The sequence below is a fragment of the Blennius ocellaris genome, assembly GCF_963422515.1.
Source record: "Blennius ocellaris genome assembly, chromosome: 8".
Lineage (NCBI taxonomy): Eukaryota > Metazoa > Chordata > Actinopteri > Blenniiformes > Blenniidae > Blennius > Blennius ocellaris.
In genome coordinates, this window is record NC_137657.1 from 15,426,409 (window position 1) to 15,570,587 (window position 144,179).

Consider the following 144,179-nt stretch of genomic DNA (forward strand, 5'->3'; position numbering starts at 1 on the left):
TGCTCATAGTCCTGTTGGAGTTTAATTTAACCACACCAGAATAAGCTTGCAGACATACTGAGATCTCCTCCACTTGTTTATATGCTGACATTCACATTTCTACAAATGGACTATACTAACACAAGCTACTACAGTTTACTTGGACCAAACCTGACACACGTGAACACTCTTCTATGCCTGTGACAGACACACATTTTTACAAAATGATTTCTGAATTACATTAAATCCATCTAGATGCAGGCCTTCACACAGGTATACTTAATCTTCTCTGGATCAGCCTCCAAACAAATTGTTGCTTTGTCATTATCTTTTTTTTTTAACCAAGAGATCAATACAAACTCTTTCGTAGTTTAAAAAGTTGACTGGTTTGTCTGTTGATGAAACAATCATCTTTTCGTTAAACAAAGCCAAAGTTTTCCCCTTCCCAAAAAGTGAATATATAATAAATAAATAAAAGACTTCAAAAAGACACTTCATTTATAAGCACATTATACTTAGAGATGAGTTCCCATTGACCATTGTTGCGGGAGATGTTCGATCTTCAGCATTATGTTCAGTCTGGTGGCAGAGTTCTTTATGCCTCTTGTGAGAAGAGAAGGAAAAATCAATGGTGAAAATGTTTCACAATGGTTCATTTGTAAGGCTCAATCGAAGTAGCAGCAATTTTTTTTTTCTCAAATAATTATGAACAATCCAACTGCTTGGATTGCACATCTTCTCCAGCCAATCACACATATATAAGCAAGTAGTGAAAGGCATTGTGAAAATTGATTGTCCTTTCTCCTCTCTCACAATCTTCAAAAAAGAAAGAAAGAAAGAAAGGAAAAAAAAAACAAAAGTGTTGATCAATCCAGTCACATAAGTACACCTCTTGTCAATGTCTGCAGCTTTACAATGGGGACTTGATGTTTCTGAAGCCATTAGTTATGACCAACTTGCCAGACGAGGCATTGATCGCTGGCCGGTGGTGAATGCAACAGCAATCATTCCACACAGAAAAACTCGAGCTGACTGCGCTGTCATCTGTGGATGTGTGACCTGCTTAAAAAGTGTCGACTCAAACGGAGCTTTAATTTACTCTGTGTGGAGAGCAGAGTTATTGTCAACAGTGGTTAGTATTACAGACCGCACTGTTCCTCAGCATCATTTTTACATTTGTTTATTCAGGCCACAGTGTGGACTAACATGGCCACATCATCACAAGAAAACTTCATATGGTCTATCTATCTATCCATCTATCTATCTGCCTTGAAAGTAATTGGCATGATAGTTTGAGGTTGACTTTAAAATTTTGGACCATCTTAATAACATTATTATGCATTACCACCCTATTTTGATTTAAACACAAAATGTTTCCCCCCCCCAGCCAGATTCCTATTTCTTTCCAGTATTAATTGTGTAAAGTTGTGGAGTCATACCTGTTCATATTTTTTTTTCTGACTTCCCCTGAATATGAACAATTGTGAAAGCAACTTATGAGAAAGAATTTCAAAGCATGGAGTATTACTAATGCATTAGTTTCAAAAGTGTGTGGCATACCTCCCGTGGGGGCGCCAGAGAGCTTCAAGGGAGGCACCACACAAGAGGTAGCAGACAACTCCGGGGGTCAGGGGGGGATACCTTTTCACTGCATGATTTCTTGTATTTAAATGGTTGAAAAAGATCATAATCAAAAGGAGCATGAGAGCACATTTAATGACATTTTTTAAAAACACACACTTTTAGATGTCAATTATTCTAGGTGTGATGAGACAAACCATATAATAGAATAAGCTTTACTGCAAAATTCTAAGTGTAACATTGCAACAGTTGCAAGATATATAAAAACTTGATAAAAAGCATAACACATGATGTGAAAAATTAAGTTTCTTTTGTTACTTATGAACCCCTACAGTCATTAAAGTTATCTCTGTTAATCTTGTGAAAAATAGAAGTCTAGAACTACAAACTGCTACTTTGCATGAGGCAAAATGTGCTGAAGAGAGTTGGGGAACTCTCTGAGAATAGTCCACACTTTGAAAACCCCTGCATCTCAATATATTTATCTCATATTTGTGACATGAAAAAATAAAATGCGATGTTGCACTTTGTTTTTGTCTTTAATGGTTTGAATTGTAATTTAAATCCACAGGATATTAGAAGTTTCAAAGATGATACATTTCTCGTTTGAATGTGATACCAAAGTGCAAAATTCTTACAACTTCTTTACATAAAATCTGTTTAAAAAAAAAAAAACATGTTACTTGTGAAGGAAACGTGGTTGTAGAGCACTGCACTGCTTTTCCCCTTAAAAAAAACAAAAAAACATTCTGGCTTCACACACTTTGCACGAACACTGCCAAAGTGCAATTATTTTATTTCTGAAACATATAGCATATGGTTCTCCTGCAAATGACACAAGACTGATGCCTGCAAAACAATTTAATGCCAGCTGCTATAAGAAATAGAAACAGCTCAAATCCACTTGGTTTCAGCGACTAGTTAAAAATGTAGGAAAATGACTGAGACGCTTCATTTTATGTTCCACAGTCTCTCTGTCACAGTGGGGATTCTCTCCTGCTCCAGAGGCTGACTCCCTCCAGTTATCAGCCCAGGTGATTGAGAGCACAGACCGCCATCTCTCTATAGAGGGCACCCACAGACCCAGAATGTCTTGTTTGCTAGAGCTGTGTACATTTTGTATTTGAAAGAGCAGCAAGTCAATGAATCTCGATAATGCCAGAGCCGGGCCACATAACTCACGTTGATAGTCCTTACATTGTGCCAAGAGGCGATAAATCTGCTCCGGGAGACATGAATATGCAGTGGCAGTCAGTCTGGCTTGTTCTTGCTTGCATGCCCCCTGATGCACAGTTTATTCCTCTCCCCCATTCCAAACAGAAAAATAAAACCAATGAGCCGCGGCACTATCTCATCAACAGCATTGTATTAAGAGCAAAAAAAAATGTAGCAGTGCATTTTTGAAAATATGCTTTAATAACAGCAAATCATCAATGTAAAAATAAAAGTTATGTTGATATTAGAGTTCTGATACATCACATATATTATTATTTTTTTCATAATGTTAAATATGGATGCATATTTCCATAGGAATAACATGTATCTCAATCGAGCCACCAACCATTTCACCCATATGTATATAAATTACATTAAAATATGTTTAAATCATTTGTATATTTAAAAACAAAAAAGATTAATTAGAAGGGAAATGTTAAAAAAAAAAGTTTGATATTCAATCCTAAAGGCAGCAGCTTTCATCTTCCAAACTAGATTTCAAGATTCTGGGGTGGTTGAACTTTGTTACAGGCAAAATGTATAATGCATTCAGTAAAAGTAAATCCCACACATCCAACCCAGTCCACCGCAGTGGTGAGACAGGCATGAGCAACCTGCTCTCTGAGTGATTGCGTGTGGAACCTGCAGCTTGCATTTGATGGCTCTTTGGGAGGAATGAAAAATGGACAGACAGATAAACACATAAGCAGTTACTGGGGATTAATGTACTCATTGGCACAGTCAGAATGTCTCAAATAACAGTGATGTGAAGTCTGCTTTGTCAATGGACCAACCCTCAGCTGACACTTATTCCCCTCGTGCAAATAATCTATCCGATTCATGATTACTGCAGGCAGTATGTGTGTGTGTGTGTGTGTGTGTGTGTGTGTGTGTGTGTGTGTGTGTGTGTGTGTGTGTGTGTGTGTGTGTGTGTGTGTGTGTGTGTGTGCGGGGGGGGATCGTTGTTGCTTGGGGTAAAGTAATATGTTGCAATTTCCATGTCAGTGCCAGGGAGGGTAAAAAAAACAAAACAAAAAGAAATAGCGGGAAAACACCACCGACCACACAATGGAACAAATCCTACCTCTCCCTGTGAAAATGTGAGTAAATAAACAGAAGTTGGCGATAATATTCTGAAAAGTAGAGAACCAGGTAGTTAGTGGAGTCCCTCTCACCTCCATACAACCCTTCTTGGACAGACAGCAGTTGACAACTATGCGTAACGACGCGTGCCTCTCGTGGCACCGTGGAAGGAGGGTCGTCAGACGCACGCAGACGCGCGGGTTTCTGCACTACATTCGCCTCCAGCTCGAGCTGGGGGATTGCAAGACGAAGTACGCGGTGTAGCAGAGATCCTTTTCCGCAGATTTCCACCCTCATCCCAATGAGCAGCCTCACGCGAGGGACCGTGCGCAACTGGAGAGGAGCGTCGCGGAAGCGGGTTTCCTTCACTGCGCTCTGACCTGTCATCATCATGACCGGGCTGAACGACGGGAGTGATTAAACTGCTGCAAACATTCTTTCCTCCACCTCTAAAGTCTATTGAAATTCCCACACTCGCACCCGCAGCCTTATTTCAATCGGCATTTGTCTTCTTCTCTTTTTCTTTTTTCTTTTTTGGAGGAGGACAGGATCGTTTCAGGCACCCCAGAAGTTCCGCAGGCGCAGTTCCCCTTTTCCACAGCGGCGCAGGAGTCCGGCTCGGCTGTTGCCGTGGTACTTTGCCAGTAGAAAGATAGCATCGTCGGTAGGAGGGGATACAGAGACTCCTGCAGGCTACTTGTAGCAGCCTGCGATCGCAGGTGTTTGGCTGATTCGCCTGTGAGGGACTGGAGGCTTCATCCTTGATCGAGTCACCCTCCGACTTGTGAGAAAGAGAGGAGAAAAAAAAGAAAGAAAGAAAGAAAGAAAAAAAAGAAGAAGAGAGAAAGCCTGGGAGAATGTTGCACCAAGTACAATGAGCGCAGGTTTGTCGCAGACACTAAAAACCATTAATGCTCCGTCGAATTCAGTTTTGATGAGCAAATCGGACTTGGAATTTTAAAAAGTGGATCCCGCGACTTTACAACCATGAGAAATACTTGGCAGCCTCCCCGGAGTGCGTTTTGGGAATACTGGACATCGCTGATTGCATGTCTCTTTTGGATTCACTACTCTAACGGGATGCCTCACGTTATTCGAATAGGTAAGTTGTCCAATTTTACATCAACACACACTCACACACGCACACACCAAAAACAGGTTTGTGTTGTAACCTTGAAAGTTGCGCCCTTATTCAGTCTTCAGCCGTGCGTACGCGGTTAGTTTTAGTAGTAAATGAGCAGTCCCTTTCGTTTACCGCTCACCTTCCTGGGCTCGCTGTGATTTTTCCATTTCAGCTTTTACTTAAACCAGGGGAAGCAACAGGAGACTATTAATGCACACGATTTCGCCCCTATAAAAATTGAAGATGCCTTCCCCACTCAGAGAGCGTGCAATATAATAGCACGGGTTGGTGTGACCTCCATGCTCTCTGTTTTTTTCTGTTCCACTTTCTCCAGCCAGCATGTTGAGTCACCAGCTAAATTCAGGCTCTTTGCCATGCCTTCTAGAAATAAGTTTTAAGGACAGTCTGGTAAATTAAAGACGAGTTCGGAATTAAGTAAACTTCTTTTGAAGCAGAAAGTTATCACCATTGCAAATCCATTTTAAAGCGCTGTGATAGCTTATTATAAAGACAAGACACAAAAAGCAACCAAATTGTTAAAAGTTGCCTCGTGCAGATAAATAATGTTCTTTTTTATTTTATTTTTTTTTTACATGTAGTTTCCTGTAAGCAAGAGATGCAACATATTTAAGCTGTCTTTGTCTGTTTCTTATCACTCACCGAGGAACAATGAGATTTGTCATTCTGAGGCTGGCGACGCGCTGAAACATTTCACGCGGCCAAGGGACAGAAACAGAATGAAGATCAATACGTTTTTTGTCACCAGGCAAATCGTTTTTGACATTTGGCAGAGTGCCATGCAGGACAATTACTCAAAATGGCATTGGCCCACATTAACATGCCACTACAACAGGCGGAGTGCAGGCTGGGGGAGTGAGAGCATATTAATGGCGTGGGGGGGGATTTTTGTCTTCCAGGTGTGAAAGCATGAGAAAAATATCCAAATAATATAGTTAATATATTCTAAGTTGGTAAATATCCTTTTTGAAAAAGGTATTCTGTTTATTTGACAAATCTGCACATAGCCAACATCTCAATCAGATCCTTTATTCACAATTTTTCGTATGAGTGTGATCATTTATAACTAAATACTTTTAAATGCAACCTATTTTTTTCCTCACAATAATTTCCATTATAGCTACATTTATTTGGACAATAACCTTGAGTGAATGCTGCTGACCTTCTGCATAATCTCTCGACTCTTTTCATGTTGTAAACATTGAATGAAACATGCTTAATATATTAAGCATCATATGCAGCCAGTGAGAAAAGCTCTGCATGTACCTGTGATTGGCTTTTGCACTCTGAAGAGCCATGACTTCTGACATAGCTGTATATGGACTTTGGCAACATCTCAGAGGTTGCATAAATCCTAAAGCTCTCCTCAGACTGATCTGAACTGAAATGGTTTGGTCAAAGGGCCATTCTCCCCCTTATTATTCGCGTGTGTGCGTGTGCGCATGTGTGTGGTTTCAGAGGCAGCAGCTCAAATGAAGACCTGAAATAGATTTGACAGGCTTTGTTTTTAAAAATGTCAAAGTGCTGAGACAAATTTACCCTGAAATGTGCTACAGTCGCACTATTGCTTTTTATAGAATCTATCACTGCTTGTGGTGCAGGAGCAGTTTGTTTTGTGTGTGTACGTGTGTGTTCCTGTGATTGTATTTTGACAAGCTGAGAAGAGCCACACGTAAGAGACGGTTGCTGAATTCTCCTCAATGCCCCAAGGGAAAAAAACAAAACATTTATAAGGCATATGTCTTCATGGGATCGTTTCAAAGTAAGCCTTTGTGAAAATGGATGTGTGTGTGTATTTATTTGTGTGAACCTTTAGAAAAAAAAAACGTGTGAAAATAATACAAATATGTTGTGGAAATTAGCAGTGACATGTTTAAACGCGACCTGAGTTGATGCGCATTCAGTGTGCTACAGATTGTAATTTCACTGTAATATTCAGATAGAAAAACACAAAGGACACTCACAGTCTTCTGATTCATTAGGGATGAGCAGCTTTGAGAATGGGTGTGTAGTGGGCCATTTTCTCCTCTTTCCCAATTTCTTACTTACTATCAACGCTTGTGAGAGCGCTCTGTGTCACAGCCACGCCGTAAAAATCAACAGAGGGCTCTCTTATAGTCAGTGCACGGTGGCTAATGTCGCTCCTCAGGACTGGTTACCAACACAAGTGAACCAGTGAAATTGGTGAAGGTGGGCCGTGGTATTTTAATGCGGTGCACTCTGTCTGTGCTGTGGTTAGGTGGCTTGCAGTTCTCCAAGTACACCATCTGGGTAATGGTGGGCATCCAAGGTAGAGTTGTTGCCATTGATTTTAGTGCTTTTACAGTGCATTTCTCTAAGTTGAGGCCAGATGGTCGCTCTGTCTCATTCAGCAGCTTCTATTTGTTGGAGGGGATAAAAGACTACTCTGCCTGTATTTGTCCTCTTACATGCTGTGTTTCTTTTTAGTCTCAATCCTCCCGCCTTTCAAAATCCTTTTTTACCCTCCTCGTACTGACATGTTTTGCAACCTCTCATCTCATCGAGGAACCATCTCAGTCGATAATGCAATGTTTTTATTGAAAAATAAAGCGCTCAAGGATGTGGATGTCATATCTCTCTCTCTCTCTCTCTCTCTCTCTCTCTCTCTCTCTCTCTCTCTCTCTCTCTCTTTCTCTCTCTCACTCTCTCTCTAAAGATAGCATGTGTGTGAAGATAATTTGTATTTTTGCCAACATGGAAAACATACACAGATTAGAATAGTACACTGATGATGTTATTGAATGTGATAGTTATTTGTCTCAAATTATTCTGCAAGCGGTATACTCGCTTTAATGTATTACTGCCGTACATACATACATACATCTTCTAGACAGAGGTTGCATAATTCAGAAATTTATCAGGATTAAAAACAAATTCATAAAATAATCATGTAATAAAATCAAAGCATGACAGATTATTAAATGTTGTCTTTTTCTTCTTTAGATTGATGAAACTAATCTATCATTTGTGTTCTTTTTTTCTCTCCCCGTCGCTCACTGAGGTTATTCACTGGCTGACAGGGATTTATTGAATAATCAATTACTTTATCTACCTAATACTTAAAGCACTTAATCAGTGCCAGTTAATCAATCCCCCTTGCGATTTCATGTTGATTTCATTTCCTCAGCTCTGCGCTCTTCACAACACCTGGTCACATGCATTTTTCATTTAGCTTCCCTAAAATGCTCTGGGCAGCTGAGTCTCCAGATTTAATTATTGTCTGTGAAGCAGACCCAATGTTTAAAATGTGAGCTGACAAATGTGCAGCACTTGAAGCCGCATGCGGTGTGACCGCTCTGAAGCTTCTGCTGCGATAAACCAAGCTCTTGGTCGCCACTGTTTTGGTTGAGGTGTCCAAACAGGGAAACACTTCAATGGCTTGTCGTTATCCCCGCACAGGCAACAGAGAGAGACTGAGAAGTTTCCATGTGATTAACTCTTCTGGCAAGCTATGGAGAGTGCACTCCTCACTCGCATGCTCCCTGAGATCCTCCATGTTAGTGGGGGGGGGGGGGGGGGGGGGGGGGGGTTGTACAAATGCCTCATCCGAAATGACTCAGACATATTTCAAGAGACTGAAAAAAAAAAAAAAGCTGTTATGGTATTTTGCAATTCTGCTTTTAACAAAGTCAAATCCAAAGGGGTGCTTATACTGAGAATTGCCCAAAGGAGGATATGATGGCTGGGTGGGAAGAGTGGTAAGAAGAGGAGGATGTGAAGGGAAAAAAAAATCTTGTGATGAAAAAGAACAATGAGAAGATGTTGCATCAAAAGTTGTATCAAATTAAGATGGCCATCAGTTGCTGAGTAGAAATGAATATTTCATTTTCATCTAAATTTAATCTCTCCCTAGACAGAGGGAGAGGAAGCAGGGAGAAGCCTGCTGGCGGTGGCTTGGGGCCGGGAGTTGCTGTGGTGAATATGAACAAAGGCTGGTAGAGGTCACAGAAGAATTGAATACACAGAGAAGCTTCTTTGATGTGTAATTCCATTATCTGTTGGTGAAAGCAGAGATTGAAATGGGAGGAATACAACTGTTGTTTTACCTGTGCTAACATACTCCTCTTCATCCGCTTGTATAAACATGGGCCGATAAATTAACTGCACAAGGAGAAGCAGAGGCCTCTTTTCTGCAACCCTGGCATCTCCAATAACACACACACACACACACACACACACACACACACACACACACACACACACACACACACACACACACACACACACACACACACACACACACACACACACACACACACACACACACACACACACACACACACACACACACAATATAAACTGGTACTCCATCCGAAACATTTTCTAAAACATATGTCTGGTCTCAGTGGGCCTCTTGTACACAATCCAATTCCATTCTCTTTGTCAGCACACTCGTGGCTCATCATTAGCTTCAATCTTGCTGATGAGAAACGGCAGATGTTCGTTTGGTTGAGCGGAAGACCCGTCTCTGAATGCGCCGCCTCTTCTACTCGCCTGTGATCCTGTTTTTTGACGCATTCTAAAAGAACATTTTCACTTCCATAAACAAATATCAGCTCCAGGCGTACCGTAATATGTCTCCTCCAAAGAGTTGGGGCCACGTTTTAAAGTCACATCAGTAAAGACAGTCAACATTTACTGAACCAAATGTGTGTCCAAGTACGAGTGTAGTGAGAGAAAAATGTCGACGCTCAAGAGAAAGTGCGGTAAACACATTACATGCTCAGAGTGTGTCTGATCACTACCATTAACAGGACTGAAGTGCGTCGAGCAAGTGCAGGTACTTAGCTCTATGTTCAGTCACACATAGTAATGATCATCCAATAATCCGAGCCACTAGGGGCTAATAGAGCGGATCTACCAACCAGTAAGATAATCCTGTGACACAGCAGGGCCCTATCTCGGCCCGGTTAGCTTAGCCTAGCCGCTGCTCACACACCAGATGGTGTTTTCATATCGCACTACAACGTGGTTGCCCGGCAGTGAAAGGTCTGCTGCAAGCATATGCCTCTGCCTATTGAACTAAATAAGGAGGCAAGTTCCCTCCTGGAAGTAAATGCAACCTTGTTTTCTTTCAGAAACTGTTATATGGATTTGAGGAGTTATTTAGCACATCCACAAAATTTCATATTTTCAATCATCTTTATCTTGCATCTCACTACACTACAACGATTTGGGCTTTTTGTTTTATGTGCTTGGCTTTTCGCCATCATTACCATTGAAACACATTTTCTGTGTCAAGATATAATAAATGATACATTAAGTTCTCAAGTATACAGTAGTTTTGATCGAATATCTGTTTCATGCAGTCACCCGGATATTGCCACTTACCACTTGTTCATTTTGCGAGTACACAATAATGCTCACTGTATGAGGCTTCAGAGGTATACATCATGGAGCTCAGTTTTACTGGCACTTTTAAGAAAGTCATACATATTCCAAAAAAATATTAAAATGATTTCAGAATGATCAGAAAACTACAAAATTTGAATTAAAATGATACAAAATGTGAAATTTATATTTAATGTTGTCTCATTATGAGCTTACGTCTGCGTCATGCCCTTAATACATGCTGTGTGAAAAAATAAACAAAGGTTAAAGTACCTGTTAGGCTGCTTTATGTGTTTGAGCTATAAAAAAAAAGGTGAAGAAATCACACAATTTAACACAATAAAATAAAAATTTAGAACCACTGTTCTCGATGAATGAATACATGTATGACTGACCTCATAACTGCCTGAACATCAAGTAAATTCTCTACACCAGAAGAAGTCACCAGAAAAAATTAAGAAAGAAAGACTAAGACGAAAATAAGAAGAAACACACATAAATAATAGTTTTCAACGTGTGGGTTGCCCACCACTGGGGGTGCCAGAAAGCTAGGGGGGTACTTTTTCCTGACATGTTTACTCTTACATTTATTTGGAAAAGAAATTGTTTTAAAAAGAAGCAAGTGGAGGGTAAAAAGATAGACTGTATAAAATAAGGTTAAGGGACGCTTACAACTCGCACAGTTAAAATAGCTACAGACTTTAGACAAAGACGAATTAGAAATTTAAAACATGTACAAAACATCCAGCTGGCACATAAAAAAGTTTATATGCAATAGTTGTTAATCTTGATCTCTTTTATGGGACTAAACATTAGGAATAATGAAACATTTCTACTTGGCATGACAAAGCATGGGCGTTGGAGCAAGGATGGGTGGGGTTGGGGTGGTGGTGGTGGATTTCAAACTGTGAAAAGGTACTTTTCCTTCCACCTTTTGAAAACCCTATACCAAATAGGTGCATGCACTCAATAAATTAATAACATATTATAAGAACGCAGGAAAGGAACAGTGGAAGTGCATCAATCAGATTGCTGTTTTTCAGAGAGGAGCTCTTCAGTTTGAGGCCATAGTAGCTAAAGGTCATCTCTTATAAATGCATTCGTATTGGAAATCAAAACTCAAATTTAATTTCTTATCTGAATGATACAAGGTCCTGGTTCCAAATCTGACTGAATTAAACTACTGAAATGTGTGTGTGTGTGTGAGTGTGTGTTTTCTTCTGAAAATGTGGATGAAACAAGCCTTTAAACAATTTTCACTTAAGAAGAAGACGTCCATCAGAAACACCAACCTGATTGATTTGGTGCACATTTGGCCCCCTTCCCCCTCCGTTCCCGGCTGCTGCAGGGAACGGATGTCATTATGCCAGGGCGTGTGCTTTTAGGATTTGACAGTGTTTTGAAATTCATGGCATGTCAATGTTGGCTATTTCCCTGTGAATGTTTCTGTACCAAGGCAATGAATCAAATTTCATGCTCTAGCCATTTGTCTTTATTATGCGCCCTTGTCCTTTCCATTTGACTCTCCCATCTCAGCCCTCCTCGGGGCTCCGCTGGAAAAGTCAAATAACATCAAAACAGCTTGAGAAAAAAAGCTTGATCATGGAGCATTTTGTTTCAGGGTCATGCCAGCAATATAACATAGTTAATTAGAACAATCTTGTTAGAGGTAATTTGGCGATTATTTTTTACATTTCAGCATCGGAAGCAATTTGTCTTCACTTCTCCAGGCAGACTATTTACATTCACAAAGAGCGTCCACTATAGGTGCATGAAATGCTGCAGCAAAAGAGACAGAAAAAAAACAGGGTGGCTCCATAGACCAAAGCTGGGGGACTCTTATTTAGCTGGTTAATTAGCTTGAACCTTTTGATCCCAATTTTAAAACTTGCATGTTGCAATATTGGCTCCTTTTGTGTTTTGCCCCAAGCCAGATAAAACTCAGCTTTATTCCTGTGCCTTTCAAACGCCATGGCATTCACCAGAGCAGTATTAGCTTCGCCTTCCTGCCCCTGTGAAAGCGTCACTCTTATCTGTTCCCAGACGTTCTGTGTAAACTTGGTCACCTCTGACACCTCACTTACATACAGTTACGTGCATGCATTGGAATAACAAGACCTTTTCTTCTGGCTGCTTTAAAGCAATCAGACTCTGACAGCGGAGGTATCAGCCGCAGTGCACAGGTTTAAATCCTATTTAACTTGGGCTAAGGACAATGAATGGAGGGTGACACTGTTTCATTCTGCCCTTTTAATCAAGCTCTCATTGTTATAGGTGCACCGCAAATGTCAGGTCTTGGTTGTGTGATTCCCTCAAATTGCCGTTCCATGACTTTAGGGAGATGTGTGTGTGTGTATGTGTGCGAGAGAGAGGGAGAAAGAGAGAGAGAGAGTTTAGGAGAGGGAGGGTGTGGGAGAAAGAAAGGAAGTTAGAGTGTGTGCATGACAAGGGGATGTATAAGGGGAGCTGGCATAGAATCCCTGGAGCGTAGGGGTAGAGCAGGAGTTACTAATCAACTGTGAGAGAGCCGGCGAGAGAAGACTCGCCCTCTATTTTCCCCCCTGAGAGAAAGAGAAGGAATAGATAAGACAAACCTCTTCAGGGCAAAAACACTACAAATGAATGGCTATCACCCAAAATATTGGGGGGGGGGGGGATTGGGGGAGGCAGACATTCTTTCCTCCAAATTCTGGATCACAGCTGCCTCCCCCACCCTCCTTTTTTTCCTCGCAATAACAAATGCAAGGACTACCGCAGCAAGTGCATAAGACTCGGGGTTTACCTCCACGGACCCAGCGCTCATCCCCCCCACTGATGGATAGCCGGGAGGTTGGAAGGCAGTGTCAATTTAGTTAACACAGCCAATACCCAGAAGATTCCACTCAGCACTCGCAGTGTGCGCAGGCGAGACAAGCCGGGATGCTCTGTCCTCCGTCTCGCCCGGTGTTTTACTGGCTGCCGATCTACTGTCCAGGTCGCCCCCAGAGAGCAGTGTGGTTAACCACAAAATGTTCCCCTGTGACTCATCGGACGACAGCTTGTCTGCATGTGACCACTTCAGATATATGGAACGAGGCAGAGATGATCATTGACAGGGGAAGGGAAGAGGAGGACAGACTGTGGGCGGTGTGAGGCTGGCAGTACATTTTAGTAAAGCCATTAGTGACGCTTGTATGAATTAGGGCATTTAATGTAAAGCCAGAAAATGTGGTCGCTGAATGTCCAGCGGGCTTCTTTTCTTTTACCCTTTCAGATAAGGTTGGAGAAGTACAGATGGCTGTCATAGTAACCACTTAGTTGGCGATCTGGATTGATTAGTAGAGATTATAGCTTGTGATTAAGCAGCAGGGTTTTTTTTTTTTTGTTGTTCAAATCAATTTTCTATCACAGAGAGTTAATGAAGAATTAAGCTTCTGATTGTTCCTAAATCATGTTTTCCAATCTCCAGTGCTTCTGTTTCGATCCTCAATAATTTTTTTCCTCCTTTCCCTTCATGCTCGGTTTTGAGCGTTGTAGTTATATTTCACTTTTATTCACGGCATTTGATGTCAGTTATAATTCCTTTATATTGGTTTAAAAGAAAACACATTTTGTATGTTTTTTGGATGCATAATCGAAACTCCAACTGTAAATTTGGTTTATTCTGCTTTGTTTGTTGCATCCACAAAACATCACATTTTAGAAACATTTATAAAGTGCAGCTGCTGCTGTTTTCCATATTCACCAGAAAAAAAAGTATGCCTTAATATCCCCCGTTTTTACACCCTTAACCTCTGAGTTATGTTTTTACTTTTCTTGAAAAATAAAAGGGAATGAATGCAGAGAAAGCTGGTTAATTTCTGATTTAAACCAACCAAACAGGGAGCGATGCTCCTAATTGCTTTTCACCAAGACTGCACATAATACTATGAAATTTTCCTGCGCCAATATAATCTGCAATCAGCAAGTATTATCTGGTTTGATGAAAAGGATCAATTGAAGTAATGCTGCAGTAATCGTATGCAAATTTAATGAGGCATCTGCAGTGTATTAGGCTGATTATTTCCATTGCCAAAGCAAACAATGCATGTCCTTGTAACTTGCCATTTAGTCAGAGTTGCAATAAAAAAAACACATTAATATTAGATATCATAGATTTGTTTAAAAGACATTCAGGGTTCATTTTTACAGAGTTTGACATTTAACATCTGTATGAATAAACTGCAGAAATTCAGAGGCTGAGACATTTAGTCAATTATAAATTAAGTAAATGCTGTGACTTTTGTCCCCAAGTGGACATTACAGTTAAATATACAACAGATCTTTGTGACTGGAAAAAGGAGAAATACATTTGATCTTGTTGCTTTAATCACATATCTGACTCCCAAATCCACTAAGAAAATTTAGAGGGGAATGCTTTTGAGAAATGTCAGGTCTTAACATGGTCTGGAAGGCCGAGTAGACATTTCACAAACTAAAAAATAGTGCCACCACAATGGTACTGTTTTTGTTTTCAAACCTCAAATCAGTTCACCACCACAAGTAGTTGTTCACTCTTTATTTTGTTGAACGTCATGAAGAAGTTGCATACCATTTCAGTTTTTTTTTTTTACACAGAATTATTATTACTGAGAGAAATTCAGGACTATCTGAGCTCTGACCACATTAAAAATAAGTGGCATTTTGCTGTCATCACAGAATTATTGCTCAGTTAATGTCCTGCTCAGCCTCTTTGTGCACTGTTCACATATGGATCGCCTGTCTGCCAGAGCAGTAATTACTTTAAATGTGGTTAGGAACATTTCTTCACTGTAGAGAATGCAGTCTGCAATTCAGTGTAAAGAAAAGAGCCCTCTCTTAATAGGAGAAGTTAAAACAGGAATTATTCACAGTTACTAAAAAAGTCAGAGGATATTTCAGACAATTTAACATTTTTTTTGTTCACAAGTGTTTATTCATACACTTTACTTTTCATTCTAATATTAAATTGGCAGTTTTTTTTAATACATCCAGAGCTAAAACACATGATTGAACTTTGTCATTTCAGAGGTCGAGAGAATTCACTTGCAACAATAATTTAGTTTTGTATTGTTTTCTTAATCGTCTTTTCAAGTCCCATACATTCAAAAGTCTCACACTCTCATTTGTGAAGATTTATAGGCTGAATTAATAATTAATTCATAATTTGTGGACTTTTAATTAATGGCTTTGCATAAACTTGAACTTTAGATAATAGTTATTAACTATTTCCCTTTTCTTCTGACATTTTATTGTATAGATGTTACTTCAGCTGTACTGTAATCAGTTGTGTCGACAATCATTACGTTTTAAAGGGTCCCTGAAATAATTCTATTAAAATACACCAGTATTTAGCATTATTTTTTCCCCTTTCGAATGATATATGACACACCAATGACAATCACACCACTATCTTGCTCTTGAGCGCCGAACGTCTAAAAATGCCTTTAAATCTCCCGCCCTGTGAATCTGACCTAGTTTTCCCAACTTGCCGTAGTTTTGCGCTGTGACGTATGAGGAGTTATTTACTTCCGCCCACAACAGCTGATCGTAGTGTCTTGTTTACATGTGCTCTGCATTATCGCGTTATTTAGCAGTTTTTTAGAGTCATGCCTAAGCGTTGTGTTGCGGCTGGGTGTTTCCAAATGCCCAGTCCGTCTGTAAGTGTCCATAAATTCCCAAAAGATGAAACTTTGAGGAGATTATGGACAAAACAAGTGCAGCGCACTCGCTCCAACTGGACACCAACAGAGGCCTCCTATCTCTGCAGTCAACATTTCACGGATGACTGTTACGAAACAGCACCCGCAATCCGAGAGTCACTTGGTTTTGATGTGAAGAGGAAACGTATCCTGAAACCTGGTTCTGTCCCCACCATTTTTAAACGGCTTTTTAACGGATTTTTAAACCCAACCTTCAGTAAGTCTTTTTAAAACCTGCTAAAACTTAAGACAAATAGACCAATAAACTTTGCAAAACACCCACTCTGACACAAGGGTAAATACCCGGTCACACACAATATGTGCACACGGGTAAATACCCGGTCACGCACAATATGTGCACACGGGTAAATACCCGGTCACGCACAATATGTGCACACGGGTAAATACCCGGTCACACACAATATGTACTCACGGCTCAAACATGTATGGTTGAACGCCTTGATTTTCTTCTAATTCTTCCTCCGATGATTCCTCTCCTTCATCTTCGTCCAAAACCAACGATACGTCACTTAAATCTTCGCTAACATCGCTCCTAGGTGCTTCTGTATCGCCAAACCCCTCCATTCTTCAATCAGCTGATGTTGTTTTGGCTGGGACATATAACCCCTCGTACGTCATATCCGGTCTAGCTCAGGCGGCTCACATTTATGGCCCGCAAATATACCGTCGTCTGCTGCATCATGTAAAGTCAATTAAAAGGGTCGGAATTCGGACTTTTATCTGGGAATGTTATATACCTTTCGAAAGCATATTTATTCTTCTTTCTAAAGATGAAATCTGAAAAACATTTCAGTTACCCTTTAATCAAGTGTGTACTGTGTGCAAGTTAAGAAAATCTCCAGGCATTGAATAAACTAGATACAACATATAGAATCTCCTCCTGATGCACTTCTTTAACATTTTCCATTGTCAGATGTGGCTTTTGGCCATAGTGTGTTAGAAAATCAACGGTTTAACAAAAAAGAAGCTAAAATAGTTTTCACGCTTGAGGTGTCTTTAAAACATTATGCAGGTTCTGTGACCTGGATTTCCAGTTTGTTCTAATCCAGGCCAAACAAAAAACGATCATCGACCTCACACAATCTGCCTTCACACTGGAGGACAGTACGAGACGACAGCACACGCCTGCTTTTCTGAGTGGAGCCTATTAGTGAGCTGAGCGTCTTCAGCCACTGCCAAATTTAAAACACAGACCAGGAGGGGATATTACCTCCAATTACTTGCTGTGGCACATTAGAGAATTGTGAGAACGATCCAACTACAGGGCTGTCAGACATTTTTCCATGTATTAATTCATTTTTGTTTTACATTATATTATTCATCGTGATTGAAAGGGAGCACTGTCTCCTTCCCCTTTCCTTGTCTCCCTCTTGTATTCCCCATCTTCCTGTCTTTATGAAAAAGAATAACTATTGAAGCCATGTCCTTTTAAGCGGGCGAAAGAGAATCTTTTGTTTTGGTCCCATTCATTACTCTCACTTTTTTTCTCACCAGAGAGAAAATGTGACCCCCGCTAACATATGCTCATTGTGTTAATCCCTCGCCGGGATAAAATGAGAGCCGCCTTCGCTCACCTTCTTGACCCACGCACCTTCTGTCTGCTCAACACACTATATTACAAGACTTGCATTTCAATTTGCGAGTTCAATCACAGACAGCTCACGAGCTGCCGGTTTTGGAGGCAACTGGACCTCGCTTCAATCTGTTCTCCTCCTGTCTCTGATTCATTTATGATTATTTAAACATATTAAATGGCTTGAACAAAACGCTCCCAGAACCAAAAGTTTCTACCTTTCCTTCTTCTCTTTCCTCTCTTTTTTCTCCAACACTTCATTTGATTGCAGCCCCCAGCCACCTTTGCCTCCTCCCAGCGCTTCCCTGGTCATCTGTGCACCTTGATTTGAGAGTTGGAGGTTGGGGGTGGGAATAACAGCACATGGAAATGGGCTGGTGATTGCCTTCTTTTCCACGCAGCGATGGAGGGCTTGAGTGATCGTGCCCCTCAGGCCCCTCCTCGGTGGTTGATTAGCTGTGGAACCCTGGAGCTCTGGAGTGACACGCTGGCTCATCAGACCCTGCTCAGCCTGTCAGGGACCCCCTTGATTGCACGGTGCTTCATAATTGTTCCCCCATTCTGCTTTAGTGTCCGGTGTGCTGCTGCTGCCGTCTCCTCTTCATGTCAGTAAAAGTACCGCAGTATGCTTGACTTTTCCCATTGCCTTTTTGAATGTACACACTTGAAAGGTTTCTGCGTCAAGCAGCTGTGTTATATATTTAAGGAAAAAAAATCTCATCCATCCAGAGAAAGATTCAAGTTAGTCACAGATGACAACATGGCAATGCTCTCTGAGACATTCAATGCATGGAATTTATAGTAGAGCTATAGTAGAGCTGAAATATGTCATCTCTCTGAGGTGTGATTCCTCCTAATGAGATGAAAATGAAAAGGTCCTTGATACATGCCAGTAATAATGTATATTGAAATGTATGGAAGCAAGGCTGAACTGAATTAACAAAAAACTGAAGCAGAATTTATGCCAAGAAGCGCTTCTTCTTGGTTCAATTCTCTGTTTGCCAACACTGGCAGCCGTGAATTGTTCCAGTGTAATATCTTTTTTAGTAAGGCAATTGGAAAAGAATTGCCATTGTGGCATTTATAATCACATGATTGAAAGTTAAAGCAGTCAGAACAGAGAACTTGGAAGTCTTTGACCCAGGTTATTGATTCATGGGCCTTATGTGGCTGAACTGCCCGAGAGGTGGAACTCATCAAATCATGGACCGTATTAATTATTTTTATGTTCTGGCATTCGCCTCAGGTGACACTTGAATTTCTTAAAGTTGAGACTTATGGCCATGCCACAGTGATCGAGCTGTAATTTTCTGGCCGGCATTAGATTGACTGGAGTCTTTGGAGCTTGCACTGGACAGCTAAACTCAAACCTAAAGTACAGTATGTGCAACAGAACCAAGAACTGAAAGGAAGTTGGTTATCTGGAATTTTGGGGCCGTCATAGTGAACTAATTTATTAAAAACAAAACAAAAAATATGAAAAACACTTAATTTAAATCAGAAAATTAAAGAACTGTGGGCATCATTTTATCCTAAAAAGATTGAAACGATTTTAGAGCAATATAAGGGCCTGAGGAGAGGAGGCTTCTCTTCATGTTAGATGTGTGGCTGAAGAACCAGTTGTCTGAGTGTTGAAGCAGAAATAGTATGTTGCTGGGGTGGTGAGGATCCTTTATAATCCTACAAGCTCTGGTTCTGCAGAGTGGTGAGTTTGATCCAATGGTACGCTTCACTCAGCTGAGCAAACCACTCTCTCTCTGCTATGCTAGGCAAAGTACTTTCCATAACACTCAGTGGCACCTCCTCTTATTCTGCTTGCTTCAGCACCAAAGTAGATCTTCAGGACCACTGTGTCACACAGTTTTTACCTTTTTGATTGTGTGGAAAACAAGGTTGATGTTGGATGTGCTCATCTTACTTCTCTGCCTCACCGAACTGGAATTGTTAGTGATCCTTCTGCCAATCACAGTTGTGTCAACGTGACAATGGGTCTGTACCGGAACACACTTATGCTACCTTAACCTTTTTATTCAGACCCTGTCATTGCATGATTTCCCATATGTATTTGTCATAACCATAATTTTGAGACCATTTATAATATCTAGAAATGACAGAAAACAATACAACATAGCAATCAGTGCCTTATGATTGTGCAATCACAGACAAGATATGCCAGTGTGTCACAACATGTGCTTCTCAATATCATCAAAAACAGTCATTGTTTGACAAATTATTAGATTAGATATTTAAGTTGAAAGGGCAGAAGCACTTTGTGCACATCTTTCGACAGTCATGCAGTCAAAAAATCGGAATAAATCAAGGCACCATTGTCATAACAAGGATAAAGGCATTTGGCAGTGTCAATGACGACCCAGACCATCTAAAACACTCCATTATGAAGCTCATAATCTAACCATACTGCCAGGATGATGACGATGGATATTGCAGAGTTATTGGGATGTTTTTAAGGACTTCCAGTTCAAAACATTGAACATTTTTATGTTTCTTGGTTCAGCATAAAAACAAAAAAAACATTTTTGCATTATTCACATGCAACACTGGGTTTTCTGCTGTCAGGCCCGTCGTTTTCGCCACTGGTGTCAGGCCCAGCAGGACTGCACTGTCCACTAATCTGTGGGGCCTTTCCACTCACGAGATAGCTGTGATGACCTCCAGTCACTCCACACAACAGCTGCTTTTCACTCAACCACGGCACACAAAATGACACATTTCCTTGGCCACTAGAAGCTACTGCCTGTGTACGAGACAAAAAGCAACGCCTATGCAGCAAGACGTAAAATGTAAAAGACAACTTCCATGTTTTGTAGAATAACTCAGTGTGTGCAATTGCATTTAAGTGCATGTCAGATTCCATCGTATTTTCTACCAAAGAAGTGGTGACTGTGGCCACAGGCTTATTTGTGTCCAGAATTTTTACTCACCAAAAAGGTTTTTACTGATGTGAAGCTGATATGAAGTCACTCACTTGTATTTGCTGGTGTGTTTTTTCCTCATTCCTCTTTCCATCAAATTGAAAGTATAAACATGGTCGTTTTCACGCTCTTCTGGCTTTCTGTAATCTTCTATCGACTTTGACACATTTGCTTTATTCACCTATTACAATCTCAGTGATTTTTACCTGCTGCGCATTTTCTTGACGGTGAGTATATTACATGACTTTTCCTTGGCGTTGCTCTGATAGAAATTATAGTGTCACAGCTCTTGAATGAAAAAGGACTCAGTGTCAGCCTTGTACAGCATGACAGACTTTACAGTGCTGGATGAGTCTTGTATTGAAAAGTAAATCCACCTTCACATTCAGCACCAGCATTTACATAAGAAGCACAGGGCTGTAGCAGGCAAGTGCCTCGTCGTTACGTTACGCATTTGTTCAGTCAAAAAATGAGCCAAGGTGTTTGCACTGAAGGCCTCTGAGAAAATATCACGCTTTGTCGAGGGTCCCTGAAGACTAATGCAACCAGGGTGAAAATGACTTGTTAGTTTATATCATCTCTCTCTGTTTGTAGTGTGCCACTGGAAGATAATAAAGGTCCACACATATTGGTTCAATGTGTGTGCTAATAAATTGTGAAAGTATCAGAGTCTGCATTTGGGAGGTCAAGGCTGATAGTTTTGATCTTTTGATAATAAAAAATGGTTACTACACTCCTCTATACATAAATTATGCTTTACCACACCACAATGTGTATTATATGATGTACTGTTCAACCGATAATGTAATATGGTTTTTAAAATATAGTGTACTTTGGTGTGCATCTCTCAGCATGCAGTGTCTATTGCATACACTAAAGTGTAAGAGCGCATGCTCAGGCTGTGGCTCCATTCATTCAGATTATATGAAGCTCAGAGCTGATTGGCTGACACTGATTGAGGGACTGCTTCACAGAACTTTTGCAGCAAAAGCTAAACAAACAGTTAAGAATCAAAATGAATTTGGTCTTTACGAGTATGAGTTTGAAACTCTTACTTTAGCGGAGAAACTGCAGGTAACTAGTGGTAAACTGAGTGATGTGGTGACCAACAGTTTCTAAAAATCTCATAAAACTTGCAGGTTCACCGGTGGTCGAGCGGTTGAGCTTCCGTCTTGGAAACATGGCCTGGTTGGATTCTTATCATTGACTTTTTTTTTTTATAAAACAGAATGATTTTTTTCCTGATCAGCTATCTCCAAGGCTCAACATTTTTAAGGCATCAGCACCCATATGATTGTTATAATGTTGTGGCTAAAAAGGTGTGCACCCACTTTCCTTTGGAAATCAGTTGTGTCACTAGACCTGAAATAAAGTCTTGCCCCACCAAGTATTTACATCGAGAAACTGAGAATCACTCACACGGTGTGAAGTTTGGATCACTTGGAGACACACCTGGTTCTAGGACAGAAAAGTTGAGAGGTGGAAAAACAGTTTGCAGCCACAGATTAATCTCAGCCTCTGCTCCCTCTATTTGAACAGTCTGTTAAATTGAAGGTAAACTTTAACGTGAAGTCCTTAACACTGTGATAGGTTCACTAAGGGAAGAGAAGAAATTTTGTTAGTATTTTATCAGTTACAAGGCCAAAAGAAACCCTCACCTCGCCTTATCGCTTCAACCACAGTCAGTGCTGGTTATCAACCAGTAAATCAGCTTGAAATGAGTTTGGACATTTTGCCTTAAACTTTCTGGTTCTTGTCAACAGTTCAGTCTGAAATAGTTTCAAGCCAACTTCCAATTGATGCTTAGGAAATATTGTGAGAGAAGAAAAGTGAATATAATGAGTGAGCTATTATGTTTGTATCAGCTTTTGATATGTCAAATCTCAAGTCTATCACTTATGTTTAGGGCAAATATTTGAATTAATCAAAGTGCACTATTTTTAGAAATGTTTGCACATTCACACCAGATTAGGAACTAAAAACTAGATGAAAATAAATATATCTAAAATGGTACTTTTCCAACACATTTTAAGAACAGCGTTTTAATTAGATTGTGAAATAGGATGATCCTTGTTTTGTTTTTTTCATTTTCTCAGTTTGGCCTTAATGTGCATTTATACTATGATGTTATTGCGCTTTTGAATCTTTGAGTTGCAAAGTTAAGTGATGTGATGGGAAGTTTTATAGTAACAGCAGTTAACAGTGGCATTGTAAAAAGAAAAAGAAATCTGGTTGAATAAACATTGCTCTATTTATGCTTAATAGATCATAGCATATTTGATGGACAACCTATGGAAAGGTGTACAAATTTAAATTGGAAGTTTTCCCAATAGTCTTTTGTGATCCCTGACAGAAGTTGCACTAATCAAAGCTGATTAAATATTACCCCAAAAAATATTTAATATGTTTGTCAACGCGACAGATTTGATCACAGGAGCGCACACATAATTTAGTCATTCAACACATAATACTAAAGATGTCAAGTCAAAATAAGAAAAGACATTTGGCAAATGTAATAATGCTATGAAGACAAAAATATACTCACATTTCATGTTATATAAAGATACATGTTTCAGTTATCATTTAGAACATGATAAAATGAATGGCATCTCGTCAAACATGACAGTTGACAAGAAAGTCTACAGCCCCCTGCAACTACTCTGTTATTTGAGGAAGTTTCCTTCAGAACAAGGAGTACCAGCCCCACAAAGTCAGGGGTGCTTTAATGATACAGCTGAGTGGTGTCATTTTTGGCAAAAAATAAAAGTTAAAGAGAACTTATGTGTTACAGCCATTTCTTTACTCTTTCGATATCAAAGCAACTCTATTAAAAAAAAAAAAAAGAAGTATTTGTCTCTGTATAATCTCAGTGACAAAGACGACAAATACTTTAAACCATTAACAGCAAATTTATCATTGATGCAGACTAAATTTGAATAAATTGATGCGAATGAAGTTGTTGAGCCCTGAGGTGCTTCTCTTGGTGTCATGGAGGAAGTTTTATGCTTACTGAAAAGCTGCTGTGAGCCCCTGTTATATGCATCCTAATAAATGAGCTCACAGCAGGGGCTGCAGCTTATACCAGTCCCCCAGTGTAGATGTATTTAATATGTACTGAAAACAGTAGGTGACTAAGGCTACAAGAAGCTGTGACAGGAGGTATTGTTTTTACATTAGCATACACAATGACTGCGTCAGACCTCGTTACGGGTCTGTGCAGATCACATGCAAAAAGGCTGCATCCTCACAAAATCCCATTGGTGATAGTTAGCAGGGATTTAATTGAAAACCATAAAATATACTGTGATATATTTGAAATGGTCTGCTAAATATTCTGCTTTTTTGCTTATAAGCACAGTTCTATGTTAATCTTCAATGCAACTCTGGAATAATAAAGGGTAAGTAGAAAAGGAAAGTAATACGAAACATTGTATGGTTTGCTTTTTGACTAGTTTCCCACATCATAATTCATATCCACGATCCGACTATGATCACTGAATGTTTATAGCATGCTGCGTTAACTAAACACAAAGTATTTTCAATTATGGTCAGAAAACTAGTTGATCTTTGTCCACACACTGGCGGATTATGATGAAACATGTCTTCTGGGTCCACCCTCAATATGTTCTGTCTCTCTGCACAGAATAATATGTAATATCTCACAAAGCTTCATACCTTCCTGGTAATATCTCACTGCTGGAGACAGCTACATTCACCCCAGTTCAAAGTACAGCATGTCATTTTGTTGACAAGCTGTAGCTTGGTGCCGGTGAGCATGCCTGGCAAGACATATAATTCTGTATCCTCTCTCAGAAAAGTCTGTATCTTGACAGAGAGTCTGTCAGCACTGTGTGTTCAGATCACTTAACTGGAGCATCGAGATGTGGCCAGAAACACTGGGGTCAAATAGTGATGGATCTGGTGCACCAACGATGCTTATGTTCTTAAAAAAGAAAATAGAAAAATGAGTGAGGCGCTGAATAACACATTGCCTTGGCATTTCTCTGAAACATGTTAAACATTAACATAACATGACAATTGTACTACTATTGCTTGTTTTAAATTCATTGTTTGAATGCATTTAAATTACTGTTAATAGATAAAGTAATGCTCTGCTGGTCAAGAATGAAAGATCTCCTTAACTTTGAATGATAAATTTTTTATTTTTCTTTTACAAACTAATGAAGGCAAAATCATGACAATATCTGAATGTACAATGCAATACAAAATTGAGGTAAAGGGGGTAGAACTGATCAGGATCAGTAGTGTATGACAACCATTAAATCCAACCTGTCTGTACGTTACGATTTCTGATTTCTGCATTTCATTTGAAAATGTATTTGAAAATATGTAAAATAATGACACATCATAACTGATCAAACCAGTGCATATGAGACTTTGTTTAATATTGTGATGGGTATTTTTTATGATTATAAGAGCCATACAAATTTCATACTCACTACCAGAATGCCAAAATAGGACAGATCACCTGTAGTAGGGGGATATATAGGAGGTATGGATTTTGAAATGTATGCATATTTTAATAAAATATGCAATTTAATGCTTTAATTACATAATATGCCTTATTCAAATGTGGCAAAACTCATATTTTTACATCAATCGCCTATGAAATCAATTATATCTGTCAGTCTGGCCACAAGAACAGCAGATTCATACATTCAACCTCAAATTTGGAAACATTTTTGACTATATGGATTTCCTACAAAAACCAGTGTGAATGACAATGTCTCCTTTTTTTTCTATATACTGTAAATGCATTGCATCCTAACAAGTAACTCCTCATATTAAAAGGCAGTTGTAATAATCCAGATAGACCAAATAGAAACAGAAGACCCAAGTCCTTTCGAGAGACATTTTCTGTGTTCATTTATGGCAAATATAACACTTAATCTCTAATTTGAAGACACACAAAACAGTTTAAGTCTTAATTTATTTCAGGTCATAAAAACAACAAATTGGACCAAATAGAATAACATTTTACAAGGAATCATTTCTGCTGCATTCAGTCTGTGCCGCTCTTATCGGGATAATGTGTGATTTAGGGACAATTTTACAATACTTAGACTGGGACACAAGGGAAGATGCAAAAAAAAAAAAAGCTTGTCAATATTCTTCAGTAACACCTTCAGTGGAAGCCCTATTAAGTACGGATTGATTTTTCCAAAGGTCTTTATGAACAATTACTACCATTATTGTTGGGGTTTTTGTAATCATTATACAATCTAAACTGAAAACATGCCTTTAGTTGCCATGCTCATGGGCAAAGGATAAAACCAGGCTGACCTCCTGGTTGCAAACCCACTTGTCTGACCTCCTCTGCAGGCACTGGACTGCATGAGTGTTCAACAGCAAGCACTGCCTCATAGTCATGATGTGCAATATGACCTCGGCCTCTTCGATGCAAAAGATCAATGCTGATGCGCGCATAGTATCACCCTTCCACATGTTTCACCCAGCACATTTTAATTTCATAAGTTCTCTCGAGTAACACAAAATATGGGAATCAATAGGATGCGCTTTTGGCATTGTGATAAACTCCTCCAGAGACTTGGGATAGTGCACGGTGAACAACTGTGTGCACGCTTCAGGTCAGGAAAATATGGGAGCCATTTGTTTTTCACACCGAGCTTGCTCTAGGAGCAGCAAGTCAGCACTGTTGCTACTGGTTATTAACTTGTTGTGATCCAACATCTTTTTAAAGCCGATTTCTACTTTCCACCCCTTGTAACCTTGTTCTGGTTCAGATAATTCTGAATATTTTGCCACTCTGCTCATATCCATCTGCTCACACACAATCCTGTTTATTACCAATTAAATGTCTGCCATAGTTATGTCAGTATATCCCCAAATGTAATCAGGGTAAAGTTTGTTCCAAACTGCTTCCCCTTCTGCTTTTTCCTTAATTAACAAACGCGCTTGTATTACAATCCCTCTCATATCACCTCATGGTTGTCATGCTCCCTGACAGGGTTTAATTGAAAAAGGATGCCTGCAAAATTCTCACCACGTTCATGATCTGCACTGATCATTGAGTATGTTGACGTAAAGTGAAATTTGTCCAAAATAACAATAACGTGCTTTACACACTGTGACACCATGACCACTACCCATCCTTTCCTTCGCTCCATTCGTTCTCCTCTCTCTCTCTCCCTCTCAGATAAGATATGTGTTTTCCGGGTTATATTCCATCACATCAGGCTACGATGAATACGAGACAAGCCGTCCATTATAAGATCTTGATGGGTGTGAAGGCAAATATCACAGCTCCATTTAATGCCATAACCACATGCACTCTGTCACACACAAGCACACCTCAATGCTGCCGGGCCTAGCCTCTTTCATAATTTTCTTGTCAAGCACAGCAGACAGCGTAATGTGTTGGGGGTACGCTCAGAGTAAGCACTGGACAGATTTGAGATGTGTCACCCTAATGGAGTAATTACCCGGCAGTGAGGGGATGGCATGGGGCTGCTTACCAACACTCTGTTTAAACAGAATCAAAATAAATCTTCAGATAAGGTATTACATTTTAATTGCTCGCATCTTCTGGCAGCTCGGTTGGTCCTTTTTTTTTTTTACTTCAAAGCAAGATTCCCACTCCGTACACACAGTTAAATAATGCATTAATTGTTGGTGAAATAATATTTGACCACATCTGCTGACCCACCAGAGATTAAAATTAAATTGATACATCTATATTCATTATTATTGCATTTGGCCAAACATAATGTTATTTTTTTTGGGGTGTGATTTACTAAATGACCTGTTAGGCTTGTCAAAACAATGAAAAGAAGTGATCACACATAATTTTAACCACATATGATAGTTTTTCAGTCATATTTATCTATTTATTGCAAGTGTGGATGAGCTCATCTCTACTTTCCCCATTGTTTCATTTAATTAACTTTCTTACGATAGTAAACATGACCTTTGTTTTAAGAGAAATTAATGTAACACTTAAGTTTTTTCTTTTTCAGTCTTGATTCCTAATTTCATTGCAACTTCATGTCTTAAATTATTGGAGTGAGTTCACACTAAACACACTATAATAACAATACTATCATTCTGTAAGATATCTTGAGCCACGGAGCAATTAATATCCAGGATTGCTTAATAACTATATCAATTAGTTTTGTTTACCTTTTTTGTATTAATATTATATACTGCGTGGACTTGGAGATATTGAGATTGGACAAGAGGAACTTTTTGGTTTGGTCATTTAATCCGATGACTTCTAATTGCACCACTTCTGCTGGACTATATTCATCCCATGGTGGCATTGATTTACTTAACCTCTGTACAAATTAAAGATGTTTCACCAGGAGGAAACATCAATTCATTGCATTTAAAAATCCAACTCAACAAGGAACTCTCAATAAAATACAGGGTATATATAACAATAATAATAATAATAATAATAATAATAGTACTACTACTAATAACAATAACAATGATAATAATAATAACAATAATAATGATCATAATAAACATACTTGAACAAAACTAAGAATAAGAAGACAAAAAATTCAAATAATCAACCAAATTCTTGTGTAACCAGAAAAAAAAGCAGGTGCCCTATGAACATTTTAGATTATGTAATATTATAGCTATTACTACTACTACTACTAGTACTACTACTACTACTAATGATAATAATGGTGTGGTAGTTGTTAGCTGTGTCTGAAAGTGTCGGTGTTGGTGTGTTTTACATCAGCTCGCAACTGTCCAATCTGTTATCTCTCATGGGATGTTCAGTGCAGACCATTTTATCATATTTATCTTTATTACATTTCTGTCATACTAACTCATAAAATATCTCTTTTGAAACAAATATTGATGACATAAACTATGATGTATGTTGTGGAAATTCTGAAGTGACACAATAAACCTGTTTCAGAGACACATTACTTTCCTGATTTTCTGCCAGGGTTGGGATTTTTGGCTAACTTAAAATCAATCATTATGACGAGAAATGCCAGACATGACGGGATATTATCCAAGCTGAAAATGCTGGAGTAAATAGCCACATGGAAGATTTCTATCCTACTTTTTTATTGTGATGCAGGGACTCGCCCTCTGGTGTTCACAGTTTGTGGCAGATGCTGTCCCCCCAAAAAGGGAATTATTAGATTTAATAGTATGTAAGAGAGAGAAAAGCAATGAATAAATAAGAGGTTATACAGTGGTGCAATTCAAATCAGCCTTGGATTCAATTTGTCGATGGAATGGTAATAGGAAGGCCAGAGAGAAGAGGCAGAAAATGGTATGTGATTTCCTCCACTCGCTTGCATCACCCCATGCTAATTTGTGTTTCATGCTCTGCAGATGCAAGCATGAAATGCAAACCTTGGCAGAGAATTCAAATTTTTTTTTCAAAGTTTTGTTTTTATGGGTTTATTTATTTATTTTTTCATTTATTTGGTTACTTTGAAAGCAATAACCTCAAACAGTGTTTTTGGTAATAACTGCGTGAGGTGAGCAGCTGTTTGGCAGTTTTTCATGGAAAAAAAAAAAAAGACTCAGTCTGAGTGGAGGCTCACGTTTGGTGTTCATGTACTCTGTGTCGTCTTGTGGCTCCCTTCAAAGACCACGAAAAAAGTGTGTGAATAAGAAAGGCACAGTGTAAATGGCCCTCCTAATGACTCTCAGCAGGACTACTCCTTGTATCTTTTATGAGCAAGGAAGAAAGGCGCGCATCATTATACAGTGCCCATCTGAAATCCACCAGCAGCATGATGCTCAACAAAAAGAATCCCCTCCTGGCAAATCGGGCGTAATGGGACACATTAGCGTGTCGTTAGCCTTTTAGCATGCCTGGAGGTCAGACACGAGCTGCCAAATTCCTGCTGCTGTATGAAAAGGACGAGCTGGCTCTACATGTCTGTTCTTTCATTTGTGAAAAGGAGCTAAAACAGTACAGCAGATTTTAAATATATCCTCAGGATTTCGTATGGATGGCTTTAAAGAAAAGACAATTGCGCAATCCGCTGATAAAACACTGATATTCATAGAGGGTCCTCGGTTTAAGATTTCATGTGGTAGCAGCAGCTTAGCTCTAATAGCAAATGTATCGCTTAATCTCTTACTTAAAAGACACACAACGTGAGTTTGACGCATTTGGCAATATGTTCAGGCTATAAAAACAAATTAGTGCAAAAGAATGTGTGGATTTATTTTAAGCTACGTCCATTCTGGGTCGCTCTGATGGAAATATACCACAGATGTGCTCCGCTTAAAATGCCACCAGTTTAGAGAGGGCATAATGTGAGTCTGTATGACACAAGTGGCTGTTGAAACAATCAGAGCAAATCAGTCATATTGGTAGCTGCTAATTAAGAGTTCAGTTGCATTTTATATTTAGCCTCTTCATGGGGTTTTAGAATACATTGTTAATAATAGCAATACAGGAGCACGAGCAATTTATTCAGCAGCTTGAAGGGCTCGTGTAAGTGATGTTGATACACAGAAATGGATGGGAAGACTGGGGGAAGTCACAGAAAAAAAGTCGCTACCAAATGTCACCTGTTAAACGTTTGACAGCAGTGTTTTGATGGAAATGAAATCGAAAATAGCGTCAAATTTGACTCACCTTCAACGTCACAGTGAATGTACGCTGCATTATGGGGAAACTTAATCTTGAATAGTATAACAAATGACCTGCCGGTTCCTGCAAGTGCAGAGTAGGAGATGCTTTGATTTCCAAGAAATGATAGGTGGCATTTGAATGCATCACAGTGCAATCGAGTCAGGGGTGAAAGGTGGAGGAGCGGGGAATTGTAAGGCTAACAAGTGCAGGGGCTAGTCAGCAAATAATGGGAAAGTCATTCGTGAGAGATGACTATCAATTAAAGGCACTTAAGGTGCTAATGATCAGCAAAAGGGTTCCTAATGAGGATATGTGAAGGTGGGATCACATGTCTGGAAGTCAAGTGCAGTGTTAAGATTCCAGTGGTCTGCTAAAAGCCATGAAAGCACACAGGCCCTCTCATCACACTATGAAGGTCATTAGATGCTTTAATCAACTTAGCCGGCATTGTTTCGGGAAGAAACAAAGTTGCTTCGTTTTTAAAACAGCGATGGGAAACCATGTGCTGTGCAACAGCCGGTGATTACACTAATTAGTTCCTTCTGTCAGCTCGAAGGTATGCTAATCAGAGAAATCGCCCAGTGCAGTGTTCGGCTGGAATAAAAACCTGCACACTCTCGGCTATTCCCTGTCACATGGTTGCTTATCCTTGCGTTATAATGGAGGATTGGAGACAGGGTGCAGAGCCAGATCTCTTCGGTCTGCTTAGATACCTTAAAATAATTAAGAGAGCTTTACAGAGCGATTGTTACTTTACAGACTGAAGAAAAAGGAGAAGGAAATAAAATACTTACTTAAAGTATTTGTGTATTGTGTGTGCGTTTCCTGTATGTATTTGTGTGGAGTATCATTTCTTCTTATTGGTGATGGACTGATAATTTGTCCAGGTTGTAACCTGTCCGCAACCTAAAACCCAGTGTTGTGGGGGCTCACACACACACACACACACACACACACACACACACACACACACACACACACACACACACACACACACACACACACACACGGAGAAACAGCTCAACATCTCATAATGTAGATTTTATGCTGAGCTCTTGTGGCTGCATTTATTATGAGCGGTGTAATATATGCTTCTCAATATTAAGTGTGTTTGGATTCTTTTGGAATGCATTTAATTGGGAATGCATTTAATTAACTTGCCCGTTAAAAAATCAAAGCTTTGAACTAAAATCACATTTATGACAGTTAAGCTTGGTATAAGTTCTACAAATCTTTTTAGATTTGATCTATTTGGTTGTCACAAAAGGTTAAAGATGACATAAACAGTCTGTGTTGTCACCAAGATTCGGAGCCGAACGCTAAAAACAACATTACAAAGCTTTGGTAATGCTGGTACACTCAGTCTTCAACATATACAAGTGTAATTGATAATACAGCAAAGACATACACATGGGGATGATAACTGACAGTCCTCCCTGAATGAGGCTGATAAGATTAGCACAGTGGCCTGATGGGTTTTATTATTATTTTTTTTTAATGTCCAAGAATATTTATATGAAAAGTCATCAATGCAGAAACTACTGAAAAATTAATATGTCTGCCTCAAATAAGTGGAATATGAGAGATAAAGTGTTATTTCAGTGGAAGTCCATAATGATTTACAAGGATGAGTTTGTTTACTATGTTGTAGCCACATTTACATGCTTACAGTTTATATAAATCATGTGCATCCAAGTTACATTGATGAGTTTTGTCAATAATGTTGATATTATTTAACAGGTAGACATTGATGGCACGAGGAGCCGTGCTTTTTCTGAAATGACTTGGTCTGATGCACATTGGATAAGCAATGAAGGAAGAGTGTGATCTGAGCCCGCCGTCTTGGTTTCAGGAAGAAAACATCGTCTGGGCAGGAAAGAGCATGGTGCCACTGACACCGCACACTCCCCAGCACCTCTGGGTATTTTATTATCTCCGTACAAACCTGCTCACTGATGACCCCCATTACCCACCTGGCACACAGGTCAGGCACGTATTGCATCGAATAAAATGTACTTCCTGACAATCTCGCTCACAAGGCCACGGAAAAACACGGAGAGGCTGGGAGAGGGTCCTCGACAACAGTGGGACCATCTGTGCTTCTGTGGGCTGATTCAATCACGAGATGCACTTCTACATACTGTGTTATGCTCCCCAGATGTCTGTGTGTAGCTAAATAATATATTTGAAATGATTTTTCTTTTTTATTACTCGGAGGCAATAGAAGCTGTGAATGTCCTGAAATTTTACAATGAATTGGCTCTGGTCTGTATTTTCTCATGTTATTCATCCAATATATCCAATATAAAAGCATAAAATGATCTTTATTGATACACATTTTCAATATATGTGATGTATGCAGTAAAAAAGCATACATTCACATGGTTTCTGATAATAAAAAGTAGAATGGCTCAGCTGGTCTTGTGTCAAAGCTTGTAAAGGCACATCCCTTAGGGACTTTTTTGTATTTCTATTGACTGACCTAAGTTAAGAGAGGACAATATTGTTTCCTTATCACGTTACTTGTAAAGCTGTAGCAGACATTTTTTTTAAATATCCTTCAAGAAATCTCTCACAGAAAAGTCACTGCAAGATATTTGACTGTGTCTCAAGGCCAACACCTAATGCTTTGTTTTTACGATAGAGTTACCAGAAATCTCTGTGTTTGTGGAGCCGGCAGAGCAGAAATCTGGAGGGTTAGACGTTTGATCAGAATACAGACAAGGACAAGTCCTCACTGAAACTCGGCACGAGTCATAAGGTCAGCTGCTTCTGACCCACATGCCCTCCCTTCCCCTCTTCTCTCTCCTGTAAGATTTGACACGGACAAAAGATACTTGTGGATCTTGTGCTGAAGAACATATTGGCTAGTGTTTGGCTAGGCAACTGCGTGTGAAGTCCATGCTCTGTGATGGAGAGCTGATTGTATCCATGTGTGGAAACAATCTCCTCTATTACTTTTCCATCTGATGTGTCCACAGGTGTAATTCATTGCCACAGCTTGTGCAGCAGAGCAAAGGTATAATACTCAATCACGGTGCTTTCAAAAGAGTGGCTTGAGGCTCATCTGTTGCTTTAGGGGAGGCCCAAAAGTCAGAAATATCTGGGGGTCAAGGGATTGTTTTTCCCCGGATGGTTTCCTTTTCATTTTTGAAGGAAAATATTAAGAAAAAAACTGTATTCCAACACTTATTTTTGCAAGATATTTTATTCCACGTGTAATGGAGTCAAGCGAAACTCATGAATATATTAAACTATCAGGCTATATACATATATATATCTTTGAATTGAAGACCTTTAACTAGCACGAGGGGAGCCATACTTTTCGTTGCCCAATGTTCACCGATAATATCACTGTGAAAAACAATACAAATTTCTGCTTTAAACAAAAACTTGGCGTGTGGCGATGTGCTGGTGGAGATCTATGACGGGCTGGCTCACCCCCACAGACACTTTTAAAACCTGTTCTCTTCTATTCCAGCTGAACCCTGCAGCTCCCTCTGTCGGTCTCGAGGGTAGAGATTGTGAATTAAAAAAAAATGTTGCCTTGATACTGGCATCAATTCATGCGGTTCATTTGCAAGACCACTGCTGGTAATGAGTGCAAGCTCCTGTGAGGAAAAAAAATAGAAGAGTGTGATTTTATGCGAATGCCAAAAACTATAATTTCTCAAGAAGGAATATCATTTTGATAGAGGTATTTTTCACCTCATTTCTCTTGGCAAAGTGGAAGCGTGACTGAGTATGTCTGTGTCGTTTGGCCATGTGGGTGTTTTTTTTTCCGATGGAGTGCGAGCTTTCACATATCTTGCAGGTTATTTTTTCATTCACTCAACTGTGGTAAAGAAATGCTGAAAACATATGCCGCGCATCGGTTATTATGTTGCTCACATTTTAATTTATTCTAAAACTGCTCTCCATGGTTCACAATGGATGACATCTCTTTTGAACTGTAAAATTAAGTCACACTAGCCTACCTCTCATCTTAATGTTAAATTTTCTTTTAAATTAAATTACTTTCCTATGCAGCAGTTTGTTTTTGCAAGGTTCCAATTCATCACTGTACCAACAAAAGATAAGGACACCATAGCATGCTTGATGATACAAGTCGCAATTAAACTGAGATAAATGTACAGACTGATGAGGCAACAATACTTCATCAGTAAAGATGAAATATATATATATATACATACATCAGGGCTGAATTGTGGTATAGTGGCACCCTCACGTCACAGTGAGATTATTGACAGTTTGAATCCTGGTTTTAGGGCCTTTCTGTGTGGACATTGCATGTTTACCCTGTGCATGTGGGAGTATTTTCCAGGTATTGTGGTTTCATCCCACAGTCAAAAACTTGTTTGGTTGATCGGCGACCATCATGCGAATGCATGTGTGTTTGTGTCTCTTAGGATCAGCTCCTGCACATGGTGAACAAATGCATTTCTAGTTCATGGGCTCTGACAGGGATGTGAAAGTATAATAACGAAGTGGCTGTAAAAACTCAATATAACGCCTTGTTCCATAACTTCAGTACAATGTATATTGGCCCAGATTCAATTCAAAATTCCATACAGGATTTTCCCAATAGAGTGACAAATAAAGACATGCAGAAATATGGGTCCCCAAGCAGGTTAACTGCTTGTGTCTCTATATTTTTGTGCAGAATTCATCCTTTGAAAGACATTATTGTTGGAGGTGGAGAGACCAGATTGGTGTCCTGCAGGGTGTGAGTTTGCACTTGTGGTGATGAGATTCCCTTGGTTGTGACCTTAAAGACACCATAAATCGAAAAAACATTTTCCCAGTCTTTTTAGCTGATGTTTATGAACCAACTTTTCATTTATATCTTGCTTTGTGCCAAATAATTGTTTAAAAAGAAATAAAAGATTTAAAGGATCGTCACATCAGATTTCTTTCTTATCCTGTGAAACTGTCTGATGAGTCATTCTGCTTTCAACGTCGTTTCTTAATTCTACATCAAATAGAAATGCATGAGCAGATTGGTGTGTATTTCCTCTGCAACAACCGCAGCACCAGTGTTGAACATTGACCTGAACTGATGAGGATGTGTATGTACAATTAAATGTACAATTCAGCATCATCACATGGAAATCTCAATAAAATTTGGCAAACACCTTGATTTCTGAGTGTTTTTAATAGAAATATAGAAACACACTGAATCATCTCACCGACGTTGTTTCAAGGAGTGTCGCATGTGTTTCTAAGATGCATGCTGCTTAAAAACATCTGGTTAATAAAGAATTTTAGAATTGTAGGATTCATCAATATACATTGTTATATTATATTGAGCAAAACGTTTCTTTTTTTACGCGTGGAGGCGTCAAAACACACTGCTACATCACAGTTGATCACAGTTGACTAACAGGGCTCTGGTGACGACGCAGGGTTTAACAAACTGAGTTACAATCTCATCTCCTACATGGAGGCCTCAGGAGTCGTCCCAAGCACCCTCCCACACCTGCCAGGGACAGGCTTTCCTGTGGTTGCCGCTCCTCGTCCTCCTCCCACTGGCAGCAGGGCGGGTGGTAATTAATTTCCACATTTTAACTGGGAGGCAAAAATGCGAGTGTCCTGGGACTGAGTCGCATGCCACCAGCCTACATTCTGGATTCAAGGGATTAGGATAATTAGCCCCCGGAAGAGTGGGCAGACAGATGGAGAGAGGCGATAGTGGCACCTCGTGGCCGGGCAGGCTGAACCCTCCCCTTCCAAACAACAACAAAAAAAAGCTTCAAACTATAGTTTTCTAATTGAGAAAGGGAAGAAAATCTAAATACAAACAGATTGTAGAATACTTTTGCCTCAGGATAATCTTTTTTTTCCCCTGGAACATGTGGATTTGGAACGATTTCAGTCTGGATTTCTTGGCAGTTGATATTTGCTAAGTTGTTGCAATCGTACAGAGAACAAAAGAAAAATGTGATTCTGTGTGTGTTCGTTTATGAGGCAAAAATGTAAGCAAGCCCTGTTATTTCTCAAAATGGGTGCCTGCTAATGTGTGTGTGATGGCTGAGCGGGGCATTTTGACAGCAGCTCTGCTCTCTGCTCTGCTCAGCCTCCAGGATCCCTCAGTCACTTAATGAAAAAGAGAGTAGACTTGTTGCAAGTCACTGATGCAGAAAACAGATTAACTCAGCTGGGCTGTACTCGCCCAATATCATGTACAACAAAAGCATCACCTCGAGTCATGGGTATGAGGAGAGAAAGCACAAGAGGGATGGAGTGCAGGGAAGAAAGGTGATGCAGTGATGTTTGCTTCTGTGTACAATACTTGTGCAATTACAAGGACCCCCTTTTTTTTTTTTAAATTGGGTTTCAAAAAATGGCAGCGGTGGGGGACTCACACTTGAACTCGAGACTGCATTGTACTTTCTCAGCAGCACTGTTCTTTCTGTAGAAAGCCAATGTGACTGTGTCTTTACAAGACAAGGGACCGTACTGATTGTCTCTGCTCCACTTCTATTTTAATCAAACCAGAGGTTTACGAATTAGCCAATTAAGTGTTTAGTTAGTTCATTTTAACCAGGAGGATTTTCGAAAGGCATGTATAGCAGATTTACTCATACAGATGGAACATGACGTACTAACAGCTCTTGAAATTAATGCAAAATTAAACAGGGGAGCAAAATCAGTCAAAGAAACACTCACACTTCACATCAAAAAAATCTACACAGTGTGTTTTAACTGTTCTATTTATAAAGACTTCCTAAAACATTACTGTCTCATAGATTTTTCTTTTTTTGTTGTTCCCTGGAAGACGTATATGAGGAAGTGTTTCATCTCCACAAAGACCTCTTTTTTCCTTAAAAGTAGGCATTGAAAAAGGGAGGGGCATCTTGAAGTCCATCTATTCATTGATACACCTGACTTATTTAAAATAAGTGTGCGAAAGTCAAGATAAATCCTGAACAGGTTGCTGGTCCATGAAAAGGCTCAGGCAGAGAGGCATGAATTCACACTCAGAGCTTCGGGACATTTAGTGACATCTATTAACCTAATGTGACTTATGGTTCGAGTGTGAATGACAACTCAATTATTGAACCAAAATTATTAAAAGGGAATTATGTTTTATGATTTTCACTTTTTTTTCTGTGATATCAGCCTGCAGTTGCTCCAGGCTTCACCTAGTCGGTGAGGCCTGCCCTCCACTTTGGAACCAGTGGTTTAATCCAAGAAGTTAACAATCACAGTGGGAAAATCTGACTTCGCTTCTGACTAAAGCCCTATCTTTAGTGCTAGTTTTATAAATTATCCAATGATATCCAGACTATTTTTGAGGGGCAGAGTTCTACACACATACATGACACCTCCAATTTCTCTATGAGCATGTATGTAGTTGCATCACTGACAATACTAATGTGACATGAACCCAACATGTGGATGCCTTAATGATTTCTACCGCAGGCTGACAGCTGCGGCCATGTCTTCCCTCTCTGTGTATGTTTCTGTGCTTCTCCTGCTTCTTCTCATGAAAAGCACAGGGGAAAAAGAAAAAAAAAAAGTGACAGTTAGCTCCAGAGACTCCAGCGCAGTGGTGCACTATGTTTGAGGCCGTCATCTGACAGGCCGCAATAGCGGGGCCTGCAATTGTGAATGGGCTGAAGTAGTAAGGGAGAGGGGTCTCGCAGTGAAGGAGGGGAGGCTGGAGTATAGTGAAGGCGTTTGACAGGTAGACAGCACCTGTGAGTAAAATGGATATCCTTGTACCTGTGCAGGTCAGGTTACGCCCCTGTAAGTGTTTCTCATACCATCATGTTTCCTCTTTGTTTTTTTTTTAATGAGCAAGCTGTGTGTGTAAGACTGTGGCATTCAGAAATATAGACTGTCTGCCTACTCATTTAATTTAAAGCAAGGATTTTCTCCCCTTCCGGAGGCTTGCTTTGTAAATTTCAGCATGCACTTTAAAAATGTCGGGTCGGGGATTTGTTGTTCCACCGGTATTGTGTCGACCTGGTGCAATAACTCAGAATTTCAGCTGCTTTAGAAGAAAAAAGCTGAATAAAAAAAAAATAAAAAAATCCTTTGAGGTCACTTCATTGAAGTGCTACTGTTTCCCTTCTGTAGACTCACATAATTAGAGTTCACTTTGGAGTTAACAGCCTCACATGAATTAATTCCTGCCCAACCCAAGTTTTAATCAAGTTGACCTTTTAGTTTTTGTTGAATTTACAAGTACGACAGTTACTCCGGGGCAGAAGTAGCACTTTATTTTTAATTTTGAGAATGTAATGGTGTTTATTTTACAGGAGTTAGAACCGCCGATTAGGTGTTAAATCATCTTCAGCAAAGTTGTGTCTCTGAATACATTTCTGGATTGTGCGATAATACCAACCACATAAGGAATCAGCCTTCTTAATGACCAACTCTGAAGCAAATGCTGACCCAGATATTATTCTGTCTTAATTTTGTTTTGCCTAATTGCTCTCATAGGCAATAAAACTGCTGTTTGTGTTACATTTTAAACAATAGGTTGATCTCAGATATTACAGTTAAATCTAGGGTCACCATAAAGACAGCAGAGTGAGTGTTGAGCAAGCTCAATTACTTCATATTGTCACAGGAAAAGTTGCAAAGAGAACACAATATTAAAGTCTAGAAAAGTTAATCATTAAAATGCTTAAAAAAACACAACATTTTAAAAGACATGAAAAATAAACATTAAGTGCATATCCTGTGAAACAGTTGTTTTAAAAATGTTGAGTGGGCTTCCCCGAGGGGGCAGCAGTGAGCTTCAGAGACGGCACAGCAACAGAAAAGATCTTGGGTCAGGGTGATGCCTTTTCCATATCTTATCATTTCTGACAAGTATTCATGATGAAAAGAATAATGCGTAAATGATAAAAGCTTTAAAACTGAATTCCAATAATATGAAATTAATTGACATAATTAAAAACACCACAAGGGATCTGGATTATGAAAACCAAGTTATGTTAGTAGCAGACTTTATGTAAAGACACCTGTTTTTTCACATCTAAATAAGAAAAAATTTGCATTTGTTATGATCTTCTTCACCAATTTATCCACACAGCCATTTAAAATAACAATGTGTACCACGTTAACAAGTCTAGCATTCTTCCAAATCATGGCTATTTGTTTTGAAAGAAAGCTTGTGGGAAATGAGAAGGTTACAATATTCTTCAAGCTCTATCAGGGGGGGCTTATCCTCCCATACTTGAAAACTCCTCATCTGGAGCACATGCATCATTTTTATTTGCGGCAGTCTAAACTTAGCTGTTTTCATCTATTGGGAGAATGCATAGCAACTGGTTCCTTACTCTAACAAAAGCACCTGGCAGGAACAACAGCTCCATAGACCTGCACGGCAGACCATGGCTTGAAAGAATAATAATTATGTCCAAATTACCTGGTAAGCAATCATTTAATTCTCCTTGTCACATTGAATAAGGATTAATTTGCAGACAAATATTACACAATGAATTATTGAATAACCCATCTCCTAAGCTGAATTAATCTTGAGGATTGATGATGTGGATGTAACCTGTGATCGGAGCAACACATTTCATGAGTCATTGGTGGTGCACTACGCATTCACAAGGGCATTACCAAGTGATGACTTGATTTCAACTGACTGTCCCCATTCGGATCTAGGTTATGTAAACAAACAGGGGACGTCAGTTCGGCAGTCGACCGAATTATGATTGCATAGTCACTCGGCTTTTTAATTAAGTCTGTTAACAGATTATGACAGTGCCTGAAACATTACGCATCACATGTAATGACTCATGAACCGTTCCTCCCTGATTTCTCCCGACGCTCAAGATGATTTAGTGCAGTGTCCTTTTAAAAGTTGAGTGAGGCTCCCTTGATGTTCGCGATCTCGACTCGGTGATGCACAACAGTTACGCAGCTGTACGACTTGATTTTCTGCAGGGTGTCATTCTCCTCTCAAAAGGCAGCTCAAGGATATTACAGACAAGGTAAAGCAGGTCATTTTTAAGTTCCATCAGGCATCTTACGGCTTCAGGATGACTCTGCTCTGAATGACAATATAGGTCCTTGACTTCATCCACTTGATGCCTTTACAACATCTTTGCTTTCATGTTTTCAAGCACTGGTGTTCGAGTGACTGTCACTAAACTGGAGCCGTGTGAAAGTCCTTATGAAAGCAGGCATATCACAGTTGCTTCTCTGCGTGCAAGTCACTTCTCCCACCACACTGCTGGCTCTCTTTAGGTCAGGCGCTACGCTTGCCTTGGGCTCTTGATCCTATGAGCACCCTCGAGAATGGCCAGGCAGGTTTAGTGGCTCCCTCCTGGCACATGGCCTTTATTATACTGTTTTAGATTGGCAGAGGAAAACAATTGCACTTTCTCTCTGTGTTGGAGGCTATGGGGCAGGGTCACACTTGTTTCAAGGGTGTCAGCAATATACTTAGCAATATATGCCAACCTCCTAAGGTGCAACCCTGTCCCACACAAATGGATATTGTAAAAAATATGGAAAACACTGATCAGCCATAACATTATGGCCACCTGCCTAATTCCCCCCAATGCGGCCAAAACAACCACATTCCAAGATGTCCGCCGGCCTGGAAGTTAAGAAATGGGGACCATGTGCGTTTGTGCATTTGGTTGTCTGTGACCTTGTCACCAGCCCTGAATACCCCTCAAAAGCTGCCGTTTAGGGGATGGCGTGATGCCATATTTATTTATTTATTACCCAAAAAAAGTTAGGTTCCAATTTTGCCATCTTCTAAGAAAATATTCAACTGCGGCCTACAATTACAATACATACTGAGATAGTTTTATTATGTAGTGTGACATAATAAGTCTGTGAATGGACTGTGTGTAAGTCCATATTGGCTCTGTGATAGACTGGCTGCCTGTACATGGTGTAGACTACCTTCTGGATGGATGGATGGATGATGAATGAGAATGTGCAAAACAATTGTAGACTTGGACCTTTCTTTATTCCTTTAACCACATTATTATTGGTGTTTCTCTGCCTTGCTGGAACGGAGCACTACACTTAAAGAAAAAAAACAAAAAACTGAACACATTAAATTGTTTCCAGTACTAAATCAGATCACTGAGCTGAAGACTATTTGAGCAAAGTTACAGTGGAGGTCCTCATGCCATCTCTGCTATGTCTGTGCCCCAGTCTGCTTGTGGGACTTCATCCTGCCGCTTTAGAGCATGAACATTATTTTTATCCATTTAATCAAAGAAAATATTAAAATCCAATAAATCTTTATCAAACTGCATTTCAGATGAAATCAAATAGGTGCACATTGCTCAGTTAAATAATGGAACAAAGATTTATTTGATTTGATATATTAACAGCAGAAAAAAAGGTTGAGTGAGGGAAAAAAAAAAAGGTGGAGGAAGAGAGGGGGAGGAGAAGGAGAGAGAAATATGTTATCGAAAACATGACCTTGATTTGACACCGAGTCACCAGCATTGTGTTGGCCAGGGAAAAAATTGCCACATGTGCAGTTATTTTTTCAAACCTTTTATTAGTAAATGCCTCATAAGGAAAGCTGTTAGCCTCGTGGTTTCAGAGGGTAATGAACTTGTCAGCTCTGAGGTTTTAGAGTATGTTGGCTTTGTTGTTTTTTGTTATTATTCAATTCAGCACCTTGGTCACTTGTCTCCCCAATGCTGAGTTCTCGAGCCTCCACTTGGCCGCTTGTTTTGCACGAGGAACACATTTTACCCTCTCTCAGTGGACCGAAGGTATCGAATTGCCTCTCTTCCAAAAATAAATAATCTGCTCCCATAATGCTCCTTCTGTGTATTCCCACAAATACTAAGCAGCCAAAATGCTGTTTTAGCAAAGGGATTTTCTGTTCTTTTTCAACAGCCCATCAATAGCATTAGGCCTGCCAGATAAAAGCACTGAGACCCGACTGCACAAGGTGAGGCGAGTGTGAGGTATGGATTTGCCTCAGTCCCTCTTCATTTCATTTGAGATTTCTTGCCTTTTTCATTTGGCAGAAGAAAATGCCGACAGCTCGGGTTGCACATATTAGTCTGCAGTGGACAGGATTACATTTTTATGGTACTCTACATTACCTGGTGATAGTTTACAGTGAATTCCTTGATAATCAGGAGTAGACTTACTATTTGTATGCTAAATGTAGAATTAGGAGGCATTATATTAACCCTATTAAAACTGTCAGTGCATAGATTTGAAATGTAGAAAACTATAGTGCATAAATACTTATACAATTTATTGAGAAACATACGGAACATTTACTAATATTTACAGTTGAAGTACCACCAACACAAAAAAGAGATATTTCAATCAATTAGAAATGACAAAAAGTATGTTTGGGAAAGAAAACATAGGTTTATTGATACACTTATGTAAACCATGCACTCTTACACATGCCTAGTCAAGAAACAAGTATTTCAATAAGCAGTTTAAATAAATGTCTGAATGAAACCAAAAAAAAAGGCCACGGATTGATTAATGTGTTGATTAATTGTGTCTACATGTGAATCATGGTCCTCAGAGATGATAGACGAGTGAGCTCTTTAAAAAGGATGGAAACTCAACAAAAAAAAAGTGCTGTTGGTTTATTCAAAGGTATCACTTTTTGTTTAAATGTTCTGATGTAGTTTTTATTGAGCTGCTGTTATCTAATGCTTTCAAAAACAAACTGATAAACTTGATCTCACTCAACTGGAGTGGTAGCAATTAAGGCCTTTTTAATAAATATGCAAATGTAGCATGAGCGACTGCAGTCATCATGGTCACCCTCTCCCCACATCACACTGCAGGCCCAGTCATAGCTACAGTTTATACCCTGGAACTGCTATTGAAGTCTGACAGTAAATCCTTATTCCTCCTCAGACTGGTGTTTTTGCCATGTTTTTGCAGGTGAATGATCCGAGATGGAGCTCAGCTTGTTGTATGAGCGATTCACAAGGTGCACGTGTGCTACGTGTTCTTTTAACAACAAAGTGTGGGATGATTGTCAGTACTCCACATGGAGCTGCTTTAGCAGGATGCCATTTCCATGTCAGGGATCAAAGCAAACAAGTGAAGACAATTTATGCTGTGCAGCGTGTGTGACCATCGCTTGGTGGGCGAGTGGGGAGGAAGTGATGTGAGAAAACAAGCTGATGCGATCCTCGGAAGATGTTGGCAGGAAGACGCGGCTCTTTCCAGGAAGCCCTTCCAAATCTCTCGAGTCACCTTCAAGGATCCATCAAATATTTCCTGTGATTTAAAAAAGTTTAGAATGCAGAAGGGCATCAGTGAAGATATTTGATGTTTCAAAATATAATATGAAGAAAGAGAGGCTTCAAAAGACATTGTGACCTTGAACTCAGCTGATTTGACGATTGCTTTTTTAACTTATCAAATAAAGTTGTTTAAGATGCGCACAAACAAAGTCTTTCTCTATAGTCGTGCAGTGATGAACCGTGTTTAATTTCAGATAACTTCGGTGACCTTCAGGTTAGATAGTGACTTTACACGGAGCTGCAAAGAAGTAATTTACATTATGTCCCGTCCTGATAACTGCATGTTGTCCTTGAAAACTATAAACAGTAAAATACAATATTTCACTTTTGGGAACAAATACAGCTGGCAATCTGATGTTTTGGTGGATTTAATGGAGAAAAACAAAATAAAAAAATCATGCATTTTCCACAGGATTGCCTCCGGACTTTATCAGTGTCTGTGTAATGAAACACAAACTTAATGGGTTTGTTTAAAATGGCCTAATGGTGTTCTTGGTCTGAGTCCAAAGATACTCAGGAAAGCAATACAGGAATAATTCAGACATTTAACTTTAGGCCATATATTTTTGTCAAGGGCACTGATCTCATTAGAATTATTCCCGTATGCCGCTGAGTGACGTTCCTTCTTGTGCTTTGGCTTTTTGACTCACAAGTGTTTGCTTTGATTTCGATTTCACTGCGATCTCTGGTGCGAGGGAACTTGGCACCACGAACAAAGATCAGTGATGAGTCTCGTTGCACCTGTCAGAGCTGACCAGATCAGGTAATGAGGAAAGTCCCTCAGGATGTTAACGAAGCCATTAAGCACTCATGTGTGAAACTGCTAGGAAGCCGGCGTGTTAAATCGTAGCAAGCGAATTAAAATTCACTGCACATGGCGCTGAAATGTAAATATCCTGCCTTTGCAAGGATGAGCTGGCCTCCTTCGCCGTTCTCTAATCGGCTTTGAAAAGACGGTGCAAAGTGCTTAGGAATAATGCTTGTGCTCTGTGATAAAACAGGAAGCTTTTATTATAAACCTACAATAGTCAAGCCATGTTTGAAAAAGAACTAAAATATAAGCTTTGCACATTTTGTTCTCCACACTAAGAATAAATGACTCCCATTCAAGACACAATATGCAGGCAACAGTTTACCTCACTAAGCGATGCTATCGCTTTGTTTTGTCTCATCGCTGATGTGCGTGGAGGATGCACATTTTGGAAACAGATCAAAATGAAATATTATGTGTCATTTGTGTGATAAGAATTTTGACCTGACTTGATTTATCCATTTCCATGACTGGCTATGGAGAATGTGTTTACAGGAGAGGCTTCATGTAGGCTGTCACTCACATAAGAGCAGTCAAAATGTTGATTTACATCCAGTCAGGACGGGGAATTCTTTGAAGCTTGTCATTACTCATTAGGAGCAGGGTTTTTTTTTTTTTTTTTCTTCCAGTCTTGGGGTTTTAATATGATGGATTTTACTGCAGTAAATTAGATATGAAAAAAATAAGGCTACCTCTAATAACTTAAATTTAGATTTTTATAAATGTCCAATTCTTCTCTGAATGAATCAGTTAATGTCCCTCGGTCGACTGGTCCTTCTTGTTCATTTTCTCCCCGCTTTCTGCTAATCCTCACGAGTACACGGTCCTCTCTTTACACGCCTGGGGAGAAATAATCTCCCACCTCACACTGCCAGAGAAGTTGGATAAAAACGAGCGCCCAGGGCTTCAATTCAGATGTGTTAAGATTGGTCTTGTTCCAGACGAAGTGAACGCTCTCATGGACACAGTGAAGTTAATTTCCATTTGAGTGCCTTCTGTCCCAGAAACTAGCCAGGGGTGTCCCAAACGATCTGACCCGCACCTCCCCCTCATTTGTCTACATTAACTTTGCATGTGTGGTCCGTCCAGTAATAAGTGGGGCAGGTTTATATTTAGCTGTACCCGCAGTGACTTTGAAATTCAGGGTGACTTGTTTTCAGACCCTTGTCAACCTTTCAGCTCGGGGCTGAAAATTTAACACATTTTTACTTTTGTTAATTGTTTGGGTTTACATCAAAAATTGCCATACTGTTTGTCATAAATTGAGATGCTGCCAAGCTCTGAGGGCTTTCTTTTTCCTGTATTGAGGTTGAAAATTCAATAAAGCCTGACAGAAATGTTTACTGTCTTTTACAAAAGTGAAGCAGGAGATCATAAAAGATACTTACGTCCTGCTTTCATTATGCCCGTGGCAGAAGACACTAATTTCTGTGGGTGGGTGACGATAATAGCACTGTCAAAGAGTTTTATATGAGGCCGAACTCAAACTCTTGTTCTAATTATGTTAAGCATTAAAGCAACTAAGCGGTTGTCAAAACTGCACAGTAATAAGGTGGCCTAAATTAAACAATGCCTTTCCATTTTAGTATGGACTTTGAAGCAGCTTGCAGGGATACGCCTCAATATTAATTGCGCCTTCAATTGTAAAATCAATGCCAATTACACAGCACAGTTTTTGTGACCCAGAGTATAGTTATCTAACCCATCACTCTGGGAGCTACACATCCTACTGCAGTGCCTCAACCCTCAGGAAGAGTCAATTGATGTGCAACAAGTTTGGGAAAGTAAAATTATAAGGTCCCTCCAAAGTAGTGCTAATGAAAATGAAACCCCGGACACAAAGAGAAGGAACATGAAACTCGTCAGTGGAGCCTTGAGGTCGGAGGCTATTACACTAAACTTCCGCAGTGCTGTAGTTTCCCCAGTGCTCATCACATTGTATTGACTCGAAGATAAAAAGTTAAATAATAAAACAACGGGGATAAAACATGTTTTTATAGGGGAGCAAGTAACGTTAGGGAGTAAACAGTGTATGCACACACACACACACACACACACACACACACACACACACACACACACACACACACACACACACACACACACACACACACACACACACACGGTGTGAACATGCAATATGTGATAATAATGTCAAGAATTGTGATATGATTTGTGATTTAAATAAACATGTTACTGTCTCTATGTTTTGTTTTATGAGATCACAGTGCTCTTTCATTTACCTCTAAATTTGTTTTTGTGCTTTTTCAGATACGGAATCTAGAGGGCTGCCAATCATTTCTTAATTAGTTTTTAATGAATGAATTGTAATCGTCATTTTCACATTGAAAATTATGTCATTTGGGAATTTGCAGAGCATGGCAACATAATTAACGCAATGCATTGTAAATAATTTGGATCATGTTAAATTTTAAATAACCAACTTTTTAAATAACCAACTTTTGCCAGAACCTGTGAGCATATTTTGAAGTAGTCAATTGTTTTCAATTTTAGATTTGTATCTACAGTCTCTGTGCCAAGCTGTGAGCCGTTGTAAGTACCACAATACCTCAATAACACCCTGATCTGACCTTAAATGCCTTGCAGGTGATACTAACGAGGCTTCTGATGCTAAAGTACAGAAAAACATAATTGAAAGAAAAAAAAAAAGATTTTCCAAATCATTTAATGCTGGAAAACACGATGTTGGAAGAAAATCCCCAATTTCATCAATATTGTGTGGTACAACTTCAATTTGTCTTGTCAGGAACAATGCAATTTGGCATAAAATGACTGTATTCAAAACAATAAAAGCATATGAGCGTCTGCTACAACAGTCCAAAATGAAAACCTTTTAGAAATACTCAAAATCAGACTTATTTTAAAATGTTTTCATTCTTAATCCCTCAGAGTATTAGGAGACAAGTATAAATATAATTCCCCACTCCAGACAAACCTGTTGTATTTGATTGGTGTTGCGTTGTGCTGTAGAAAAGTAGATTTGCATTCAGAATGTCATCTCCCTAAAAACCTGCGATGGTGTCACTACTGTTCTAATTTCCCCCTGAAATCTGTTTCAGGTCCCACACAGTGACTGTAGGAGCACAGATTTTTTTCTGTAGTAACTGTTAGGATCCTCAGTAAAATCCCTCTCACTCGTTCTCCTGATGGAGCCCACTTCGTTGCATGCTTTTGTCGGCTCCTTCTTTAAAGTCGTCAGACCAGAGGGCGATGGAGATACATGTATGAGTGTGTCCAGCTTCAAACAAGCCACAGTCTGTTTTATATAATGTCTATTTCAGGTTTGGAATTACTTTTTTTTTTTTTTATGTCAACACAGGAAATCCCCCTGTGCATTTGTTAAAACCTTTGTCCATAAAAATAGCACAATGATGCCAGCTTCATCAAATCTAATGACTGGCCTGTCACTTCTCTGTGCTATTCTAAGGTTTGTTTATTGTTGTTGAACAAATAATGTTATGTCATGCAATCATTACAAAAAAAACTGTGACTGACATTTTTACTTCCATAGTTAATGGAAACACCATGATGTGACTAATCACTTCAACTTGAGTGCAGGGTGTTTGAGAGTTTCAGCAAACAGAGATCCAGCAGGCTTCTGTGCGGTGGAACCTCATGTTCAATTACCATTTAAAAAGTGAACAAGTACAAGGTCAACTCCATTTTTGGTATGGTGTTTGAGGAGTGTGATTGTACACATTTGCATGACGGCAAATGAGATAAGAAAGTCTCATGACTGATGTGAGGGAAACAGCTCCTCCAGGGGTCAAGGAATACATTATTTTCAGCACATAATACTCAAGATGGAATTTCGGAAGCAAATTGAGTTTTGTGTTGCATCCTTTCAACATCATTTTCGACTATTGTGAGTGTGGTGTATTTTAAGAAAAAAAAAAACAGGCGGCCTCATCTAGTCGCTGACTGGCCTCGCGAGGGGTCGTGAGCAAATTGCTTGTTGACGAATGTTGCCGAGGATACAACACCAAATTGTGTTTATATTTATGCAAGTTCACTTCAGAAATGCACACACCGACATGATTGTGCATGCAAATACGAAACAAGCTGATATAGTAGGTGCGCGTACAATGTGGACCATTTCTGTGCTGTTTTGCCACCTTTGAGTCCCATTGCGACCAAGTGCCAAGGCTGCAGGTCTGCATATTCCTGTGGACAAAGAAAGGTGGCTGCAGGTGAGGAGATGGATGGAGTAGGGATGGTGATGGACACAGGTTAGCTTGGCACAGCTCAGAGCCTCTGTCCGCCTGGCATTAGTTACCATTGTTTGTTGCCTGCTTTTCTGGCACAGCTTTTGATTGAACTGGCAGTGAGGTGAGGATTTGGCATGGTGGGGGTTTTTCCTCCGTGACAACAATAGGCCACAGACAGTGGAGGTGCCTCTTTGTATCCTGCATTGTGGAACAGGATTGTCTAATGGAGGTTCTCTGTGCATTGTGCAATCGTCCTGGAAAGGGATTTGTTTTTTTGGAAAATGGCGTTCGAGCCCCACTTCTTGGATTGGTAATCAATTCTGCGTCTTCGCTGGGTTGTCCCACAATTGTCCCCTTACAGTAAAAGGTAGTTTTTCTTTACTGGGGGATCTAATTGACACAGCCGAGTTTCATAGCATGCAGGGAGAGCGATACACCCATTACTGCTGGTTTGGATTTGACTAAGAAAAGAAAAAAAAAAAGGTACTTTCATTGCAAGCACGCAATGACACCCCTAATCATGACCAGGGTGCCCTGTATGGTGCAGAACACAGACTCCCGCCCTGACAGATTATCCGGTGTGAATGTTTGGGAATGATAATGAGATCAAAACACCTCGCTAAGCTGGGAAGAGAGGGTGGAGACTGGAGAGGGAGTGAGGGAAAGCTAGCGGGAGCGAGCAGGGGAGAAGGTGAGCGATAGCGGCGATAAATTGCAGAAGCAGAACCACTTGAGCATAAAATTAGATTTTACAAATGTGTTGTTACCTGACAGTCCTCTGACAGAGGAGATATCACAACACTATAGGGCGGCATGAGTACTACTAATCGTATCAAATAAATAAGAATGCCTCTCAGCTGTGATGGAGCTGCATGGAGATTCAATGTGGACACTGAGTAACAGGGAGAAATAACATAATTAGAGCAGCCTTTTTCATTATGGACACAAACATTAGACGCCCAAATTCAATCTATATGATAATAGATGATGCTGTGTGGAGACTGTACACATTAATTACATATTTGTCTAAATGTTACAAGAGTTAAAATGTTGCTACTGGCGGATTTCAATACAGGCTTTTGGAATTTGAAATACCGTTCCAGTGACAATGCTCTGCTCAAATACTCTTTAGCTGTTTTAAGCTTTTTTGATCATGTGAATTTAAAGTACAGTAAATAAAATAAATCGGCCATTTGAGATTGTCTAATCTTGGAAATTCAGTTGCTTTGTCCTCAGTCAGGCAATAGCAAGCACAACAAAGTATGGTTATTGTTCTTTTAAATCTAACCACAAAAAAAAAAAATTAAGAAAAATCAAAAAATCAAAAGTGCTACGCTGAACACAAACTGAGTGCTACAGTGACTCACTACCACCACATTAACCATATTTAAAGTCAACACCTCAATCAGTCCTTTTTACAAGACAAAATCTTGACATTATTTAAGCTGTAAGCAGCATCATATATCCCTTTTTAATCTTAGACGTTCTTGTTAATATAAATAAGTGGTCCATTCATGATTTTTAACACCACGCATATTTTCATACCATAATCGAGGAACATTAAATGTTGCCACTAGTGGTTTGAACAAGTGAGTCATAAAAATGTGACAGAATGTATATTAATTGTATGCAATTCAGTAAAGTAAGAAATATAAGCAGTCAGTCTACATAATGGATTCCTTTGAGGCGTTCGAGGAAACAATTATTTGTTACCAGTGGTTACAATAGTAAGTTAAATACATCATTAAGACAACAATGCAGACCGAATGTATCGGTCTAAATGACAAATAGAAGCTGTAATTTGTGTCGGCTTAGCAGAGCGACAGCATGTGGAGGAGGGCAAGTTAAAAGCAAGCTTTACCAATAGTTTGCAGCAGACAGTGTGTGTGTGTGTGTGTGTGTGTGTGTGTGTGTGTGTGTGTGTGTGTGTGTGTGTGTGTGTGTGTGTGTGTGTGTGTGTGTGTGTGTGTGCGTGCGTGCGTGCGTGCGTGCGTGTGTGTAAAAAGAGATGTTATTCATAAGTCTGTTGTGAAAACATACTATATTCGTGTATGAGTATGTGCAGGAAAAGTCTTCATCCATTATGTGTCTGCAAGGAAGAATAATTTACAGTGCATGTGTGTATTCGCCAAGAGACTGTGTTGCACCAAGAATAGATATATAGATGATTTCTAACCCAGGGTGATTAATCTATAGGGGATTTCATTTACCTGATGGTTATTGCTTGATATTTCAAAAAGATGAACATCACTTTATCAATTATAGTGCAATAGTGTCCATGGCAATGTCAGGATATAATAATCTCCCATAAAAAAAAAATTAAAAAAATTGCAGACACTTTTATGTCTGCATTTTGCAGGGGGTTTCTTTCCAACTGTGAAATACTCTGTTTGAAAAGTTCCTTTTAAGATCAGATCAGCATCGTATTTCTTACTTTTTCTGCCATTTCTGCACAGTGGCAGGGAAGGAAAACCCTTGTAACAGCTGTTCATTTATCTCTGTTTACTACTGGATCAACTTTAAATCCAACACTAGATAATCACTGCTTTATCTTTTGAGGAAAGTTGGTTACGTTAATAAGAAGCCAGCTTTAAAACTTTGATTTTAATTATCATACACAGTATGGTATTTATTCTGGAAAAAAGGGACCATGTAGCGTAAATGTTTGCAAATGAATCAGATGTTAAGCACATAGTTTGAAAGAAAATAAAACAAATAAGAAACCAAATTGTAGATTTATCTATTAAAATGCCCTTTTGCACAAGGAAAAGATCACTTCAGTCAAGATTATGAATTTATTATTCAATAACTGAGCATTAAACTTATGACCATGCAAATATCAAGGTTCACCTTGCTTACATGGGGTGCCTTTGTCTGGGTTAATTTGTGAGGGTGATAGTCCAACACGTCATCATACTGAAACAACAGGAGGCTGACTCCCAAAAGGACATGGAGTAGTGTTTTATTCAGTAAGATCAACACAATCTCTCACAAGCAGAATTAAATAGGTAGTTTTACAGTAGATCTGATCTCCTAACCATAATGTTAAAATTTGCCACAGTGGGGGTGTTGTATGTTTATTTTTGTTTAGTTTTTTCACTTGAAGTACCATAAATACCTTATATGTGTAAGAATAGGTCAACACTGACATTTATTATCACAGAGGATATAAAGATCAGCCTGGTGGGTCAAATTCTCGTTTTTAAACCACCTCGAGCAGGGGTGTCAAACATGCGGCCTGTGGGCCAACATCTCCATACAAGACGGTCCTGTGTGCCTCTGCAATGAGGTTGCAAAGTGTAAACTTAACAGATCAGCTGCAACCCAACACTGACACAAAGATTTGAACTTCATATGGCTTGTAGCAGAGAGATTAGTGTTGCAGCAGTTAAAGCGACTGCAGCTATGTTACTGCTAGTGAAATAGCATTAGTGTCAAAGCCAAAGAGTGAGGCTGGGTTTGTGACAACATACATGCTAAAAGCTGCAGAAATGCAGTGTTCTCAGGAGTGACGTGCTTTTGCAAACATCACCCTCAAGAGAAATGCTGTGGCAGGTAGACTTTTTGACATAGAGGATTTTGTGAAAAGTGCAAGTGAGGTGAACTTTTTCAGGATTATTGTACACAAGAACTGAGGGAAAATTCAGATGTCAGTAGTTAGAGTTTGCTATGTTCTCATTTTACTGGTGAGACCACATGGAAAGCACATTTAGATGTTCTATTATGCAATAATAACTGTAAGTGTTTGCCATCTTACAACAGTAATAGACAGGACTGAAATCTCACCTTATATGTTATCTATTCTTCAACATTCATCAAAAATCACACGAAAATGTAGAATTTTAAATCGGCCCCCCATTTGCAAAATATCAACTAATTTAATTGAAGAGTTTGATATAAAATCCAGATTGTAGAAAATTGTCAATAGTTTACCAAACATGAACACGTCAACGTCTTATTAGATACGGTAATATAAACTTAATTCCAAATCATTTTTTTTCCATTACTGGAAAAGATGAATACCAGACGTTGTTAATGTTAGAAAAGCTATCAACAATGTCTGCCACCGTGATGGTTTAAGTCAAGTGCTGTTTCAAACCAGAGCAAGTGGCAGCTCGTGGCCCACCTGTGGCGTCGAGCTCCATTCTTCTCCAAAATAATACATAATTGGTTTTACAGCTTAGCGGAGGCCAATCATTTAAACTGCAATTAAACCTCATATAATTTGTAAATACGTTGTAATTACAGCACTGAGTTTAACATTGAATTGAGATTTGTGCAACATTATGACTCCCAATTTCAATATATTTTCATAGTAGAAATGATTGGTCACAATTCAGGTTGGTATCACAGTTGAGTTATTCTGGAAGAGAATAAAAGTGCATTGAAATGAGCTCTTTACTCTATATTGACAAGAATTAGTTTGTCTACAATGACAGAGCCATATTAACTGCCACTAAACTTAACTGCAGTCATTCAAATTGTCAATGGACGAGTCAATAAGTTTCCTTGCTGTAGTTTGACCCGTGCATACCTGCCATCGTTTGTTCGGACTCACATTCGCACAAAGGTCTCTGAAAACACTTTTAATTAGTATCCACTTTTGGCATTTTATACTCCGCACATGGGCCAACATTATTTTATCACCTGCTTTCTCACTAACCAGAGTGTTAGATTAAACAGTATCAACAGAAATGACCTCTAAAATCTAACAGTTTACACACCGATTAAATCAATAAACACAACCTTTGCAAGGATCAGTCTGGATTCATCGGGAGAGGGTTTCTGTCATTACTCTAAATGGCATTAACAATACATCACACAGTGGATTATGTAGCTGCAGCACAATGAGATCTTGCAGTCATTAATCAGTATTTTGTACCTGCTTCAAGTGAGGAAAGGTCACAGGTGACTGAACTCTCAGAGGATACACCCTAGACAGGTATCCAGTCTATCGTCGTGACACAGAAAAACACACATTGACAAAATATTCAGAGGAGGTTATTAACCAAAAAAGCATCTCCGTAGATTGTTGGATGAAATACAAGGACAGAGAGATCACGCAAACTCTACACAAACATGCAAACTGTGAGGTCTCAACACTTCACAACCAAGACACAGCAGCAGTAGGGATGCATTGTGCCTTAAACATTACTTTAAAGTGATTGATTTCAGATTTGTTAAGAATTTGCGGAAAACATAAATCACAAACTCATTAATCACTAGTCCACAACAGTACATCTTTGATAAGAGCATCAGCAGGAAGACGGACAAACACCATTAACTGCGACATATAATAAAGACCTGCAAGTGAATTCAAACAACCTGACCTGCATGATTTTAACAACCTGACCTGCAGACAGAACCGTAGCTGCGGTTCCATGTAGAGGAGCTACAGCTAAGATCAAACCCAGAGCCATGTTGCTGTGGGGTGACTTTCCTAACTAATGAGCCAGTATGCTGCCAGACACCATTAATTAACCAGCACCCTTAATTTCCTCTCATGATAATCATCATTGATTAAATGTAACAGATTCCTGGCCTCATTTTTTTTCCTACTTGGGGTACAAAATGGAGAATTGGCTAACTTAGCCACTGGTCTCAGCATTGTGTAACAGTTAGGCCCAGAGTGTTGTGTTGTTATCCATAATTACCAAGGAACACATTCTTTGGAAATTGGCTGCAATTCTGAATGTTGGGGATGATTGTGTGTGTGTGTGTGTGTGTGTGTGTGTGTGTGTGTGTGTGTGTGTGTGTGTATGTGTGTGTGTGCACGCGCTTTGTGCTGGTCATTGTTTGCTGCCATCATTGTGGAAATGAGTGCTGTTGCACATCCAGTGAGACAGGAAGCTATTCACCGGGAGATTGGGAGTCCCACCAGCCGAGAGCATATACAAAAGAGCAACACTCAGAAATGCAGTAGGCGAGCACATGTAAATCCAAGAGCATAATGAGCTACTTTTATTGTTTGTGCCTCTGCATTGGTTTGTTTGGCAAGTGACATAATTTGTTTTAACAAGCATAATGTATATTACAATAAGGGACAATAAAACTAAACGTGCAGAGCACATGCACTTCATCACATTCTGCATGAGAAATATATGCGGAGTCACAAATGATTTATTAGGTGATTTTCATTCAATAGAGAGACTTTAGTGTATTTAGTTTGGCTTTCAGTAAAACAAAGTACAATACTGTATTTGTGAGTTCAACCAAAACAGGCCTCTGTAAAGTCATTTGGATTCAGACCGTCCAAAATCACTGCTTGTAAGTTCAGATTCCTGCTTGGCACAACATAACAAAAAAGGTCATTGATCTTGCCTTTTCTCTGGTGATATTTCCTGTTGCACAGAAGCAATGGGCTTGCAGTATTTATTTACTTATTTATTTATTTTAGGCCAAGGAGTAAGAAGTGCAGATACCCAAAACATGACCTTGTCTCGGTTTTAAAATGTGTTTTCCACATTTATTTAAAGTGTACATATTGAAAGGTGAAAGAAAACAAACAAACAAAAAACTTGCAGAGTGCTGTCTTAAATACTGAAAAAGAAAGCGTAGGATATTGTATTTAAACTGTCAAAATGTTCATTGTACTCGAGTAAAAAAACATTCAAACCCAAAAGTTATTGGATTGTGTTGCTGTGTGTTTGTGCCAAACAAAGGGCACACAATGTTCTCATACTCTGATAATGATACTTTTGTGAACTTCCTGTGCTTGGACATAAACCCAAACAATTAAAACTGTTGTATTCTTTGCAAAACTGCACACAACTTGTGGAAATAAAAGAACAAAGCTATGCTCAAGATTATTGAAATGTTTAATGAGTCCAATATAGTCCATAACTATTGCAATACAAGTTAAAATAACTTTCTTTGATATAATGTATATGTATAATTACAAGCTGTGTTTACACTTCGGTCTAATACTGTCAGTACTTTTCAGCCTAATCTGAGAGTGACATTGAAACCCTCATATATTAATCATCTTCTCTCATGGCTTCAAAAATTCATAATGTACATATCTGTCATTTCATATTTAATTGAAAACAGCACAGCAGGAAAAAAAAACCCATAAAAAATTAAAGATAATTTTTGAGAAAATATTCAAGTAAAACATCTTCAGATTTCTTCTGCTTGTAAACTTGTGTACAAGTTGAACCGTGAAAAAAGGGAAAAACTTATGAAGAACCCGTATCGGTCACTTGTATTGTTTGCCGTCATTTAATTTACTCTGATCACACTCAAATTCCTAAATACAGTATATTACAAGCAAACAGCTCTCAACGCGCACTATGAAAGATTTGCATGAAGCAACACGACTTCTGAGAACTGAGTCACTGTAGAATTGAGGTTGTCCTCAAAGGGATGTTTGTTTATGAGCTTTTACCAAGACATGTTTACAGTTCTAATATTAGTACTTTTGACCTCTTCCTCTTAACTTGGACTGAAGGAAGACAAAACACTAGAGGGACTCATGAGAGGAATTTAAGCTCCTTCTGAAGTGTTTTGGAGAAAGCTTCTCTGGTTTGTTCCTGTTTTTAAGCACTCAAGCACCTCGAACACTCTTTTACCCTAGTTTTTGTATGCAATATGTTGTATATTGTATTGTTGAATGTATGTTTGTAACTAACAAAACTGAACTATTTCATAAATGAGACTGCATGTCTCAATCGGACTTAGTGTATAAAGAAAGGTTAATGAAAATAAACTCTTACTATCTTCAGTCAGTTATTATAAGACTTTAATTAGCCAAGATTAGATTACATTAAAACAGTTGCTTCTTCATATTTTGATCATTATTGCCAGTATTTGAAATGCTTGAAAAATCCATTATCTACCTTTACTGTTCTGTATTTAAAAGAAAAAAAAAATCTTATTTTATAAATTTACTTGGAAATGAGAAAATCAAATCAAGGAAAAGCGTACGCCTGTATTCTGACCTCTGCAAGAGTTTATTATAACCTGGTTAACCAAAAAAAAAAAAAAGAAGAAAAAAATAACATTGTTGACAAAATCTGCATGTACATATATTATTGTTTCTTTGTCTCTCAGATCACACCAAGCGGCTCCATGAATGCAGTAAATTACTGGGAAAAAAACCCCCAAAAAACGTATTTTCAGGAGTATCCAGTTGATTCCAACCAAACCCACTCAGGCAGTGTGCCACTGCATAGCAGCAGAGGGTGGGTTTATGCTTGTGCTCTCACCCGTGTTGTTTGCGGGTACATAACATGTGGGGGCTTTCATGCTACAACATCAATTTTTGCGAGGGCATGTACAGCTGATATGTGAAACCTCTGATTCTGACTCGGCGCAGCATGTCTCTGTCAGTTCCTTCAGGCCTCGCAGACCCCTCTGCACCCTCTGCTTCTATTTAAGACTCAAATTCAGCTCCATTTTCACTCACACCACAGATAACCAAAGGCTTTCATTTGCATGCCAGCCAGATGTTTTAGTGAATAATTTATTACTCTAATTAATAGTGTTTTATTAACTTAAAAGGCTTGCCCTAATGGGGACAAAAATGTTTGTTTGTTTGTGCAATATTCAATACTACAATATGATGACATAACATTACTACTTTTTATCTTTCTCATGCTTACTTTCATCTGCACATCTGTGAACATTAAGATGGATAAAGTTAAGTTTTATTGATATTACTAGTATGACTGCAAGCTCTCTATCGGTTCCTCTGTGAACTGTAATTTTGGCTGCTCTACTTTCATGCACACTTTCCAGAGAAAGTTTGAATCATCCTCTCTTCAGTTTGTGGCTTTTGAATGCAGCTGATCCACAAAGTCCTCAAAGGACAAATTATGGAAACTGCTGCAATTAGTGGCTGATTTATATATTGTGCTGGGACCTGAGAGACTAATTAAAAGCCTTTGTGCACTTGTCTGTCGAAGACATGCTAATTTGAAGCCTTTTGACTGAAATGAGCAAGAATAAGTCTAAAATTCCTATGTCTCAATTTCCACACGCCCACCACGATAACCAACATTCAGCTCGGTTGTTGCGTGAGGATTTGTAAACACGTTCCCGTGATGCTCCAATCTCTGCAGCATCAGAGGAAAAATTCAGCACGGGGCTAAAAAGAGCCGCTCGTTCCTGATTCGATGGAGCCGTGGGAGGTCTCATGCATTAAGCTTTGCTATTGTACCGATAGCAGATTTCTGAAAGGGGCAAAGCAAATTATCTGCAGGATTCTCCTCCCTCGGAGCAGGTTTTCCCCCCTGTTTATTAAATTTGTTAGAGTGCTTCTGAGCAATGCACATTTTATCCTCTTAACAGTCAAATTACTATATACTCCAGCAATTACTTAATGTACTCTAATGAGATTTCCCCACGAAATGGAGGGATTCATTTATTTTAATGTGACGCATTCCACCAAGCAGGTTTATGCATCACGTCCTCCTCACCATCCGGAGAGGCTTTGAGTCATAAATAGTAAGATGAGCTTGGCTTCAGGAGTTGCTGCCCTGCCCACAGCAGCAGAGGTGTGTGTGAGTCGGTGATCCAAGTACCGGGGGTTTTTGTTCGGGGGCATCAACCGGTCACGGGTGCCATTTCCAGGCTCATCTGACTGCAGCCAGGTATTCTCCAGGATTAGTGAAATAAAACCTGGCTGACAGGCAGCGTTATTGTTGTTAGTAAAATTAAAAAAAAAAAAAAAAAAACGTGCAAAAAACAGGAAAAACTTTGTCTTCTTTTTTCTTCAGTTGTAGAATGTAAAGATAATTCAATAGTTCTGTGCTATTCTCTTTGGAAAAATGTTGAAAAACATGAAACACATATTACACTTAACAATGAAGGCACAAATAAATGAAAAATAAACACTGAACTACAAGATAATTGTATTAAGTATACATTTATGTATTAGAGAATAATTATTAGAGAACAATACAGTGTCCTTTATCCGAGACATATTTCAGTGGGAAAGAACAGAAAATGGTTTGTACGAAATATGACTGAATAGAGATTTATCAAGTTCAAGTTTATTGTCATGTATACATCAGGAAACATATTTCCCGACACAATGAAATGATTTCTCTGCTGTCCACAGAGAATGCCAACATTACAATAGCATATGAAGGAGCACATAAAAGAAACTCGAGTAGAGCAGGCAAACATGTCTGCTGTGGTGGGCGCCATATCGTGTCAATATATTGCTGTTGTGTATCAAAGTTAAAATGTTTCTTCAACAGAGAAGATACTTATATGTGACACTGATTTCACACCTTAATTGCACTTGTATGTATGCACTTTAAAACACTACAGTATTAACACTCCTTTTTTGAATGTTCCATGACCACTTGGTGTGTTTTATAACATATACATGTGCGTTATTCATTAATCCAAGATTTTGTATCTGATCATTTATATGCTTGGGATAAAAATTGTGTTCCTAATAGCGTTGATGACACTTCAATAAACCAAGTTTATAATGGTAGTTCCAGTGATAGACACATAAAATTTTGCAATTTAAATCCAGAAGTATTTCAGTCTGAATTAAAGTACAATGATAGAAGATGATATATTGTTGAAGCCCTTTAAAATATAACACTTCATCACACAAACTGCCCAAAAATGGTTTGAAAACCTAAGCCGGGATTTGATTATAAACTATAACTTTGAAGACACCTACAATGATGATTTCGTGTTGAGGATTCTGATCTCAGTGCAGACAGAGCGGCTTTGGAAGACTGTCTCTGAAGTTAAAGTGACGGCCATAAAAGTTCAACTTAATTACAGACATTTGTAACTTTTGATGACAGTGAACTTTCTTTTTATTTTGCCTGAACTGACAGGAGACAGCAGATACATTCTGCTTTTGTTAGTGAAATGGCTTATATGATGAGAGTGGAGGTGGAGGAGCAGCCTCACCATGAGCTGATGTTCCTGCAGGCTTCTTTTAAAGAAGCTGTCCAAACTGTCTTCTTAAGCGCTGCAGCCAAGACACTGAGGGACTTTGCTTTCTTACATTTGACAGCACATGTAATGTTTGTTACTTTACCAATTACATACATAATTTATGAACTTTTAAGTGATATTAGTTGGAACAAGCACAGACTGGGACTCTGGAGGAGTTGAACTATAGTCCGTGTGAATGTGCACATTTATTCACACTGTATTTATTTGTTTTTACGAGAACAAGATTCTTGTAAATTTGTAGATTTTCCTAACACAAACTATAAGATTGATTTATATTTATTTTGACAAGTTGGTATTGAATTGATTTTTAAGAGTGGAGTGGTTAGAGTGGTTAGCACACTTGCCTCGTAGAAGGTCACTAGTTCGAGTCCAGGTTGAACTTGGGGGCTTTTTAATGCTCTATGTGCATTCTGGGGCACTCTGATTTTCCCCCAAGGCCCTAAAACATGCATTTGAGGTTAATAGGCGATGCAAAATGAATGACTATAAGTGTGTGTGTGTGTGTGTGTGTGTGTGTGTGTGTGTGTGTGTGTGTGTGTGTGTGTGTGTGTGTGTGTGTGTGTGTGTGTGTGTGTGTGTGTGTGTGTGACTGCCGTTTTCTCTTTATAAGATTGTGACCTGTCCAGGATGCACCCTGCCTTTGATCATAGTCAGCTGGGTAACAGAAAATCAATGAATGAATGGACAACAAGAGGCCAATAAAAAAAATATAGAAACAATGTAGCTCAGTAAAACATATTGCTAAACAATGAAGTTTCAGGGAGATGAGGTTCAAACTCGTTCAAATCTTCATAGACGCTTCAATAAGTAGTCACTATGTGGTTTTGTGGCATAATTAAGAATTGAAGTCGGATTATTTCTCACAAACCTGATGGTCTGTTTATCCTTGTCAGGATGTTATCCTAACATTCTACTCAGAATGTAATAAGTAAGTGAATAAAAAAGGCTTCTTTTAGGGTAGAACTATAATTTACTCATATTGAAAGAAAATGTTTGGAAATTAATACAAACTTCAAAACAATGCTAACTGTATAAACAAATAGGTCTAAAAAAAAGTGCAAAAATGCAATTACTTACAAAATTCGAAGACATGAATGAAAACTGTTTCTTCCTTTTAACCTTTATTCTACCCGTTTATTTCCGAATAGCAGAGCTGAATTATTGGCTTGCATCCATTAAAAATGTCATGATTATGCGATTTCATCTTATTCCAATATTAGCATTTGTTACCCACAGACTACTATGTTTCTCATCACTATTTAAAAACAGTCTTACTCAACCTACAAGAGTTACGTTTACAAAGCACTGCTCCAACAAGCACTCAGGCTTTGCTATGACTTACAATTTAAAAATAGAAGCCTTCAACTTCCATACGTTAAGAAAAGTTGATCACTGTATTCAGACAGCTGATATATTTTAATATGTAATATTAGTTCATTGTATAAATCACTATGGACTGGGTGGTATAAGTTACTTTATTATTTTAGTAGAATTAGACTATTCACCAGGAAGGGATCCTTTAAATCACAGGCTGAATCACAAACTAATCATACTCAGATTACTCAGATTCAACAGTGACCTTGATGACACACTGTATCTGCAGTTACATTAAATACATCTTATGCAAAAGCTGTCTCCAGTTTTGTTACTTTCCTTTGGGCTCGACACATCAAGACAAAACACACGAGTGAAAGATGCATTTCTATTCCTCTTCATTTCAGGATGTAGTGCAAGACTGATGGTCCGACACACAACATCTGAAGTAATATTCCACTTTGATGTTCATATAGACATGTTTTGCAAGTTTTGAGCAGTAGTTCAGGCCATTGGGGGGGGAAAGAGAGAGAGAGAGAAAAAAACTTCCTTTGAATTTTATGTAAAAGAAAAGTGCACCAGACCAGTCATCTTCTCCACCGATGTGGTATTCAGGTGAAATAAAAGCAAATCTTAATGGAGAGACAAACGCCCGAGATATTCTGCTGCCTTGATAGAGCAGACAGACGAGCACGTTAATGCACGCACACGCTCATACTCGCACACATACTGCTTAAACCCATTATGGTTTTAGACTTCAAAGCTGATATTTCAGGGATTTTTTCAATAGAGAGGGTTGTTCCATGTTTGCTGAGCAAATTTTATACCTTGTGTAATGTGGACGGCTCTCTTCACTGCTAGTCCTAAGTGCAAATGCCGCTCTATATTTTTCTGCATTTAGTCCTGCCTGAAATTGCGTCTGTTCCTTCTCTTGCTTGCAATTATGTGAGACGGTGGCGCTCATCGGCCTCTTTCCCTCCTTTCTTTTCCCCCCTGCAGGTGGGATTTTTGAGCAAACGGAAGGACCTGTGCCACTCGTTAGCGCGGAGGAGCTTGCCTTTAAATTTGCTGTCAATAATATTAACAGAAACAGGACTTTGTTGCCCAACACAACATTAACATATGACATACAGAGGATTAATATCTATGACAGCTTTGAGGCATCAAGGAAAGGTAAGTGACCCGTTCTGTTTATGATGTGATCATACTGTGGATGGAGGAGGGAACCTGCTCGGTTGGAAAACCACCACAAGACATCCACATTCATTCATATGGTGATTCGATATTTCTCAAGTTCTTGTCTCCTCTTCCTCTCCAGCTTGTGACCAGCTCTCTTTAGGTGTGGTCGCAATATTTGGACCCTCCCACAGTTCATCCTCCAATGCTGTGCAGTCCATCTGCAATGCGTTGGAGGTCCCGCACATCCAGGTGCGATGGAAACATCATCCAATGGACAACAGGGACACCTTTTACGCCAATTTATACCCGGATTACTCATCATTAAGCTACGCCATCCTGGACCTGGTGCAGTACCTCAAATGGAAAACAGCCACTGTTGTATATGATGATAGCACAGGTGAACAGACCAGTATACTTTCCTGTGCATATATGAATAAGTGATATGGTCAGTTCAGTTAACATGAACTTTGTATGTATTTATGATATTTTCTTTCTTCTTCTTTAAGGCCTAATAAGACTACAGGAGTTGATCATGGCCCCGTCCAGGTACAACATCCGACTAAAGATCCGCCAGCTTCCCCTCGACACGCAGGACACGAGGCCCCTTCTCAAGGAAATGAAGAGGAGTCGGGAGTTTCGCATCATCTTTGACTGCAGTCACCACATGGCGGCACAGATTCTCAAACAGGTTGGTGGGAGTTCTTTACAGATGCTGCTTCTGTCAGATCTCAGAATAGCCGGCCAAATGAAAGCAAATGAAAGCATGCAGTCCTGTTCGATCTTGCCGTCGTTCTCCAGTGGCAGCAAGATCGAACAGGTGTGTCACTAACAATAACACGGCGGTGAAATTGTTCTGGTGTTGGGTTGTGTGGGGATTTCCTCTTATAACACATGGCTACAACAGAGTGCTCACAAAGTGAAATACAAAAATCATTGCCTGTTAGATTTCACTTCCAAATTTGGACATGATAGCCACACACAGACTCAGAGATCTATATCATCTCAAGTGTTTTCTTTCTTTTACATCAAAGAAACAGAAACATAACTGTATGTATGAAGTGGAATACAATAAAAACTGAAATATTTCACGTTTTTTGTTTCATTCCATCTATTCTAAATTGAGACAAGAAGTAATAAAAATACAGTTATAACATATGTTAGGAAATTATTTCATTTTATCAAGTTGGATAATTTTTAATTGTTTTTTCAACCAAAGGCCATAATTATCAGATTAAAACCACCAAATGGCTTGAAGATTTCTAGTTTATGTCATGCGCATAATAATAACTGATACATTTGTATTGACAGTCTAATTCTGGAGAAACATATGTACTGAAGTGTTATTTATTGGATTTTCTAGTGAAATATTGAATAAAATCGTTATGATGGATTCACATTCTGCTGTTTAAACCAAGAAATGTGCATATCATTTGTTTTGGCTCCTTAATTGACTTCCAAACCAGAAATAGGATCCAGCATGCTTCACCATCTGATCTTTATATACACATGTTTTGATATGTGATTGTCAGTCAACAAAGAGCCGTCAATGTGAAGCACAGAGACTCGAAAATGTGGAGGAGGTCTGATGCTCTCGAGATGTCAGTAACAGGATGGTGGATCTCCCTCCCCCCCTAATTCAGTTTGCTGTCAGCTCCTGTTAACATGTTTACAAAATGCATCATCTCTTCCAAAGTTATTTAAATAACCCGGTCCTCTCAAGCTCTAGAGATCTAAGGTGACGTATATTTGCTCCTGGCCAGTCTGCACATCTCACAATAAGAAATCACTGTCCTCTTGGGAGGAGTAGTGAGAGAAGGCTTTGACCCCCCCCCCCCCCCCCCCCAAAAAAAAAAAGAAAGAAATGCTCCAAACAGTTCCACCAGTAAACCGACCGGTGTTTTTAAATATGAATATGGAAAAAAAAGAAAAAAATCAAGTTAACTTCATGCAACATTCACTGCTGCCCTCCTTCAGCACACTGCTGATCAATCAAATGAGGCCTCCGACATGACGCTGACAAAGCCTCAACGCTGTACAGTAATGAGACGATAGCTGAAAGGTTGTTTTGTTCTGCTGTGCACTGTGCTTTTTGTTGAGATGAAATAAATTAAATTTTTGTGAGGATTTAAGTTATATTAAAGAAAATGCATTGGGCACAGTTGGGTCAAGATACCGACCATGCAACAAAGATTAGAGTTGCAGTCAATCTGGTGGGTATTTTATTTGATTTGTATTACACTGTCAAATGCAAGAGCAGAAATCAAAAAATATAAATGCTGACATTAGTGTAATTAGGTAGTATTTAAGGGGAGATATACTAAATAGTATTATCTATGCCATTACTTCTACTAAAATCCATTTTACGCCATGTCATCTACCTCCTTTTGGTTGTAGGCACCCAAAAAACTCTTTATCTGCATTTTTACAGACAATTGATTTTTTTACAAACAGTTGCCATTTTGTATGTGTTGTATACCAGATAGTTTAAACACATTTGAAATGAGTCAAATAACGTTATTTTTAGAAGAGTATGTTGTACATTTAATTCAGTGCAATTTCAGTAGTGATGAAGTGGGTATAACAAAAAGTACAGATTCAAAATAATCCTATCAACTCTGGTAAAATACCACAAACTTATAAAGAAAATTAAAACATAAAAAATGATTCTGACAGCTTAAGAAATCTGAAATACTAAAATTGTCAGAAAAAAAATCCATTAGTAAACACAACGGTAACAACTTTTGATTTAATGGGGAATGTTGTGTTTTTTGTTGTTGTTTTTTTTCTTCTTATGCTTAAATGATTCCCACTGGGATATTCTGACGTTACAAGAACTGCATATTAAGACTGGTTGATTACAATCAAATTACGGTAGAGTAGAGGATAATTATGTGGAGCCACAGTCCTGCATGTTTTCAATGTCTTATTGCTACAAAACACTTAAATTTCATGAAAGTGTCATTATGAAGCTGCACAAAGCGTTAGATAAAAAGCCATTCATTAAAATCATATTTGAAAAAAAAAATATGCAGGACAGTGGGCCTCCTGGACCAAGAGTGGCCAGTTAGAATATAGCAAGCATGCAATTAATTTTAATTACTATGAAAAAACAACAACAACAACAAAACAGATGGTAATATCATATGCAATGAGTCCAGTGCTAGTGGAAGAAGAGTTATTGTACAGTTTTATGACAGTGGGCACAAATGAATCACTGAACAGCTTGATTATTTTCTTTTTGGTGGATTTAGGTAAAAACTAAGTTAATATTTCTTCTTTCCCATCTGTGCAATTGAATCATTTTGATGTACATGACAACATTATTGGGGATGTATGTGACGATAACTACAGTGACTAAGTGTCTTGATCAGGATGTCAGTGTGCATGCATTAATTCTGCTCTCGCTCATTAGCTGAGCCCTCAGCACTGTGGGTCAGAATAATGACTGATTCACTCATTGGGGTCAACTGAAGTCACATCAGTTAGTTGGATGTCAAATGAAGACCGTGTACATTATTTTTGGTTTATTTCATTCCGTCATTTTTTAAGTCTGGTATTTTCAACTGCAAGCACTCGTCTGCACAGGCTTCCACACGGCGGGTACAATTTGTTTTTAGCAGTCAAGCTGAACACTTGATCTTTAAGGGGTTAATGCACTCATGGCCATGAGAAGTAGAAGTGAGACAATAGCTGAGATAAACTACCAACATGTGGTCAGCAGATGGCAACTATGAAAAAGAAGCTATTGATTGATTGATTGATTGATTGATTGATTGATTGATATTGTGCACTGTGGAGGTAGGCCAATGTTGCAACTCAACTGCTCTGGTCACCGTCACTAACACTGCATTATTCATTACATAATTGTAACGAGCCGCTGGAAAAAGTAGTAGCATCACATTAGAGCATTTGTAAGTGTTATTCCCAACACTGGATGACAGTGTGTTTTTTTGTTTTTTGTTTTTTTTTAACAATTGGGTGAATCTTACAATTACTCACAGTACAACACACAAAACAAATTATCTTCCTCTTGGGGCCTGATTGTCACTTAAAACAGACTAAAAGCAGAGTCTGGATTGAATTGGATTGAATGCTTTAACTTGAAGTTCAGCAGTCTTTCAATTTTACCAAAACAGTTGCTCCAAAAGAAATGTGATAAGTAAAATGTGAAGCACTGAACTATATGTAAAGTAAAGCTTTATATCACCATGTGAAGGATTTGGCTGAATGTTTCAAGGGTTTAGATATTACTGCTGAGTAATATACAGTCTATTATTGTGTCCTTGAGGTATTTCCTCTGTCATGAGGTGATTCTCAACAATATGTTTGGTTGAGTCTGCTCTGACAAGCTCACCTGAGCTCAAAGTGCTTCCGTCAGGCTATGTTCTTCCTCAAATTGGTCAAGACAAAATGGGAAGCATGTCTCCCATCTATTTTTAAAGAGGGAATCTTGTCGTCCTTCATTGTTGTGTCTTCTGATGAAGGTTTGCCACAGTAAATGTCAGAAAACAGACAGAATGACATCATAATATCATGACAATTATCCATGATAGAGGAAATAGCATATGTATGAATATATTTAATAAATAAATCCTTTAAGTTTCAAAGTCATAAATTTGGTTTGGGGTCTATAGATGCACTGTTTGCCTCCACATAAGCACATCTTATTTACATAACCTTGACTTTTTTTCCCACAACAGATGGTACAATTAAATGGGAAACACAGCCGCTATGGGAGTGTGGTGCCTTTGAATGTAGATGGAGTGAAACAAGTGGCAGTGATGGAGTGTTGGGATATGAGGCAGAGATTACCCAGCTCTTTTGATTGAAGGCTCTCTCCTCTGTTGGGGTAACGTCACATGCCCCAAGCCATTCGAAACAATTTAAATGCATAGAAAAGCATCGAGTACTGTTGCTATTCGGTAATTCCTCGGGACCACATATGGTGCAGAAATCCCAGCGAGCAATAGCGGAGTATTGCCCACGAAATGAACAGCGTGTTAGTCAATATGCTCATTAAAACCTGGATTCCCTTTCCTTTGGTGATCAAGAGCCTTTTCTTTTCTGCATCTCTTCAGCATTGTTTGTTCTGATGGTGCTGTTGACACTAAAATGATCATTTTCTTTATCTTGTTTCTATTCATTCACACCTTTCTCTCCCATCTTCTATCCAGGCCCAGACCATGGGGATGATGACAGAGTATTACCACTATATCTTCACCACTCTGGTAATGTACCATGCTTGTTAATGCAAATAGAGTCTCGTTTGTTCTCATCTTGCCGCCGCTTGAGTTTTTGATGAATAGTGGCTAATTGCCAATGGAGTTTGGAACCAGTCCATAACATCAATTTTGTTTGACAAGCCGGAGGCATAATGGAGTCTTCGGTTTGCTGTAGTAAACACTCCACTTTATCCTAAAGTCAACAGAAATCTTTGAGGTAGCAGCACAAAAACAACGCAGCACAGATTCAAAACTGAATGTGACTGCAAAGTTAGAAAAATAAACTTGAAAGTGGCCTCTTTGTGAGCTCATAAAAAAATATATATAGGTAAATAAAACTAATGAAATGATATGTGGGAACTCATCTAATTGTAAACAAAATGCACAACAGCAGTAATGCTGCAATGCACCTTGCAGACAGTTGGATGCACTTTAAAAGACTTAATAATAAATCTATTCTGAAAAGATGTTTGAGGTCACCAATCAAGTTAACAAGTATATATTTTAGATGAAGGCATTGAAGGATGTACATTTTTTTGTTTTTCTTCCTTTTCATTTACCTCTTATATGAGAAGAATATATCCAGTCCCGGATCAGTTTGCGTGTTGCCACCTGTGCGTGGCTGGATATTCTCCAAGTTCTCCATTATCCTCCCTCCGTCTAAAAACATGTCCCAAGTTACTTGCGCTTTGTGTTTGATCTGTGGTGAAATGATGACCTATCCAGCCATGCGCGGATAGAAGTCATAATACACGAAAGCACAGATAAAAGGTGTAATTTCTTCAAAACGTCTTTGGCCGAGTCAAGTTTGGTGCATATCAATGTAATGCAGTTCCAAAACTGACAGCACAGCCAACACAGACACTGTAGTTTAGCTTCAGTTAATCTTGAAAATACAGTTTTTCTATCAGGACTGTAACACTCACCAACTGTAGAAGCTAAAAATAGGTCACCACAACCAGCAGTTTACTCCTGTTTGAGTAACGGTTCCCCGAGACGGGATGTGTACTCAGGAAAATGCCTGCATGTAAAAATGATACATGATCACATACATATGTGGCCTCATGGTTTCACACTGACACTATTGTAATAAAAAAAAAACAATGCCACGGATGATGTGGTGAAGTACAGAAATGTTGATGAAATCTGGTTATGCATTACACCATTAAGTGTAAAATCATTTAAGCTGCTTTCAAACCATCAGGCATGTTTAGCTTGGACATGTCGCTGTTTTCTCCACTCCTTGAGTGTGTTAAGCTCTCATTCCGACAGAGTGATCTGGTCTGACAAACACAAGCAGACCCAGCAGGGAGCCACCGCTGCTCTTAGCTGCGACCCCGGCTATCTGGTGACACACAGACTGAATGGGAATGAATAGCAGCATGTTCTGTGCTGTTCCTTTCACTCCCTGTTATTGTCTCTGTTGCCGCGTCTCTCGTGAGCTCACACTTTCAGTCTCCCCTGACTTGGCCAGTCGCTTGTGATAATACGATATGACATGGAGGTCCAGGCATGATGTGTGTCATCTCTCCCGCCCGGCAGCGTGGCGGTGACATTGTTCTGGCATGCAACATGTTTGGGTGGCATGTCGTCTGCTTTGGTAGTTAAATGGAAGATTCATCTTGACAACAAGCAGCGTTACTGGAAATTAACACTCAATTTCAGTTACTAGTTACTTCTTTTAAAAGTATTGGAATGCATAATTGTTAATAATCATAGGCTCAATGGTTATATTTTGGTCACACATTAGCTGAGCTGTCTGCACTTTGTGGATCAGTTCTTGGGCAGATTTATTAAGTTTAGCTGAAGTTAAATTAATTTGTTGGCGGAAGATTTTCTAAAATCTGGATGTTAACAGTTCTACATCCCAGGTGTTAACCTAACACGACACATGCTAAAGCTTACGCAGTAGGTACTACTCAGGGTGGGAGATATCCCATGTTGCTTGGATAATTCAGGATTAAAGAGCCTCTCCTTTTTGACAACAGTTACTACTTAACAAACTCCTGTTCATTGACTCAGCTAGTAGAGCAGGCTGTAACATCCAGTCGCTCCTGTTAGTGTTGTAGTGAAGCAGTAAAATGCCAAATACATGTAAATGTTTTGGGGTTTTTTCTTACAAGTTAAGTCTAAAGCATTGGCCAATGCTAAAGTTAACAACTACCACATTAAGCAGAGCAAAGAGAGACAGCAACTCTGCAGTTTGACATTTATAATATGCAAAACAAGCAACAAGTAATAAGAACCTGTCATAATCGGTGTTGTGCTATTAGCTTAGTTGTGCTTGATACGGTGTCATTCATAACACATCAAATGTCTCGGTGTTAAAGTAAAAGTTTCCTAAAAAACAAAACAAACTTATTTGACTTGAGTTTCAGCAACAGTTATATTTTTCACTCAGAGGATCTTTACAGAAGCACAGTGTGGGATGTAGTCTATCTATGGCTGCATTATTAACAGACATGCCATTAGGTTTTTACCTGGCAGCTTGGTATGATCCAACATCCCCGCATGGTACACACGGCTATACAATTTCCTCTTGATGCAATTCAGCGATATCTGTGTATTATCTTCTGAGGGGATCCCGACTTATTAGAGCATGAAAAGGCAACAGCACAGTGGTACGGGGTAATAACTTCCTTGTCCTTTGAAATGAGCCTGTCATAGCCTCTGTCATGCAGGAGCTATCAACGAGAACCCAAACCGAGAAGTTTACACCCACTGAAACACGTCTGCATGTATTCAGAGATTTACAACATCCTCTCCACGTAGAGATTTCTTTGCAACACCAGTTGTGGGATTTTTACAGAGTTGATGTCGTGTGTGTGTGTGTGTGTGTGTGTGTGTGTGTGTGTGTGTGTGTGTGTGTGTGTGTGTGTGTGTGTGTGTGTGTGTGTGTGTGTGTGTGTGTGTGTGTGTGTGTGTGTGTGTGCGTGCGTGCGTGCGTGCGTGCGTGTACATGTGCAGAGCTGAACCAAAAAATAAAAATAAAAATAAAAAGTTGCTCTTCTGACGTCTCCAAAATGCTTTAATAAAAATGAAAATGTCTCAAAAGATGAATTATATTTCACAAACAATTCTGTCCCAGTTAGTTTGTATTCTTAGCTTCAAAGCTAAGAAACTTCTAACCTGCTCTTACTGTGCACTCATCTGAAGGTCATATAGAACAATAGTGATTCACTTTGATCTCGCTTTTAAAAAAAAAGAGAGAGAGCACTGTACAGCATTTGGGTGGGAAAGTGGAGTGAAGGAGGAGAGGTATTTCAGTGACTCGCGAGGACGTTTCTTTACTAAGTGCCTTACACGCTCTTGTTCCCCCAGCACTAACCCCACAGGGTGCTAATGAAATATCTATGTTCATCCAAATGTCTTTCCCCGAGCCACCCAAGCCCATTCTGACACGACACGTGTCAACATGTGACTTCACACTTCAGCTACAATGGCTGCCCCAGAAATTACAGCGGCTCAAATTGAATTGCTTTTTGCTTAGAGGTTGCTGAGGGAATGCAAGTGTTGAATTATTGATATGATTCAAAAGAGTTGTGGGGTTTTTTGTCTCCTTTTAAAAAAAAAAAATGTCTGTGCTGCAAACATAACTGAAAACATTCTCAAATTGAAAAAAAAAAAGCACAAGACATATGGCATGCCTGCAGTTTTTGAAGAATAATTCAGTATGATGAAGAAAAAAAAAACAAAAAAGCAATGATTTGTCAATTCTAAAAAGATTTGCTTGCAACAACCCTGCCATTACAGCATTTTTAAAATTGAATTTATTAAAGTGCTTCACACAGGATCAATCTGCTGATAGACCTTAATAGAAACCCACAAGCCACTTCATTAGGTACATTTGTGCATTTGATTATTCTACCTTTACAAATTTCATAATATCTGCCTTTGCTAGGAGAAGTTTAAATTAATTTTATGTATAATTGTATGTTCATGGCTTGCTGTGATGTTTCTAAAATTCACTCACTCCCTCTGACGACAGATTCTATGTGGGAGCCGTTATGCTGGATCTGAAAAAATTGTACAGATGTACCCAATGAAGTGTTTGATAATGCAGATATCTTTTGATTCAGCTGTTCCTTTATTGTCTCCTCTTGGAAGGTGACAAATCCTCCAATGGATATTTTCATCACAGATATCCAGAGCTAGCAGACTAAATGAGAAGCCATTCTGTTTTCTGCTCTTGTCTCTCAAAAGGACCTGATGGCCATCGACCTGGAGCCGTACCGCTTTTGTGGCGTCAACATGACGGGCTTCCGTATCCTCAATGTGGATAATCCTCAGGTTGCATCCATTGTGGAAAAATGGTCAATGGAGAGGCAGATACCACACAAGCCCGACTCAGGCCTGCTGGAGGGAATCATGACGGTATGTTTTATTACTGCTCGTTACATTTTAGGTCTGCCTTCAAAATGTCACGAAAGAACACTTTGTCTCATCTATCACATGTGTCTTTTGTCATTATCGAATGACGATTTTAACCCTTTTCATTTACTTTTGCAGTAATCCTTCCATCAATCTCTTTTATGACCCTCATGATTTAGGCTTGTGGTTCCTTACTGTGTTTCTTTAAAAAAAACCCAGCTTGACAAGCGTCTGATTTGCTTTAACATTGCCATAAAGTGACTCCTAGTGGCGGCAACAACATCCAAAAATCAGGAGCCTTGTGTAGAAAAGCATTAGACAGTTTCTAGATTGTACAAAATTGGTGGGGTATTAATTTTCTTGGAGGCAAGGTGCTCAGACCTCTGTGCCAGGTTGCACCACTAATTGTACTCATTACAAATCTGTTTAACAGGACATGCTACTGTGCTGTTCCTGCTCTGCCTCAGTGGCTCTTTCAGTTGTTTGAGTGCTTTGTCTAATAGATCAAATTGTAATATTTTAACACATCAGAGATGGGTAAGAGTATGCCCACGAGCAGATCTTATTATAGGTTATTCTCCGGCAAGTGCGAATCTGATTTAGATGTCCTGAGTGCTGACAAAGTATCAGGGTCCCAACTGTGATCTCAGGCAACCCGACCAAGAACGTCCTGGACCCCATGTTAAGAAACACTGGTTTACGCAAGCCGCGGCTCTAACACAGACCAAAAGCATATGGTATGAAGTAAATTGCTATAAATCTTGAGTTTAGCTTTGTTTTCAAAGATTATTGAACTTTAAGTTGTGAGTGGTTAGTCCCTGAAGGTTCTGAAGAGCAATAAGTGTCTTATTTTAAAGGCATGAGCCATTATAGAAACGTAAACAAGATTTGGATATGAGCCAGTAAATTATGTAAAGACAAGATTGAGGAAATACACAGTGCTCAACCTTGAAACCCATGAAATTCAATTTATTTTGCTCTCTTTAAGTTGTTGCTAGATTGAACCAAAAACCCTGAACCTAAGTGACAAAGGAGAAAAATGGAACCCGGTAGGAAATTTGCCTGCCTCATGATGATAGAAAGGTCAGATATTAGCAAGAATATTTCAGAGTTATGAGTTTATGCCTTCAACATTGCAGACAGTAAAGGCATGATGGATGTAATGGTGTAGAGAGCGTTCGCTAAGCCCTTTCAAACCAAATTATCCTTTGAATGCACCATTCCCCCAAAGTTTTATTTTTTATGAGCAGGTGCATCCCTTCATAGCCATTCCTGTTCAAATGGGTACTTTATAATGGTTCATGCATCATTGTCTCAGTATGTTTTCTAGGAAAATGATAGTGACTTTAGCTTTCTCAAATGGCCCAAGCAGTCCGGATGTCAGCTCAGTGATGCTCCTCAGAGGGAAGATGAAGCAAGATGTGCAAGTGGGAATGTGATATACTGTCGGATTTTACTTAATCATACAGCCAGTAACATAAAGAAGACAAAACAAGGTTATATATAGAGAGAAGCATGTAATATGAATAATTAAAGCGGGCAGTGGTGGACTAGAGGTTAGACAAGAAAGGTCACCAGGTATGAATCCAATACTGAAAGGTCACCACCATGGGTCACCTAACAAGATCACTGACCCCCATCAACTCCCTGTGGGCCGCGCTGTGGCAGCCCACTGCTCCCAGGATGTGTAGTTCTTGTTAACTATGAATAGGATAAGTTCAATGCAGAGAGGTCATTTTTTTTCCTCAAGATGATCAGCAAATGTTCTTTTCTGCTTTGTTCTTAAACATTTTGAATGTTGTTTTAATATAAGAGTTAGAGATTTCCTACTTCTCTCTCAAGAGTTTTCAGGATACTGATACATGGCCGACCGACACTTAGATGCCCACGAGAAGGAATCCAGCCGAGTAATATACTAGGGAGCCTGGTGGATTCCATTCGGGAGACGTCCCTGAAATAGCGTGGATTTCATTACCGAGCTTGTGGCAACCAGTCATTCTCCTTATCTCTTTGTTGCTGACATGATCCTCCCATCGTGTCACCAACAATGAGTCCTACGCAGACAGGCATGTTGGATGCTTTCAGGGCGAAGCACTTGCAGCTCCTTTAGAGTCCATGGTGGTGAAACGTCAGCTTAGCAGCCAATCAGCGACAATAGAAAAATTTGGAGAAAACTCTCACACGTGCTAAAAACTGAGACCTCGTGCAGCTCTTCGCGTTAACATATCAGATTGAAATAAAGATGATGCAAGGCTTGCCACATTTTAGTCTGATATATGTTCTACATTGGTATAATATGTCATGGGTGAAGAAACATATTTTACACATTTCAATGTAAATTTTTCCACATTATATTATGGTAATGTTTCAGCAAACCATTTACAAAAGTGTGTGATAACTGTTATTCACTTCCCGTGATACGTGTCCCGCGTGACATTAATAATAATTAATTTAATCAGTGTGATGCCAGGTGTTTTTTGTTGTTGTTTTTTTACTGAGGCAGCATTTATGATATAGTGGATTATGTTATTAATAAGAAAATGATAACAGGCAAAATGGTAATTGTCTGTCATTTTTAACAAAATGATAAACAATGAGAAAGTACAGGGAAAGTATAATTAAAAGGAAAGGCTCTATAATCATGTAAACATTACAAAATATGACTTTGGTGTTTCGTGTGTTTTACAAGCCATCAGCTAACACAATGTTCACCCTTAATTCCAGACAGATGCAGCTCTGACCTATGACGCAGTCCACATTGTGTCCGTGTCGTACCAGCACGCCCCGCAGATGACGGTGAACTCGCTGCAGTGCCACCGTCACAAACCCTGGAGATTCGGAGGGCGCTTCATGAGTTTCATCAAAGAGGTGATGAGGCACCTTTGGCCTGTCGCTTTTTCCATTTTAGAGTTATTTATATTGGAACATACTGAGTGACGAACAAGACAACAGGAGCGGAGTGGGGATCATGTAGTCACCCGAGACCGAGATATTTATCCAGCAAATCAATCACATCCACACACAAAGTAAACCTGGTCTTGATAGACGCATCAAAGCACCGTTGTTGGCAGCTTCATAAATTCCCCGTATTCATAACCTATTTTTCAGAAAGCATGTACTGTAACCTTTTGAAAGCACAACTTGTGTAATCGGCTCCTATTTCATCTAACATGAGTGCCTGACAGTTACTCAGAATACACAAACAAGCCTCTGCAAAATGGCAGATTAAGCGTGTGTGGAGATGCTACTATTTGTATCTTCGTTTGTTCAAACAACAGAATCATTTGTATTTGTCCTGGGTGTGGTTTAAAGATGTTAAAAATGGCAGGAATCCCATTTGTTTTGTGTTTTTCTTTCTCTTCATATAATCACTCACATGACAGCTAAATTAAATCATTAATCTCTCGGATCGACCGAGTTTTACACAAGCTTCCGTTACTAACCAGGATCCCTCAGCTGTGGGAACATTGAAAGATAAAGCCCTTTCCTCAGCCATTTTCTTTACCAAAACAGATGACAACTCACTTTGACTGCTGCTGTTATACATGCCTCAGTGAAAAGTGCGCTGTCAGCATTTGTGGCCAGTCTCATGCATGCTCTTTGACCGTTTTGCGTCATTTTTATGGTTGGAATCTCTCTTGAGGTTCAGTTGAGGACCGTGTCCGTATTCACTCACCCGCAGCCCAACAGCATCCTTCTCAATCTGCCACAAAGTGCCTACACTGCATCATCCTCTCATTGTCATGCTTAGGAGCAAAAAACGGAAACTGCTCCGAGGCACATGGGTCAAAGTCCAAGCGGATTGTCATTGCGTCTCTGCCGGTCACCTTTAAACGTCACAGAAGTACATAGACATTTTTGTCATACTGTGCCAGTGGCAGGTCGTTGCTTTGCATTCTGTGGGCAAGGCAGGCGATTATATAGGTAAGCAGTGCCTCCCATGTACCGTAGGTCCAGTGACCTGTGTCTTTGGAGAGGTCAGAGTAGCTGAGTGAATGCAGGGTGACCACACATACTTGGCAGCAGTGGCCACTCCTCCTCCAGTCTGTGGGAAGCTAAGCTGTCTAGCTCAGTGGTAAACAGGGTCGGAAAAGGGCTCGAAAACAAAGTGTAAACAACTGCAAACTGTTGTAAGCCGTAATGCATTGCTTTGAAGAAAAATTGGAGTGCGTGGGAGATTTTAAATGGCCACAGCTTGTTGTTCCTCCAAAGGATTTTCACCAGCAGCAGACAACATCCTTGAAAGAAAAATCCCTGATCTTTTCCAAATGACATCTGTCTCACTTTCGCGATGTGTATTGAAATGCAGTGTTTGAAACATTTATAGCTCAAACACTCAGCTTGCTGTGTTAAATGGTAAGCAAAGAACATTTTATTTTAACCTCCAAACAAAATGATTTGGGCCACGACTCAAGACATCTCTGGTATCCGTCCCTCCTCCTGAGGTGAAAAGATGATGGACATGTTTGTGATTTTTTTTTTTTGTTAGTTTTTTTCAGGGATGAGCAGGACACTAAAAAAGACCTGTCAGTTGGTTATTTTACTGCAGGACATCAACACCGGAGAGGCGTTGATATGTGTGTCAAGGCTTTCTGCAAATGCAGTTTCAAGAGCCACTTAAGTGAGACACATTTGTCTGATTTCAGGCGGCGCTACAAAATGGGTTTGCACATTATTTCTCTCACAGATGGTCGCGAGCTGAATCGTGATGAAAATGCACATTTGCAAAAAGACAACGCGAGTCTGGAATTACATGTGGACAACAAGCAATATTGTTGGTCTTGAAGATTCAGAATTAAACATTGAGCAATGAGCACTTTTATAAGATCCAACACCACAAAATTAAGAGCAAGAGGATTTTCACAGAATGATGCCTGAATGACTGCTTATGTCAATGCCACACATCCAAGTGTTATTTTTAACAGCTGTTGAAACATATGCAAAGTTGTTTTAATTTGAAATATCTGGCAATCCTTATTATGTAGTCTGCAAGTGTCACAGCTGTTACACTTGTGTTATTGTCATATTTTGACATCATTACGTTTGTATTATTAGGACTACTAGTATTTATACCTTATATGTTTTAATCTGGATTTTTTTTTCTTTTTTTTTTTTTCGAGAAATCAAACTGGGATGGCATCTATGTGACCCGCCAGAACTCCTGAAGCTCTTTGGTGCCCTCCTGGGGAGACATACCCCACACCACTGCTTTACAAACTGAGGCTGGTTAGGTCGAATATAATTCTTCAAGTGTGCTCTGGGGCAGAGTCAGACATAAATCATGCACAACCCTGCCAGATAACTCCCACCATTTATAATGCTGCTTCAATGAAAATGTTAATACAGCAATGTTAATGTGGTTTCTACACTTTTACTGATCACCAGGACTGATAGAGTCAAATGGCTTCACAGCTGAGACAGATCAGCTTTCTTGCTTGAGGATTTATTGTGTGTGACGTCTGTTCTGAAATCTGATGGCTGATTTGATAAATATTATATTTTTAACTGACATAATATAAATCAGTACAATATTATTGAGTACCAGCACATGTCAAATATATCTAAACATATGTGTGTGCAACAATGCTATGTAGAATTATCCCATATTGGTGCAAGTATTTCTAATTAAAACCAAAACCAAATAATGAGTCATCTTAATAAGATGCTTTTCCATGACTGTAACAAAAAACAAAGGAATCTGATTACATTGTTGTACTGACAAAAACATAAACTTGTGGTTGGTTATAAAAACACTAACTCGGGTCTGATTTACGCCAGCTGCAAGACAGGACTGTGACATGTTGTGAAGGTCGAATTGGCCCTGAGGATGTGACATGGCTGAGGCATTTATGTCACTCGTTGAATTAGAGCTGCTTGAACATGCCACCCACTTCGATGGCAAGGGGCCAGAGGGAATGAGGTATGAGGGGGTTTTGGAAAAGCGGAGTGCCACAAATTTCTCTTTGAAGCTTCGATCTTCTCACAACAAGTTCTGGCAAGCTACAGTGTTGACAGGCAGCTATAGGCTGCAACGCGGCAGCAGTTTGGATTTTTAAATATCAGAAAAGTGCTGTGGCTTGACAAACGGGTGGATTACCCTATTGTATCAGTTGAGTGTTGAGGGGAGAGAAAGGAAAGAAATGATCTGACCCTGATAACAAACTATAGATATGTTTATACTGATAGGTAGTAAGACTGATAGGATAATGAGCTGAATATACGAAAGCTTTGCACACCAATAAAAACACTCTTCAACAATGGTCAGTAGAGACAGAAACAATCTATAGAGCGAGAACAGTGGCTGCAGGCATTGGTCATAAACTGGCTTGCGTTTGCTCGTACACATGTTTGTGTGGGTGGTGGGTGGGTATCACAGAATTGTAATAGGGGGCAGTTATACACCACCCCCACCTCCTGGGGAATCAAGCAAAAAGGAGATGGCTGTTAATTAACTCGGCGGTCTGGAGGGAAAATGCATCGGAGGCGTTGAGATGTAAAATGTAATTAAAAAAAGGAAATGCAGTCTGTTTACAGTTAGTATCTGTAGTTTTGGTTGGTCTGTGCATGTGAACTCTCGATGAAGCATGATTCCTAACAAGACTCACACACCTCTGTGGTGATATATTTACAGTGAAACATGCAAGAAAGTGACGGGTAAATAAAGATATCAAGTGTCATACCACTGCAACACATTGGAGCTATAAACACTCCCAAACGATAAAGTTGAGCACCATGGCAGTGCATCGGTTAGCAGGAATGATTGAAAGAAAGAGAATTTAGACTTTAGTATAATTCTATTGGTGATGTTTAGTCCATGTGGCATAGCGTATCAGTGCCATCACCTCACAGCAAGAAGGCTAACTGGTTTGATTCTGCTCACCAAGGGTGGTCTTCCTTGTAAGCTGCATGTTCTTCCTGTGCTTCCTGTCTGATTATATTAATTGTGTTGCGCAGTTTAGAAATAGTGTGCACTGTCTCTTCGCAGGCAGAAGATTCATCATCTACCCCTCTTTATCCAGTCCAGGAAGTAGACCATCACAGCCTATTATGGGCAAAGCCAGGATACACACTGTGCAGGTCACCAGTCCATCACAGGGCAAACGCCGAAAGACTGACAATACCACATTCACCTGTAGCTCAGAAGTAAACTGCCTGCACACGCAGGGATAACATGCAAATTCCATTCAGACATGCTGGAAACTCCACTCCACCACCATGACGCTATCCAACCAAATGATATCTGCCTGAATTTCTCCTAAAGACTTGTTTGTTAATTAGTAGGTGTTTGTGTGTGTGGGAGACTGTTTGTCTCAATGTCAGCCCAGTGCTTTTCGCTGTGTGTTAGCCTTAAGCACATTCAGAGAGAAAATGAAATACATAATTATGTTTAACCTGATTTTATGTAGTATACCACAATGTCTTAAGTTTGCCAATTAATTTTTTTTTAAATAAATATATTTAAGCTGCGAATTCTATTGTTTTCAGTCCCACTGGGATGGTCTGACGGGGAGGTTGTCCTTCAACAAGACAACGGGCCTTCGCACAGACTTCGACTTGGACATCGTGAGTCTGAAAGAAGATGGACTGGAAAAGGTACTTGTTCTTAAAATGTGTAGTTTCAATGGCGCATTCTATGCTGCGATGGAATAAGAGCACGACACAAAGAGATGCCTCTGTGACGACTATACCATAAAAATAATTTAATGGATTACTGATTCCGGAGAAAGACTTTCGATTTTGCTCTCGATGTGGAACAGATAATGCCAATTTGACAGTATCATTTACCTCCTAACAAGGAAGCAAATTGGCTGTTTCAACATAAGCATAAGTTAGTGGATCATAAAGCAAATTGGATTAGGGTACACATTAGGGTGTTAATTGCTGCCTCTCTTAATGATAATTTGAGGTGATGCCCAGAATGCTGTTTGGTGGTAATGAGCTGTATAAACATGTTTCACAAAAAAAGGGGGAAAAAAACAAAAAAGAAAACAAAAACAAACGAAAGCGTTAGTAATGTAGAAGTTATTTTATTGTACTGGAGGGCTTTTGGACTACAACTGCTATTCTCTGCTAAGGGGCTTTCATACATTATGAATACATCAAATAGGGATAAGTCCCATTATGACTTCCTCAAGTACTCCCTAAAGGCTCGAGACTATATAATAGCAGGAGCTTTTCAGCTTGTAACCCTTCTGTTCAAGGATAGAGCTTGTAAGTCTGAAGCTTGGAAATGATTTTTCTTCCTTTCACTGGCATCTTGTCCTGCACGTGGTCAATTAAGTTGAAGCACAGTCATCTTTTGAAAGTATTTGATGCTATATTAGTGTCTTCTCATTGTGTCGCTGACAAATCCGACGCTAAAGCATGTTAGCGTTGATCCAGCGCTCCGCTGCAGCTTGCGTGCGTGAGTGTGTGTGTGTGTGTGTGTGTGTGTGTGTGTGTGTGTGTGTGTGTGTGTGTGTGTGTGTGTGTGTGTGTGTGTGTGTGTGTGTGTGTGTGTGTGTGTGTGTGTGTGTGTGTGTGTGTGTGTGTGTGTGTGTGTGTGTGTGTGTGTGTGTGTGTGTGTGTGTGTGTGTGTGTGTGTGTGTGTGTGTGTGTGTGTGTGTGTGTGTGTGTGTGTGTGTGTGTGTGTGTGTGTGTGTGTGTGTGTGTGTGTGTCTCCATGCAATCGGCTTTAACTGTTTGAGCCTGTTAAGATGTAGACTTTTTTCCTCAACTAATCCATTGTAATTGAATATTAGCCCAAGTTTGAGCCTATGCTCGAATTATGAACAGGTTCTCGGGGAAAGGCACTTTTGGCTCAACACCGGTGTGCTCAGGAGGGTGAGATAAGTGTAATACCCTGCGTGTGGGTACATGAGTAAATAACTTTTGCTGAAGCCTTTTTCCTAATCATGTTTAATGAATTGAGCTAATTGTAATTGGGTACAATTAGAAAGAATTTTCCAAAGCGGAAACTACTCGGATATTTTTAAGTCTTTCTCCTGGAGTCCTCTTTGGTTGTGTGACAAGCTGTAACTAATGTGCTTTTCAAATTAGAGCATATGCCGCTCACTGGATTAGGCAAGGAGGACACTAACATTCATGCTTTTTGGGGCGTGGGTAGTGGGGGGTTGTTCATCTTTAAAATGGATCCACCTCAAGCACAAACCTCAGTGAATATTAAAAGCTCTGTCTGTAGGAACAGAGGACGGGAGGAGGGTTCGGAGCTCGACTTGCAAACAGAAATTGTTACCGACAGCCACAGGACTATTTGTGCTAATGATATGTTCCACAGTGCGTCTCTGCAAAATGCAGGGATTCTTTGCCTGCAGGCGTCGTGCATGTATAACTCCTTTTATTTGCTGAAATCTCGAGGCTTATCTCACCGAGACTGCAGAGAAAAATTACTTTCACAATGCGATCTAACCAGCAACTCTGTGATGCATCTTCATTCAAATTATCCCTAAGCTTTTTGGATTATTAGCTACTTTTAATAACGTTTCTGTTTCATCAGGCTTATTGTTGATCCTCACATTTCTTCTGTGTACATTTGCACACATGGCAGACTCTCACCACTCCTTCACATTAGGCTGCATTCTTTTTTTTGTAAGTCGACTGTGATTTGTTGGGATAGTACACACTCCCTTCAAATGATTTCAGTCTCTTTGATTCACCCATCATGCTCGATTCTTTTCAAGACACACGCTTAAGTACCCCCCCCCCCCCCCGCGCGCGCTTTCCAAAACACCCCAGACTGATGATAAAAGGTGACTCAGCCAATCATCTAATGCAGCCAGAGCCGTGTTCAACCTGGGACTAATGTGGGAGATGGTTGGCGGAGGAGTCTGCTGAGGTCACAGCCTGCCAACAGACACAGAACACTTAACTACACACTTTTCATCTTCCTCAGGTGGGGAAGTGGAGTGTGTCGGGAGGTCTTAACATCACTGAAGTGCCCAAGCGAAAAGGGATGAACATCACTGATTCCCTGGCTAACCGCTCCCTCGTCATCACCACCATCCTGGTAGGTCACCTGTGTAGTCTGTGTACCAGAAAAAGATGTCCTTCCCACCTTTCCCTCAGAAAAGACTGAAATCCAACCTTATAGGCGCAGCTCAAAAATATATGGGAAATGTATTCAAATCTATTGAAACATGTTAAATACAAATGTAGATTTATCACATGTACACAATTGTTTTCCAAATATTAGAATATTTCACAGGATTTTGATATAAATATGACAATAAAAAAATTGAGCCGCTTGGAGGTGTAGTGTTATGTGTTTTAAGTGTAGAAATAGGTCACAAAACCAATTGACTTCCCTGTAATATTGTATCTTTAATTCTACATATATGTTTAGCTCACTGCATCAGTGATATTGCAATATTAAAGCAACAGTAATGTTTTACTCTCAAAACATTTCTACATCAGGAATATGTTTGCTCAGTTTACATCTCAGTGACTGTCACTATATAATTGATCAAATCTAAACATAGTTAAACCATAAATTATACATTATACTGAATTATAATATGCAGGTGTATTAGCTTTAAGATTTGCTAAAAGAGAGATAAAAAATGGGCAACAATAAACAATTGCTGAGAGCATATTAATTACATGTTCAGACCGAGAGGAAGAAAGAGGTGTAGTTAACACTGTCACTTGCTGTTGGGGCCTGTGTGGCACTGCCATAGTGTTACTGGCACAGACGGTTTGCCATGCATACCCCTTCAGGACAGATATACAGGCTGCAATGATAAACACTGTTATTATGCCTATATTGGGAGTACAAAGCGGCAATTATGACAAGTGCGGTCAAGGTAGGACATAATTAGTGCCTTTTGGGTGCCATCCATGTTAATTCTGTCTCGAAGAGGAGAAATGGAACAAGGATTTAAGTGGTGTAATATTGAACTGCTGTACAAGGAAACACCAGTGAGTATGCTTTCAATGACACCGGGGCTGTTATTCAGAATACAAGGAGGGTTACAAGCACAATTTAAGTTTTCTCAAAATATTTGCGATAGTTATTTTTTCTGCCATATCTTTGACACATCTGTTCATTTGCTCTCTCTTTGGGAATCATTAGATTAAGATCATAAAACTGACTATTTCGAAATTGCCAAGACGAGAGCTTCAACTTTAATATCAATCTCCCCTCTCTGTGTAATGACATTGCATCAAACTGATTCCAGTGATGCATGAACAAGACGTCTGACAGCTTTATAGTGATAACTCTGTCGAAGAGATTAAGGCGCTTAATGTGTTTTTCCCCTTACATTAATTGTTTGCACTCCATTGCCTGTAATGTGTCTGTGCAGGCCCACCTTCCTCCTCTTACTGTTATGCACGCCCATGCTGCGATTGTGAGGGGAGATGTAAAATAAACACTTTGATTCGAGTCCAAACCTTGGGGAATAGCACGAATTGGAAGGCTAGAAACAGATGGTAATGACTTTCTCCTTTAACATGCAAACTTTTTGATCAAGTTAATTGGACGACTTCAGCAAAGTTTGAGGCTAAGCGCTTACTCCCTAAATGCATTGTCATCAAGTATTCATATCTTATTATTTATTTAAGGGGCCATCCTAATTCTAATGTCCAAGTGGCTTAATACTTGGCAAACAACAATGTTTATCATTTACTGTGTGTTTTTCCAGATGGTTCTATTTAGTTGGAATTTATTTAATAAATTAGGGCCAACTAGATGTTCGGATTACGCCGCTCTTCAGAGACATGCCACCAGGACACTCAACGTCTTCTTTCCGCCGCCCCTTCCACCTACACTTTCACCACCTCTGCCTTACCCCATAAAATAATTTCCTGAGGGAATAAAGAGTGCCATGCCTCCCCATTTTCTCCTCTCTGACTGCATCTTTTCTCCTCCATGACACACACACACACACACACACACACACACACACACACACACACACACACACACACACACACACACACACACACACACACACACACACACACACACACACACACACACACACACACACACACACACACACACACACACACACACAAGAAAGGGGTCACCTTCACAAGAAAATCAATTACTCCTCTTCTGAGCTCAGTTTGTAAATTATACATCTGGCTATTGGAGGCAATAAATTGTATTACAGCTTTTGCATAAATGGTCCAACATGTTTTGAAATGCACAGCGGGATATGCAAGTCTATCTGGCAGGCAAATAGTAACAGGCACTAAATAAAGGAAATCATTTACGAGCAATTCTGTGTTAGTCATTGTCACTGCAGGCATCAGCTCAGTTGCTCTCCCTTGGAGGCTGGTGACAATTGATGAAGGCAGCGTTGTGGGCATGTTCCATTTCACTGCTGCATTCTGTTCCTAATCAAGCTTTTATACAGCCCCAAATTATGAGCAGCCAGGCAAGATATTACAGGCTAGTAAAGAGCGTCGACTACCTGACCATAAAATGAACCGACCTGTGCACAAGCTATATAGGTCAATGCACAACAGTGTGTGGGAGACACTGGGTTTAGTTAGCTCAAAACTGTAAGCACATTCATTATGCAAACATACTTTAAGTTTCACGGTGCTGTCACTATCGGAAAAGACCTGGCACGCCATGGCAATATAAATGACATTTAGTTGCATTACTTCTTAAATGTGGCTCTGGTTTCATTTTGTTATTGCATCAATGAAGTAAAAGCCTTAGTCTCCTTTCATAATTCAACACTCCCCGTATCTACACCTTGAACAGGAATCTGCTGTCACTGTCTGTTAAATGCAACAGCGGCTCGTCAGCTCGCATCACTTTGCCTCAATTAGGCGCATGTGCTGGAAACAAATTGCAAAAGCTGACCTCACCATTGCTTTTCATTTGATCTTTTGGGTCTGTGCAGGAGGAGCCATATGTCATGCTTAAGAAGTCTGACAAGGCTCTGGTTGGGAACGACCGTTTCGAAGGATACTGCATCGACTTGCTGAAAGAGCTGGCTAACATCCTGGGCTTCACGTACGAGATCCGTCTGGTACCCGATGGGAAATACGGCTCCCAAGATGACAAGGGCCAGTGGAACGGCATGATTAAGGAACTTATAGAACATGTAAGTTTTAATCAATAAGTTCTCATTTGATAGATTGCTGTTGCTGTTGTAGGTGGTGTAATGTTGGTGGCATTTGTAGTAGTTGTATTTTAGTATGTGTATAGTAGTATTTTGAGTGGTTGTTGTGATTGTAATTGTAGCCTAAGTGGTTATTGTATAAGTGGTGGCAGTCATAACAATGGTGGTTATCATATTGGTAGTTTCTTGAAGTAGCTGTATATGTTGGTGTAGTGTTGATGGTGGCAGTGTTTGCAATAATGGTACGAGTAGCTGGCTACAGCACTGCTACTAATGTACCACAATGCTACAGAAACTTACACAACCTATCTATACTATCTTCACTGGATGTATAATTAACTACACATATTTCAATTTGCTGAATATTTCAACAAGTACTGAGTGAACGCACATGGAGCACCGATATGATATTTATGTTCATATAATATGACGCCTTACAGTATTTCGACATAACTCTAGCTCTATATGGACTGATGGATATTTATTATCTTTTGCAGATAGTACTGGTAGCTAGAGCCTGTATTGGTGTATGTGTGGTTCCCAGTGGAAAAACAGGGCTTTTTTTATTCTGCTATGTGACTGGCATCAACTGATAAACAGCTTCTCAGTTGAGCTGCAAACATCAGAAAATTCACATAATACGATGCAATTTAGGTGTGTGTTCTTGGTTATGTTCAATTAACAGTGTTACAATGGCTTCTATCATACATCAGAAATGGATGACCCTCATGTGTAGCTGAATCCTCCATCTGTTTAACTTATTCATAAACATAGATCAGAACACACAAGCCTCACTAAGTCTTATGCCCAGCCCAGCACTTTTAAAACTCCCTAATTATTACAATGTGGTAGATGTGTTCATTTGGTGCTAAAAAATTATTTTACAGGGTTTATTTGCCTTGACTTGTTTCTCAACAGGGAGCAGTTGCCAGGCAACCAAAAAAGATCCAGTGATCATACAGTAAGCATCAAATAAGTCACATGTTAATTTTGACATGGAGGTGAGAAGATATCTGCTACCTTTGGATTGATTCACATTGGATGTTTCCCAGTTGTTGTGATAAAAGGTACAATATTCATCTACGAGGTCCAGTCACTTCAGAGTCACTTTCCGTGCAGGTGATGTCCTCCATGTGGTCGGTGATAGTTATGATTGAACACAAGTCAGGAAGAGCCCGCAAAGCTGTCAGTTACATTTATTGCACAATTATGTCAAGGTTGCCTAAAAGTTATAAGTGTGCTGATGCCATTCAGTGAGACAAACCACTTCCCTCAGCTGGATAAGCCACATGTCTAAGAAGAGCATGCAAGACTGCATAAATATATTGCAAGGATTGGTGGGGAACAGGCCAGCAATCATCTCTCTGAGGAATAGTGGGCAATGGGCGCTGTCTGTGTCAAACTCAAAGCCTCAGCTGCCATGAAGCAGCCTCACATTGAAGTGATGGTTGCAATTCTCTGCTGGCATTTCATAAGTGTCCCTGTCAGTGCTCTCTCTTTGTCCTCAGCCCCATCAGGTCAGCGCTGTACTCAGCTGAAAACTTGTAATAGCTTAAGTGGCATTTAGTGCTGGGAATTGTATGGCAGGAGTCAATGGCTTGGTGCTGAAAGGGTTGGAAAAGGTGGGTTCCCACTGCAGCACTTTATTTCTCTATCCAAGCTTTTTGCAAGATCCATGTTGATAACAATAACCTTTAGAGGAAGGAACGGATTGCCAAAGGCAGAGAAAGTTGGCATGAAATGGAGATGCATGACTCCATTGTCTAAAAAAAAAGAAAAAAGCACATACGGTATTTGTATTAGCCTTTCCTTTGATTTGAAAGCAAAGAGGTTGCAGGTGGTCACAGGCAGTCTGCTCATTAGCTTAGTCAAGCAGGAGGGGGAAAAAAACAACTGTTGTTTTCTTGTTTGTGACATAAGGTTTACATATGTTTCATAAAGATTTAGCATCTGCTGAAAGCGACCTCTTCAGTTATGTGAATGTGAGCTGCTGAACAAAGACATACAGCAGATTCAACATTTGCTTTTGGTGTATAATTTGAGGAAATGAGACATTCTGTAGCAGACAAATACAATTAAATGGATTTATCATAAATATACATGTTTTCCAGATTATGTGCCATTTTAAGTCTGTTGACTGTCGTCAACTCTGCTCGTTATTGCATTTAGTGATTCTTATCCCAAGACCAAGGATGCCAGACAACCTTATTGTGGCTTTCCTGTATTGTGCTCTGGTGGTTTCCTTACCGTGTTCTTAAGGACAAGCTTTGATCATGATTCAGCAGACCCGAAGCATAAATTTTAAGCCAATCTCCAGAGTTTGGAACCTGAGATGACATGAGCAACCAGCATGGATACAGATCCCTCTAGGGAAAACCATAAACAACCGTAACTTCAACTCTTAACTTTGGTTAAATTTGTAACATACTCGAGAAGAGATTGATGTTTTCTTATATTGGTACTCTATACCACATATACTTATGAAAAATATTTTATGGATGAAATTTATTTATTGCAAGTAGGTAGAAGTAAATATACTGTCAAGATGTGTTATTTGTTCAATTTGCCAGTACTTTCAATTTACCTTTAAAAAAAAATAAATAAAAATGTCCCCTCTTTGTAATGTACATAGATCTATAAGCCTTTTCTTACAAAAGGATAGATAAGGTTTGAGCTCCCAAATGAAAATAAAAACAATAGTTGGTTAGAGCTGATAAAATGGTCCTGAAAGTTAAAAGGTTGTTCATTTTTTTTTGTTGCTATCAGCTCACTTACTGTGTGCTCATAAATCACAAGTCCACTACACAAATGTACATGGCCAATTGACCGACACCGTTTTGTTTTTTTCAAACAAGAACAAGAGTCGAGTTGATTAAAATTTGTTGTAAGCCTTCACTCACCTCTGAAGTTCATTAAGCTTTTCAGAGAGACGTGGCACAAAAACAAGTTCTATAGGTATGATGGACGTTTTAGACCGACAAAAGTAAAGCTTCTGAATGAGGACGTGCAATGTTGCCACGTGCAGCGATTTAGCACTGCGAAACATGCAGCGCTGTATTTTCCTCCGTATAGTCACAAAGCTCTGTACGGTGCCAAAGGGCATTGTTTAGAAGGTGCTAAATGATGCAACAGGCCTTGTTAAACTTGATTTAGTCACAATAGATGATCACTTTAATCACGCTGTGATGCAAATGTTAATGGCGTCCTCAGCACATCATTTGTTTCTGTCATGGCAATTAATCTTTGCTTCAGCCGTGGCTGGCTATAACTGTGGAAGGTTATAGCCAGCCTACTTCCTCTTTGTCAAACGAGATAGTTGATTAGATTTATATCTGAAAGAGGAAGTTACCCTGTTTTTTTTAATGAGGAAGAACACACCCTGTTGAACATATTTGGTGAGCTTTAAGTGGAGAGACAAGTGTGATTTTGATTTTGATTAGAGGCAGCAGGGTGACGTGGTGGTGAGAATGGCTGACCTATCGCTGCAAGGACACAAGTTCAACTGACACCATGACAAAACCGTGTCTGTCCTGCCTGTCCGATATCCTCGGAGTCGATCACAGATACAAAATCACAACGCTCTGCAGCCTACGTGAGACAACACTGTCTTGATTACACCGTGAATGCTTCCTAATTAGCCCTTTGTATGATTTCATGAAACTACATTACACAAGAGAGTCCAGGCACACTAGTATTTTTTTATCTGCACAACATTGTCACACTGTGCATTTATTTTCCACCAAGTGTTTTGTGAACACATGCTCCCACTGGCCAATCAGATCTTTTTTGTATTCCCTCAGCATCACTGTGGAAGAAATTGCTGTCTTATCTGCCATAACCATTGTGGAGTTCAGCAAAATGTATTTTTATGCAATTACATGTTCTGCTGAGGCAAAAACATGCACTTCTACCTGCTCCGAATGTTTATAAAAAGAGCACACATTTCAATGTGAAAACATGATACGTCAGTGCTATGAATACTGTAAAACAGAATAAAGCAAAGAATGGATTTAGACATATACTGTAAGCGGTATCTGTGCAGTGTACGTTTACAGCTGGTGCATCTCCAGTTGTATTATTCTTTTTTAAATAATTAATCGGGAAAATAGTCAATGACAAACAAGTATACAATCAGTGGACTAGAAAATATGTCACGAAATCTTCAAGGCTGCTGTCAGGTGAGGATGTCCACAGGGAGAACACCGCTAAGACTTACCATCTGCAAAAAAAAGATAACAGCCAGCCATGTGGCACGATGCAGGGTACTATCAGGTTATCTTGCTTGTGCCCAGTTTGTGTGCTTAAGCGGAAAGGAGAACAAGGACTTGCGGCATGTATATTAACCCACCATAGGGATGTCTGGAGCTGTGGGCTGGTTGATCTTACGGTTGAGTGGCAGGTTGGTTCAAAGCTGTGTTTGGCAGCGGAGAACAGAGGGAACAGTTTGTGAAAAACAAATTTGAATAGTTTGAGAGGCAGCTGTTGCACGGCGGGATGCACAGTTTCCCCCTCATCTTTAAATCTCTTCAGAGGTCACCGTGTATTTAAGTACCACGGTGTGGACCACAGGAGCAAGTAATCCTCAGTGCCACATGCAAAGTGGGATTGTGTTTTCTCTGACCTGTGTTTACTGCCACTCCCGGAATCTGAGGGTTGAACCATCTAAGACACTGGAAGTTTATTGCATGTTGAGAATAGCCCAAGGGCCTTTAGAGGAGAATCCGTGAGAAAGAAAAGATTTGCTTCAAGTCAGACGTGGGCAACTGGGATAGGCCACATTTATGTATTTGATATGGCACTTTTCTCTGACAGTCATGAAACGCTTTCAAGAAGAAATCAGAAACAAAGTGGTATTTAGTGCAGCACACCCAGAGAAAATGATGTGGTTAAAAGGTTTTCAGAAGGTTTGCAGATAAATCAGAAAATGCAATCACCGATCGGAAGATAAAAACAAATCAAAATGGTGTCGTCAGGTGATCAGGTGTTGGCAACCTGTGTATGACTGAAGTAATTTGGAAATGTGAATTGGTGCCAGGCCATTCATAGCTTTGTTTGTGAGAACAATTATGTTGAAATAAATTTTTAACCTGATAGGAAATCGTTGGAGATAATATATACAATTGGTGTGGGTTATCAGTCTTCCAATAGCCCGTTGGACGAGTTCAGTGATCTGCAGGAGCCGCATGTGGCTCTTTTGTCACTCCATAATGGCTCTCAATCTTTCACTACAATATGTTGAAGCAAGCTTTATTTGAACACTGGCGCAAAAAGAGTAAAATAACTAAGACAGACAATATTAAGACATTTTTTGAAAAAGCTTTTAACAGATGCAAATGGCTATAACCATGAGGAAAAGTTAAAAGGAAAAACAGTCCAAAGGTCCCAGAGTTAAAATTAATTCAACAACTAAAATAAAAACACTAAAATCTCTCAGAACTGCTAAAATAGCCACAAATTGGTGAAAGAAATATATAACGGATAGTGACTAAAATAGCTAAAACAGCTTAACCCAAAGGCTAAAAAGAAAAGAAAAATAGCTGATACTCAAAAACAATCAAAAGCTAAAATAGCTAATAAAAGAAAAACCCTAAAAAACATTTTTACAGCCTTCCTTACTTTGTGAAATGATGGCCATTATTCAATAAGTTATTTGTTTTGCAAGTGATGGGAAGAAGAAGGTCAAATTAACTGTGTTTATATCATTCATCTATTGTAATTTGTCTTGTGTAACAGATTGTAATATTAATTTAACAACATCAAACATGTATGCTGATTAAAAGAGAAATGCAATTTGTTCTTTAAATTAAATAATTAACCACAATGTTATATATCATTGTGGTAAAAATATATAGTCACAATATAGCCTCCTGGTAGTGAGGATGTTTCTTTTTTTTCTCGCCCTTACAATAATAAAAGTTCTCTACCCCTGTTTTAAGCATCAGAGATAGAAGATATCATAGAGCATGCAAAGGAATATATTACATCAAAAAAAGGGGGAGGGATTTGATGCATGAATTTGCTCATTTTCTTTTTATTTTATTAATGCTGTGCTTTTATGCAGGTCGCACACTGAGTTCCTATAGGGACAGGTCTTGTGGTTCAGCAGAAAGTTCCAAAACAAGTCATTTCAGTTGATGGAAATGCTGCACGGTGAACTGTTGTAAGAACCGGCTTCATGCCCCTCCGACTGCTCAGTATGGAGGAAGTAAAGAAAGCTTCCCTTTGTGAGTTGTGCCATTTCTTGGAGGAAAGAGGTATCCGAGCGTGAACCAAGCAGCTGGTTTCATTAACCTCCTGTCCGAGCATGGTGCCGAAGAGCTGTGGGGTCCGGCAATATAAATGCTAACCTTCTCTGAATATGGAGCCGTACATATTTAATAATTGACTGCAACTCATACCATCATGCTCAGCCATGTGCATTGCATAATAGTTATATGGTGTCATATGTCACTCTTTATAATAAAGTGCTCTTTATAATGGCTTTATAAGAAGGACCTCATCTGACACTCTGGAATAACATCCCTGCAGTTCTGAAAGACACCATTTGAAGAATTTCATTGAACAGAAAAATGTTGCATTCACATCACTGTTCTGAAGGACAATATCACAGGAACCAGCCCTGTATTGATTTCATGTAAATCCCAGCTTGGTTTGACAACTATGTACTAATTTTCAGATATTATTTGGATCATCCTGTTAATTCAAATTTCAAATTATTGCAACTGATTAAATTCCAAGGCATTATGATGAAATTAAATTCACTAAAGTGATCACTGTCCAAGTTGAATTCTTTTGTATTTTGATATATATTATATTATGAATATAACATCTGTTGGAGCCGTACAAGCCTGGCTTGTACTGCACTGGGTAAAACCCACGTTTGCATCAGAACTGCCTTAATTCATGGTAGCACAGATTCAACAAGGTGCTGGAAACATGCAATGGTTGTGCTCCATTCTGACAAAGCAACTTCACGCAGTTGCTCCAGATTTATTGGTTGCACATCAATGTTAACTTTCTGTTCCACTAAATAACAATTATGCGCTATTGGATTGAGACCTGGTGACTGTGGAGTCCAGTGGAATACTGTCAAGTCATTGTCAAGAAACAAGAGATGGTGCGACCTTTATAACATGGTATGTTATCCTGCTGGAAGCAGCCATCAGAAGACACCAAACTATGGAGGCTCTTGTGTTTAGAAAGCAATTACTGGGCTCTTCCCATCATACCCCTGCATACACTTCATTTTAAACTCAAATTCAACATACAGTTTGATCTGCCTCTATTCCCAGAACACAGACTGAGTTTGGGAATACTCTGATCCCTCTGCCTGGAACTATCTTCATAAATAGCAAAAACCACAGTAACTTATCACAGGTGGTTTTTCCACATACATTGTTGTAATGAGTAGTCATTTGATTTATTGTTGCCTTTCTATCATGTCCAACCAATCTACCCAATGTCTGACCTCTGGCATGAAAAACATATTTTGGCACATCGAACTGCTGCTCACTGGTTGTGTGTGAAAATCTCAGTAGATCAGCCGATTTTAAAATGAAACGTGCATTAACAAACAGCTGAACATGTGTACTTATGCAAGTAGCTGGTGAGCATTTCATTTGGAAGACAATATAAAATGTTTAACACACAGGTGACATTAATAGTTTTTGAAGCTTTTTAAATGATGGCCATTTCCAGCTTCCCTACTAAATACAAATGCATCACATTCCATTATTTTGCAAGTACACAGTGAGTGACATTTGTCACTCCCCTATAGAGAAATACCAGTGAACTAGTTACTTTTCACCATTTAAAGCTGTTTAATGAAGTTTATTGGCTCTGAGATTACGTCAGGATTTGGTAGATGTGGATGCTTCTGCAGAACGACTTCTTTATCAACAGATCTTCATTGCCACTTTTATTATGAAGATATATTTTACCATTTATGTTTTATTTTCTGCTGTGTCTCCCCCCAACTATAGAAAGCCGACTTGTCTGTGGCGCCTCTCACCATTACCTACGCACGGGAAAAGTTCATTGACTTTTCCAAGCCCTTCATGAGCGCGGGCATCAGCATCTTGTACCGCAAGCCCAATTCCACCAACAACGGTTTCTTCTCTTTCCTGAACCCGATGACTCCCGACATCTGGGTCTACATCCTCCTGGCCTACTTGGGTGTGAGCTGTGTCCTTTTTGTCATTGCAAGGTAAGTGCAGACATTACTCGCCATTTGTCCTCTCAGCCCTTCACGTTATTCTCCATGAGGTCTTTCAGTGGACGTAGTAATTTACTCGGTTGTCATTACGGGCTGGGGTACGAGTACTGGAGTCAGTTTATCATACTGTGCTAGCTGCTGGGTAGTGATCAAGGCATTTATGTCTGCATGGGCTCTCTACAGCCTAGCAGTGGGAGGAGGAATACCAGTTGAGTTTCTCAGTCTCTTTCAGTGTGCAATTTCTTGCTTCCTGTGCAAGTTGCCACTGCAGCTGAAAATGACCTTCTGAAAAGAGGAAAAATGTTCGAGGAAACAAAAATAACTCAAGTAATTATCATATTTAGCTGTACAAAAGTACAAAAAGATATACACACCTGATGGGAAATTCTATCAGAGCAGTTTATTTATAGTTGATCACTGGCATTTATATGTTAAAAATAAAGAAAATTGTGACTGATTCACTGGAATGAATCAGTCACAATTATGGATGGAGATCATCTGTTTGATTGAGGGAAAGTATCTCATTCGTAATTTTGGGGGTCATGAATGTGATGAATATCCTTTTAGCATCATTGTCTGTATTTCCTGCTGCTTCTCATGAAAAGTGGTGCTTGAGGAAGTTCTAGAAAAGCAGGCGTTGAAAAGGATTTCTGGGGCTCGAGAGCAAACAGCTGCACTCCTCTATCCTCATTCGCCGCTCTGAGACCAAACAAATTCTGGAGTGGCTTTGCATAAGTGCAAAATCATCTTAAATTACTGCATCAATTTTTTTGGAGCCTGGCCTAGATGCTGTAGCCGAAAGGCCACATCCCTAAAAGTGCATCATAATTGAGCTCAAATCAGAGAGCGCAGAAACAATGAGGGGGTCTACTTCACACACAAATAGGTAATTTTAAATGGTCGACAAAAGTGTCAACACATTATCAACAATATCAGACAGAAAACATTTTGGATTGGCATTTTTCAAAAAACCTCCGTCCCTGTTGCATTGGGAGATTTATCCTGGAAGATATCTTGAAATTATTTGTCCAAATGTGCTAATTTCACATCTGCAGATAAATCACACATGAAGTCACATTAACAGATATGTGCCAGGGAGGGGGTAAAAAGTTGCCCTTTGTTTTCAGATCAATTATGTGGTTTATATCAGCCTATAATTTAATATAAAGAGGGTGTGAGGACACAGTGTATTTTGCTCCGGCCATTCAATCTGTGGATCATAAACTACAGTTATGCAGAATTACAGAATAAAATGCAGAGAATAGAACAGTCTTCACAATAAATAAATGTTGAGAGTCAAACATGTCATTGGGAATGATCATTTACACCCAACAAAGTATTTTTTGATGGCAAGTCCTCACGAGACACACAAAGGCAAATTTTAAACATGCTCTCAAGTCGGTAATCATAAAATATCTGTTGAACATTTTGGTTCAGAGGAGTTACAAGAGGTCCAGTCAGTTTTCAAATCAGGAGACTGTAGTGTTACAAGTCTAATTAAAGTTTATGTCTCTGCTTGTCAACACAACCTTTTTAGAAATTAGCAGAGAGAGCAGGTGTATTGAATCATTGTTGTTACGTTCTCGATGTAGAAATTGCACTTCCAATAATGAAAAAAGGCATTCCTTTCTTCTTCATTTGTCCCTCTGCATTTCGGCTGAGCACAAAGTCACTATCAGATATTATACGAGCATGGCTTTCAATATAACATTAAAGTAAAACAAAATGAGACCATAGGAATCCATTAAAATGGTAGGGAGTACCACATTTGTACAACGGCTGCCCAAGGCCTCTTTGATGTCTGCAAATGTTATTATGGGCAGATGAGCTGGGAATATTAATAGAAACACTTCGAGATAGAAACACCAGTGAGTGTATCTGACTGTGGTCATTTTAATCCACATGAAGCAACACTTAGGCGAAACATCGCTGGGCCCAAAACAGTCTGGTAATGTTCATCAGCTCAGATGTGTGGTTACTGGAGTAAGATGAGAAATGAATGATGGCTGGAAAAGACTCCGCTGGCTGTTTGACAATTAACCATCAGTCCTGTGTTCCGTTTAATTAAAGCAGAAAGTCGACATATTTGAAATGATGTCTGCTGCATGTAATTAGATTGAAGTCTATCAATCTTCTGCACAATGTAATTGCAATTAACATTTTCATACCATGTTCCCTCATTGTGGTCAGTGCGCATCAACGGAGTCGGTTCAAGTGGGGACGTTGAAGTCACGAACTGAGCTACTTAAGAAAATGTTATTTTCCCTTGTGTTTAATGCTTATCAGAAGATGATAAGGGGGACAAAAAAATGCAGGCCAACGCTCACAACACAATTTGAAAAATGAGCCGTTTCCACGTTATCTGCATATGTTTTGAAGTTACGAAGCCGTGACATTCAGCCCGTTTTATCTCAGCATCCGTGTGTGAAAACGACTCCTGCAATAAAAAGGTACGCAGCAATTTTAGCAGATGTCAAATGAAATGGCCTGTATGGTTTCACATGACTTCAAGAGGAGTGTCCCTTGCTCCTGTTCCTTCACATGACATTTAATATTCTCTGACAAAATGTATTTCTGTGCCTCATTGGCCGCCTTTAACTACAAAGCCTGAAAAAGTCAAGGAGATTTTTATAAAGGAAGGCTCACAGAATCACAGAACCAGCTGATGTTAAACTATCTTGATGTGACATTTGATAAAAGACAGTCTTTTTTGCAGGTATAAGACTTTATATATATATATATATATATATATATATATATATATATATATATATATACCTAAATACAAACTGATGAATGCCTTTGGTCTTGCTGCATTAAAAAAAAGAAACATACTAGTCAATTTTGTTAGTGTGTAAAAATAGTATAAACTGTAAGCAAATGTCCAAATGATCAAACATGTAAGCTGAGGTCTTCTAGAAATGCTCTGTTAATGGTTCTCAGCACGAGCTCAAACATAAAGTGCCACAAGGTCATTACCATTCATGGCCTGTCACTCTGAAACGACCCTGATGCAGGAAACTAGGCTAATCATACCCTTTAACTCAAACCCTTTTGAAAATGCTTTTTAAAGTTATCGAAGCTTTCACTAATCTTATACATTTATTTTCCAAATATTTTGCAACTTCATGTGCATATAAAGCAGGATCTGTTAAACCTATAAAAATCTATATATATTTTAAATGTTGACAGTACTCTGTAGCAATATATTTTTGAAAATGGAAATAGATCAGCACAAAAATAACTGACCTGAAATGCTCAAAAGCATCCCTTAAATTAATTTCGCTGCAGCAATGTGAGTATTTTATATGTTACTTCCACACCTGCCACATACATCAACCTCATAATATAATGAGTGTTGATTCTGTTGTCCCAAGCGGTCAAAAATAATTAAAGAATAAACATAATCAATGAGTGCTGCTTGTAGAGTTGTCACCAGTTGTCACCTAATGCAGTCACCAGTACTTTAGTTACTCCTAACTGAAAGAGGGACTCTAAAATAGCACTCTCAGAATAGATGCCATTATTCAGTCTATAAAATTCTCCTTGTGGAAGCAACAGCTTTGTTCAAGAGGGAAACGAAGGAGATCGCTGCTGCATTTCCTTGGTTCACATGACCCAAAAAAAAAAAAAAATGCTTTCTAACTTTCTTTCTCTCTCAATCCAAGGTTCAGCCCGTATGAGTGGTACGACGCCCATCCCTGTAATCCTGGATCAGACGTCGTGGAGAACAACTTCACCCTCCTCAATAGCTTCTGGTTCGGAGTCGGCTCCTTGATGCAACAAGGTATGGAGGAGCGCACTTTTTATTCTTCCCTGTCAAAAACAATACCTTCACCCCACCCCACCCCCCTTCACTGCTAGTTCCCACTTTCTGCCTCTTTAACTGACAAGCCCCATGATTTCCATTCCATGGCTGTTTCATAAGACATTTACCTGTCAGGAACAACTGCAGAGCTCAGTCTTACATGACAAAAGAAGGCTGTTGTCACCTACCTGCTGTTTAAAAAGGGGAAGAGTAGGTGCCAGGCACTTGTCAGAGATTGGCGGGTAAGGATGGGAAACAATGTTGCATTTATTCCCCCCTCTTAACACAGTCACTGGCCCTGCTCAACAGCTTTCTGGGTATTGGGGACGTAAAGGGTAAGTTGAGGAACATGTCTGACAAATGCCAGCTGTCAGGGATGCTCCGACTGGCTGGTCTGACGGTTTCTGCTCTGCATGGCTTGCACCGAGTGTGACCCACAGTAGACAACCCATATGTCTTATTCATAACTGTCCAACAAGCTAATGTCACTGTGATCTTGTCTGATGCCGTATAATGAGAAAGCAGGTGTCTTATTGTTTTAATGGCAGGACGGGGGGGGTAAACCTGGTATTGCAGACGTGATCCTTGTGACTGGAAAAACCAAAACGGTATAAATAGATTTCCACTTGCAAGGTGTCCCTTAAAGGAATAGGTAAGCAAATGAAGGCCCAGAAATAAGATAATGAAGTCAACTGTGGCAGGGAAAAAAGAAAAAAAAACAGTAACAAAATGTTTAACCTCGATGTAACAAGACAAATCAAGGAGGCTTAGTGAGAGTCGGCAGTGGATCTTTGCCCGTAAGGATAGCAAACACATTCAGCAATTCATTAAGCACAGAAACTCGGCAGCACTCTTGTGAAACTGCATAGCAGCTCTGCCAATTTACTGGTGTAGGCAGAGGGCTGAGTGTGGCACCAGTGTGCTGGAAGGAAAAGGAGAGGGAATCGAAACAAAATGAGCTAGTTAGTAGCCTATATTATTAAACTAAACAGGGGAGAATTTTCCATTGTAATTCATACCGTGGCACACAGTGTTGTCTGTAAATGCCTGAGCTCCACTGCTTCTCTCATTTCTTGCTGCTGATGGAGACTGCTGGAGATAATCAGCTCCTATTTTATACTTGGGTGAATAGAATATTTCACACTGGAATACCAAAGTTAATATGAGGTGTGTGTGTGTGTTTATTGGGTTTGTGGCTGATTTGTTTGCATTAGATATATGTTTGAAAACGTTATACATTTTCTTTTTATTTAAACTGCTATCAAAAAATATCTCAAGAATGATCTTCTAATGAATTTCAGTCAAAAACAAACATATGTTGATTGTAGCTTTCCGTGACACCTGCATATGTGTGCCAGCGTACCTTGTAAACACATGCTTGCACGGTGGTATCTGCAGCGAGGTATATTTTGTCTGTGTCACACAAACAGACATTCCTTGCTTGTCTGCCAAACACAGTGACAGCAGCTGAGACGGAAGCCATTTCCTTGACATGTTTAAAATGCAAATGGTCGTGTTTGAGGAGATCAAAAAAAATAAAAAATCTTACCAGCAGCTTGTCTGTGGGAGGGTGGTGTCACAGACAACAAAAAGAACATAAAATACGAGGAGGTGCAAAAGCAAACACTTTGTGTATCTCCGATGCATTTGTGGGGGGTTTCAGTAGGCTTCTGATGTCGTCAAACATATGTCCGATCACTTCCTGTAAATTGGGTCCTTCATTTGAATTATTTTTGAAAGTAAGCTTGATACATGAGCTGACTAACTCCTATTGCTCTCATTCTTGCCCATAGTGTCCCGAATATCTGCAACTGTAAAGTCAAAAAAGGTATCCTTTATTTAAGTCTTTAACTGAGAAGTAATTAGTTTTGTCTTTTTGTCTCTAGTTAAGAAACAAGTTGCGACCTTATGTGACTGAGATAAACGATTTACTTGTTATTTACTTGCAATGGAATTAACATTTCCATTCAAAGGTGTCATTACTATAAAGCAATTAACAACGAGCAAAAGCCTCAAGCTCTGAGAGTGTGTGTCTTTGTGTGATGACTCTACAGAAGAGAAGCTAAGTGCAGATAATCATTCTCATGGGAAAGCCCAGTTCTTCTCATGTTGAGGTGAGGCATCGCGAGTGGGGTTTGAAACGCTGCAGAAAAACCAGGGCATCGTATTTAGCACGGTGTGCAACTGAACCCGCAGAGAAATGCTGTTTCCCCCCAAGATGAAAATTCAAAAGGCATCATTAGATGCAAAACAGTCTGTACATTTATTCAAAGGAGAATCACAATGTCAAAGTGACTTCTTTATGATCCTCCTTTAACAAATGTATGCAAAGGTATACGTAGTGGCTTTATACTCAAGGTCTATACACACTCTGGGAGAACAGAGATTTCTTCTTTCTTCCAAGGCTGTGGAAATGTTGTACTGCCACTCCCAAAGCTAAGAAAATAAAATGCATCTGTTCCTACAAAGTATGAATCAACCATCAGTGTATGTTTAACGCAGTGCAGAGATGGCTAGAAACTAAGGTTACAAATAAAGTCAAAGGACAAAGTACCTCTTTCAACAAGTACAATTTAAGTGGATTTAATAAAATTTACTAATATACTTTGTGCTCGAAAGAGGTATTTTATAAAACAATTACACCATGAATTTTTATTTTTCTGTGGATAAAAACTGATAGCAAGCAAATATTTTGTCTTTTAAATAAATACATGTATTAACATCAATTCATTATTGTAGATGTAGTAGGTAGCGCAATGAGCTCTCAGATTACTTCTATCAAATAATGAGATCTTAATGAGCTTGTTTGGGTTATTACTCGTGTAATTGTATGATTACCAACGATTGTTGGTGCAAATATCACAACTTTTTGAATACAGTCACTAAACACTGTGCAGGGCCCAAGTGAGAGGCACTATGGGGGCCAGATGATGTTAAAAAGTCATATTCAGTTCAAGAACATTTTTTTACTGAAAAAAAGAAGAAAACTGCATCTTGCTGACATTTGTTTTTCCAATTACAATATTATGAGTTTCTTCTGACGTGTTTTACTTAAAATATGATTTTCAGCGACAGCTGAAATACTCCCTTTTCTTGACAATGGGACCCTCTTAGGGTTGATTCTAAACGTATTGTATTTGCAGCCAATCTCAAAGTTAAAGTTTTCCATTATAACTTAAATGGACCAAAGTGGAAGCCCCCTTATGGCTCGAGGCCTTAGGCAACTGCCGAGCATGCCTGCCCCATCACAGCACTTCTGTTCTCACTCATCAAACTCTGTCAAAACAATCAGCTGCTGCCTGACTATCAAAATTATTGACACACCAAGAACAGCAAAGAGGAGCATTTTACAGGTTGCAGCATTCTCAGTTTATAACGCAATTTAGCAATAACAGCAAAGACAATGGTCCAATTTTGAAATATGTCATACTGACAATGTTTGCACCTCTGGCACAAGGATAGATCCATCATTGTATAATACCCTATCTTAATACACATTCAACATGTGCATTATGATGTGTTTGCTTTTTATTTAACAGTGATGGTTTACACTAAATTGGTTGTTAAAGTGTTTTAAGGTTGAGCGTAGAACCATGTTATGAAAATAAATTGTGAGCTGGTGATGAAAGGGTTACAATTGTTTGGTCTTGCGTTTCAGCCAGCAGAAGAATAGACATTTTACAGGTACAGGGAAGAATGGACTCAATAAAATACCAACTTCTTAAAGCAGAGGTCACATTGGGAGGTAATAAACACTGACTTCTATAACAGGGAGTAGAGATTATTAATAGGTCTGCCACTCCACTATTGAATACCCCCAAAATATTTTACAATGGTCCTCAAAATTTGTGGACCTAAACAACATTGGAAGACTTTTGGTGGACCCTAAAAGACAACAGAACAATATATTTTTTAAAAATCCCCCAGTGGGTGTGTAATAACCATTTGCGACAGGTGCTTCCCTCTGTCAGAAATATTTTTCTGTAAAAGATTGAACATTCAAACAAAAAGTCTTCTGTTTCAATTAATGCTTTTTGGAAATTAGGTTATCTATAAATTGCTTAAGAGGCCAAAAAAGACATTTTGACCAAACACTTGTATGAACATCAGCCTTCCCTATTTTCACAGGCGTCGTACTGAGTACCTCCACAAAAAAGCTGCCGTACTCTCACTAAAAAGGAGAAAATCAGGCGGACAATTTGACAGTTTTCATAATTGCTTTGAAGCTAAACTCCCAAAGATCATAAGACTGCATACGATGTTTGTTCAATGTAAAAGTACAGCTGTCAAGAAGTGAACCGGAACACCTTCTACTTTTCAAGAGATAATCAAGCACCATTTTCATAAACTACTCCTGAGTTGTATAATATCAAACACAAATGTCTGTTGATGAATACATCGAATCAGACTCAAGCCAAGACTAAGAAATAACAGCCTGAATGTCACAAGGCCAACTGGATGAAAGCTTCTGCTTTTTCTCATATAACCATTGTAATGACAATCTCCTAGCCGTTAAAGAGAGCTAACTCTGCAGTTATTTACTTGGTATAAGAGTGACACATTTATTTTCTGTCTTAATTTCATCTGCATTCATTGCTTTCAAGACACTTTCTTGCAGGTACTGCGGTAAGTATTTTCCACTGTTTACCTTTGTGTGTCTTACATCACAACCTTTTTAGTGACTTTCCCAACTGTAAATTCATTCTTTCATCCATTCATTGAAAGGAACAATACCAAATGGAATTGTGAGCCTTGTCACACACATTCTCATACACATATCTGATCACATTTTTTAAATCTCAAAATTACATTTGAGATTTAAGATTTGAGACAGATGTTACGTTTTGTTTACCGAGAGTATCTGTATTGCCTTCCCCACACAAAAAAAAACCCAACAAAAAAAAGTTTCTCTCGTTTGCAAGAGACAAAGCCTTTCTCAAAGAATGGAAGAATAGAGTGGGATATTGACACCATTTTATTTCCCTGGCACCCTAAGACTGATCTGCTTTTTGTATTTATTAGAGTGTTCTGATGCAGTGCCGTATATAGTCCCCTGCTGACAGCAGCGCTTTATAGTGTGGAATTCAATTGAGTTACCCGTTGCTTCACTTTATTTTTAGTGCAACCAGAGAATGCATCTGGATCGTCCCCCTCTGAAGTCATAGTGAATTAAGGGACGCTACTGTCTTCCCTTGTTGGTAACCATGTCGAGTCTTTGTCAAGCCACAAAGGACAAATCCAATCAAATTTGGTGGAAGAGGTTAAAGAGCGGACCACTCTGCCCCCCTTCTGAGGCTTGTTACTCTTCAGAATTGCCCTCATAAATCTTCTTCGGTAAAGTAACAGAGTGCACAAAGCGCAAGGGTATTTTAAAGGTTGTCAGAGATGAGATATAAAGTAACTTCAACACCAGTCAGTGAGCCATTGTAAACACGGTATTACTCAGCAAAGGACCACTCAAAGTTGAGACTGATGCAAAGGAGGACTGTCACTCTGGTATGGTACCATGTCTTGATTTTTCCTTTTCAAGTATTTACATTCATGCAGCGAAAGCTTGTTTACATAATGCATTCATATGTACATACAGCAGACCTGGTGTGCGATCTGTCATGGAAATGGAAGGGTGGGATATTTCTGCCAGCAAGAGATCGATTAACCAAACAAATTAAAATTGTATTCTGTCAAAACCCATTTTTTGGGATTAGAATGTAATGTGAGAAAAGTCATTCAAAATGATAAATGACCATAAGTGTAAGCAGTATCATGATTCCAAGTCTATAGTTACTTTTTAACAACCAATAATGTTATAATTTGTGTTTTTCAATGTCATACGATAATTAGATTAAAATAGTGGGATAAGATGGATTATCTTAATGAAAATGGGCACCCACAAGTTTTATCTTCTTTGTGCTCCTTTTCAATTACGTAAACATTCACTGGAATGAGCTTCATGAAATCTGACATTGATTGAAATGAATTAAAAAAAAGAAAGACAGACTGAATATCCATCTATCCATCCAATCAATTCATCCATCCATCCATACGACATGACCGCAGTATTGATACAAGACAAATCTTTTCAAACGATCTAAACCAATAATGAAAACAAACATGTTACATTTCATGGGAATACAGAATTTTCCTGCAGTTTTTATTGCAGTTTGCTCATCTAAAATGGGTATAGTGGATGGGATCATCATCCTATTGACCATGATCATGTTATTGGTTGTTGCATACCTGAACTCTGTTTTGAAGTAAAGGTCTTTAGAAAGCAAAACTCGCCTGTTCAAACAAACTAAACAGCACTCACACATTCAAGCCAATAAAAATGATTATTGGGGATGTTCAATTTCTTTGTGGATTGTTGCCAGGTAAAAATTGCTTTTGTGATGTGATTAACAGCACACATTCATATTTAGGTGGTGCTGAAAGATAATACAGGGGTACAAATGATTGTTGGTTGAGGTGAATAGGGGGGTTGGAGTAAATAAGCTTTGCTTCTTCCTAATCCTTTTCAGATATGTTGGGCCATTATTTATTTAGTTCTGTTACAGTACTTGTTTTTGCTTTGTTTGCTTTGCTCCGTTATGTTTGTTTGTGTTAGTTAATCTTTCTTTTGTTATGTACCCACATGTTCAAAATAAACTAGGAAAATAAAAAAAGTATAAAAGATGAATATTTTTCTTTTTTGTCACCCGTATTTGCTATACAAAGTTTAATAAGCCCTATCTAAATAGTTTCTGCAGTATAAAGGGAATGGTTTGTGTCACATACAGTATGTGAATACGACCTTGTGATGCAAGTGCTTGAAAGATGTTAGCAATAGTGAATTATTTTACACAAGGTTGCGCATCACATGTTTTGGCAACAGGTTCACAGAAACTATTTTCAGACAAATGATTCAGTAGTACACTTTGACAGATCACAAATCCCACTAATTCTTACTCGATTAAGCTAAATTGTTACCTGAATGTTGGCAAGATTTTGGCAGTAAAACATTGTGAAGTATGATTATGATGGTGAGTCCTGTTCACACAGGATAGGGTATTTATCCTCTGTGTTACATTGACAAAGCAGAAAATACACTCTGAACCTTTCAATAAGTATTTACTGATGTTTTACAGAATTAAAAAAAAAAGTATTATTATTTGAAACCTGGAGATATACATCAACTGATAAAAGCATCTATGCTGGATGTACAAGCCAGAGAAATACACATTTTACTGGACTGATCTACCTCTTCTGATTTCTTTGCTCAGTTTGGCTAACCTGCCAAGCTGGCTTCAGTTACTGTTTCCTCCCTGACAGTACCTTGATCAACACTACAGCCACTGCCAAAAACATTTGCAGGCTAATTAACAAAAATGAAAATGATCATGTAACTGCATTTCTTTAATTTAATTACAAATATTGGCAAGTATAATCTTATCGAGTTAACGACTTAAAAACTCTGTTTTTTTTCTCCGTCTCTGCTTTCTCCACAGGCTCAGAACTGATGCCCAAAGCCCTGTCGACCAGGATAATCGGAGGGATCTGGTGGTTCTTCACCCTCATCATCATATCATCATACACAGCTAATCTTGCAGCTTTTCTCACTGTGGAGAGAATGGACTCACCGGTGGACTCAGCTGATGACATTGCCAAACAGACCAAGATTGAGTACGGAGTGGTCAAAGATGGCGCCACCATGTCTTTCTTCAAGGTAAAGTTCAAATAATAACTTGGAATAAATGGAAAATACACTCACTTTCTTGATAGGCCATTGGACAGAGGGACAGAGACAGACATCTATGGCAGTGTCGTCGTCAATCAGCTATCAGAACTGCAAATATATTAAACAGCTCAAAAAGTTAAAATGAGGTTGTTTAAACCATGAACAATAATAAACAAAACAAAAATGGTCATGTATGGCAGGAACCAATTTTAACTGACAATGGGAGATGGCAGAGAGAGAGAAGCATGTTGGTCGGTCCATCACAGGGTAAACATATGTTTGTATGTTTTTTTAAATTTGGGAGTAAACTGTATTACCCAGAGAAAAACCCAACACAAGCAAAGATTGAACATGCAAAATCTGGACCAAAAAAAAAAGGTATTCAAGCCTCAAGAGATCTATTGGCTTTTAGAGGTGACCACTGCTCCACTGAGGAGCCACATAAAGATGCCTACACAATTAAAAGAAAGAAGATTTGAATCAACTTTGCCTCTGACACTTGGCTGTCACTGATCCAAAAAGTAAATGAAAAAATGTCCAATTCAGATTTAAAGTACAGCCTCCCTATTCAGTATTGATGTTTCTTCTTTTTTTCAGGCAAATTGCATTTTAAAGAAATATGCAATAGTGGTTTTTTTCTTCTTCTGTAAAACAAGGACCAGGAGTACTGTATGAGCATAATGAGCAGTCATTTTGCATAATTTACAAGTAATTGTTTTCCGAAGAGACTCCAAATAAAGGATGCTTTAAGCAAAATTTTGCATCGGTTGCTGCTATAATGTTACCTTGCAACAGAACCCTGTTGTATATGCCACTTTCTGCCAGAATAGTAAGGGAATGGGCGAATCTATCAATCCATCTTCCATATTGCCTCATCCAAAGAAGGGTCATGGGGGGCTGGATTCAATCCCAACAGAATATGGGGAAAGGCGGATACTTCATGAGTAGCTCGCCAGTCAAACAAAGGCCCAACACAGAGATATCACAAAGCTATTGCTGTACATTTTGACCAGACATAGAACTGGTGGTTCATGGAATACTTGCAACTCCTGTCTATATATTTTGTGATCCTCTGAGCCAATTTCCAATAAAATAATATATCGTTGGTTGGGTGATAGATGATTGAATAACGGTGATTTTAAGCACATTTGAGTCGGGGATTGGTACGGATTTCTCCATTAAAACTACCACAATGTTAAAATCATTGCGGTTGAGGCAACAATTGCCCCTCAAACGCCTATTTTTGCATTGTGAGAGAAAACCATCGTACCTGGATATGCACAGGGACACCATGCAAACTCCAGAGAGAAAGAAGCTATTTTTAGTGTAGTTTTGCTCTCCTACTAAGCTCAAACAAGCAAAGTCATAGCAGAGCAGTAAAAATGTGTGCTCAGAAAGAAGCAAAATGTGTTGGATTATGAATGCATTTACATACGTGTGCGTGTTTGAAATTCCAGCTGGATCTTAATTCCCAAAGCAAAAGAATATTCTTGTACTTTGCCTTTTTCTGTGCAATGTTTGATGTATTCCTGATGTTTTTTTGAGGGTTTTTTTCCCAGAGTTTCAGCATTTGCCTTTAGGGTTTTTCAATTTATTTCATTATTTTCAGATTTCTTTTAGATGCTAGTGTGGCATAGAATAGCATTTGTAACAAGGCGGTAGTTTCTCCGAGTAGAAAAATGAAAACACTCCATATTTCTATTGAAGACAGTCCATACATTTCGTAAAATTCAATATCAGAAAAAAACATGCTGGGCATTTGGCCCAGTTTTTGAAATTTTGAAGCTGAGCTCATGAATACCTTATGTTTCATTGTTAAATGTGATGAATGGACTAGCTACTGGATAGCAAGGCTTTGTTTTTGCACACAACCTATTAAAAAAAATAGTTACTAATGATATGGTAAAGCTGCCAGTTTCACAGAGAAATGCAGCTTTTCAGGAGAAAAATTAATCAACCTGCATTTCGTCTGTGAAGCTATGCGAAGGCAAGTTACTTTAGATCATCTGCCACACTTTGAAAATCTGGAGTTGTGGTCCTGGCATCATAAATAGGAGACACAGGTGCCTAATTACCCAAGGCTGAAGTGCCCTCTGCTCTCTTCTGCCTTTACAGAAAGGTTTAATGATGTTAACTCAATGAGGCAGAGAAGCATGATAAATACTGACGAGACCAGGGAGTAGATGAAAAGCTTCACAGATGTATGTAAATTGAGGCATTTGGTATTAAACTAACATTGCCCCCCCAAAAAAAATCTTTGAAACTTATATCTTCAATTCAATCAAATGCAGTGTGGGCTATATATTGCAAAGAGACCATTTTACTAGCCACCGGATAACAGATGGCTAGTTGTGAGCCAAATGCTGTTTTTTTTCCCCCTTGACATGGAAACAAGGATTCATAGGGAGAAAATCAGCTGATATTGTGGCAAAACCCACCAGCAGCAAATCTGTGCCTGTGGGCATTGTTCCTATTGATCATTCCCAATTTGATTCACAACTTCCACCACCTTTATTATCCATTGGATCAGTGCACAATGTTCCCCCTTGTCACATATGCTATCTCATCCAGTACAATCCTATCATTGGATGAATTGATGATTTCATCAATGAACAGATTTCTTTGAGATATAATCTAAAAACCAAGTAAAACCATTGGTTTGTGTTATTACTGGTTTACAGAATCAAGCTTATTGAATGAGAAAACATTTGCATTTGACCGGATGTTTGCAAAACTGCAGAAACATGATGCATTCAGTTAAGAATGAAAATGTGTTTGCTTTGTCTCAATCAGCAAGCATCAGTATTTTTTTTTCTCCAAAGTGCTCAACTGTTTGAAGTAGCCCACAGTCGCCATAATGTAGAAGGTGGAAGGTAGAAAAAATGTATGCAAATTGTCAAACAGTCAGTTTTCTTTTATGCCAAATGTGGTAAAAAAAAAAAAAAATTATCTCTATAATGTATTCAGCCATTTTGGAAAAATCTAAATCCCCAAATGCATGAAAACCAATCTTGAACAATGCACATAGTATCAACTCGGGCTAGGCGAGATAGCCTTAAATCAATATCATGGTATAATGAGCAGTTCACTTCGATAGCAATAAATGGACGATAACTACTCCACTGTGCCCCCTGCACAACAAAAAAAATGTTTCGCCACTAGATGTAGCAGTTATATTGATAGTATGACTCCCCTGGACCTATTTATTGCCACTTTAAAGGACTGTGAAACTACACTGTCTGAAAATAAAATAAAACACAAATTAAGTATTTCTTGAAATGAGAATGACAGAACGGATTACACCCATGACTTTGTCTGTATTGCACTGAAAACATGGGATTTCTCTACAGTCATATATAAAGACCTATCTAGCCTAATTCTCGTGAAAGAAGTTACATATTTTGTGTGTCAAATGACTTCACGTCTAGCCCGAAGAAAGGCGCGTCGCTACACGGCACGCTGCCTGTGATGGAGGTGCGGAGTCCTGCAGCTCGCATCACTCTGCCCGCTGGTTCTAAATACAGACATTTAGGTTCGATCGCTTTTAAAGCTGTTCACTTCAGCCACCACAGCAGCCGGTACCACTTCTGAACCGTCCTCCATCGCCTCACCTTTCTCCGTTTTTGTTATAGACTGGATGGGGTGGAGTCACGTCTCTGACACAGTACAGCGTCTTAAAGGGACATGCTACTGACACAATCAAAGCTAACATTTCATTTCTTTTTCTTTCTTTTTTTTTAAACACCAAATTTACCAATATGGGCAAAATTACGTCAGTATTTTTGGTAAATTTATTAAATGTATAGGTACATTTCCGGTTTACTGCCCAGGCATAGTATCAACAGTATTAAAGATCTCATTTCCATTTCAAGGCAATATGTGTGAGTCAACATCTAAACAGAGGAATAAAACCTACACTAATCAGCCATGACATCAGGACAACTGACTGCCTTACGGCGTGTTCATTGTTCTTATTGGTCAGAATCTGTCAAAAGTGAGAGGTGTCAGAAAACACGGCATTGAAGCAATCCAAGTGGACACGCAGTGCCTATTGAAGCACCAGGGATGGTAAAGTTTGATCATTGTTTGGGCTGCAAAAATATCCTCTCTACCTCGCAGGCTTATTATGACAGCATATCTACCAAGAGATTGAAAGTAAGGGCAGTTGCATCAATGAGCATAGCATGTCAATAATGAAGTGTCCTTCAGCAACACACTGAAGCCCAAATCGCTCCCAATGGGTACAATGAACATCTTACATGGCAGCCGCCTCAACTGGTGTGTGAATGGGTGAATGTGTATTTATCAATTGTACCTTTTAGACAAACTCATCTATACTTTAATTTGGAATAATTGTGATTAGTACCTATGACAGATTGGCTGAAAATGTCCATATTTTTACTGTTACTTGGCTCACAGGTAACTATGGATTGGAGCCTGTAGAAACTGCTCCAATCCATCATGGCCCCACCTCACAGCCTGGAGGATTTAAATGATCTGCTGCCAACATCTTGGTGCCACAAACCACATCACAGCTGAGGTGTCGGATGGTGAACATGCTTTAAAAAAAAAAAAGGGGGGACCACTCTTCATAAAGTCATTCACATATTGCGTTAAAAAAAAAAATCAGCATCAGCATTAAGTCCCCATATGGTCAGATGCCAACTTGGCAACATTACATCTTAATTGCTACTTTTCAGTTTTTAATATCAGACTATCATAGCTCAGTTTGGAAGAGAAACCACTGCGCTTCTGCAGGAGTTTACAATAATAGAGTGCTTCTTATAATAGCATCTTTCACAATTTGAAATGGCTTATAGTCTTTAGACAGTAATTATCTAGGATTAGGCATGGCATAAATGTGACCTCATAGAAAATTGCATGAAATACCACACGGCCTGATGCAAGACTAATGGCAAGGCATTTTATTATTGCTGCTTCAGTAGCGCTTATGAGAATAGATGTGTGCAAAGCTTCAATTTACTGTCCTTTAATCCTCTAGCAGTGGACATCTGTAGGTATAATCATTCCAATCGATTCACTCACTAGGTAAAGAAACCATACTCCCATTGGGGTAAATGACCAAATACCATGTGTGCATTCTTTAAGAATACCAACATACTACCATGAGTTCATGGTTAGCAGTATTTCCAGGTTCCACCCTGCAGGCTCTAATATTTCAAAGTTATTTTTCAAGTTCAACCTTCTTTTTAGTAATAAAAGCATTGTATATTTTTTGACTACTGTTTCCTCGCCCGCAGCAAAGGGAGGTTGTTCAAATGAGCTTGTGTGACTTTTTTTTTTTTTTGTGCAAAACTTACTCTATGCTTTGCAGAAATCTCGAGTTTCTACTTTTGAGAAGATGTGGGCCTTCATGAGCAGCAGGCCACGGACATCGCTGGTGAAGTCTATTGAGGACGGGATCCAGAGGGTGCTGAAGTCTGACTACGCCCTTATTACAGAGTCCACCACTATTGATTACATCACAAGGAGGAACTGTAATCTGACACAAGTGGGAGGGCTCATCGACAGCAAGGGCTATGGCATTGGCACTCCCCTCGGTAATGGCTTTTGAACGAACTGAGATAATGTTAGAAACTAGCAACTCATAAAACAAACACAAAAAATCATAATTTTTTATGGGCTGTGTGTGGCTTTTGAAGGAAGGGGGTGAGAGTTTTTATAGATGCAGCAGCAGCATAAAACTTGTTTTTTTTAAGTGACAAGCTGAAATGTATGCCACAACGTGTTTATGAACCTTATTATCGCATAGTCCAGCTGGTGTTTCTTCCAAAGTAAAATGGGCCTTATGTTGCTTCCAGGCTCCCCATACAGGGACAAAATCACCATAGCAATCCTAAGCATCATGGAGGACGGGCGCCTACACATGCTGAAGGAGAAGTGGTGGAGTGGGAGCAGCTGCTTGGATGAAGAGCGTCGCGAGACAGGCCCCATGGGTATCCAGAACCTGGGTGGTATATTCATTGTGCTGGCATCCGGCCTAGTGCTGTCTGTTTTTGTGGCAATTGCTGAATTCGTCTACAAGCTGAGGAAGACTGCAGAACGTGAGCAGGTATATATCCACATAAATTACCTGAAGAATATTTGCTTAATTTAATCCCTCACCTGTGGTTGGACTGGATCGAGAATTAATCCCTAATTAATTCAATTAGACTCTTGTAGGCTTTCAGTTTATTTTATTTTTATGATAGTTCTTCCACGTAGCCTCTAAACCAAAGCTGTGCTGTATTCATGGCTTTTAGTTCAAACATGTTATAAAAGGATTTGCATGCCTTTGGCTAATCCTCAGGAGTACTTGGCCATAACACCACAACATTTACTTATTTTAACAGGCATAATTGCAAATTGGAGCATGGAGAATTAATCCATTATTAGTCATTGGAGATGTCAGAATGGCATGAACCCTTTTACTGTCGTAAATTACTAATTTGAGTCATGCTAAGTGAGTAGCTGCATGCGTGCTCATGCACTAGTAGTTCACTCTCTGACATAGCCGCAATAACCAGCCATGCACGAGCCTCATGCGGAGATGCTGAAGTCTGAGATCGCCGACAGCCATGGATGCTCATCCGCGTGCACACACACACCAGTGTTAACGCAACATGAAAGTTCAGATTCATTTTGTGCTCTTTTAGACTGTTGACACTCTACTGCTGTCAGAACAATTTAAACCTAAGGCATTTACCCACCCCGTCCCTTTTCCCCCCCTCTCCCCCAATCTTTGCTCCCCTCCCCTTTTCGCCCAGAGGTCTTTGTGCAGTGCCATGGTGGACGAGATCAGACTGTCGTTCACCTGCGAGAGACGGGTGAAGCACAAGCCTCAGCCTCCAGTCATGCTGAAGACGGATGCAGTGATCAACATGCACGCCTACAACGACCGACGACTCCCAGGAAAGGACAGCATGAGCTGCAACCCTGGGATGACACCCGTGTTCCCGTGACAATGTGTTCCCCACTGGGAAAGAGCCTCCTGAGCAGCGTGTCTGGGACGCTGCCAGAGACGAGAGACAACGGCATAGACGGGATCACCAGATACACCATTAACCACAGTGACATCGGGACACTAACAAAACACGGGCAACTCAAAATGGCAGCATCGGCCACACAGGTATGACAACATTTACCCCTGTAATCCAAACTACACGCGGTTAAAGAAATAACTGGGAGAGGTTCTTGGAGAAAAAAATGTAATCTACTCCTGAGAAAAGGAACCTGTATACCCTCCCCCGAAAAAATCAGTTTCAAGTCTGATGTTTACCTGCGCAACACAAAAAAGAAAAAAATGGAATTCTCAATCGATGAACAGACTGAATATTTTATCCGGAAGATCACCGAAAGCAAGAAGAAAGGCTTTGTGGACGATGGCAATAATGACAGATATACAATACAATGAGGACGAGGGAGAGTAGTGTTCATCCAAGTTTTACCACGTGTGAAAAAAATCAAAATCAAACTGGAGCTCGGACATTTATCCTGTTGATTTACTCCTGAACAGCCGCCGACAGCAGACATTAAAATTACCTCAAACATGTCGTCAAGCCCTGAATTGTTGTTTCTTGAGATCCAAGCTGTACGGACTTACTACTTACAGTATTGTCACTGGTGGAAACCCCTTATCACAATGTGGAATAGTACATTTCAGTTTGTTGTTGTGTTGTGAGATGAACTACATTGGTAAAACTCAATTACAGATGCCAGAATGGATTGTGGAGGCATCTACATTAGAAAATGCAGGTTTGCTTTTCAAACTGCTGGAGCATAATGTTAAGGAATTAAATTTATTTGAGTTGAAGTACATTTTACATCAAATGATTTTGTTCTCGATTGAATATCAATCATTCAAAATATCGATCGCCAAAGATTTGACTCTTCAGCAGAAATACTGAGCAGCGTGTGCTGAAGCTTTTTCAAGCACTCATCTTGTGTTCAATGCAAAGTTAATTGGAGTGGTTTAAATGGGACCATTAAGGGATTTGCTATTATACTTTTTTTTCTCCAACTGTGCAGGGTAAAATATATCCAAAGTAAATTGTATTTGGCACAGTTGAGGTGAACCTCCTCACCTCAAAATTATAGTATCAACACTGTTATGTAAAACAATCATTGCACAAGGAGCATAAGGGAAAAAAAACCCATCATGTAAATGTCTTTTTTTTCCAAAACGTGCTGTGCAATATCCAAATGACCAATCATGGAAATACTGAGCATATATATATTACACCGTCCAACCAGTCTGTGCTCACCTTTGAATAAACTGTTACATATGTGGAGGTCTCCTGAAACCTCTCCGTATTGGCTGGGTAAGAAGGCACTTCTGTTCATCTTTTTAGTTCAGTTCAAAGCTGTACGTCACAGAGACAAAAGGTAAGAGACTGTGACCTCACAACTGAAGCGCATTGTTCGAGTGCATTCAAGTATTCATCAAGCTATGTGCTGGTCTTTGTCCAGGTGTGGCCGCGGGACCACCGAATGTTCTAGGTACCTTCAAACACATTTTCAAACACTTTATTTTTCAGGTGTGACAAACTGGCTTTTTGGCAGCAAAATGGTTGTTTTGCATTATAAATAAGAAAAAAAAAACATTTAAAAAAAATGGACAGGGGTTTGGTTTGAAATCAGAAGGGAAACATCTGAAGGTTATCTCTTACTACACAGATGCCAGTTTTATTGTTTCTTTGTTCCGTTACCCAGTAACTAAAAACAACAACAACAAAAAAAGCATATTTTTACTGGACCCAGAAAATCTGTACTTGTGTGTGGACAAGCTGAAAGACAATGGCGGTGAATGACAGAGGACAAAGTTGCTAATTTTGTGTGTTCATGTTGCATTTAATTCCTATATCAAGTAAGTGTATATCTTCAGCAAGTGTCATGCCGAAGGAGGATTCGAGGAGTCTGAGCTGCTGTCACCTTGGACCTGAAAGAACAGCAAACCTCTGTGAGGTTTTCGTTGTTGATACAGACAGCTGAGAAGAAAAAAAATGAAATAAAAAGTAATTGTTAACTATCAAGGAAACTCCAATCTGTAAAACTTAGCAATGGTTTGGTAGAGATTCACTGTATAATTGTTTATTGATTCCCTTCTGCAAAGTAGAGTATGTAGATAAGAGCAGTGGGAGAAAATGTATTTTGCTAAATTTATACTGTTATAAATGAATTCTGTTCACAGTCAGATATGTTCTAGATGCTATTTATTTCATTAGAGAGGTCACTTTAACCTTCTTCCTCACTTTACCCCAGCTCCACAGCCCCCAACCCCCGTTTATTTATTAAATGAAAATGCATTATAATATGCTGTATTGGATTGCTACTGTCCAGATGGGAAAATGTATGTAAAATCCTATTTTATGATGCCTAATATGTTTCTACATGGTGGATATAATGTGGAAATACTGAGCATCCCAGAGAGTTAAGGGGAAGCTTTAGTAGGTTTATCTTATCTCTGTAAGTGGACCTTTACTATTCATGAAATCCCCACCAAAACCCGGTCTGAGGTATAGCTGCAGAGGATACGCAGTTACACTAAATTACAGTTTCCCTCATGTCTACTGTAGCTTTTCATACAAGCGATTCAAAGACTAAGGATTGCTTTTATGTCACTTCTGTAAAATGTGAAAATAATTAAATATTTCATCATAGAGAAATTGAGTTGGAATCACAACAGGGTTTCTGATTTGGCTGATTCAGTCAACTTGGTTACAGAATATATACTTTGGTTTTTTTGTTGTTGTTTTTTTTTTTAATAAATTAATGTGAATAATGTCATTTTACACAAAAACTGTATGAAATGTGAGAGAAAAGTAACACAAAATGTAAGCTACATAACCTGTGTTCCATTAGCAGTGTGTGATATGAGTTTTGATTTTCCAGCAGTCATGACAATATGCCTTTTTTATGTATACCTTACTTTTGAGTTGCAAAGCTTCTATCATTTGGCAGAAAACCTCTCAACAATATGATAAATATGTTGGTGCCAACCAGGGTTTTCTTTGTGGACATGCAGAATTTCTATGAATATAGTTTTTGTAAGGTTTTGTAAAAAATAAGGGGGAAAAAAGATTTTGTTTTCCTAGTAACTGTATGTGTTATGAAAACATTAGAATACCTGACATCCAAGTAAAACATGGGGGAATTCAACAAAGTATTATAGAAAAGCTATTGAATTATTTTCTTTTTAACACACTGTGAATAATTCAATTGTACAGTTTGCTGTATGGGTTATATGAAGTTTTAAATAAAAAATATAAACTATATCCATTGATATCGTGTCGTCATGCTGAAATATGGTATTAGCAGGTGAAATCCATGAGTTTACTTTGGCAATCACTGAATTTGATTTCGATATTTCAACAATTTGTTCTTTAGATCTTCAAATACTATAAAGGGCTGTCATTCATTTGGCACTGAACAAGAATGCTTTGATTTAAAAATTTTAAAAAGTTATGTTAAGTATTCTATGGATTCGTATCATTTGATCACAATTAACAATGCAATGGAACTATATTAACATTTCAAGTGATCACAGTACGGCAGTACATCAGCTGCAGCACATTAGATTATACTTCATTAAACTACAAGCAGATACTGTGTTGCCATCAATGATTGTATTCTGTAGGCTATCTTCAAACACGCTGAAAGAAAAAGTTGTTTTATACTTTGGATTGTCAATGCAGATTGATTGACTCAATACCTGTTAATATTAAGAAGGACAAATAAGAGTTACAACAAACACAGGGAGGAAACGCTGAGAAATCATAATAGACAAAAAGTGCAGTCAAGAAAAGATGCTCTACAAATGATCAGTTTTCAGCCACAATCCTATTCATTAACATACATATTTAAAATAACGTAATGAATCCACCCTTTTCCCACCAGCCATCAGTCAATTAGGTACAAACAGGTTTCCTAAATTCCTATTTAATTGATCACAATGGGCTCTACTATGTTGGTCCATTTTGCACAGATAACTCTTAAGAGTAATCTGCATATATTATACAGTATACATAAAGGTATGCAAATACTCACACTATTTCCACTCCACCTGTTCATTTACAATGACTGAATAAAATCAAACATTTTAACACAATTGTTACATAGAGAAACAACAAGCTCATTTAGGAACAGGTTGAAAATAGAAGGTAAAGGTTTTGGGACTGCGGATTTAGAAGTAATAACTTATCAGTGAGTTTATTTCAGACATGCTTTGTACGTATTTCATGATGATGGTGCTGCAAGTGAAGCCAAAAGCAGTTCCTCCAAACTCTGTATTAACACAGGGAACATAAAGCTTAAGCCATTCATCAGTTATGGTGTTATGCAGAATGAAGTTAATAAATTTTCAAGTTAGTTATTCGCTTCAACAAAACAAGGCCAGCGAGGTTGTTTTTGCCTCCGATAAGTCCCATAAAAGGTATCTTTAATAAACAATATTCAGTCCAAGCATTCATACTTCATGGCAACATTATGTGATTCAAATGATAATAAAGCATTTACATACCAGAACCACACAAAAGCAATAAATGTATTCCATAAAAAACATTGATATTGTTATTCATAGTGTGTCGTTGCCACAGTTAATATTCAGGGGGTAAAACAACATACATATCTCATCGTGAGACACATTAGAAACGTCCAATGATGAGATAATAACTGCCTAAACACATCTAGCATTATCTGTGTGTTAACACAAAGAAAAACCCATGGAAGATGTCTTTCTTTGTCTCAGTAATTGGGTGTTGTTCATAATTCAACATCGTCACAATGGTAAATAAGAAAAAGAATTGCAGGAATACAAAATGGCTCGCAACAGTTGCTACATGCTAAAGCTCGTCCTCACAATAAAAGACTAAGAATTGGAAAAAAAATAAACATGTGTGCTTCAAATGGTGTGTTCACACATGAACGAGTGTGTGCCTTGATGTGAGGCAGCCAATCGACTGAGAGAGATTAACCTTGCTGGCGTTGGGATGGCAGATGTGCGTGTTAAAAGAGCAGGGGAAACCCCAGGCCATGGCGTTGAGGAGCAGCGGGCGCATAATGAGGAATGGGCAGGGGCCTCGCGCCTAATGGGAAGATTTATTATCTCTCACTATCAATTAATCCCTTTGGACAGACCGGGGCCAGCAGGAGCACATCAGGAGTATGTAAAAGAGAGAGAGACAGAGAGACAGAGAGAGAGAGAGAGAGACAGAGAGAATGAGGGGTAGTGGGGTTACTGAGGGAGGAAGGGGGGGGGGGTGGCCAGATGAAGAGAGAGAAAGCGAGAGAGATGTGAAAGGACATCAGAAGAGGATGCAGCAAGGGCAGTGGGGCAAAAATGAAGAGATTGATTGAGAATTTAAAAAAAGCAAAAAGAAAGAGAGAATGGTTCAGAGATAGTAAAGTAGCCGCCAAGATTCAAAATCTACAAAGCGACTGAAGCTAGGTTAATGTCAAACTGAAAGGAAGAACAAATAATGAGTGAAGCTACACTTGTAAATGGAGCCCGAGCTGAGGATGAAAGAGAATTTGGAAGCTTAATAAAAACATTGCAAGCTACTTTGTGCTTTCAGGGATTGGCTATATGTTCAGCTTGTGAGCCGGTGATACAATATTGTAGATAAGAATCTCTGGAAGTCGGTCAACAAATCTTTTATTTTAAGGAATGAGAATTTCAGAATATACTACCAACTCAAAATGGATTTTAATTATTCCATTTAAAGGCTGTTCTGTTTGCTGGTGCTCAATTATGTTCGAGAGGCTTTTAAGATTTTTTTTTTTCTAAATAATGGAAAGTCTACATTTGATTTAATGTTAATGGACTGCAGCACAATGTTGGACCATAAACTATTTATCTTGAGTGATCATACACAGCGCTTCTCATGTTGTGAATAGCAGAAGCAATGAAAGGCATTAATGCTTTGTAGTAGCTCTACTGATTCAGTGTCATATCCACAGATTTATTTGCACATATCTCACCTTGCTGTACATGTGCTCTGAGTAAAGTGCCGCACAGAGAGAACAACCTGAAGCTGACCTCAACCTTCTTTACGGAAGCTGCTTCGGTCTGCTGCTCATGCACATCCCCCCCACCCCCTCCGTTGGCACATGTCCAGACCTGTGCTCTTTTTGATGACCTTGACGGGGCCGTCACTGGGTGATGTTCTGCTTGACACTCCAGGGCAATGCATTGGGGCCCAAAGGCCGCGCATCATCGCCCCATTTGGGGGGGTGAATGACTGGCCGACCCATGCCGTGCCCATCTCTGTGGGCCCACTGGGTGAGAGCCCCATCTCAGCTGAAGCTGCTCCAGAGGATTGGCTTGATAGGAGGGCCAGCGTGCACTGAACCTTATTATAGGCAATGTCATCATCCCAGAAAACTGAATTCCCTCCAGGCAAGCACAGGATATGTGGCTGTAACGGATGCAGCTGAATAAAAACCACTCCAGAGGAATGAAAATAGATATCGCCTCGGAATTAAAACAGTGGACAGTTTAACCAAAAGGTCAAGGAAAGTCATCTTCAAAGTTAGAGTTTGGAAGATTTTTTTTTTTTTACAAATGAAAGGCTGCATTTGCTCCTGTGCATGGATCGTTCCACTGAGCAGAACACCTATTATACATTGTTGAAGTGCAGTCCGATTGGCCTTTACACACACAAGGGAGCCACAAAAAAAATCCAGTTGTCCAAGTCTTATTCAAGATATGACATGTAAACTTATTTGACTAAAATCAGCTCTGACAAATAAACATTCTCACTTCATTCACGCTATTGCAGTATTTACAAATAAAAGCTGATGATGCATTAAGGAAATAATCCTTCCATCTCACTTCTATATCCACTTAATCCAGGTTAAGGCTTCAAGTTCATGGCACGCTACAGTGTGCAGCATGGATTTATTAATTTGGATGAGGAGGTTTGGTTTCCATGATTTATGTCGATCTGCTAGAAGAACATTAACGTGTATGTGATCGAGGATCACCATGTTTTACCTCCATGGGAATCTGAAAATTATCGTGCAGGCGTTATGCCATTTTGTGCTGGAACATATACAACAACAATTTCCCCCATAATCATCAATAAAGTATACTTTTTTGTAGTAACTTATTAATAATGATAAAATGACAACAACATCAATCAAAATCTCCAAAACTAAAGCTTTAAGTAATATTTAAATGACTTTGCAATGTGGTGGTTTCAAGTAGTTTTGATGTGTATTTCATAAACCAGTGGGTCCAGGGCTTTGGGTTTAGAAAACCAACAAAATACTCCAGTAAGATATTACATGAAGGACTGCACTCCAGAGGATGCAAAATCGGATTTAAAAATCAATCACAAAGCTCTTTCTGTATTGGGGCTGTTTACCTGTATCTAATACAGACATAGATACGTGTTCGGCTTTACCGGTGAAGCTGAATTAGAAATTTAATAATTCCACAGCAGCGTCCGTCCCAGTAATATTGATTATGACTAGCAAATAATGAGTGTGTAATTACAGTTCACCACAATTGTTCTAATGAAGTGGTACCACAGTGGAAATGCTCATGCATATTCTCCCTTCCATAATGAACTTTTGTCGTATTCGTACTGGGAGACACCATATGGCACATGAGTGTCATAATGAGAGAAAACCATTGTTTATCCCAGACCCCATCACTTTCATTGCAAATCACTGACACCGCCAGTATCACAGTTTTATCTCCACTTTATCGTGTTGAATTATCCACTGGAGTTTAGGTAAAATAGCCTGAGAGAGAAACATTGCCCATGAAATGCCTTGGTGACTTGCTCTTTCTCTTCTCTGCCTCTGACCCTGATAATGACTAGAATAGAGGCTTTTCATGAATATAAATCTAGAACTGGATGAAAGGCAATTTTCTCCAGTGTGTGTAAAATAACACTCCTGAACATTTAATATAGAGGGCTGTTTGTCGAGAAGGTGGTGCGCTTTTGCAGTTGAACATTGCTTTGTGCACACAGCGGCCACTCCATCCCTTCATTTATGGAAATCACTCACTCCTTCTGGAGAGCATTGGACAGGTAATTGAACCAAGCATGTGTATATCATCAATTAAAATAGGACATTTAAATGAGACAACGATGATAAAATCTTGACTTTTGGAAAAAAAGCTTTCATCTTACCAGGAAGCAGAAACCACACTAGACTTATTTTGTCAGAATATTTTGTCAGTTTGCCATATTATTTTTCAATGATAATAAAAGTTTACAATGCAAAATACTACAAGAGGAGAAACCATAAAAGGGGGATAATGTATGATAACATTTTATGAGGAAGTAATACAGTACAACCTCTGAGGAGCGGACCCGGTAAGAGCAGACACCTCGTACTGGGTGGACACGTCACTGTGCACGGACACATATTTAAATATTTTCAGTGGAAGACATGCAGCATAATTAAATGAATTATATTCAAACAATATTATTTCAGCAAGACACTTTGTTTTGTTAATTTGTCAGCAGAAAAATAAACACAATTTGTTAGAGTGGAGAGTTGTGGTGAGAATATGGATCCTCACACATCCTGAAATTGTTGTTTTCATAAGGAGATCGAAAGCTTCATAAAAGAACCTTTGAGATGAAACATTGGCTACATGAATGTTTCCTAGAATTTAATTCACAAAATGGAGGATGTCTTCTTGCCATCAGAGACCGGGATTCCTTTGGAAACGTTTGACTGAATTTCTCTGACCCAACACTACACCGGTTGTTGATGAAACACAGGCAGTTTTGCATCATTGTGGCTGATGAAAAGCTCCTTAAAAGCTGCTTTCATCCATTTGCCGACCTGCAAAGCTAATTACCTGCAGAAAGTGAAGTTCAGATTTAATAAAGTATTATTTATTTATTTACCTGTTGCAACTGTAGCCTCCAGGAAGCGCGTGTGAACTAGTCTAGAAATGACCACTTTGGCTTGTTGTTAATATAAAATCTCCTGAAGATGAGTTTATTTCTAAGACGGAGCGCCAAGATAGATAGAGGGGGGGTGTAAATCTATAAGGTAGATGAACTCATCTGAATGATCTATGCAAGCAGTGATTCCCCTAATGAAATTGCTACAAAGATTTGTTGCATAAGGCAGGTGTTTCTGATCATCAAACAGCACCTTCTACCTTAGGAGATACTCAGTGTTTTATTCCAAGGCTGCCTGCAGCCTCCAGCAAGGCTGTTTGAAGTTGGCCCAGGACCAGACACCATTCAGTTCCAAAGGGAGATGAAGTTCACCAGCAGATGATTTGCTATTCTCTATCAAACTCCATACCCACAATCCCACCCATCAGCTTGTTGAGCTGCCGATGTATGCGTCGATATTCTTACATGCAAACCCTCATTAAATGTGCTGCAATGCAAATATCAAAGCTGTACAAAGACATTATGTATCATTAATGGTTTGACATGACAATTGGTTTGCACCGATAGTTTGACTGTATACAATATTCTTTTTTTTTAAGTTGGCTAGCAGTCACTGTAATAATTATTGGTATTTTTAATTTCTTTCATAACAAGAGGGTAAGAGCTATTCTACTTTACAATGGCCCGAAAGGAAGTAATTATACCACAAGCTAAATGCAACCAAGTCTTGTTCAAACACTCCTTTTGCCTCGATAAAAAAACAAAAAGAACCCAGAAAACTTCTCAGAAATGGAAGTCACAGAGTCTCCATTCTTTCTTGTCTAAGAGGAGATTATATGGCCTGTCCACAGGGAAGGTGCTGGAAGGTGTCTGGTTGGCTGGGTGAAAGTTTATGATGTGTGAAGGCCAATCTGAGCAACCTGCAGCAGGAAAACTACTTTCCTCTTTCTATTTCCAGTAGAATCTTAGACACACTTAACACTATGACAGGACTTCTGTCACATAGCAAACCACTAAATAGATTGTGAGGCAACGACACAGATTTGGATTCTGTAAACAGCTCATTAATATTAAATAAGGAAGTGACAGTTGGAGGGACTTGGCATGCACTCTTGGCAGCTCCAGCGGAATTGCGACTGAAGGCTGGGCGCTTTGTTTAACTCAATATGTGGTGGTTAAATGAAAGAGCAGCTGCTTCCCACCTCTAAGACCAAGATGCTGCTTGGCTGTGTCAACAAAATGGTTTGAAAATCCTGCTGCCATTTACTAACTTTATCCACAACTTTGCAATCCTATTATTGGATTAGTTTGGGTAAATCATAGTTTGTTTTTTACATTGATGTCAAATGCAACAGCTGTTAGAGCTGAACTTACAAAAGCTTTTAGATCAAGTGATTGAGATATATTTTGCTGCCATACAGCTCAGATATTACTCTGCTATCCACCATTGTTTTTATTGGTAATATATTGGTAATATACTCACAGCTGTGTGTTGCTGAATGTTATCAAAGAGTAAAACTTGCATTTTCCCTGTTGACATGAAAACAATCGAGAAGCAGTTCTTGAAAAGTAGAAGCGGTATAGAAGATGGACGGATGTACGGGCTCTTTTATACACTGATGTAAAGTAAATGTTTAGCCTTTTGAAAGTTGTTTCTGCACCACACGTTTCATCTTGCTTGTGGCACACACTAAAGGCGCAGTCACAAACAAAGCCCCTTCACTGTAGCTATAAAGCGCATGATTAAAAGGTGCATCTCACTTTGAGTATTTATGGCAGGTGACTTTGGCTGTGCGAGACTGATGTTTATATCCACAAAAAGCTACAAAAAATGTTAATGTGCAGCCACTGAAAGTAACAATTAATGTCCCCTGTTGTGTGTTATTTTTGTGGCTGCTAGTTGCCTGTGTTTATGAGTGAGGCCAAATGTAAAGTCATATTTAATTACTGAGCATCATTGCTCAATGAGGCTTTGTTAATGCAAGCTTGTGTCTCGGGTAAAACAGATAAATAGGCAGCACCTGTAGCTGAGCATAAATGAGACAGTGTTACCTTTGACACTGAATAACAGTGATTTGGTTTATGTGTGCTTTCGCATCAGTGAATTTGGTGACACGAATGAGCAGCCCATAACTCTCAGGTAAATTAAATGAAAAATAAAAGCATTGTGGGTATTGTTGGCTTTGGTAAATGAAGCAGATCAGAGTGAAAGAGGGTCAGTAACGGCACCTCAAAAGCAGTTTACCGGAATCTGTCTCGACACTGAAGTCGTACTTTGTAATAGAACGCTGACAGTTTTAAGAGAGCATTTGGGACCCGCGCACCCTGCACTCCAATCCCTCGCCTTCGACTCCTGCGACTAAAAGACCGTTAGGAAACGTCGTTTGGCACAAAAGTGAGTGGCACAGGCTTCGTTGGCGGTTTGTGCCATTGCATATGGGAAGTCCTTCAAAGTCAGCCGTCATGCCGCAGGCAGCATCCTAATGAGGTCATCAATAACCTGCAACAGCTGCTCAGAGAGAGAGACCTCATCTGTTGAGCCCGAGCCATCAGTGACTCTGCTGTAACTGAACAAACGGCTGCCGAAATAATGAGAGGTATTCTACGGCACACGCAGCAGTACTTTACTATAAAACATTAAGTCGTGGAACTGTGGTGGGGGTTTTTCTTTGTTTTGTTTGGTTTCATAAAGTGACTCAAGTCAAAGTGAATGAGAAGGAGGAGGTAAATCCCTCAGGGACTGTCAGTTACTGCATTTAATGTTTTCAAAACAGGGCTGTAACAGAGCAATCTCTACAGAAGGATGTAGATTACTGATGGTACATTCAGGTCAGCTTTGTCTCATATAGAACAGCCGATATTACATTCTACATTCCAGCAATTAGACAGAAAGTTCTGGAATGTCTGAATAGACAATTATCAGCATATCAAGTGTTGTACGTTCAGAGATGAAAAGAGTACTAAAAATGTGTACTCAAGTACAACTGCTACTTAATTGTTCCAATTGTGCTCAATTACAAGTTAAAGTACTTTTAGCTCCAAGGAACTACTCAAAGTATCACTTACTATTCACTAATGTATATGAAAACTTCACAATTGGATTCTATTGTTATTAAATGAAAGAATGCTTGATAAAAATAAACATTCCATCAAATATACCAAATAATTTCTCGTCTATGTAACTGCACGATACACACTAACTCACATGTGCCGATACCACTCTTGAAAATGTGTTCTTTAAGCAATAACCTTGATCACACCCAAATGGGCAAAATCTTCAACATCTAAGATGCAGTTCATGATTGACATTCTAGAGGTATGAGCATTGATAGACCAGAAGAGGGATGAACAAAAGCAATTCAACTCATGTTATCAAATTTATCACAGTGAAAAATTATGGTCCAGTCGACAAGAAGAGCTGGTTGGGTTCTGGTGTCGCATTGCCGGTTTGGAAAGGTCATTGTGACATTCAAGTTTTAATATTGTTGGTAAAACCTGGACGAATGACTCCTGATCCTCAATTTCCTACTCTGCAACATCCGTGTCAAGCTTTTTCCCAATCTTTCCATGCAGTGTCGTCGTGGTTTTCATCATCATTGCATGGTTGACCCCTTCTTTTATCTCCCTTCTCCAACCCACTGGAAACACCATGAGCTCATCTATTTCTGTGACATTTGCAGCATGGCACCTGAACCCGACTCTTCCTATGTTGTCAGAGGACGGCGACAGCCGAATGTCTCACTCTGTTGTAGATTTAGACTGCAGTTGATTCTTTCTTGACTAAAACAACACAACGAAAAAACAGGTGCAATTGTGCTCGCTGTAAACAAAATGCCTGCCAGCCTACATACAAAGTATCTCTCTCTCGAGAAAAGCTAGTGAGAAGGGACCAAGGGCATATATGTCATGTACATGGCAGTAATACATGTGCGGAGACATCATATGTCTTAGTCACTAAACGTTTGATAGCTACAAACTTCACCACAAGGTGAAGCTGATAACAGGGCGCACTGGGTAATTGTGTGACTACATAATATGGAGCATTTCTACCACCAGAACAGGTATAACTGGTAGTATATCCTAATGTATTAATTTACCTGGTTCAATGTGAGCTACATTGCCTACAAGCAGTTACGCTGTTTATGATTGCATCCGTTCAACCATTTTGGAAAAAGAGGCTCCAATCAGCTTGAGTTTTTCGCAAAAATGGTTGGTGATTTACTCAGCTGGGCCACACAAGTTTTATTTGCCAAATTTATGAGGTAGTTTCTTCTCAGATCTTTTTGTAATCTTTACATTATTTGTTCTGTTCTTGTTATTTCCCCACAGCATAGTCTTTGCCACAGTTCATCTTTGCTTTATCACTCCAATATGTGTCACTTCCTCTACAACACAATTTTTAATCAAACTTCATTTTGCACTTGAATTTCTTTCCATGGTGAAGACAAATACAACCCTTGCTTAAATACTTCCGTTTGCAAGTGTTGTAGATTTAACTAATGGTGGATGATCAAGACGAACATGTACATGAATCAAACCAATTTGTTTACATTGCCATGCAAATTAACACATTTATGTTTAGGTTCTTATTCATTTAGATCAAGGTCTATATCGGGTCACACGTTAAATCCTGCATATGTGCTTGTGAGCCAGTTGATGTGAATTTTATTATGTTAACATTAGCAGATTTTCTCCCTGTGGCTGTGTCAGGTTTTCCTCAGGGTACTCCGATCTTTCACACATTTGCTGGATTATTAATATTTTTTTAGAATTGCATGTAGTTTTTCCAGGATATAGCCTGCACAGTGAAACAAGAGTCAGCACTCTGTTTTTTCAATCGAGGACATGACTTAATGTCTTTAAATTATCTCCCTGTTTGCGTGTGGGATTCCTACAGGTATGCCAATTTCCTCCCACAGTCCAAGAACATGCATTTCAGGTCAATCGGTGACTCTTAATTACCCGTGGGAGTGAATGTGAGTGTGTGTGTCTGTGGTTGCACTGTGATGGCCTTGTGACCTGCCCGGGTGTACCCTGCCTTTTCCCATTGTAAGCTGGGATTGACTCCCGAGCTCTCTTGAACGGATAGAGTGATATACGTACAATATGGATCAATATTTCCAAGGTGTACACTGCCTTTTGCCTCGTGTTGGCTCGATTTGGCCCCGGCCCACTTTCTCCCATCGTATGAGTGAAATGTGTATGTTGGAAATAGATGTGTTATGAAGTACTGACAGAAGATTTTTCTTGATCACAAATTTAGCACAACTTCACAATCCATCTGGTATAAACACAGCACATTAGTGTCACATTCATCTGCTCATAAGTATGTTACAGTATGGACAGAAAAGTACTGATTTGGTGAAAGGAGCAGAAAAACATTGAGCGGAAACTGCTAAAAGACGTTACAAGGGAACTAAACTGGATTTTGAACCACACATATATAGCGCATTTTTATGACTCCAGCTGACTCGAAGCGCTGCTGAATGCAGTAAATATGTATACAGAACAGAAAAAAACTGATTACCCAGCAACAACAGGAAGCTTAATCATCTTTATAGGTCAGATGGCTACAAAGTGTAAGACAAACATTACAACCTGGCAGCTTCACACAGTAACACCACTGATAGCAGTGTTGTTTATGTTGCTGAAAATGTATCTCACCTCTAGTGCTGAAATGGAAAGCCACATATGGACAAGTTTGCCATTTCCTGCACCAAAACTTCCATCTATATAGAGCAGGTCTTCAATCCTATCTCCTATCCATTATAAAGCTGTTAGTGCACCACGGGAAAGAATATAGCAGTCTTAAACAAAAAGAGCTTCAATTTGCCATGACTAATGTGATCACACCCACTGATATCTCCCACCAAGTTACTAACTGTGCCACAGGTGTTCCTCACATCTATCCTCCCCAAAAATACCCACTATCATCACATTACCGCAATTCATCTTGGAACAGTAGTTAGATTACTAACAAAGAAAGTATATATCAGGAGAGTGCAGTCAGGCCGCAAAGCTGAGATTGTTCTCAAAACATTATTAGTATAGTATTTATGTGAGCACTATTTTCTTGACTCAATATTGATTCAAGTTCTCACACAGTTGATGCAAAGCGAATCTAGTTTCAAAATGCATGACAGCTGTTCTTTACATGCAGGTATCATTTTACTGTTTGCTCCTATTACTTTTGAAATCGCCTACATGAGAGTTATACTTCAATGTCGATTCGGGTTGACGACGGGCAACACTAATAACATTTCTCATAAGCCCCTTTTCCTCTGTAGCTCTGCCAAGAAGGCTCACATGCAGTGATGAGTAAGGAGGTGGCGGAGGGATTAGGGAGAGGTTATATCTGTGGCTCACTTGCAGTGGGGCAGTCTGGGGGTGGGGGCATAAATTCAGCAGATGTTGCTGAAGCAAAGTCACAGAGATTAGATACAGGGGTCCAATCAAATCGTGGTGACCATACAAGGTGATAGCGGCATCTCCAAAATATTGCTGAAAAATACTTGCCACATTTAGAAATTAAATCATCATTCTTTTCAAAATACAAAATGCACTGCACATGAGGTTATATACATCTGCCACAAGCGCAGGCATTGCCTTTCATTTCTTCTGTCAAATAGTTATTGATAAATGTCCCTCTTTCATCAATTATTAATCTTAATTAAACAATCATCTACCTAATAGAATCTACTTAGCCCTGCCAGTGCACTTCAGTATGATGTATTGCTCTTATTGATGGATTGATTTTAGTCCACTTGCATTCTCCCCTATTGTCACCATAGGCTAATTTTCACTGGCAAGTTACCAGTCTCCGGTCACCAGTCTTTGTGGGGTACCTTCATCCAATTCCTCAATCTTCTATCTGGCTTTATATGACTGAAGGTGGGGAGATGATTACAGGTGAATTTGGAGGCCATCAGAAAATATTCAAAGGTTTTTGGATTGTGGGAGGAAAAAAAAAACCTCACTCGGAACAAAAATGCTGTGAGGCACAAGTGCTAAGTAGGGCTGCACAATAACATGTGAAAATGTATTATGAAGTAATGTTGTAGTAGAGTATTGCATTAAGGATATGAGTTGGAAAAATTACAAACACTTAAGTAGATGATGGTAGTATTTCTGTGGTGAGAGATTTTTCCCCCCTGAATACCAGTGCTTTTTCTCTTGCCCCACTCTCTGAATCTTCTGCTTGCACTCACTAAGTGCAGTAGTGCTCCGTCTGATTGGCCAAACACTTTCCAAAGTTGAGGGTGCATTTCAATGATGTTTTTACCAACATGATCATTAAATTACACCTCATTCAAAGCTTGGTCTGTCAAACCCTGCACTTCTTTCCTGGCTGTGTGAGATGTGCTCACACAGTTGTTCTGTTTTACATCGTGTTTGATTTTGTAAAGCTAACCTTCTGGTGAGGATTTTTCTTATCTTTCAGAAAGCTACTTGTGTTTTGCTATGGCTCGCAATTCTAAAAGCACTGGATATTGCACCAATTGTTGAAAAACGGAAATGCAAATTGTCAAACATGATGCACTCTCAATAATTTCACCACTCATGTTGAAAGAGTTGCAATGAAGTTTGAATTTGAAAATGACTACTTGTGTCTTTCAATGGGGAGTGGGGGGCATGGAAATGTTAATTTTTCCATTTTTTTCCACCAGGTGGAAAAAAAACTTTCTAAACCACTGGCAATATGCATGAAAACATAATTTATCGGTTATCACTCAATCTTTTGCAATATCAATGTTGTGCATGTATATCTAGATGATAATTCTAATTCATTAAGCAACCATATTAGTCACCAACATACCACATTCTAGCCTCACTCATCCACGTGTGTACCTCAAAACTAACAGCAAGGGTCTGGAGAAAGTGCTGCAATTAATCCAACAATTTATTTTGCACGAAACCACTTAACTTCCCAGTTTCATTATGTCTCAGGTGACAAAAATAAACATATAGCCCTTCAAGTTATGTGTTCTTGGGCCTCCATGTTTCCAACAGTTTATTGGCACTGATCAATGTCTCAAAATTAATCCTGAGGTGTATTTTCACTGCATTGACACCTTAAATTTGCTAGCTGTATGCATCACATGACGAGAAGGCCAGATGCAGGGAATTCTGCAGTATCTTCAAAATACAGCTGGCACTGGAGAGAACTAGATTAGGAGAGGGGACCTTACAGAGTACCAACATAGGACCAAAGCAATGGGAATTTAAGCAGGCAAAAAGTGAGTGTAACATGGATTCTGACCTCTCCTTGTCCTCTCTGTAACTTCAGCAATAGTTAACATCATAATGCTGCTATTTATGGCACCTGTTAAATAAGGCAATATCTCAGGATCGATTTTGCTGCTGCTTGCTCTCCCCTTTCGCACTCTCTCTCAACACACGTTGGATTTGATAACTCAAGCGCTATTGATTTTTCTATAAGCAAAAATAGTCTGCACAAAAGCATAAACAAAAAATATTGGTTGTGTCCACATGCTTTTTTAAAGATCAATATGTAAATGTTTCTCTTTGGCTTGTCGGGGACATTGTAACTGTAAATATGCAAGTTAGAAAAAAAAAAGAAACCACGTGGACTGTAGGTGCATTCCCTCAAAAGGATGCAGAACAGAAGAAGAATTACTTAATTACAAAATAAAATTAAACTTTGATTTCCAAGAAGATATGTGAAATCAATAGACGCCGTATTACAGCCTATCTTGCTTCATATTATCAGCTCTGCAACTGCAACATCGTGTGCGAAACATCTTGATGAGGGGCATGAAGGGAAAAACATTTTTTTGATGGGCTGCAGCTGACAGAATGGCAATACGATATAAAAGAAGATTGCTGCTGAGACACAAATAAAAATACATAGCATGCTACAAATGCAGAAAAGGTAATGGTAAAGGTAATGGTAAGTTAGTGTTTTAGTGTTTGTGTATTGTGGGATGGCAGTTAAAAAAAACAAAACAAAAAAAAAAAAACAGCTAGAGGGGGAAAGAGAAGGACCACAACATTCAAATAGCAGATTGTGATCTAACTTCCTGAGTTGGGGAGAAAGTGACAGAGACTAATGGATTTTTGTGCCTTGTGTGATTAAGAGGCTGTACTAAACCTGAGATAATGTGCTGATATCTGCTGGGAGCTGCTTGATGGTGGCTGATCATAATCGGTGGACCCAAGACAGCCGAGAAGCTGCTTCACCTCTCTGCAGCTCTCAGTTGGCCCTGCGTGTCCAGTCAGGGTACGTTGGAGGGAAGACACTAATCCTCTCAGCTACTTCTGGATAACAATAATAGAGAGGCGATTTGTTCAATACATTTTCCCATCGTCCAAAATGGACACAAAGTAATACAGTAGGGAATTATGTGTGACGCAGGTGCAACATTTTGAATCATTTCAGCAAAATCTCAAGTTGTGTGGACTAAATATAATCGGTGAAGCATTAAACACCGCCTACGTTCTCTTACTCATGGTCCTTGGGCTTCACTGTGCTGCTGCACATTTTAAATTTAATCTTAATCAATGTTCCGTGCTCTAATGAGAACACTGGTTTTTACACGCTTGTTGACCCGCCAGATCAGGATGTACTAAATGTGATCAGAGTCCTATTAGCCCTGGAAAGGTAGGCAATAGCCTTACATCCCGACAGGATCACAACAACAGTCCCAGCAAGTGCTGCAGGCCCTCACCATGCATCGCTTAGCACAGCCAATACACATTCCTTTTTTTTTCCTGACAGAATAAAGCTCTTTAATGAACCCCAGTATCAATTTGCAAAGGCCACATGAACTACAAGTGGCCCTTTCATGCCGCACCTGTGGAAATATGACACTCGTCAATTCATTTCGTACCGTCATTATGACTTAACTGGTCCAGTGGGACTCCTATACTGCACAATAACACGTTTCTGCAATGCAACAACCATATGTCCCGGGTTTTCCCTGGGGAAGATTCCTCCGGCAATCTAAAGCTGGTTTCACTCCTGTCAGTTTCAGGCAGAAGGCTGACAACTACAGTATATGTTGTACCTTCGTGACCAATAAGGATGAGGTACTTTGCTTTCAAATGATAATTAAAACCCACTATTACAGTATTGAGTCGCCCACTTATTAAACTTCCAAGTGATCCTGTGAAAACCTTCTGCTCGACTTGTAGTACCACGGACAAGCTTGCAAGTAAAGTAAAAGTAAGTAAAAGTATAAGAGAAGGCTTATTCCAAAACCTAAAGGCAAAATCTTGACAGAGCTTGAACTCAGCAGTGCCAACGTCAACATGGTAGCGCTTCAACCTTTGTTTAGTAAAAATATACAGGATCTGTCATTTGTTGCAAAAGGAGCTGTGTAGAATTTTTGCTAGATAAAAGCCTGATCAAACATTGTTACTGAGAAGGCCTGGACACTTTGAGACAGGTACTAGTTGATCATCTCATCTTGCCCTTGAGTAAAACATGAAAAATGAATGCTGAGATCAAATATGGTTCTTTCTTGCTTGACCTGGACACAAATGAAAAAGTAAGAATGACAACACTGATAGAAGTGATGGATAAAGGCAAAGAAAACCCTTAGAAAATCAACCTCCCAGACAATACACATTCAAACAGAATTGTATTTAATACACCCCTCTGGTCTCTGTATTTACAGGCGTTTCTATGGATAACATTTTTAATGACACTTACTGTCAGGGAAAGGATAGTGACATTATGATTTACAATTAATTGCACAAATAATTAGTATATCCCATTTGTTTATTTTTTTTACCATTTTTGCTCATTACTTAATTAAATGGCACAATCCAATTAGGAGTGTGCATCACCCTTTCTTGCAGTTCGATGAAAAAAGGAACATATCAAGGCTGATACACAGCCAACTGACGTAGCATTGCAAATCTTCCAAATCACTTGGCTTTTCATTCATGTTCAACAATTCCATCTTGCAGAAGCTGTCTGAGCTGTGGTGTGAGAATGCAATGATTTGTTGGTAGTTTTGGAGAAACCTGTCCACTGACATCTAGTTTAATACTTGTGTCATTCATATAAATAAATCTTTGCCGTGCATGTTTTTTTTTTTGTTTGTTTTTTTTGGAACTGTGGAAACCAACACACAGGAACACACGCAACAATGATTTGTCTCTACCGTTTGCGGTCTAACAATGTTATGATTAAGCTCAATATCTCTGTTGCCATGCCTGCTATTCTTGTGATATCTTTTCTTTCCTGCTGAATTGTCAGAATAGCAAATATTTGAATAGAAATGACCCCAATTTCGAGGGAACATTTCATTTGGCTGGAGTGTGTGTTGTACATCTTGAGCAACAGCAACATGTCAGGCCTGCCAAACCGATTCCTCGAGTAGCTGAAAATGACACTGCATCCGTGAGCTGAGTATTTGGGATGTCACTACAAATGTTTAACAAATCAGTTGCTGGGGGTGGTTTGCTTTTTCTTTCTCACCCTGATTATATTCACTTTGTTGTATACTTTCTGGAAGAGCCATGACACACACCAAACATGTTTTCATTGTCTATGAAATGATCACCTGACAGGGTTTTTAACAAAAACACCTTCCTCTGTGCCAAAACATATTACTGAGATGGCGTGTCTGCCCGAGAACAACAGCCATCGGGATAGATTGAAGGTTATCACTTTTATTTTTCTTGGGGGGAAGAAAAAAAACATGGCAGGTGTCATTTATAATCCCCTGACACATAACAGCTGGTGCTATGGAGGGATCGCCTCAACATGAGTAGAATTAAATACTTTTATCCTGAGATCCTCCAAGGCGAATGAACTCCCTGGAAGCATAACGCGGGACCCCAATTTCCCTGATGCTTACAACAGATGTTGCTTCTTTCAGGTCGGTGTAAATGTGAAGAGGTTTGCTTTTTCTTTCAACCAATCTTTAGCAAGGGTTGGAACATTAGCTTGGCAAAGCATGTGGTTTGTAATCTGGGTGAATTGCTGTGTCATACATTAAAATGCTTGGCAACTAACCTGGGTTCAAAACAGTCTGAAAACCAATAGACTGAGTGAGATGCCTGCATGCAGCACTCTGGACAAATAAATGTGTCCCCCACAGTTGCTTTTAGTTATGCCAGTTTCCTGCATCCTAAATGATTGATTTCAAGGTTTGTTATTTTCATATGTGTGAGAATGTATTTGTCTTGCAGTGTGTTAAAAAGAAGGCGGAGTGGTGTCGTTGACCTCACTTCACAGACAACTTGTTCAGCTGCTACACCGGGTTGCTACTCAACAATAAAATTGGACACAAATACAAATTGCACAGTCAAACCAGTGCTCTGTCAAAAGGACATCAACAGAGAAATTGAGTCCTCATGAAACAATGGAATAGAAGGGGAGAGCATCTATTTGCTATAATAAAGTGCAAATACAAGCAGCCAGTCCTTAATGGCGCTCCGCACCGCATTGCTCATTGCTGGGGCCCCCCAAGGCTTCGCAAGATTGAATACACCATATGTTTATCTGGAGCTTCTCCCCTCGTAAGTGGCACTGACGGCATGCTTTTGGCAGTACCCTTGTCCTTCCCATAATGCATCAATCCAAAAGCTCATTTAGGCAGTTGCTTCCCAGACACCACACAGAAAAGGGAGTGGGGATTTTATTTGTTTGTTAGATCGCAGCTATCCATCCACTTTTTATATCGGACTTTATTTATATGTGTGGAAGCTCTTCTACTTCACCTGCACACACACACACGCACACGCACACGCACACAAACACACACACACGCACACACACACACACACACACGATCATCTCCCTGCATGTTTTTGAACTGATTTCTATGAAATTCTGATTGCAGCATTAGCTCATTTTCTTTTTCTTTTTTTTTATGTCTAATATGTGAAGCATTTCTGTACCAAGGTGAAATAATGAGGTTGCAATCACATATCCTTCGCCTTTATGTTGCAGAGATGCAAGACAATGCTAAATAACTCTACAATGTAGGTTTATAATCAAGGTACCTTCATTTTCAGATGTAATAAGATGAAAAGATACTGTAACCTTCCATCTTCCTCTTCATGTTTTTTGTCGCTTCCTTGTGTCTAGAAAATCACCATAGTCTACTCTTACAACATGGTTCCCCAATTACGGGCCTTGAGAGTCGGTGTCCGGCATGTTTTAGGTTTCTCCCAGTTGCAACACATCTGAATGCAATAAGGGCCTCGTTACTTGGCTTTTTTTACAGGGTTGACAATGACATCAACATCAGATTGAGGTGTGATAGATAGATAGATAGATAGATAAATACTTTAATGATCTCCAAGAGAAATTCACAGTTCCAGCGTGCTGAAGGCCCCTGCATACTCCCATAAGAACAATAACAAAATGTGAGCTGTGATGTCAGCCAGTTGCCGAAAAAAATGCTTTTTCGGCAGGAGAGTCCACGAAGAAGCTGTCAAACCCGTGGACCGCGCCCCCTCATGGCAGGCACACATCTGTGAAGCAGCATTTTAACTATTCAACCCTGACCCATTTGGGGTCAGAAAGATGCTTTTTCACAGCACATTTTTTTTTCTTCTTGCCAACCTCTGAGGGAATTGTACAAATTCACATTGCTGAATTTGTTGTAGGCATAATGGAGATAAATTGAAGTCATCATTAGTATAACAGCAGTGGCAGACTATGGCTAAATATTTGACATTTCTTATTAAAAACCTCTGGCATCATAGGAGCCTGATTCTCAACAGTCATTAACAATTACAGCATATTTTGTATTGAAGGAGGAATAAAAGAGGGAATTCTGCATTAAAGTACCCAAATCTCACTTGGTGTGAGAGCTGAGTGGGCTTGGGGGTTTAATCTTCCAACACTTTGAGAACCCCTCTGCTGCCGTAATTTGTATTTAGTAATTAACAATCCACATACGTGTAGATGTGAAGTCTATAGATAATATTGATGAGACAAGAATCTTTTCAGCGGTGGGCCGGCTTAAAAAAGTGATGGAACAATTATTTGTCATATATCTGCAGACTTACATGTGAATACGATCAACTTGAAAATGAGAATTGCTGAAGTAGTGAGTTCCCTGAAGAGACTTTAAGATTGGACTTTAAAACAAGATCAAATAAGCTTAAACCTTAAACTTAAAGTATAAAACCATCAAGGCAATACTTAAGACAGTTCAAATTAGGACTTTTTCAGCAACTCTGTCCTCTGAGGCACTATCCTGTATCTTTTTTATGTTTCTGAGCTTGAACAAACTCAAAAGAACACGTCACAACAAAGCTCAATAAGAAATACTTTCACCACAACCAAATGCAAACATGTAGGACTGTCTGTGGTCCACAATAATCAGGATTATCTAGTTCCATGCCAGCATCACATGCCCCTGCCGGCCTTCAAGAACAAAGAGGCTATGCATTATTGTGCTGGAAAGAGGGAGGTGGAGCTAATCCGTCAGCATTACTACACCACAGCTCTAATCCAGCCAATCTACCTGTTCTAAATATGTGATAAGCAGCTCCGATTATTAGTTTGTAATATCCATATCTCATCTAACCTTGTAATGATATTCCCTCATCCTGCCTCGGCATCCCTCCCCCCTCTCCCGTTATCCTGGTGCTGCCGTGCGGCCATTTTTAGCCCCATAATTTCCTTGGCAGTAAGCTCCTGATGAGGTTGGTCAGGGATGAAGACTTCTATTAACTCAAATGTTGTACATGAAGGGAATTGCAGACCCATAAAGCAAGGTCTTGTCAGTCTCCCAGGTGAGCTCTAGCATGAAGAGCATAGTCTCCCTCTCCTCCCACTGGCAGATTTGCCTTAAAAGTTTCTGTGCCCGAGGGGGTAGGTGAAAACTTTGGGAAAGCAGCTTGATTTTCCCCTTCGCTTCTCAAGCATTCAGACCGTGTCTGCTATTTGGTGAAAATGACTCTTAAAAATAGCTAAATCTTTATCTTAATAAAATATACTATAAAGTAGCTCCAAAAATTGTGGAATTTGTGAAAAAAAAACCCACAAATTACCACTTTGCCATTACCACACTTGGTTAGAACATAAAATCTCTAAAAATGTATATAAATACTACTAATTCAATATCACAATATCAGCACAACATGGCTGCAGGTACAAAATACAATTTACAGTCATTATCTTTACAAAGCACAAATATATAGATGTACAACATAGTGACGAGCAAATCAAAACCAAACTACAACATTTCAATATTTGCATTTCTGTTAGAATCCTGACATGATTAAGCACATTTCCATTGAAGTTAAAAGATACTGTGCTACGTACCTCCTGGTGATTCAAATATACTTCCTTGTGTCTGTAGTGATGCAATGACAGCTTTGCAAAAGTCCCACACATGCAAGATCACTTGACTAGAAGTATTCATATTTGATCAGTATGAGTAATGCTTTTACTTGGTGTCACTGTGCATGAGTTGGATAAATCAGCAGTATTGCACACTATGAGCACACAGTCACAAACTCGATGAGCTATTATCTGATAATGCTTAAAAAAAAAAAAAAAAAAAAAGTCTACTTTTTGAACTACTTTAGCATCTTCATGTTCAACATCTGACAAGATGAAAATCCGGCACAGTGGTCAGTTCTCAGTAGGTAGGTTCGGTAGGTAGGTCAGTGGGTAGGTGCTCAGTAGGAGATTAGATGTCTTCTCAGTCTTTGGGAAGAGGAAGAAATAACTGCAGCATGTGGTAATCCTGGTAAAGCTTCTCAGGCACCACAACATTAACATCAAACACGCATCATCATCCATGGCTTCATAGTTGGGACTTGATTCAGAAGTAGCCTAAGTTTGTAAACACTATCAGGAGTGTAATCATGAGAATCAGATGTAAGTCACTTGATGAAATACACATAATTGCACATTAAAAAGCAACAAAGAAAACCAAAAAAAAACAAACAATAGGCAGCAAATTCAATCTGGACATCAATACGTGCAGCCTTGGTCATGATAAAAGCAGAAACATGTACATGCTGCAAAGCAATGAACAGGCAGCATGACAAAGGCAAAGCATCAAATGAAACTATCAGACCTTTTTGCTCGATCCTGATGATACTCTCGCGCCTGCAGCTGATTGCTGATAATTGCATTACTATTGGATTTAATTTCCTTAAATGCACAGAAGGAGGAATATGTAAAGAGGCACTGACCTTTGGCAAAAATGTCAAGCATAAAAATGTGCTTCTTTTAATCTATTTCTTGCCTTTTACGTATTATTCATGTGTTCTTACTGTAAAAGAAAGAATTCTCAAGTGCTTTTACCATGATAAACATGTCAAACAGCTTCCATTAACTTAATTCTGGATGTGTTTGATAAAGCAGAAGCTCAAAGACAGTAAAGGGAAACAAACCAGCTGTTCACTTTTGGTCTTCATAAAGGAACAGGAGAGTTCTGCACTCAACTGAAACATAATGCAGTTTTAAAATAGATCTGAGGGCAGTGGCTACATGAAGTCAATTCACAAGATTAATCAGTTAAATTAGCGACAACTTCAGCAGCAATTCAGTCCTGTTTTACCCATGAATGACTCAATTAATACGGTAGAGCAGAATTTTAAATAAAACTGAACGCCTCTGTAAAATTGTGCTCACTAAGATTTGCATAATGCCATTTTTTTTATATTATTTTTCTACAGTTTTTTATATTTTTCATTACATTTTTCATCACTGCTTCAACAGTTATTTCTCTGAAGACAACGTCATACTGGCAAAATGATTTGTATGCTGTTAAGTAGTTCACCCAGTTTCTTGAATGCAGGACAGTGAGACGTGTGGACAAAAGATTGTGGTGGACGCATACAGGCAAAGTACTATAGCGTTAAATTGTATTAAAATAAATACAATTTATTAATTAATTAATTAAATACAGTGGTCATTGGCAGGCAATGTGTTGACAGATCATGCATGTTTTACAAAGAAACTATAAAAATAAAAACGCTTGATAACTTAGTGATGTATAAAGAAGGGCCTGTCTAAAACCAGATTCGAAAGGTTTATTATCTTAAAGTTTTGGGGTACTCACATTTGATGTAAAAAATATAGTGAATACAGTATGTTGTGTAAATTAGCCTTAAGTGCAAGGAAATCCTATGCTAAAAATACAAATAAAAACCTCAAAAATGCCACTTCCCAAAAATTAAACTTAATCCCTATTATGTAGTTCTAATTTCATACTTCCATAAGTATATTTTCAGTAGCAGGGAATTATATCCATTGCCGCAATCACTGCAATAATGCATTAAAATGTTGCTAATTGCAAGTGTGTGAACTGTCTGTGTATTTGTGTACTGCATATTTCTCTTCACACCCAGGGAAGAGAAATACACAAATGCACAGAATTTTTTATGATTCTTTTGGGAAAAAATTTAATTAATATCTTAACGAGTCAACCAACCCATTTCACAACAGTATATTTGTTGAAACAGTGCCGTTCCACATTAATTCATTTGGATATTCTAGGTCATGATGTCAGCTTGTATGTGCAAGTGCAACACTATCGTGCTATTATATTGATTTTCATTCACTCCTCATGAGAATACATATATATTTACCATAAGTGATATGTATATTCTATGTATGTTCGTTTTTTCCCGAATGTTATTCCAATTTACATGATGAAGTTGGATATCCATGGATATGCTGCCCACGTATAAAGTGCTGAATGAACTCTTAGAATTTCGTCGATAACCTCATGTGTTGTGTCAGCGGTGCAACATTCCAAGAGTAGGGGGGTGGAGGGGGAAACAACAGTGATTAAAGCATGTTATCTTCCCTACCTTTTGACACTTGTATATCTGAGGTTGGGTTAGGGAGACACATGCTGTCAGGCAATAAATCTCAGTTATTTCCCAAGGTCTAACCATGTTTACGTTTAGCACTCGCCTTCAGTTTTGTGATGTTTAATATCTTCGCCAGTCACATTGGTGTTTGGGAACATGTCAGTAACCTTTCTGTCAAAACAGGTGTTCTTTAAGATCCTGATAAATAGACTGTAGAAACTTATCAGCTATCGGTTAATGCTGAGCAAATCATAGCAGCAGTTGATTCCTAACAACAGTAAAGCTGGATGCCAGTTGGAAAACAGACAATGATAAAATGTGTTTGGTGTTGTTGATTTATGAGGACTATAAAGCTGTATGAATTGAATCCAAATCCAAATGAAAGTGTTTGTTATACACTTTTAGAAGAAGGCTGAATTTCCATCAGTTCTGTATTATTACTGCATTTGTGAATGGACCAAAGAAAGATTCCATACATATTTTGTTCAAACTGTGAAACTTTAATTTCTTTTAGATTCATAACACAAGTACCTCAAAACATGAAGCCTTTTTAGCTGCATCATGATTTTAGTTCACCAAGTTGTGAATATAAAAAAAAAAAATTGAGTTTCTCACAATATTATATAAATGGACAACTTTCTGCACCACTTACTGTCTAACAAGGAGCTTAACCTCCACAAGAGGTGTTTGGTATGTCTAGCTGTGTCTAGTCTATACAGGATTGTCCTACACTTTGTGAACAGTAGTGACAAGCCCAAATGACCTGAACAACATCATTAATCCAGTCATTGTGCCCCAGCATGTACAACACAAGCTTAACTACATCTTCATGGACGGCAATGCTCCAGCTCATTGAAGTGGTATCATTAGGAAACGGTAGCTGGAGACTATGGAACCTCAAATGTAGAGGCCTGTGCTTTCTCCAGAACTGAATCCCATAGAAATCCTCTGGGATCAGCCGAGTCACCATGTAGAGACTTGTAACTCGGTACACCAGAACTTCAATGACCTGAGGCCCGCCCTGTGAATAGCATCAGATGTCATTTGTCAAGATTGATGTACAAGGGCACATGACATTGACATTTTTTGTTGTGGCATACCAACCACAGAGTGTTTGAGATGAGGAAATGACCATTGCATACCTCAACTTAAATGCCCTACTTTCGTGATGTAATATCACTAACATGAACCTTTTATACTTTCCATAAATTTCACCAAATGCTAAATATACCTAACTTTTTGTGAGTAGTGTAGAGGAAATTGCAATTGTCAGTTGCTCTTAAACCCATAAACATTACCTCAAACTACAATCAAATACACAGTTAACACAAACATGCCTTGAGCTAAATTTTAAGCTCCATTGCAAAGACTGTTTATAGTTATAGTATATGTGGGACTTCTTGTTTTTTTATTTCTTAAAAAAAACATAGACAACATAGACATACACATAGAGGCAATTATATTTGAAGCTTACAGGAAAAAAGGAGAATAGACAAATAAGACTTGAAAAGTAATACAATTTTAGATACTAGGTAGAGCAAATAATAAAGTACATGTTATCTTTTTTTTTTTTTTTCCGGTATATTTAGCAAATAAATCTCCGAAAAGAAATAACCCAAAATATAATTTTGTGCAGACATTCTTGTGTCCAGAAGGTCTCTGGCCTGCAAGTCATAAAACTGGACATAAGTTACAGATTTGCAGCCACAGTATTCTTCAGAGAATTGTGGAAAATATTCCACCACACTGCCTAATAGATTGTACCTAGCAAGGTGTCTGCCTGCACTTTAATGAGAGTCGGGGTAATGGGCTGTTTAATCTGGCCTCAGAGCTGGGATGGATATTATGATTAAGAATATGACAGTGACACTTCCACACCTTGAGAAAGTGATGATTCTACACGTGTTGGTTGTCGCCTTGCGTTAAATGGTTGTTTCATCATTGTCAGCGACAGATGCCGCGATCCCCCTCCTGCCACACTGAGCTGCTGCAGAGGAGCTTTCCAACAACACACTGATGTGACAAAAGGAGGAATCATTCACTGGTGTGTGTTATTCTCTGAAAATATCAGTCCCACTATGTATTTATGCAGGAGACACTGAATCAACCTCAATAACAAGTGTCCCCATGACATCTGGCTCAACTCTGTCACAAAAATGCCTCAGACAAAAAAAAGGCACCCATTTATTACAGAGTTGCTGTGATCTATCACCTGCTTAAAGGGAGGTGCTCTGCTGCCGGCCATTAGGACCACTGTGGGGTTTAAGCACAGCCCAGCAATGAGCTGTAGTCATAAAGTACGAGAGTGTAATCGTGTGCATCTGTATGAGCAGGTTGTACATGCAATGATGGAGTGCCCAGACTCCAGAAGACCTCTGAGCTGGCCCACAGTAGGATCGTTCGGACGTCATGCTGTTGAAGTGCTATAGAAATATAGATTGTTTTGCTCTCACTGGGGCAAAATCCATAACCGTGACCTGGGAGCCTTTGATCTGGAGCTAACATATGACCAAGGCCAGTTATGTTTGCTGAAGGTAAACAGAGCAATCCATAAAAAAACGTAACCTCCATGGATTACTGAAGTATGCTCATTCTTTTGTGGAGTTTCAGTAGAGGAAGAATGCATCTGTGGATGGTGAACACAGATCAGATGGTCTCTTGACCCTCTTAACCCTGGTTATTTTTTATGATGCACATTTTTCTTTGGTAGCACCTAATTCAGAACAATAGGACTTCATTGAGCAAACATCTACATGTAGTTACATTTTCTTTTATTTGTTTCTCATCTAACAATAAATTAATGACAATCATAGTTAATCAACCTCCTCGGTTTGGTGTTTACAAAACCCTGGCATTCAGTGCACCAGGGTCTGAGTTTGACTGTTACAAATCAGTGTGAAAATCAACATTTTTGCACTGGGTTTTCTTTCACCCCTGCTTGTTTGGTTATTCAAATTCAATGGGGGGGGTTGTAAACACCAAACCGAGGAGGTTAGCCAAGTTGTAAGACTAAACAAGACCCTTTTGTCCAGGAGACTGCACTCCCAGTGAGCACTGACATGATGATGGAGAGAGTCCGGATGGGACCTTGTCAGCAGGCCACAGCGCCAATCTCCCCAGAGCGGCGCCACAGTGGATAAGGGTGCCAGTGCTCTGTCCGTTAACACAGAAAAAATGAGAGCGAGGTAACCTGAGGACTGTAAAACAGGGTCAGGGGGGACTCCCTGCGTGTAGTCCCACATCAAGAATTGAGAGAAGACACACAAGCCTGGCTTTTAGAGGGAACACGCTCACAGAGCAAGCAGTGAATGGAGCTCTGTCAATTTGCCAAAGTAGCTTGGGTGATTAACATTTGAACTGTGGCACATCAAGAGCCCCCTGTGGATGAATGGTCATTCTATCAGCCTCATTAGAGGAAACCTATTCAAGGATGCCAAGCACAAATTGCCCAAGCCCAACTGTCAGGCATGGATAGAGAATGACAATGGCAACCCAAAGTAAACACCCGCGTCTCGTAGATCGTTCAAATCCGCTGGTAAACAACATCCAGAGCCAAGATAAGCAATGGGATTCTTAAACTGATGGAGTGCGTCACAATCATCAACCTGCGTATCAACCATGCTGAGTTGCTTCAATGTGGTTGACTCTTTGGAGTAAATAACGTGGCATTCAGTGTGGTGTGGTGACCAGTCAGTCAGCTACTGTCACATCAATCCATGAATGCATTTCTTTTTTCAATCTATATTTTGGTATTTGATTAGCTGCCATTAAACAAACAAACCTCTGCTGCTGTCTGTATACCTGCTTAAACACAATTTCTGGCAAGCATAAGTATTAGCTTCCATGACATGCCCATGTTTCAGCTTGCCTTTTACAACATTCCTCCCACTAATGATACAAAAACCAGCGAGGCGTCCGAATATGCCGACTGACACATTTGTGGCAGCACAGCAGTGTCTTTATCCTTTTTCTTTTGGCTTTCTTGCCATCTGTGGACCAGTCATAAATAATTCCTAAAATGTACCCTCACACATGAACACAAACAAACAGGAAAAGACAAAGAAGCACCTATTGTATGTGAGAAGTCAGTTTCCACAATAGTTGCAAGTCTCCTGTCACATGCGTTCAAATTTAGAGATGTGAAAGGCTCATGTGTCAAACTATCTTCTCATGAAAAATCAAACGTGTGATATTCTCATCAGCTAAGCCCAATATTTCATCTGACTGCATTGCACCAAATTCAAATGGACAAACTGCTCTAAATATTTAGCTGAAAAACCAAGTAAATACTAGTTTCTCAAAAGTTCACTCAAATATCTTGTCGTACCCATGTGCTTTGAGAAGACCTTGTTGAATTTTTTGGGAGATGCCCATTGAGCATCATAAAACATAAACATAAGGACAAAAACAGAACATCTTCTACACATCAAATTGAGGATTTCATATATCTTACTGATCTTGCAACAACCAAATAGAGCATATCTATAGCTCACGGAGGAAAATTAATAGGATTTTTGTTTGAGCTATGCATCTCCAATGAACATACCACACTGCTTATGGTTGTAACAGCATGCAGCTCGTGGTTCTCTGCCAGGACTCGCATGCTGCTTGCTCATAATCAAAGTAGCAAAAAATATGACTAAACTGAACCAATCCTTTTTGTGTCCCAGAAATAATAATGTTCTAACATCAAGAAATTCAGCTGGGTATTTGGTTTTACAAAATTACAGCACAACACACCTTTTCTCTTCTCTTTTAACAGCAAATTGCTGCCGCCAGTACAGACACAAAACTATCTGTCTTCCAGATCCTAAGTGAGACCACAGTCATTTTTGGCACAGAAAACATTCACGGTTAGTGATTGCGCTTCCATATTTGTGTGTTCCCCCCCCCCCCCCTCTCTTCAGTTAAAAATCAGCATGATCTTGTTTGATAGACATGTTTACCCAAGCTCTGGATGGAATTCATTAGCCATAATTAAGCGTTTACTTGATCAGGAGGGTTTAAAAAAAAAAAAAAGGGATTGTGTGAAGTCAGATTAAAGGAAGCTGAGTGAAACCAACGAAGAGATTATCAAGCGCTGCCAGGCAAGCAGCCTGCCTTTGGAGTTGGGCCCTCTCTGATCGCTATCTCGTTAGTGCTTTACTCGTCAAGCGCAACCTAATGCCTAAAACAAGCTTGGCTTTATCCAGACTCTTCTGCAGGAGCAAAACTCCTGTGCTAGAGTGGACGCACTGAGTCACACATGAGATTGAAAAGACAAAATACCAAAGAAGCCGTTGCATAACTCTTGGAAAAGATGAACACTGTAAACTTTTGTTTGTTTGTTTGTTTGTTTTTTCCTTTTTCAACCATGGATTCAAAGTAGTTGAACTCGGGATCATAATGAGGGTTACAAAAAATGTCATCTCCTTTACCCAATGGACAAATTGTAATGGATTTTTGAATAAAGTATGACAACTGGAGCAAGCAGTTTAAGTGCCAAATGAATGACTACATTAAACGTATTGAATTAAAATGAAGCGTGCACTTACTCATCTCCACCTTAAAATGTATTTACTCCTAGAATATTTAATTAATACTCGCAATTTATATTGGGTGTTCATACTGATAATTCCTTTCTCCCGAGTGTGTCCAGTGTAGGAAACTATTTGCAGCTCACAAGGAAGAGAGATGGGGGTTAGAATATCATTTTGAAAAATGCATACACTGGCACACAATCCATAAAAACACAACACAATTGAAAAAAAAAACAAATTCTACTTAACTTCAAATGTTGACTATCCATATTCAAAGCACATCCCAATCATTAAGTGATCAACTACATAAAATAGATAAACCAAGAGACAATGAAATGCGTTCTAATCCTCATTTGCTCATATGAAATTAAGAATGAAAAACTAAAATATAAGATAGGTATATTGACAAATTACAGATGATCAATGAAGTTAATTCCACTCAGAATAATTCCAAATATAAATATGGCAAAGTAGGGTTAGCAATCCATGAACAGTTCAGAGTAATTCATTTACATGACCTTGAAGCTATTTTTTGGTGGAAAATGCAAAAATGAGGCTTAGTAAATGCAATAAAAGAATGTTTGGATTTTTTGCAGTTATAATCCTGCAAGTTTTGTTTTTAGGTCTTGAAAGTCAAACATCGGTCATATTTTCAAAATCCCCTGAAAAGTGTTTGCACACAAACAGTACACAACACCCATAAAAGACAGGTAGAATGTCAGG

The 144,179-nt window shown here is 39.2% G+C and overlaps 1 protein-coding gene across 1 annotated transcript; it reads left to right on the top strand.

Moving 5' to 3' along the window:
* Nucleotides 1–4,845: 4,845 nt before the first annotated feature.
* grik3 (glutamate ionotropic receptor kainate type subunit 3) lies at nucleotides 4,846–111,258 on the top strand (the record flags this gene model as incomplete). The annotated part of the gene is made up of 16 exons (XM_080500865.1): nucleotides 4,846–4,960; nucleotides 61,705–61,878; nucleotides 62,024–62,281; nucleotides 62,391–62,572; nucleotides 67,059–67,112; nucleotides 71,310–71,480; nucleotides 74,202–74,345; nucleotides 78,963–79,070; nucleotides 81,370–81,483; nucleotides 84,338–84,541; nucleotides 92,542–92,765; nucleotides 96,443–96,561; nucleotides 104,067–104,284; nucleotides 109,632–109,857; nucleotides 110,119–110,369; nucleotides 111,064–111,258. The coding sequence occupies 16 exons, from the start codon at nucleotides 4,846–4,848 to the stop codon at nucleotides 111,256–111,258; spliced, it is 2,757 nt and encodes a 918-aa protein (XP_080356991.1).
* Between the last annotated feature and the right edge of the window lie 32,921 nt (nucleotides 111,259–144,179).